Below are 144,179 nucleotides of genomic sequence, written 5' to 3' on the forward strand. Positions count from 1 at the left end.
GTCAAGGAAATTCAGAAGCTAGGACGGTTCCAGCATTTTCAGTAAGAGGAGCTAGAAGAGAAACCAAGAGAAGCATGAAGCTGACAGCATGGTCAGTTTTAGGGCCATCAAACAGAATTGTTGTCCGAGAGGCATAGACAAGTCTGTAGTAGTTTGGAGTGGGGATGCAACATTTACCTGGCTGCTCCATGGATTATTGATAATCAGATCATTTTCTACAACATACCTTTTACAAATGTAACAGAATTTATTGGCAAATCTGGAAAACCATGAAGATAGTAGATTAGTTTATACATAATCTTACCCTGAGTAGCAAAATAATCTCTTTTCCATGTCATTTTAATTAAATATACAGTACATTTACAACCAGCAATAGACTCATTAAAATGTGAGGTATTTCCATTCTTTTAAAAATACAATATTTTACAGTAAAGTGCATAATAAAATGTCTTAAATGTAAACTAGTTAACTGACATTCATTACTTGTGTTACTGTTTACATATTTACACTGTGGTTGATTTTATAGTGTGTAGTGTTTTGAATACAAGTATACATTACATAAAGAACACGAGGCTGTATTAAAATAAAATCCAGTGAAGCAGCCTTTGTTAGTCCATGTCAGTATCTTCTCTGTAGTCGTGATAGAGTGTCAGCTGACATACTCCGATACCTTCGCATGGCTAATGGAGGGTCCACAGAAGGGGAGGATGCAGATTGCTGAATGTTCTATGACAAATTGAAGAATAATGCTTTTATATGTGTAACATACTGCTGGGGATACCCAGAGCTGTGAGCTACTGTGTTATCCCTCTGCCTCAGCAAGAGCGAGTTTTGCTGGCTATTAGACTGTGTGTCAGCTGCAAGCTAAACCAGTCTGTCTTCCTCCTGGCAAACTCCTCAAGGCTCTCCCAGCCCAAACCTCGCCTAGTAAGTAGCAATCAGTGAACTCCAGCCCCTGAGCTCCTCCGAGATGTTTCTCTGCAATGCGCAGTCCCTACACTGTGCATTCACAGAAGATATTAAGTTTGCTGGTCTGTTAAAGAGTCAATCACACTTTATTAATTTCACTGGGGTAAATACAACCCTTCAAACACAGCACTGAATTGGTTTATAGTAAAAGTAAAACAAGTGAACTAACAAAAGAGCATGGATTATGTGATACCAAATAAAAGAGATAAAGGTAGAGGTAGTTTCAAGCATCTAAAAGAGAAAACACACATCTAAAAGTCTAAAACTTAATCTAGCAAGATACAGTCTTTGTTCAAGATGGTTTCTCTGACCCCCAGTCTCCTTTCCAGCCTTTTACTGGCTGACCTAGTCAGGATCTATCACAAAGATTAAATCACTTAGTTTCTTTGTCTCCTTAAGGTGAAGGATCAAGATGGAGTCTCTTTCTGTTCCTTATATCCCCAAAAAGGTTGTTTTTGTTTTAAAAGATAGGGAGGCCTCCTGGGGATTCAGTCTTCTATCTCTCTGGAGTGCAGGAGCTCTGTTAATTCTCTGTCTCCCAAGTTCAAGATCAGGATAACACACTGGTTTAGCTTGATAGCTTTGTTTACTGCTAATATGCAAATTGAAGTAAACCCACATGCCTTTGTCTAGGACAGATCTGTTTATCACCTTCACCTAGGCTAAGCTCTCTTGTCTTAAACAGGTTCTAGTAACATCATACAGAGGGAATTCATAATTTCACATATAAGATTAACATATGCATCTTAGAAATAATATTAATGACCAGTGTATTGCTAGCATTCATATGATACCTCACAAGGCATATTTTGTACAAATATTAATGCAGTAGTGTGTAAGGTGTGAATACAGGGGTGCCTAGGGTCACAAAATGACAATTTATATTTTATGATGTTTAACATAAAACCAAATTTGACAATATCATGTGATCTTCTATTTTCAGCTACATAAAAAATTGTGTCCCTATATCTTGAATTGGGACTTGAGTCTGCAAGGTGCTGAGCCTTTCCTCTGAGGTACTGAATGCCCCCCTCTCTCACTGACATCCATGGGAATTGAAGCAGATAGAACTCTCCCACGGACTTCTATAGAGCCGGAGTCAAACTGTAAACTCTTTGAAACAGGAAATATGCCTTATTATATAGTTTGTATACAAAACCACACTAGTATCCTTGGTAATAATCCCTCTGGTACAGGAGAGGGGAATCTGACTTTTCAAATTCCACACATACTATCATGGCTAGAAGGAATGGAGGCAGTTGAAGTGTTCTGCCTTCTTTTACCGTCTTACTTCTGGTATCATTGGATCAGTAGAGGTACGAGGGCTTCCACAGGCACTGCTTTCAGAGATTTTCACTGTTATGCTGTACAACTGTTGCAACTCCCACTAGTGGGAATGTATAGAGGCCTCTTGAAGAATGAGTAACTTCTTTCAGTCCAAATTTTTCTTTACACTCATTATACATTTTTTGGGTAATAGAACTGGGTGTGAAATATACAGTCATCTGTCTATATTTTTTCTCAATATACATGTAGAGTAAAATAACAGAGAATACTGAATCACACATGACATTTTTTGAATAACAGAGTGATAAGTTGAAGTGTAAAATCTATGCTTAAGATACTCACTAGCCTATACAATCCTATATATACCTGAAACTGGTATTGTATTGGTTATATTATATTAAATAAACCAAACTATATAAAACAGGAAATATAAATACTGAAAAAAGAAATATAATGCAGATTAGTTGTAGAACATGAAATGATCTCTGCAGGTCATGAAAATATTTCATTACACAATTGATTATCCTTCAGGTCACAATACAGCACATCTTTTTTTCCCTTACATTATTAGGAAAAAACAACTAATTAAGGGCCTTATTTAGCTCATATGAGCCAGCAAAGCAACTGTTCTTTGGAAACTTTGTAGGCTTTGTGGAAACTGCTCCAGATTCCAGAAGAGGAATGCTACATTATATTCTCACCTAAAGCCAAGCTTTTCTAAAGCTGACGGGCCAGATACTCAGCTGGTGTAAATGTATACTCAACCTAGCTCCATTGACTTCAAAGCCTGATATAAAATCCTAACAATACACTTAACATTTAGGGCATACAGCTCATTAATTTATTCTGTTAGGCGCTGAGGGTCTCAAATCCAGGTCTGCAAGGTTGCTGAGCAAGAACCACCTCTGCGACACTGCACAGAAGGATCAGATGAACGAACTGTACCTAATGCCCAGCTAATGCCCTGCCTGCTAATTCGCAGAGTCAGGTGACTAACAGCAGAATACTGATTGGACACCACTGGGTACATTGGCGCTGATTTTTCATTTTTCCAGTGGGTGTCCCACACTGGCTCCACCCCCGGGCTCCACCCCCACTCCACCTCTTCCCGCCCCTGATCCTCCCCCCAAGACACCCTCCTTTGAGCACCTCCCACCCACTGCTTGCTCCTTTTTGCCTCCTCCTACCTTAAGGGAAGTGAGGGAGGGAGGGGGCAGAGAGGAGCCAATGGCAGGGCAGCCCTGCTCAACAGCTGATGGGCAGGACAGCCTTGCTCAATAGTTGAGGGGAGGGGCAGCCCTGCTCAACAGCTGAAGGGTGGGGCAGCCCCTCTGAAGAGCTGCTGGGAGCATAGGGCCAGCCACTGAACAGCTGATTGGTGGCCAAGCCCAGAGCCACCGGAGCAGCAGCTCCGGCCAGCCCCATGGGTGCTGAGCACCCCCTATTTTTTCTCTGTGGGTGCTTGAGCCCCTGAGCACCCACAGAGTCGGCGCCTATGACTGGGTATAAAGTTTCCTGTTCCCGTCCTACCCCTTGTCTGAGCAACTAGTTGCTAGACCTGTTGCTGCCTAGACCCCTGAGATCAAGTCCCTGCTTCTTTGTTCGGCTCCTAATCCTTTTTCCTATCACCATGCCTAGTCCATGCTCCCACTACCAGGCCCTGCTCCTTCTTCCTGGTTCCTACTTCCTTGCACTGATGCCAACTGCTGATTCCATTTTTGACCCTGGGTGTGACTTCTGACTCTGATTCCAGCTTAATCCTTGGCATGGCTTCTGATTCTGGCTTTGATCTTTGGTGCGACTCCCGAGTGCAATCCCAACTCCACCTCTGGCTCTGACCACTAGGTCAGACAGCCCGGTTACGAACACTATCCCACGCAAATGACACTCTGAAATTCTAGCAACTCAGTTAATCCTAAAACAAACCAATGTCAATACCTACTAAGTCAGAAAACAGTAAATTTAAATGCTTACCAAAGGAGAGATTATCTGTAAAACACTTGACGTGGATAGGTTTTTGGCAATGGTTTCTTGGACATCTAAAAAGAGTACAAAACTATGATGCAACAATTATATAAAACACATGCTAGAACAAAAACATGAACAACAGTCAACAAGTCAGTACCAACCTTCCTAAAGACTGTGGAAAATACAATTTAACTGCAATTTAACAAGTAAACTATTTTTCTTTGGCCTGAGGGAGGTTGAAACATCAACTTTATTTGTATTTTTAAAATTTGGAATTGTAAATTAAACATGTAGCATCTAAAAAGAAATCCAAATCTGAAAAAGAGAAGGCCAGTTCCTCAGAGATGGGATATAAAAAACAAAAACAAAAACAAAAAAACCCCCACTCAGAACGAGTTATCCATTTACATGGCCATGTTGAAGGCACACTGTCTTGTAGGTTTAGTCCCAGATTTAGGTTTTCTGTAAAACAAAACAATAAAGGGAGCGGAGATGGCGAAGGTTTAACAAAACCGTGGCATCTCTGTCAAGAATGCTTTTTTTGCCAGCTAAACCTGGCCAGAAAGTTGTCACCTTTTCTTTCAGATATATTTGACATAGTGATCCATGTCTTTGTCACCTCCGGAATAGATTACTGCAACACATTCTATATAGAATTACATAACTTGGAGCTAAGACCACTTGGAAACGTCAGGTGGTGATGGATGTTCGTACCCATACTGCAAAGTGGCTGGATTCTGGCTGTAAATTGTCTTGGGATAATTCCTCTTGTGGAGATGAACGCCTTGCTGAGGTAAAGCTGGCAGAGTCGACTTCTGCACCAGCCACCCTCCCCTGCCTCTATTGTAGGGGTCCATCAGGGGAGGGAAAGGGCATAATGCGGACGGTGCTGGGACCTGTCAGCTACTTTACCTACCACCAGTGTGGGTAGACTCAGAATTAGGGAGCCAGATCTGATGGCTACCCCCTTGTTACACCTAGTGGAGCTTAGATAAAAAGGGGAATTGAGCCCACGGTGTCTGATAAATTTGGAATACAATGTGCAGTAGTTAATTGCACACTAGCAATGTTTTACTTTAGTTTTTGTAATTGTATGGTTTGCAGTCATTACTTTTACATTTCTTTCATTGTTCCCTTAATATTTCTTGTTGGACTTTTCTTTTTTACTTTCTAGTTTTCTTTACTTTTTCTCCATTTTAATTATTTTCTGTCTGTTGCTTTGCTATCTTCTTTAGTTTCACTGTCTCCTGTCTCTTTTCTATCTGCCTCTATGTGTGTGTGTCTCTCTCTTTTCCCTTTACAGTTCATAGAATATTTTCTTTTCCACTTTTCTGTGTTTCTCATTTAATATCTCCTTCTGCCTAATCCAGAGGACATCATACCAAAACTGCTTCTTAAAACAGAGAAGTCTGAACTGCTGTTTTTCTGGGATCAGTGACTCTGTGCTACAGCTAAGCAGATTCCCAGTGGTTGCAAGGTTCCTCTCCTCTGCTTTTGCCACTGCTATGGGAAAGGGGAAACCTGAATTCCTTTTCAGAAGTTGTATTGATATGTCATTCAGGCTACCATATCATGTGGGACCAGTCAGCATACACAAGTTTAACAGGGGGACAAATCCAAATCCAAAAATCTTACTTAGGCTAGGTCTACACTACCCGCCTGAATGGGCGGGTAGAAATCGACCTCTCGGGGATCGATTTATCGCGTCCTGTCGGGACGCGACGATCGATCCCCGAATCGACGCTCTTACTCCACCAGCGAAGGTGGGAGTAAGCGCCGTCGACGGGAAGCCGCAGAGGTCGATTTTGCCGCCGTCCCTACAGCAGGGTAAGTCGGCTGCGATACGTCGAATTCAGCAACAGGACGGAGCAGATGCACCTATAGGTCTTTATAGCTACATCGTTTATGTTTTTATATGTCACACAAACCATTATTTAAAATGTAAGTTATTACTATGTTAATACTATATATCAGGGATCGGCAACCTTTGGCACGCAGCTCGCCAGGGTAAGCTGGTTTGTTTACCTGCCGCGTCCGCAAGTTCAGCCGATCGCGGCTCCCACTGGCCGCTCTAGGCCAATGGGGGCGGCGGGAAGCAGCGGCTAGCACATCCCTCTGCCCACGCCGCTTCCCGCAGCCCCCATTGGCCTGGGATGGTGAACCACGGCCAGTGGGAGCCGCAATCGGCTGAACCTGCAGACGTGGCAGGTAAACAAACCGGCCCGGCCCGCCAGGGTAAGTACCCTGGCGAGCAGCGTGCCAAAGGTTGCCAATCCCTGCTATATATTGTACTTACTCTGCAACCTTTGATTGAGACGATCAAGTGACTGAAGAATCTTCTGTTCTTCTAGTGACAGTGCACTCATGCCTCGAAGCTGGGCCTTGTTAAGCACCATGGTTTGTCCAGGTGGTTGCACTGTTTCCATAGCAGCCAGGATTTCACCTTCTGTAACTGATGTACCTGCTAGATTTTCTGCCAGCAAAAACTGGGCAGTGCTTTCTGAAACTAAAGATTTTACAGAGCTGGTCACAGTCTGAACTTTTTCAAATTAGAATATTTTATAACATCTAGACCTATTGCTCATTTTCATGGATATACTGCACACAAAAATCCACATTAAAACAATATTAATGTTGCAAAGTCATGCATTCAAAGTTAAGAAATGCCAGAATTAAGGTTGCCTGTGCTCCTAATATGGGGCAGAGGAAGATAGCTGGTGGAGGAGCCAGTCCTACCAGCTTTACGACCAGCTAATAGTGACATACTGTGCCTGTACACATAGCTGTCATATACTTAAAAAAATACAACACTAGAGGAATAGAGACTTTATTTTTTTCATGATGCTCTTCTAAATCCACCAATCAGATATAAGTGATATTGTGCTGTGCTGTATTAACTTTTAGTGGAAAAATCTTTATTTCCAGCCAACAGACCATACTTTCTGATTCAGAATCATTGATGCTACAAGGCAACAGCTGATGTATAGTGCAACTATTTTATCTATAACAAAGAATGGAACTGAAATGAACTACTGTACCTTCATCAGAATTAGGGATGCCACTCACAGTTTGCACTGGCTCAAATGCACATTGAAATGGACTTAGCTGGACAGTATGTACTGTATTCTGTAAAAATTGATCACTTTATCAGAATAATATTTAAATATTATTTAAAATAATCTTAACATTTCTGGAGCTTTTTAATGTTTTAGTTAAGATATTTATGTTACTGAAGTTTACAGGCTGTGTGTTTTCAAGTTCAAAAGCTATTTTGAAAAATATGAGCAATTAATAAAGCTTTTTTAAAGCACACAAAAATGTCTATATACCTTTGTGTATATTGTGGTTTCTAAGCAACAGCCTGCACTGGAAACATGTGGAGAGGATCCACAGTAGCAAGAGACCCTAGAGGCATTCTGGTTGACTTTTGTTTTACACTTTTACTAGATTGTACTCACATAGTTTCGTATTTTTATAGTCTCTTTATTGTCAGCATTGGCAATTTTTAAATCAAGATTAGATGTTTTTTCTAATTGACAGTGTATACAGGAATTACTTCAGTGAAGCTCTACAACCTGTGTTTTGCAGGAGGTCAAACTAGATAATCACAACAATCCCTTCTGGTCTTAGAATCTATTAATCTCTCCCAAATGTGCATTTTGTAAAATCCTCTAATGACTGATTTTGTTTTTATTAACACTTTTATTTATTCATTTATTTTACAAATATTAAAAAACAAGGAGCCCAGCGACTATTAGAAATTTTATTTAAAAGTTCTAATCAAAACTCTGAGCATTTTTATATGCCTATCTGTCTAATGCATTTAGCTCTGACATTAATGGCAAGTAGCCTGGTGCCAATAACAGCATCCATGATGTCAACCATATGAGATGACCCTAAACTAAATCACATTCCAGTAAGATGTCACTACCACTACAAGTTTTTACAGCCACAGTAATATTTAATTCTGCTATGTATACTTTATATATACAAAATGATGAAAACAAAATGTTTTTATGCAAAGGAAACATTTATATTTGGAATAAACAATGATGATTAATGAATCTCATAACAGCTGTATGCCTTCTATAAAGATATTTGATAACATTTGGTCTATGTATTTCTGGTGATTGGTTTATAGCAGTAAACCCCCCAAAGAAAATAATACATCTGTTGTAAGGAAAGATAAAGTAGTTCACTGTGACAATAGTTAAAAACTCTTGAGAATGTGCAGAGAAACTGTTTTTATGTTTGCAGCAATGTTGGACTTTCTCATTCATTTTCAATGGAAGATTCTTGGGACTTGGGACTTTCCTTTTTAGTTTCCTGAAAGTGCTTGTTATTTTTCACTGGTGATGTAATCTGATAGACACGTAAGCCATAGGAAACTTCTGAGTTGATCCAGCCAAGTGATTTTTTTTTTGTGAACAAAAGGTTCTCTTAAATTAACAATACATAAAATCAGCAAGTAACTAATTTTAGTACCTTGTATGTTTGCTGGTGTTTTATAATACTCATGATAATATAGATCTTGGAAAGAATTAAGTAAGTTTGGCCTCAATTGATTTTAGGCCTCAATCCTGCAAGCACTTCCCACACTTTAACTTTATTCACATGAGTAAGGTTAAACATGTGCAGGATTGGGGCTTTTGTTTGGCCTTCTCAAAGTTTTCATAAATCTTATGACATGAAGTTCTATTATGTGTAACTAGTGCATGCAATTTCCATTCTCAACTAAAATTCAAGGTTAAGGTAAAATTCTCCTCTCTGACCATCAATGTAGATTTCTGTTGTACATTCTGCATTTGTTTTGCAGGGAGAGCTCCCCTATGCCCATGGAAAATTCATGTGCAAAATAAGTGCAGATTATTCAATAGTGCTCTACAACAAAGATCAGATAGAAATTTTTTCCCTAAGATATTAGCTGCACGCCAGTTCAGTGCTCCAAATACACATGAATGCCATACAGGCTCTTCTTGGCAGCATCACATATCAGCACTCCATTTCTCTGTCCAAGCCACTCTCTTGTTAGGTTCAAACTAGCATTAGAGGAAGGCAGCAAAGGAGAAAGGCCACATGCCCCTAAGAAAAGTTCCAGGCTTGGGAACTGGACTACCATAAGCATGGATAACAGAAGGAGATATGGGTTGAGAGAGAGGGAAAAGTTGTGAGGAGGCAAAGAGATTTGAGGAAAGTAGGGAGAGAAACAGAGATTGAGGGAGAAATAGAGAAAGCAGTAGAAAAAAGGGAAAAAAGAAAGTTGTGTGAAAATAAAAGGGAAAAATGAAAGTGGGAGATGAAAGGGAAAAAAAGAAGGGAATAAGAAGTAAAAACAGAAAAGGAAAAAAAACCCCAAAAGGCACACAAACTTTTGAATTGGTACATTTGTATTTAATGTATTCATATTACATCTTTCCCAGGCAAGAAAAAGAGACAAAGGAGGGAGAGGCTTCAGCTGTGGTCCTAGAGGAAAAGGGCAGAAGAATCATGAGGATGAGCACAGTGCTGGGAGGAATGAGGGAAATGTAACTGCATTTTTACTTTGTTAATCGGGTACTGCATAAGTTGTTACACATATTTGTCTGTACCTCTTATTTAAGCGAGCTGAGAGTGTGCACCAGCCAGTTAGATTGCTATATATATTTATGTTCAGCTAGGGAGTTGTATGGCTAGTCGTCGACTGGCTGAAGAACACTAAATATTTTCTCTAAGACAATCAGAATGCAGCAGGTCAATAGCAGGACATTGAGTAATTCTCACATTATTGTATCATTATCCATCAAACAAAATCAATGTATCTGCATCAATCATTTGCTAAAGTAACTAGTCATAGAATCGGAATCTCCTATTTTAAAATTAACATCTTGACTTTACTTCAATATTTATTTTCCATCATTCCTCCAACAAGTAATCAGCAGCAGGAAACTATTATTCTGTGACAACCTTTGACTGACATTTTCAGTTCAACATCCCAGAAATTGATATTTACCAGTGCATCATGAGTGGGTCTCCTTCCTGCAGAGGCTACAATTTGTCTTCTCTGTTCTAAAAGAGATCTACGTTTATTTTCGCTGTTGTCGGAAATTTGCTTTCGTCTTGTAACAGGAACAGCACCTAAAATGAGAAACACAAAAAAGCAGCCAGTATGTAAAGGCATGCTAAATACAGAGGTGCAAAGATTATTGGCACTTTGATATTACAGTAGAACTTCAGAGTTATGAAGACTTCGGGAATGGAGGTTGTTCGTAACTCTGAAATGTTCGTAACTCTGAACAAAACATTATGGTTGTTCTTTCAAAAGTTTACAACTGAACATTGACTTAATACAGCTTTGAAACTACTATGCAGAAGAAAAATGCTGTTCCCTGCCCCTTTTTATTTTAAGTCTAACACACTACTGTACTGTATTTGTTTTTGTCTCTGCTTCTGCCTGATTGTGTACTTCTGGTTCCAAATGAGGTGTGTGGTTGACTGGTCAGTTTGTAACTCTGGTGTTCGTAACTCTGAGGTTCTACTGTATAGTGACTGATCCTCTATAAATACCTAAGGTTGATGAAAATATAATAGTTAGCTAACTTCTGAGTTACCTTTGTGATACAGCAATGTCTAATGACATGCCAAACAATAATTCCATTTTATAAGATAGGCAATATTTAGGAAACAACCTTAGGGCCTGACTATCCAGGGTAATCAGTGCTTCCTACTAAGGGCTGCATGGTCTCAGCTCCCATTGGATTTAATAGTAATTAAGAGAACTCAGCACATTGTAGGGGATGCTCACTAGTTCACAGAATTGAATTTACTTGACTAAGTTTCATCCCATGAGATTTTACTACCACTGCTGTACATATTAGAGCTCCTCAGCTATATTTGTTTTTGCCTTGCTAATTTATGAGTATTTGTACTCATTTTAATGTATTTAAAACAAACAAACAAAAACACTGCAGCAATTTTCTTCAGATGCATAAGCCTAAACTAGATACTATACTGCAAACTTAATTCAGTTTTCTTCAGTGTTTTAATACATTTTCAAAACTCAGCCTCTAACCTACACCTGTAGGGAAACATACGTCCGCACATGGAATTTGCAGGTGCAAATCAGGAACTTGCATACCCAAACAGATATTATATGCCATTTTGTACTTACAGTTATTTAATGTGAAAATGTGGGTTCTGCATGTGCAATTATATGTGTGCTTGACCATTTTTTGTGTACACAATTTGGTAAGGTTTTGAAAATTTGCCCCACAATGTAATGGTGCTTTTAACAGCATTTTCTCTGTCGTTTTTACTACAGTGATATCTAACAAATGAGGTCTCTTACCATTTGATGAAGAAGAGAAAAATCCATTCATTCTAGATGATTTAAAACTGGTCAGAAGGTTGCCACCATCAATAGTAACATGGGATATGTTAGCTTTAGTGGATTGCAAATTAGTGCTACAGGAATTATTGTAACGAGCATCGTAATGCCGGAAATCACCTGAAACGAAACTGAATGTAATGAAGTTGTATTCATTATATAATGAGGAACATTAAAAATTTTAAAATGCTGAATTATTAATCAAGTAATACATTTCTGAAAAACAGTGAGAGTTGGAAGTGAGCTTCTTGATCTGCACCAAGATTAGTTTCATTGGTAAGTAAGCCAAGATGTACACCTCTACCCCGATATAACGCGACCTGATATAACATGAATTCTGATATAATGCGGTAAAGCAGTGCTCCGGGGGGTGGGGGGTGGGCTGCGCACTCCGGTGGATCAAAGCAAGTTCGATATAATGCGGTTTCACCTATAACGCGGTAAGATTTTTTGGCTCCCGGGGACAGCGTTATATCGAGGTAGAGGTGTATTTAGATCTATGAAGAAACTATGGACTAAAGTTTTAGTGAGACTTACCCAACACAGTAATAGAAAATGTTAGGACTCGATCCTTCAAGATATTGAGGACTCTATCCCTATACAGCAAAGCACATATGCAAGCGTTTAACTCTGAGCATGTGAATTAGTCCCACTGACATCAGTGGTACCATTCCAGTGCTTACTGTTAAGCATATGTTTAGTGCTTTGTTGGATAAGGGCCAGAGTTCTTAGCACCATGTAGGATCAAACCCTTAGGGAATACTATGCCTTGGTCAGTAAATACACCACTTGATGCTTCCAGCTCCATTTAAAACATTTAAAGAAAGACCCTCATAGCTGATCATTTTGTTTATGGAAATGAACATTTTGCTCCTTGACTGCCCTCCCTATTTTGTTTTTCTTTAATATACAGTAGGTTGTATGTTGCAGCAAATAATATTTTTTGTTTTCTAAGCTGCTCACACACACTGCTGAACTTTAGGATATTGTTGCAACACTATATGTCACTGAAGAAGAACAGTGCAGGATTTGCTCTCTCTTGGAAAGAACTTTAGGACAAGGATTGTGTCTTCTCATATGCTTGTACAGTGCTGAGAACATTTTGGGCACTACTGTAATATAAATAATGAGTCACTAAAACCAAATTTGGGTATTTAATATAAATAATCTGACTTAAAGAATGCAATAGACATAATGAATAGATACCGAAAGAATACCACCGCTGATTTTCAAAGAAAAGGGAATGTCTCCATCTATCCCTCCAGTACATAGGTGTGTAGGGGGGGGGGGGAGACGCGGGGGAAGAGGTTTAAAATATTTGCATGTGACACGTAAAATCTGTCTCTAAAAGTTACTCTGCTCAGTTGTACGAAGACACAGAAGGGTAGGGAAACAGAAACTCTCCCCTCTCTCTTCCTGCCTCTTTCATACAAAATATATTCAAAGCACTCTGCTCTTCCCCAAAGAAGTAGTTTTTGAGAGACACAGTGTACGTACTGTAAATAAAGTGACAGGCCCAATAAGGGACATGGAAGCTCTTTATTTTAATAGAATGGGGCTCTGCACCAGCATGAGTGATCCTCAGGATGGTCACAACAGTATGGTAGGAGGCACAGAGTGGCTGCTGGTACATGAAGTGGAGTTGGTGGAGTCCTGGACTCTGCCTCTGGAAGAGGTTGCAAGGCTGGAAAACCACACAGCAGCTCAGCTGGGTGCAGTGTGGGGACTCAGGATTCCATTACTGCTCTAAGGCACAGAACTTGGCTAGAGTGCAAAGGGGTTACTGGGAAAGCATTTGTAAATATAAATTAATCAGTCTGAAACATGCTTTAAAAGTTAATTAGCAGGAAGATATGATTTATTCTCTTAAATTTTCTTGTGTATCTTTTGCTCTGTCTTGCCCCTAGTTATTTCTACAGTAATGTTCCCAGAAAACGTTTTTGTAAAACGTAATGCTTCTATAAATTCTCTCTGACACAAATATTTGCCAGCACAGTGACATATGGCTGTTAAAAATTTCTTCCACTTTCATTTCTCTATTAACATGGGCAACTTTCTTTGAAACATTCCCTGTGTTAACGAGACTGAGAGTCTTCGCAATACCAAATATTTACAGAGCAATCACTTTAAAAACATGGCAGATTTATGGCTCTTTCATGAGATCCTTTCAAAAAACATTTTCCCAGATGACAGAGTCCTGCCAGCTGATAGTGGCTGGCAGGTGGTAAGCTATAGTTTACCATGTAAAACTCACTCATTTTACTGTTAACTTGTTCTCTGCCTTCCTCCTCCCACATCTATTTGTTTCATCCACCTGTCTTTGAGGCAGGGATTTTCTTTTTATTTAATGCTTGTAATGTATCCAAGAAAATGGGGCCCTCATCTCTGACTGGGGCCTCTAGGAGATGATAGATAATGACAAAAGTAGAAACTCTTCAAACTGTTGTGTGAAAGGGTGAAAACAGTGTATGTAACTGAATGCAAGAGCCTGTTATCATTTAAAACTCCCTATTTTGAAAAAAACAAGAATGATTCTTACCCGCAGCATAATCCTTTTGAGCTAGGGCACTATGCACACCCTGCCACAAAAGATTTATTTCTTCATCAGTTGGTGTACGATCAAGATGTAGTCCATTTTCAGTACATACAGGTTTCCTTTTGGTACCGGTTATCAAGCTGTCTTGCTGGGCAATTGTCTGAATATTATTTACAGTATAATTTGTCTTTTCCAAAGGCTCACTTGGAGATACGTTGTAGGAAGGCGGGGGTGCCAATGTCACAGTGACCAAGTCAGAACTGCAAGTAATACTCTTATTATTTTCTATAGTGGTTCTATTTAAAACCTGATCTGCTGGCAAAAGGTGTCTTGCATTTACATAGTTGCCATTTGTAGTGTTGGATTGACATTTGGAAGAATTTACTGGTTGACACATAGTGTCTGCTACATTCTGATCTGTCCTGTTGCCTGGTACAGGTTTAGATGGTGGATGAGGTACAATGATTTTACCCTGAGCTTTTATAACCTTATGAACTTCACTAGCCGACTGTGGTCGGATTATAGTGCCCTTTCTATTCTTAGGTGTAAAACCTGACTGGGTTTTGGCAGATCTTGGTCTTCTGATTATCTTTGTCTTACCTTTACGCAGATTACCTTTCTGAATTTTAGAGTCACCACTAGATGCAGGGGGTTTACTTTCATCACCCTTTGATGCCATCCAAGCTTGTTTAGCAAAGTGGTAACCTGTAGATACAAAAGAACGCAGAGGCATACAGTCTCTTTCTGAGCCCCCAGCAGCAACAATTTTTGTGAATATCGGGGGATAATCCTGGTGATTTTCTGTGCAGATAGAATTTGTGGTGCAAGCAGGAATACTTCTTAAATTATTGTTAGAAGCATTGAGTTTACTTTGAACATAAGATGGCTGCAACTGTGCCTGAGATACTCCTGTGGTGGTCTTTTCTGAACACCTTTCATCGTCTTCTACTACTATTTTGTCAATTTCATCAAACCATCTGAGTTTCTTATTGGTCTTTTGATTTTCTGCATCTTTCCCTTTTATTTTTGCCAATTCTAGACTGTCTCTGATAGATGATGCAGTTTGATTCCCAAAGCTGATCCTTCGGTTCAAAACCACTGCTTTGAAACAATAATTTTCATATTTAGATTCTTTCTTTAAAATGCTTTTGGGCAATTTCACTCCCTTTCGCTCATGCATGTTATTTCTCAGGTATCTGTGATGTTCAGACAAGTCACAATTAAACTTTGTATTAGACAAAGGTGACATGGCTTCAGCCACATTTCCCTTTTCTTCTTTTTTGTCCTCTTCTTGATCAGTGTTGCACAAAATGGAAGCATTAGATGTGTCTTGAAATAAAGCTGATCCCCGATTAATACCATTAAATTTTTTTATGTTTTCATCTTTTGTTTCTGACAAATTGTCTAGATTATCAGTACATGGCACTGTATTTGTATTTTTGCCCTTTTGTAAAGGATTAGATGAGAAAGTACTGTTGTGAACACCAGTTGAACTCCACTGTTTTGGAGGTAAGATTACAGGTGTTGCCATAGGCTGATTTGAGGTTTGTACTGATGAGGTGGTTCTTCTCTGTTGAGTCAGTTCAGAACTCTGCTCCTGTATAGAATCTAGAACTCTTTCTCTTGGAGTAGGATCAGAGGTGGCCCAGGCTTTGCTGGATTTGAACACAGGGCTATCAATGGCTAATGAACTCTCTCTACTAACCATTCCAGAAGATGGAACTTTCAACATAGTGTTTTTTTCCTCTTTCCTATTTTGCAGAAAAGTACACGGACTGTTTACAAAGGTTATTTGATTATCAGAAGTACATATGTCTGTTGTTCTTTTTTCTGTTCCACTAAGAACAAATGATTTCTGTTTTGGATTGTGTACATTTTCAGCAGGAATTAGAACATTTTGTTTAGCTAAAGTGTCATGAAAAGGAGTGTTTGGCTGGCTATTTGGGGTATCTAAATTTATCAGCCAATTATTTACATGCTGATTTTTAGAAAAAGTTAGTTCAGGTGTATCAAGGAAGCTCTTATTCGTAGACTGTGATTTTTGTGAATTGTAGGGTACAGAGTCGTCCCACTGTGTAGTCAAAGATGTTTCACTGGGTGTTGTATAATTTTCATTTTGTTCTCCTGCCTCAAGGCTGTCCAGGCTTGACGGGCTGTCATAATTCGTTATTTGGTTGACTTCTTGGTGAAAATTCTGAAACAGAAGTAAAACAGGACTTGTTACAGTCATAATATGCTACTGTATTGATTAGTACAGTTTTGTTCTTTATATTAATTAAAGCTTAGGTTAAAATCAGATAAACACTACTATACTTTCAGTAGAGTAATGGAAGTTATTTTCACTCTTATGTTCACAGCATCAATTGCCTTGAAGTATTCTCATTCAAGTCAATTGATATCTGGGCATTTATTACAAAAGAAAAGAATGAACTTTTGAGATCACATTCTAAGGAAACAGATGTATAATTCAAGGATTTTATTTCTGTGTTTTTATATCAGTTCTTCAAGAGCAAAATTAAAAAATATATTGGTGTATTCATGGATCTATTGCTACTGTCTAATCCTCAACACTTCCCTGGTGCTAAGACACAAGGAGCATCCTGGAGATCTGGGCTTTATGGCATTCAAGGGACAATACACATCGGTTTCCTAAATCCTGCTGCCATCCATGCAGTGAAATCACAATAGTTCTGCTGTGGTCAGGGACATCTACATCTGTGGGGTTGTGGGACTTCAAAATATTTAGTCTCTTGCACTGAACTGATCTCATTTTGTGTGACCCACAAATTACATTACTTTCCGACAAGACGGTTACTGTCAGCACTAAGCACCAACAATTAGGCGTTTTTATTTTTTAAGATATTTTACAGTCAATACATGGTGAGAAATGCAGCTCCCATGTGAACTTTCAAACTGGTCCACTTAATAAAACAGATGATGTTATATTAAATATTCAAGCCCTGACTCGCCACCATGTCCAAGAACTATGCTGCCCCTGACAACTTTCACCTGGTACAGTGTTCCCCTATATGAAGGGAATGCTCTACTTGCAATCTTCATTTAGTGGACAGGAGAATCCAATAATCTTTTTTTTTTTTTTTTTACAGTTTGCAATGAAATTCACCTTAAAAGTTTATTGCTAATACCAAATATCTGATGGTAAAAACCCTCATCACTTCTAATCCTCTGTAATTTTATGATATCTGCAGAGGTAGATAATTGGATTGTGACTTAGGAACCATATCAGAAAAAAGCATAGCTTCTAACTTTTAGTATACTGTACTGTATTTATGAGGAAATTGTTACTTAAGCTACCTTTCCATCCCCTTTACACTTCTGGAACCGCACAAAGAAGATGGAGTGAGGCCATGGCTATAACTCAAACTGGAATTTGTCCATAATATTGGAATGAATATCCTTATCCTTATGCAAAGTGTCATGAGAACTTTTCTCAATACTAGCGGTTAGAACGCAACCACCTATGATCTTATACAACATTCATCACAAGAGTATCTTAACACATAACACATTTTAAAAGAAATACCTTGGATCTTGATTTCTTTCTTTTTGTCTCTCAGGAGAAAGGAAATTAGATCACATCCAAAAGCATACAGTAGTGCAGTGCCATCCACTTCCCCAAAACACCTTAGTGAGACACTAATACAGTAATATTTCAGAGGAAGGAGTGGCACCTACTCAATCATCAAAGTCATCTCTTTCAATACCTAGGTGTTCGGTGGATGTCTTTCATTTCAGTACTGCCCAAGCCTGAACATACATAATTTATGATATCTAATGGGATCATTACACAAGGTAGTATGTCTGAAACTGTACACAAACAATGAAAGAAAAATTGCATTCTTTTTGTTATAGTCGTAATGCCCTGCTTCAACACTGTAGACTAGACAATTGATTTCAGAATCTAACGTGAATTAAATTTAGGGTTGCCAACTTTCTAATTGCAGAAAACCAAACACTCTTGCCCCGCCCTTTTGCCCCTTCCCCGAGGCCCCGCCCCTTCTTTGAGATCCCACTCCCCCGCTCACTCCATCCCCCCTTTCTCCGTCACTCGCTCTCACCCACTCACCCTCAATCACTCGCTCATTTTTACTGAGCTGGGGCAGGGGACTGGGGTGTAGGAGGGGGTGAGGGTTCCAGGATGGGGAAGGGCTCCAGGTTGGGGGGTGGGGCTGAGGGGTTCAGGGTGTGGGAGGGGGCTCTGGGCTGGGACGGGGTTGGGGTGTGGGAGGGGGTGCAGCTCCGGGAGGGAGTTTGGGTGCAGGAGGGAGCTCAGGACTTGGTCGGGGGGTTGGGATGTGGAAGGGGGTGAGGGGTGCAGGTTCTGGGTGGCGCTTACCTCAGGCGGCTACCGAGAAGCAGCAACATGTCCCTCCAGCTCCTAGGGGGAGGGGCAACCAGGGGACTCTGCGCACCGTCCCCACCTGCAGGCGCCGTCCCCGCAGCTCCCCTTGACCGCGGTTCCCGGCCAATGGGAGCTGCGGAGCCGGCACTCGGAGTGGGAGCAGCGTGCGGAGCCCCATGGTCATCCCTCTGCCTAGAAGCCGGAAGGATATGCTGGCCACTTCCGGGAGCGGGGCAGGGAGCCTGCCAGCTCCGCTGCGCCGGCAGTGCAGCCAACCAGTCTTTTAATGGCTCGGTCAGCGGTGCTGACCGGAGCCACCAGGGTCCCTTTTCGACTGGGTTTTCCGGTAGAAAACAGGATACCTGGCAACCCTAATTACATTCTGGTGAAAAAATAGTAGGAGATGCATTAAGAATAATAGTGCGAGCACTAGTTTTTTTTTTTGTCTTGTAACTTTAAAGGGAAACATTTGCAAATTGCAAGAAACAGGACTAACTGAGGTAAGAATTTATATCTCCTTTAACAATTATGTTGAAAGAGTTGAATTTCTGAAGGCTTATTAAGGAAACCACAAAAAAAATCTGTTAATAAATAAGCACATCTTTTCCCATCAGAATGCTATTTAATTTAATATTAATGTTATTGTTAAACTACAATATTGCATATTTTAAAGTTGTTCAATGATTTTCAATTGCAAAATAAAAAATTTAGAGAGCTCTTTTGATACAAAAGTATCTTGAAAGACTTTTTATGGTTGAATTAAATCTTATCTTGCACTAAATGTTCAGATGCTGGTGCAGGCTTATATTATAGTTATGATCTAAGATAAAGAAACCAAATACAAGAACAAAGAACCAAGTGTAGGCAAAGATCCCTTTAGGGAACATTTTCAAAGTAAGACTATGCAAGCTGGTGTCTTTCTAGTAAAACAGAATATATAGAGCTTTGTTAGTTACTTATTAACCTTTCCTTTTAGCCAAATTATATTTTAACCTCTATTTGAGCTTCACAGCTGAAGAAAGAAGGGAAAAAAAGGGGAAAAAGGGGAAAAAATTCCTCTCTAAATTTTCTACATAAGACCACATCTTGGGACTAGCTGTAGTGTTTCCAGCTGGGAAAAATGTGCAACAAGAAATCAAGGACCTTATTCTCATTTATACCTGGTCTCCACCTAAAGTTGCACCATATTAAGTAAAGGTGTATTTCTAAACTGATTTAGTTAAACTGAGGCAGAACTTTGTGTGGACACTATTATATCAGAGTAAACTTGGCTTACATCAATTTAGTTGCATTTGTAAATTTATAAGTTGCAAGCTAAGCTGCTAGACGCGGTTTTAAACTGATACAAGTGTGCCCATACAGAGGTTTGCCTGAAAACTTCAAACAGGAGTTGCTATTGTGTTTATATGTATGAATTCTTTTCTCCTACCCCGCAGAATAATTCCTTATAAAGATCATCCATGTAATCCCAGTCAAATCAATCCCCAAGAGACAATTTAGTAGCTAAATAAGTTGAGGCTTTCTGATTTACAGACAGAAAATTTTACTTAGTTCAGCCTTGCAAAAGCATCATGAAAATTTACCAGCCCAGGCACAACTTCTATTTGTCTACCTTACCCATCAAAATATATTATTCACTCAAGCAAGAAAAATTCTGCAAGTGTGACTTACATTTAGACAAATGAAAGTATTATGTATCTTATAATAGAAGAGATTCTCACAACTTTTCTATTAAAAATGTACACAATACTTTATTTACATAGCATCATAGAAATAGTTAACATTATTGTCCACTGTTTTTGTTCCCGCTCAGATGGTCATATTACAGTACACATTAATTAGGAATGGAAAACACCTACTAGTTCATTTTCTGCAATGCAGGTTCTCCTAATAGAGGATGTACTATGTGTAAATCTCATGTGCATCTAATTGTATGGGTGACAATTTTCACACTGGCACTGTTTTGATAGTATTTAGATGAGCACAGGGTATGAAATGTTTAGAAAATGTTGCCTTTGATTAGCTAACATTTTAAAATCAAATTTAAAAAGGCACTAGGTCTGGTAGGCATTAAGGTAGACAGGCCTAGATTCTCCAGTCAGCCAAGTTCATTTTGTGCCATATAAGTGGACCAAAGTGAACCTGAAATAGCTGGAGATTTTCATTGGAAAATTCCACTGCACAGGAGGAATAGCCACATAAAGATGCTCGTATGCCAGAAACTCTCTCTCTCCCTCAACATAAGAGAAGGGAGGAGTCTGTCAGGAGTAGACTGGGGGCATGGCAGGGTGTGTGTGGCAGAGTGAGGGTCTGCTATGTCTGACTGCCTATTGGGGTAAGGTCCTTAAGGGAACATTTCATCAATGGTGTAATTTAAAGCTGCCCACCTGCAGCTGTAACTTGTGCTGAAGCTGGCCTCTGCCTTCCCTCTTTCACTGCACCCAAGCACAGATTGGGTGCAGTGGAGAATTAAGCTCTCCATATTAAACTATTTGTTCTGTTGCTCGTTCTGTTACATTAAGGCTTGGTCCTGCATAGACCATGTGCAGAGATTGCTTATGTAAGTGCAAAGTAAAAAGCAATAAGCAAGTCAGGGAATCCAAAGGAATCTGAACCTCTATTAACTGAGAGTTTTGTTGCACAACTACCAAGTTACACCTCCAAAGAAGAGGCAAATACATTTAAGCATCTCATTACACGAGGACAGCACTTTAGCCCTTGATTCCTATGACATGATCATTCTCTGCCCATGGTCTTCCCTGTCCATACAATGTGCATTGCAAATAAGGGAAGAAGTAAAGGCGATCTGGGGCTTACTGCTAACAGCAGTGAAGACTGTGTGTAGCATTTAATACTAGTTGCTTCCTTGTGAAGCCTCTACTTGCATTTGTTTTGTGGGCTTCTGTCAAGGCTGTATCCCCACTTTGAACTTTAGGGTACAAGTGTGGGGGCCTGCATGAGGACTTCTAAGCTTAACTACCAGCTTAGATCTGGTCCGCTGCCACCATTCCCACAAGCTAATTCCCTTCCCTGGGAAGCTTTGAGAAACCTTTCACCAATTCCCTGGTGAATACAGATCCAAACCCCTTGGATCTTAAAACAAGGAGAAATTGACCCTTCCCCCCTCCTTCCTTTCACCAACTCCTGGTGAATACAGATCCAACTCCCTTGGATCTAAAAACAAGGAAAAATCTTAAAAAGAAGACTTTTAATTAAAGAAAAAGGTAAAAATCATCTCTGTAAAATCAGTATGGAAAATAACTTTACAGGGTAATCAAACTTAAAGAGCTCAGAGGACCCCCCCTCTAGTCTCAGGTTCAAAGTACTGCAAACAAAGATAAACACTCTAGTAAAAGGTACATTTACAAGTTGAGAAAACAAAGTAAAACTAAGACGCCTTGCCTGGCTCTTTACTTACAAGTTTGAAATATGAGAGACTTGTTTAGAAAGATGGGGAGAACCTGGATTGATGTCTGGTCCCTCTCAGTCCCAAGAGCGAACGAACCCTTAAACAAAGAGCACAAACAAAAGCCTTTCCCCCCACAAGATTTGAAAGTATCTTGTCCCCTTATTGGGCCTTTGGGTCAGGTGTCAGCCAGGTTACCCGAGCTTCTTAACCCTTTACAGGTAAAAGGATTTTGGAGTCTCTGGCCAGGAGGGATTTTATAGTACTGTACACAGGAGAGCTGTTACCCTTCCCTTTATAGTTATGACACGCCCCCCAAATCACAGATAGTGTTGGACGTCCGGTTCCACACTGGCTGTGATTTCTTCCTGGAGCTCTAGGAGCAAACAGAGTTAATAAGACACATGTACCTTTAGACATACTACTGATTATATAAAAACTAACAATATGTTCCAGTCCAAGAACAATTTTTAACCAGTTGACTCTGGGAAACTTTCCCGGGAGAGTGCATCAGCCACTTTATTAGAAGCTCCTGAAATGTGTTGTATTTCAAAATCAAAATCTTGGAGAGCTAAACTCCACCGAAGAAGTTTTTTGTTATTCCCCTTGGCGGTATGAAGCCACTGTAGCGCAGCATGGTCTGTTTGTAGTTGGAAACGCCGTCCCCAAACATATGGGCGTAGCTTTTCCAGCGCGTACACAATGGCGTAGCATTCCTTTTCGCTGATTGACCAGTGGCTTTCCCTCTCAGACAGTTTCTTGCTGAGAAACACGACAGGATGGAATTCTTGATCCAGTCCTTCCTGCATTAAAACTGCTCCCACGCCTCGCTCGGACGCATCTGTGGTTACTAGGAACGGTTTGTCAAAGTCTGGGGCCCTTAGCACGGGGTCAGACATGAGTGTTGCCTTAAGCTGGTTAAAGGCCTTTTGACACTCATCAGTCCACTGAACTGCATTTGGCTGTTTCTTTCTGGTTAGGTCTGTCAGCGGGGCGGCGATTTGGCTGTAGTGTGGTACAAATCGCCTATAATATCCGGCCAAGCCTAAGAAGGATTGGACCTGTTTCTTTGACCTTGGAACCGGCCACTTTTGGATAGCATCCACTTTGGCCTGTAGGGGATTTATAGTTCCTTGACCCACCTGGTGCCCCAGGTACGTCACTCTGTTTTGGCCTATTTGACACTTTTTAGCCTTAACAGTTAGTCCTGCCTGCCGGATGCGCTCGAAGACTTTTTCCAGGTGCTCCAGGTGTTCTGTCCATGAATCAGAAAAAATGGCCACATCATCGAGGTAGGCAACTGCAGATTCTCCCAATCCCGCTAGGAGACCATCTACAAGTCTTTGGAAGGTGGCGGGTGCATTTCGCAACCCGAAAGGGAGTACATTGAATTCATACACCCCTGCCTGTGTGACGAAGGCTGACCTTTCCTTAGCGGGTTCATCTAGTGGTACTTGCCAGTACCCTTTTGTTAAGTCTAAAGTAGAGATGAATTGGGCATGTCCCAATTTTTCCAATAGCTCATCTGTGCGTGGCATTGGATAGTTGTCAGGACGTTACAGCATTTAGCTTACGGTAGTCCACGCAAAAGCGTATTTCCCCATCTGGTTTGGGAACTAGAACCACTGGAGATGCCCATGCACTATTAGAGGGGCGGATTATACCCATCTGTAGCATGTCCTGGATCTCCCTTTGTATAGCAGTTTGGGCATGAGGTGACTCCCGGTAGGGTGGGGTTCTAATTGGGTGAGCATTACCTGTGTCAATGGAGTGGTATGCCCGTTCGGTCCGTCCTGGAGTGGCTGAGAAAATTGGTGCAAAGCTTGTGCACAGCTCCTTGATCTGCTGTCGCTGCAGACGTCCAAGGGTCGTGGAGAGGTTCACCTCTTCCACGCCACCATCCTTTTTTCCTTCGTAGTAGACACCTTCAGGCCACTCCGCGTCATCTGTTTCCTGGGCTGTAAACTGGCAAACGTTTAATTCTCTGGAATAAAAGGGCTTAAGAGAATTAACATGGTATACCTTAGGCTTTATGTTGGAGGTGGGGGAGGCTATGAGATAGTTAACAGCTCCTAGGCGCTCCTGGACCGTGAATGGTCCTTCCCACGACGCTTCCATTTTATGGGCCTGGAGCGCCTAAGACCATGACTTGGTCTCCTACTTTGAAGGACCGTTCTCTGGAATGTTTATCATACCAGGCCTTTTGCTCTTCCTGAGCATCCTTTAGGTTTTCTTTAGCAAGGGCTAAAGAGTGTCGGAAGGTGCTTTGTAGGTTGCTTACAAAGTCCAGAATGTTAGTTCCTGGAGAAGGCATAAACCCCTCCCATTGCTGCTTCACCAACTGTAATGGCCCCTTAACCTCGCGGCCATACACAAGTTCAAATGGTGAAAACCCTAAACTGGGATGTCGTACAGCCCTGTAGGCAAAAAGCAACTGCTGCAACACTAGGTCCCAATCATTGGAGTGTTCATTTACGAATTTACGTATCATGGCCCCCAAAGTTCCATTAAACCTCTCCACCAGACCATTGGTTTGATGGTGATGAGGGGTGGCAACCAAGTGATTCACCCCATGAGCTTCCCACAGGTTTTTCATGGTCCCTGCCAGGAAATTAGTTCCCGAATCTGTAAGGATGTCGGAGGGCCACCCTACCCTGGCAAAAATGTCGGCTAATGCCTGGCACACACTTTTAGCCCTGGTGTTGCTTAAGGGTACAGCTTCCGGCCATCGGGTAGCAAAATCCATGAAAGTCAGTACGTACTGCTTTCCTCTGGGTGTCTTCTTTGGGAAAGGACCCAGAATATCCACAGCTACTCGCTGAAATGGGACCTCAATTATGGGTAGTGGCTGGAGAGGGGCTTTAACCTGGTCTTGGGGCTTTCCCACTCATTGGCACACCTCACAAGACTGGACATAATTAGCAATGTCCTTGCCCATTCCCTCCCAGTGGAAGGACTTCCCCAACCGGTCTTTGGTTCTGTTCACCCCAGAATGGCCACTGGGATGATCATGGGCTAAGCTCAAGAGCTTTACCCGATACTTAGTGGGAACTACCAACTGTCTTTGAGGATGCCAGTCTTCCTGGTGCCCACCAGAAAGAGTCTCCTTGTATAAAAGTCCTTGTTCTACAACAAACCGGGATCGGTTAGAAGAGCTGAGAGGCGGTGGGGTGCTCCGTGCCGCCGCCCAAGCTTTCTGAAGGCTGTCATCTGCTTCCTGCTTGGCCTGGAACTGTTCCCTTGATGCTGGAGACATCAGTTCCTCCTTGGACTGTGGACTGGGGCTTGGCCCCTCTGGAAGCGATGCAGGTGCTGGGGCTGTTTCCATTGACTGTGAACCGCTGTCCGCTGGTGCAATATGTGGTATTTCAGGCTCTGGCTGAGCCTCTTGGGTAGGGTTATCTGCTGCTTCCGCCAGGTCAGGCTCACTGGTGCCCTCTGGCATTGGAGTTGTAGACGGGTTTGCGAGCGGTGGACTCAGTGCTGGCAATGGTTCTGGTGCTGGTTGCGTTGCCAGTTCTGGTTCTGGGACTGGCTTTGGCTGGGTCTCTGGGATTGGATCCACTACGGCTGTTGCAGTCGTTGGCAGGGGATCCGGTTCCACCACCTTTGTTTGGGTCTCTGGTAACACAGACGGGGCCCTGGTGGACGGCTCAGGAACAGGGATGGGGGTGAAAGCTTGCTTAGCCTGGCTGCGGGTGACTATTCCCACCCTCTTGGCTAGCTTCACATGGTTGGCCAAGTCTTCCCCCAGCAGCATGGGGATGGGATAATTGTCATAGACTGCAAAAGTCCACATTCCTGACCAGCCCTTGTACTGGACATGCAACTTGGCTGTAGGCAAGGTTACAGACTGTGACACGAAGGGTTGAATTGTCACTGGAGCCTCCGGGTTGATGAGTTTGGGGTCCACTAGGGATTGGTGGATAGTTGACACTTGTGCCTCAGTGTCCCTCCAAGCGATAACCTTCTTTCCGCCCACTCTCAAGGTTTCCCTTCGCTCCGAGGGTATGAGAGAGGCATCTGGGTCTGGGGATCTTTGGTGTGATTGTGGTGTAATGAACTGTAATCGGTTGGGGTTCTTGGGGCAGTGAGCCTTTATATGTCCCAGTTCATTACATTTAAAACATCGCCCTGCTAAGGTATCACCGGGGCGATGTTGGTTGATGGAGACTGGTGTGGTGGGGTGAGAAGGCGTCTGGGGTTTCCCTTGGGATGTGGGTGGGGCCTTGGGTTGTGCCCGGTGGTAAGGTTTTGTTTCGGCTTGCCCTTTCTGATATTCGCTCCAACTGCTACTAGTTTTTTTCTTTTCTGCCACCTCCACCCATTTAGCTGCAATCTCCCCCGCCTCAGTTACAGTTTTGGGCTTCCTATCTAGGATGTACCTTTCTATTTCCTCAGGAACACCCTCTAAAAACTGCTCCATTTTTACTAGGGAAAGCAGATCTTCCAGAGATTTAACATTTGCTCCTGATACCCAGGCATCACAATTTTTGTCAATGTGGTAGGCATGCCGGGTAAATGACACGTCTGGTTTCCACCTTAGGGCTCTGAACCGCCGACGGGCATGCTCGGGTGTTAGCCCCATTCTGAGTCTGGCCTTGTTTTTAAAAAGTTCATAACTGTTCATGTGTTCCTTAGGCATTTCAGCCGCCACCTCTGCTAAGGGTCCACTGAGCTGCGGCCTCAGCTCTACCATGTACTGGTCTGCAGCGATGCTGTATCCAAGGCAGGCCCTTTCAAAATTTTCTAAGAAGGCCTCAGTATCATCGCCTGCCTTGTAGGTGGGGAATTTTCTGGGATGGGAAGTGATACCTGGAGAGGAGTTGCTAGGATTGGCTGGTGCATCCGGCCTAGCCCTTGCTACTTCCAGTTCATGCTTCCTTTCTTTTTCTCTCACCTCCTCTTTGGCTTTTTCCAGCTCCATAGTTCTCTTGTGGGCCTCCTCTTTGGTTTTCTCTTCTCTTTCTTTTAGCTCCATCTCTCTCTTGTGGGCCCCCTCTTTGGCTTTCTCTTCTCTTTCTCTCAGCTCTCTCTCTTTTTCTTTCAGCTCCATAGCTCTCTTGTGGGCCTCCTCTTTGGCTTTTTCTTCTTTTGTAGTCATTTTCCTGTTTTCTTGTGCTGGGTCACACCCCTCTGCAGTTGACTGAAACTGGGATGCACTCAGCTCTGGCTGCTGCTGAGTTAACAGAGACTGTCTAACTAGCTACTCCCGAGGATGTAAAAAGAAAAAAAAAACAATTCAGCTTGTAAATTCCTTTTACCAGTCGTTTGCTCATTAATTGAACCCTTCTCTTAACAAAGGCTCTTGTTAAAAAAAACTTAACACCTCTGCCTTCAGGCAAGGAGAGATAAGATATGCATCTACCTTCAGCTCTGCTTTCCAAGCAGCTAGAAGGAAAAAAAAAATCTTACTGGCTTTTGGGTTTAAAATGATCTCCACCGCTCTGCCACCATGTCAAGGCTGTATCCCCACTTTGAACTTTAGGGTACAAACCCCTTGGATCTTAAAACAAGGAGAAATTGACCCTTCCCCCCTCCTTCCTTTCACCAACTCCTGGTGAATACAGATCCAACTCCCTTGGATCTAAAAACAAGGACAAATCAATCAGGTTCTTAAAAAGAAGGCTTTTAATTAAAGAAAAAGGTAAAAATCATCTCTGTAAAATCAGTATGGAAAATTACTTTACAGGGTAATCAAACTTAAAGAGCTCAGAGGACCCCCCTCTAGTTTCAGGTTCAAAGTACAGCAAACAAAGATAAACACTCTAGTAAAAGGTACATTTACAAGTTGAGAAAACAAAGTAAAACTAAGACGCCTTGCCTGGCTCTTTACTTACAAGTTTGAAATATGAGAGACTTGTTTAGAAAGATGGGGAGAACCTGGATTGATGTCTGGTCCCTCTCAGTCCCAAGAGCGAACGAACCCTTAAACAAAGAGCACAAACAAACGCCTTTCCCCCCCCCCAAGATTTGAAAGTATCTTGTCCCCTTATTGGTCCTTTGGGTCAGGTGTCAGCCAGGTTACCCGAGCTTCTTAACCCTTCATAGGTAAAAGGATTTTGGAGTCTCTGGCCAGGAGGGATTTTATAGTACTGTACACAGGAGAGCTGTTACCCTTCCCTTTATAGTTATGACAGCTTCTTTGATGACCACCATGCAATGAAATGCAAGATTGACTGTGCTTGCAGTCATTTTGTAGGTTACATTTTTGATGTTTTTCAACACCAAGAGTACAATAACCATCACCTAACGCTAGCCTACTTTTAAAAGAAAGTGTGTAAGAATTGAGAACCTACTGCTTATCATCTATTGAAAATACTATTCTTCTTTTCCTCTTTTTTCTAGCACTCTTCTTGCTTTCACTACATAGGTTCCAATTCAGCAAAGCACTTAAGCACATGCTTAACTTTAATCTCATGGGTAGTCTCTCTGTGCTTAAAGTTATGCATAAACAAATTAGGGAAATGCAACCTAGATGGAGCTACTATAACGTGGGTGCAAAACTGTTGGAAAACCGTTCCAAGAGAGTAGTTATCAGTGGTTCACAATCATGCTGGAAGGACATAATGATTGGGGTTCCGCAGGGATCAGTTCTGGGTCCGGTTCTGTTCAATATCTTCACCAATGATTTAGATAATGGCATAGAGCAGTGGTTCTCAAACTTTTTTTTCCCCGGACCACATGAAAATTGCTGAGGGTCTCCACGGACCACTTAATGCTCTTTCCAAATGTTGTTTGCACCGTTATCTAACTATTGTAAAGCACTTTGGATAAAAGTACTATATAAAAAAACCTTAATAATAATTAACATTTTTTTGTTCTCAAATAAAAGCACACAACTCATATTTTAATATCAGTAGTCTTACCTTTCTAATGCGATGGATGTGCCCTCTCTCCCACACTGCGGCAGCCCCTGAGCTGGGGCTGGGAAGGAGGGCTGTCTCTCTCTGGCAGCCACAGTCCTGGAGCTGGGGAAAGGCACCTCTTTCTCTGGCTCTCGCAGCCCTGCACGTCCCAAATTCCCCCCACCCCCTCTTCTCATCCCACTTCCCTCTCCCATCTACTCCCTATTTCCCCCAAGGCCACCACCTCACCTTACATGTGTGTCTTCTCCAGGGTCTAGGCACCTAATTAATGGAGCCATGCCTGCGCAGCTCCACTAATTAGGTGGATGGCCCTTCATTCTCTCGTGTGTGGCTGCCCAGGCACGCACCTTACAGGGAACTATTCGCGGACCACCTGAATGCAGCTTGTGGACCACTGGTGGTCCGCGGACCACAGTTTGAGAAACTCTGGCATAGAAAGTACACTTATAAAGTTTGCAGACAATACCAAGCTGGGAAGGGTTGCAAGTGCTTTGGAGGATAGGATTAAAATTCAAAATGATATGGACAAACTGGAGAAATGGTTTGAAGTAAATAGGATGAAATTCAATAAGGACAAATGCAAAAGTACTCCATTTAGGAAGGAACAATCAGTTGCACATATACAAAATGGGAAATGACTGCCTAGGAAGGAGTACTGCGGAAAGGGATCTGGGGGTCAAAGTGGACCACAAGCTAAATATCAGTCAACAGTGTAATGCTGTTGCAAAAAAAAGTGAACATTGTTTTGGGATGTATTAACAGGAGCGTTGTAAGCAAGACACAAGAAGTAATACTTCCGCTCTACTCTGCAATGATTAGGTCTCAGCTGGAGTATTGTGTCCAGTTCTGGGTGCCACATTTCAGGAAAGATGTGGACAAATTGGAGAGAGTCCAGAGAAGAGCAACAAAAATGATTAAAGGTCTAGAAAACATGACCTATGAGGGAAGATTGAAAAAATTGGGTTTGTTTAGTCTGGAAAAGAGAAGACTGAGAGGGGACATGATAACAGTTTTCAAGTACGTAAAAGGTTGTTACAAGGAGGAGGGAGAAAAATTGTTTTTCTTAACCTCTGAGGATGGAACAAGAAGCAATGGGCTTAACTTGCAGCAAGGGAGGTTTAGGTTGGATATTAGGAAAAATTCCTATCAGGGTGATTAAGCACTGGGAGGTTGTGGAATCTCCATCACTGGAGGTTTTAAGAGCAGGTTAGACAAACACCTCTCAGGAATGGTCTAGGTAATACTTAGTCCTGCCATGAGTGCAGGGGACTGGACTATATGACCTCTCAAGTAGGGTAACCAGACAGCAAATGTGAAAAATCGGGACAGGGGGTGGGGGATAATAGGAGCCTATATAAGAAAGAGACCCAAAAATCGGGACTGTGCCTATAAAATAGGGACATCTGGTCACCCTACTCTCAAGGTCCATTCCAGTTCTATGATTCTAAGATTCTATGTGCTTAAATGCTTTGCTGACTCAGGGCCTGATGGTAAAATTTTCACCAGCATCTAAGTCCCATTTTCAAACGTATCTAAGTTTGTGTTTCAAGCTTTTGAAAATGTTATTCTTAATATCCAATAAAAGGGCTAAATTATACCTTCAGTTTTTAAGCAGGACTCCCTCACTTTCTTTCAAGGGTAACTTCTCCTTAAATATCAATGAGCGCAATGTGGTCCAAAGTTAGGAAGCATTCTTTGAGAGATTTTGAATCTATAACTTAATTTTTCTTGTGAGAGCTCTGAAATTGTTACATTGTATGACTTCAAACTTCAGATACTGGACATATGGAATCTGAATTATCCAGAGTCTTCATAGTTCTGCCTAATCCTATTAATCCTATTGTCCCAGACACATACTATGCACATTAAGTCAGGATTTTATCATTGCTTTGGATCTCTCTCTCTGATTTTAAAGTTAACTGATTTCTCCTTCACCCGCTGCTACTTTTGATACTGCTCTGTTGCCTCAGTGGACCACCAAATGCACAGTAATTTAGCACTTATGCAGGATGTCATAAGCCTTTCTTGTACCATCATGTTTTTTTCTGCCCAAAAGTAAATTAATGTATTTTCTCTTTCTTATATAGAAGTAGGCTTGGGAGAATTGGATTTTTTAAAAATAATTTTGAGGGATAGTATTAATTGTTTGAAGCATTTCCATTGAGTTAAATTTTCACAGCTGCAGAAAAATATGGGGGGATCAGACAATAATTATTTAATGACAGTAGACACTGAGACTCAAAAAGTTAAAGCTTTATAACCATTAAAACATTAGTTGTCAATATCATGTCAAAATATACAAAATAAATATTGGTAAATTAAACTCAAGTTCTCAAGCAGCATTTTTCTTACTTTGCCTATCTGTAAATTTCAATTATCATTGGTGGAAATATTTTTTGTAAGTTTGTGTATGTCTGATGAAATCAACGTTTACCAATATTAACCAATAAAAATCGAATCCTTCCAAACCTACATATAAGCAACTTAGAAGTACGAAAATAGAATGTACAAATATTGAAAAAAAACCTACTATAGACTGTCTTAATATTTATTTTGATATTTGGAAAAGACATCTCATACTGGGGAAAAGTTTGATTTTAACTACAGCATTTTCCTGTGAATAATTTCTACTAAGGTGAAACCAAATATTCAATCCCCATCATGTATGTTCTGGGACTGAGAATTTCATTAACAGTACTCAAATCCTAAATTCTTTTCTGTCTGGTTTGGAATTGAAAGAATCCAGTGTCTTTCCAGCCACTCTGTCTCATTTTTGTACTACTGATTATATAAGTAGGATGGCAACAAATACCAAAGGTTGGGTCTTAAAGCACCTATGTGAGGTAGGTGCATAACTCTCATTGAGTGTTAATGGGACTTAAGTGCTTTTGAAAATTTTACCCCAAACCTAGATGTTTCCCCAGCAGTCACAAACACTGATATCCTGATGCTTCTAAATTGATCAGAGATTTGAAAGGCTTTGCTCAGACCCAGTAATTCATCTTCTACATCTCAGTTATCAGTATGCTTTCTATATTCTATATTTGCTAATACCCTTTGTGGAATATATTTAATTATGACAGTGTGTGATGTATATGGAATTCAGTGCAAGTCTTAGAGGCAATGCCCCACAATAATTTAAATCTCACTTCAAAGGCTACTGCCAGTAGTTTTAGACTCTATTACTATTGAACTCCATGTGATGTCCCCAGGGGTCATTCTGTGGCTCATGTTATTTGCTATTTACATATAACCATTTTCACAGTTATGAGAATTATTGATGTCTGAGGAGGTAAGGTAGTCTGTTTGTTGTCCCTGTGGGATAAGACCTGCTATTGCAAATGGCTGTGAATTTCCAGAAGCACAATATATTATCCAACATTTTAATATTTATCCATTTATGTTTAAATTTAGCTTCGTAACTTAAATATGCATTTCAGATGGAACTCTACTTGAGGAACCCTTAGGGAAAAGTCCTACAGAACAAGATGAAATGAATATAAGTCTTACAGAAATGTGTCTAAAATCCTATAAACCCTGTAAAATCTGGTAGAGAACAATATCTTTCATAAAGATTCTTGGAATTACACGTAACACACATAGTAACACCTATAGTTAAGGCTGCACAAAACTTTACATTACAAGACCAGAGGGGAGGCAGAGGGGCAGGAGTTGTGGAGTGGATAGGATAAAAGCAGGACCGCGGACCACAGAACCTCTGATATGGATGATAATGGCATTGTATTCTACTAGTTTCTCCATTAGCTCAAGTGGTGGAAGGCTATACTGTAGATCTAAAGAACCCAACCTTGCTAATGACCCATAGTCACAATATGGGGTCCACATGAAGACATTTATTTATTTATTTTAATTTTGGAAACATTTTAGGAAATCACATTAAATAAACTATATTAAAAGAACATTAATGTTGCAAAGTCAAGCACTCAAAAGATAGGAAAAGCCAGAATTAAGGTTCCTTTGGAACTTTGATTTGGTTCTCTTGTGTGTATGCATTACTATACAGCAGAGGTTCTCAAACTGTGGTCCGCGAGCTGCATTCAGGTGGTCCACGAATAGTTCCCTCTAAGGTGCGTGCCTGGGCGGCCGCACACAAGAGAATGAAGGGCCACCCACCTAATTAGTGGAGCCGCACAAATGCATAAAGCCACAAACTGAATGATGAGGATGAAAACACATATTGAATAGGTGATTATTCAGTCCATCCTGTGCACTGAATTAGGGAGGGCTCCTGTGGAAAAAAGTTTGCAATCATGTAATTGAAGATTGTATCATAATGCATATGCACAAAGAAACCAAACAGATTGCGTAGGCAACCTTAATTCTGATGTTTCCTAACTTTCAACTCTCCTTCTGATTACATTCCTTTATAAAACTAACCTCTCCCAGCACAACCACTTCACCAAACAAACACAACTACTAGTGCTGGGGAAAAAATAATCTGGTAAATGGGAGTGTGCAGAAGAGCAAAAGGGACGGGGTGGTAGTGCACAGTTAAAGTCGTGTTCATGATAGTTGTAAAGGTAAGGTGTGTACTTGTGGGTAGAAGATTTGATAGTTATGTACTGTTAGGTGTCTTAACTTCTCATTTCCATGCTTTTGTAGTTTGTGCCAGGCATGTTGTGTGTGTAGCAACCCTAACTTCTTCACAACAAAGTGCTTTGAGGTATTAATTAATCTGTGAAGTAGATTCCTTTCATTTGTGGTTTGCTATGTTGTGGCCCCTACCCTCATAAGTATCTGCTAAAGTGGACCCCTGTATCTATGCAAGGTACCCTTGAAACCACCAGCCCAGATTGCCAGATCTTGAGTGAAGGTGTAATTCCATTCTATAAATCAAGAAAAGCACATGTGCTTGGAACCAATTGTAATTTCACTAACATAAGAATACTCTGAGAAATACACTGGCAGCTATATTTTAATTTAATTGGGCAGCTATATTTTACTTTGATTAATAAGGGTTATAGCTCATATAAAGTTTACTTTAGTGTCATTTGGAATAGAAAAATAATCTGGCTTACATTGCTATATTGCAGGACTGAATGAGAGCCAACACAAACTTGATGTCATTCGCCTTCCTAAGAGGAAAATTAATATAGAGGTCACCTGATTCTGTCATATCACCAGCACATTCAATTTTGGCTATTAGTCTTAATCTATAAAAATGGCCATTTCTTTGAATATAACTCTTCATCAAAATTAAACTTGATTTCTATGCAAGTTCCATATACTCCTTAACACTTCTTTTAAGAAACTGTTTTCCCTAATTAGCCCAAGAAACTATACAACTTCTTAGAAAGACAAGGTAGGTGAGAAAATATCTTGTAATAGTAATATTAATAGATTAAATTAAAATTAATGTAATATTTAATATTTTAATATTTAGTCCAATAAAAGTTATTACCTCACCCACCTTGTCTCTCTAATATCTTGGGACTAACACGGCTACAATAACACTGCAAACTTTTTGACACTCTGACAAACAGTATAAAAAAAGAGCATTCCATTCTATCTCAGTCACGTCTAGATCTCTGAACAAGGCAGCATGATAGAACATGCACTGAAGATGCAACTGATGATGCAGGTCAACTCCTTCCACAATAATGCAAAGGTACTGCAAAAATGAATTCCATTTTCCCATTAATTACCTTTAACATTTTAGTTTTAAAGAAGTATAGTTCAATTCTGCAAATACACAGGAGAAACTTTACTAATGCAGTCAATGGACACATGAGTCAACTCAAAGAGATGCAAGCAAGGTTACCCACATGCATAAGTGTTTGCAGGATTGGTCTTCTCAAGGTTGAATTTATCAACTCATCACGAAATAAAAACAAAACAAGTTTTTCATTATTTCCCATATGTTTAATACAATGAAATTTATATATGTGTAGTACAGATCAGGTACTATTTTTTCATACAGGTTTCTGCCTTGTTCAGTAAATGGGGATTTAATTACTCAATATTTCTTTTTATTCCCCTCATTCAATGTGTGGACCACGCCTTTATGCACACCCTCCAAACCTGAGTTGAATGCAAAATTACTGATTTCCTAAAGGGTGTTTTTTATAATGCTCTCACAATTATATCTACTTCACAAACATTAATGAATTTATCTTCATAACACCTCTATGAGTCGCATGGTATTATCTTAATTTTATAGCTGGCAACCCTGAGGCACAGAGTGTTAAAGACCAAAAGTGTCCACTAATTTTGGGTCCCCAAATTGAGATACCTTGAACCTGGTTTTTCAGAATACTTAGCATTTTTATAGCCAGCACAGAGCCAATGGAGTTCAGTTGCAGCTGCGAGTGCTCTGAGCACCAGAAAATCTCGTGGAGTACCAGAAAAAATGAGGAAAACACAATTAGCAGCCAATTGTAAACATTTTGGTTTAAGAAACTTACCCATTGAAGTCTGTGGCAGAGACAAAGACAGGATCCAATCCACCAGAGTGACATTCAATTTCCTGAACAATGGGATCACTCCTATTTTTCCTGCAATCCCCTACCTAATCCACTACACACCATCCAACTTCTGCAACAAATGAGGCAGGGTCCTGCAGACCATTCACTATATACACATTTGATAGATTTCCAAAGCCCAGCCATCCTGTGCACTGAATGAGGCAGGGATCATGTGGAAAAAATAGTTTGTGATCATGTAATTAAAGTCTTTATCATACATAATGCATATGCACAATCCTTAATTCTGGTATTTTCTAATTTTTGAGTGCTTGAATTGCCACCTACCATTCTTTTAACATAAGAAATTACATTAAAATAAAATTTCTATTTTTTGGTTAGTTTTTATTTTATCTGCGTCATTAGGGAATGCACTTTTACATACACTGCACAGACCTCTTCCATTTGATGTAGTAGGCCAGGGGTCGGCAACCTTTCAGAAGTGGTGTGCCGAGTCTTCATTTATTCACTCTAATTTAAGGTTTTGCGTGCCAGTAATACATGTTTTTAGAAGGTCTCTTTCTATAAGTCTATAATATATAACTAAACTATAGTATGTAAAGTAAATAAGGTTTTTAAAATGTTTAAGAAGCTTCATTTAAAATTAAATTAAAATGCAGAGTCCTCCGGGGTGGTGTGAGTGCCACTGAAAATCAGCTCACGTGCCGCCTTCGGCACGTGTGCCATAGGTTGCCTACCCCTGTAGTAGGCTATCATCCTCTCTGTGGACCAGCCACTAGAGGCAGATGAGATACACACTTTGCCACTGGGTTTCACAGCTATTTGCCACCAGCAGAGTAATGTAGACACTGAGGACTCTTGGGTTCAATTCAGGGTCTCTAAGTGAGTGTGCTCTATTTCTTTTTACACCCCTTTGCCCGGCTGTCTTTCCTCCTCTGCTCCTTTACACCCCCCAACTTCTTTCCAACCCTCCTATAATTCCAGTTCTGCCCCCTTTCCCTTCTGCTGTCCCTTATGCTTTATTTTCCCTGCTCCCATTCTCCCTGTTCCCCTCACCTCCTGCATTACTCACTCCTCCGCAGTCCAGTCAGACTGTTTCCTCCTTCTCCTGCACACTGCCTGGATTGGGCCCCAGCAGCAGGAGCACTGAAAGCACGGGAGAGAAGTTACTCTCAGTTACTGTGCTCAGCATTAAAGTGTCCTCTGGCTGCCAAAAAGAGCAGTTGCAGGGAAAAGCCTGCTCAGCCTCTGCACTGGAGCTGGACTGGAGCATGCTCATTACAGATGGAATATTTGGCAAATTCAACTGCAAAACTTTAACAGGTCTCCTCAAAGCAGGTGCAAACTGAGAATTTTTAGAGGCTTATAACACAGACAAATTTTATAAGGACTACAAAAAACATCCCTGATACCTGAGCAACATCCTTTCCAAATTTCAAGTCCCTGCTACAAACCATGGCAGTGCTAGTTTCTCTCAACTAAATGGCTGTAAGAATTTTTTAATGTGGAATGGACATGTGCAACACATCTGGAAGAACAACAGTTATGGAGCAGGTTAGTACCTGTTTTTTGTCCTAAATTACACAGGTCAATTCCACTTCAGCTGACTAAACAAGCAATTCAATCTGGAGGTGGGATTGGAGTCTACCTGAATATTGAGTGAAGGACCACATGTCCAAATCTGGCAGCATCTCTAGACTGTTGAGATAGCATAATGAGAAGCAAAAGTATGTACTGAAGACCAAGGTGGAGCTCTACAAATGTCCAGAATAGGTACTTGAGTTAGAAAGGCTGTGTGTGGTCTCTTTCAGTGTGTTAGCACCCTGTTTGGCAGAGTTACGCTGGCCATTTCATAGCACAAATACATACGTGAGGAAATCCACAACGAGATTCTTTGGGATAAGACCAGAAGACCCTTCATCCTGTCCGAAACTGCCACAAACAGTTGTGAGGATGACCTAAACAGTTTAGTCCTATCCAAGTAAAACACTAACACCCTCCTAGCAGCCAGTGTGTGCATGAGGTTTAGGGAAGAAAATTGGTAAGTATATTGCCTGATCGATGTAAAAGTGAGAAACTACTTTGGATGAGGGTGTAGGTGCATCTTGTTCTTGCAGAAGACTGTATACAGCCGGTCAGATACCAGACTTCTCAATTTTCCTATTCTACTTGCACAGGAAATTGCCACCTTCATTAAAAGATGAAGCAATGAATAGGTAGTCATGGTTCAAAGGGCAGACCCATTAGCTTTGCTAACACCAAGTTTAAGTTCCAAGAGAAAATAGGATCCTCTACTTGAGGATATAACTGGCCCAGGCTCTTCAAAAACCTGAGGGACATGCAATTGGAGAAAAGTGAGTGATCATTGTAGACTCACAGATTTTAAGGTCAGAAGGAACCATCGTGATCATCTAGTCTGACCTCCAGCACATTGCAGGCCACAGAACCTCACTGACTCCTGAAACAGATCCCTAGCCTCTGGCTGAATTAATGAAGCCCTCAAATCATGGTTTAAAAGACTTCAAGTTACAGAGAATTCATCATTTACATTAGTTTAAACTTGCAAGTGACCCGCGACCCATGTTGCAGAGGAAGGTGAAAAACCACCGGGGTCTCTGCCAATCTGACGCGGGGGGAAATTCCTTCCCGACCCCAACTATGGCGATCAGTTAGACCCTGAGCATGTGGGCAAGACCCGCTAGGCAGATACCTGGGAAAAAATTCTCTGAGGTAACTCAGAGCCCTCCCCATCTAGTGTCCTGTCTCCAGGGGATTTTTGCTCCTGGCAGTTGCCAATGAAGCATGCCATCACGGGCAGTCCGATCATACCATTCCCTCCATAAACTTATCAAGCTCAGTCTTGAAGTCAGTTAGGTATTTTGCCTTCACTGCTCCCCTTGGAAGGCTGTTCCAGAACTTCACTCCTCTGATGGTTAGAAACCTTTACCTAATTTTGAACCTAAACTTGTTGATGGCCAGTTTATAGCATTTCTTCTGGTGTCCACATAGATGCTTAACTTATGTAACTCCTCCCTCTCTGGTATTTATCCCTCTGATGTATTATAGAGAGCAATTGTATCGCTCCTCTCCTCCTTTTGGTTAGGCTAAACAAGCCAAGCTCTTTGAGTCTCCTTTCATAAGGTAGATTTTCCATTCCTCAGATCATCCTAGTAGTCTCCCCCGGCTGCAGGAAGCTCCGCACCTTCGCTCCTCTTCCTGCCGCATCACACCCAAGCCATGGTGGGAGGCGTCATGCAGAGGGAGCAGCCGCAGAGCTTCTTGCAGCTGGGGGAGGTTCCCAGAGGTGGGGTCTGACCTGGCCCTGTTTGCAGCCCCTGCAGGAAAAGAAGAAGTCCCGTCCCTCCCCAGCCCAGCTGGGACTAGCAGCTGCAGCCCGGCGCATGGTAGGAGCACCAAGTCAACAGCACCAGAACCGGGGGGGATTTTAACATGGGCGTAGTTTGGGAGGCAGGAGGTGGCATTGCCCCCCCCCCCCACTGCAAGCCTCGGGCAGGCACGGAGTGGTGCTGGCAGGGGCTGCACTACATGATGGGGGATCTGATCACTGTTATTAGCACCACAAAGCGCAGCCCCTGCCAGCGATGCTCCATGCCTGCCCGAGGCTTGCAGTTCGGGGGTAGGGGGGGCAACTCCACCACAAAGCGCAGCCCCTGCCGGTGGTGCTCCACACGTGCCCGAGACTTGCAGTTTGGGGAGGCAATGCTGGTCCCTGCCCTACAAACTACATCCATGTTAAAAAGTGGGGGGCATAGCCCCCTGACCTCTCCAGTTCCGGTGCCGGTGGTGGCCTCCTTCTAAAAAGGTTCCAGTGCCCTTGTCCCCAGCCCTGCCTCTTCCTGGCTCTGGGCCCAGCTCTCGGGAGTCATAGGGGCCTTGGGCTGGCTGTGTGTGAGAGGGGAATCACAGCGCCCCCCTGACCATGGGGCCCTGGGCGGTCGCCCACCAGTAAGGCCGGCCCTACTCCCCCCACCATATCATGCAACCCTCATGTCTGTGTTGCCTGCTGCTCTCTGGCTGCCCAGCTTTGAAGGCACTGCCTCCTTCAGCAGCAGTGCAGAAGTAAAAGTGGCAATACCGCAACCCCCCTACAAGAGCCTCGCAATCCCCCCGCAAACCTCTTTTGGGTCAGGACCCCATGGTTATAATACCATGACATTTCAGCTGTAAATATCTGAAACAATGACATGGACGATTTTTAAAATCCTCTGACCGTGAAACTGACCAAAATGGACCGTGAATTTGGTAGAGCCCTAATTATGAGTGCATGGTCCTGTTTGATTTTTAACAGCACTGGGTAGGAGTGGAACTGGAGGGTATGCATACATGAGATTGTCTTTCCAGGGCAACAGGAAAGCATCTGTCAGAGACCCTGGACTTTGACCTGCCTGTGAACAAAACAGATGACACTTCCTGTTGGGTTGGGTTGAAAACAGGTCTATGTGTTGTGTTGGGTTGAAAACAGGTCTATGTGGTAAATGGCCCAGACTTGGAAAAGGTATCTCACTGTATCTGGCTGGAGAGCCAACTCATGGTGACTGGTGAAAAATCTGCTCAATCCATCTGCCAGATAGTTCTGGACACCTGGAAGGAGGCAGGCTTCAAGTGGACTGAGCTGGTGATGCCAAACTACCAAAGCAGTATTGCCTCTTGGCATAGAGTTTTGATCTGGCCCCTCCTTATCTATTCATATATAACATCTCCACTCTGTGGTTGGTAAGACCTAGTAAATTCCTTCCCTTGATATGGAGGAGGAAAGCATGACAAGTTAGACAAATGGATCTCAACTCTCATGTTTATATGGAGAGCTAAATCCTGGCCAGAATAGACTAAACACTGTCTGCAGCATTCCTAGGTGGGCTCCCCAACCTAGGGCAGAAGAGTCTATAACCAGAGTCAAAGTAGGCTGTGGGGAAACAAACCAAATTCCCACACATACGCTGGTCCATCCACCGGTCCAAGAAGGCTAAGACTTCTGTGAGTACTTGAAACAACATGTCCAGCGGATCACGAATCAAAGAGCACATTGAGCACAGCCTGCTCTGCAGACTCCTGAGAAGCAGCCTGGTATGTCAAACCATGTTAAGCACATGAGGCCATGTGCCCCAGAAGCCTGAGGCAATTCCATGTTGTCAGTTCTAATGAAATGGCCAACATTGTCTAGAATCTGGTTTGTGGGATGAATGCTTTGGCGTCCAAAAAATTCAAGACTGCTCCTGTAAACTGTATTCTCTGAACAGGTGAGAGAATTGACTTTCCCTCATTATTAGCAATCCCAGTGCTGAACTCCTGATTTCCTTAGGAACACAGCCACCATTCTCACGCACTTTGTAAAAACATGGGGGCTGTGGATAGGCCTTTAAATCGGCTTCTGTACCCAATGACTGGAAGATAGCTAATGTAACGCCAATATTTAAAAAGGGCTCTAGAGGTGATCCCGGCAATTACAGACCGGCAAGTCTAAGGTCGGTACTGGGCAAATTAGTTGAAACAATAGTAAAGAATAAAATTGTCAGACACATAGAAGAACATAAATTGTTGGGCAAAAGTCAGCATGGTTTCTGTAAAGGGAAATTGTGTCTTACTAATCTATTAGAGTCCTTTGAAGGGGTCAACAAACATGTGGACAAGGGGGAATCCAGTGGACATAGTGTACTTAGATTTCCAGAAAGCCTTTGACAAGGTCCCTCACCAAAGGCTCTTATGTAAATTAAGTTGTCATGGGATAAAAGGGAAGGTCCTTTCATGGATTGAGAACTGGTTAAAAGACAGGGAACAAAGGGTAGGAATAAATGGTCAATTCTCAGAATAGAGAGGGGTAACTAGTGGTGTTCCCCAAGGGTCTGTCCTAGGACCAATCCTATTCAACTTATTCATAAATGATCTGGAGAAAGGAGTAAAAAGTGAGGTGGCAAAGTTTGCAGATGATACTAAACTGCTCAAGATAGTTAGGACCAATGCAGACTGTGAAGAACTTCAAAAAGATCTCACAAAACTAAGTGATTGGGCAACAAAATGGCAAATGAAATTTAATGTGGATAAATGTAAAGTAATGCACATTGGAAAAAATAACCCCAACTATACATACAATATGATGGGGGCTAATTTAGCTACAACAAATCAGGAAAAAGATCTTGGAGTCATCGTGGATAGTTTTCTGAAGATATCCACGCAGTGTGCAGAGGCGGTCAAAAAAGCAAACAGGATGTTAGGAATCATTAAAAAGGGGATAGAGAATAAGTCGGAGAATACCTTATTGCCCTTATATAAATCGATGGTACGCCCACATCTTGAATACTGCGTACAGATGTGGTCTCCTCATCTCCAAAAAGATATACTGGCACTAGAAAAGGTTCAGAGAAGGGCAACTAAAATGATTAGGGGTTTGGAACGGGTCCCATATGAGGAGAGATTAAAGAGGCTAGGACTTTTCAGCTTGGAAAAGAGGAGACTAAGGGGGGATATGATAGAGGTATATAAAATCATGAGTGATGTGGAGAAAGTAGATAAGGAAAAGTTATTTACTTATTCCCATAATACAAGAACTAGGGGCCACCAAATGAAATTAATGGGCAGCAGGTTTAAAACAAATAAAAGGAAGTTCTTCTTCACACAGCGCACAGTCAACTTGTGGAACTCCTTGCCTGAGGAGGTTGTGAAGGCTAGGACTATAACAGCGTTTAAAAGAGAACTGGATAAATTCATGGAGGTTAAGTCCATTAATGCCTATTAGCCAGGACGGGTAAGGAATGGTGTCCCTACCCTCTGTTTGTCAGAGGGTGGAGATGGATGGCAGGAGAGAGATCACTTGATCATTACTTGTTAGGTTCACTCCCTCTGGGGCACCTGGCATTGCCCACTGTCGGTAGACAGGATACTGGGCTAGATGGACCTTTGGTCTGACCCAGTACGGCCGTTCTTATGTTCTTATGTTCAAATGGCAGGACTGCAAACTGATAATGGGATTCGTTGACCATAAATCTGAGGAATCTCCTGTGGCTTTGAGGTATTGCCACATGGAAATATGCATCCTTTAAGCTCAGGGCAGCATACCAGTCTCCAGGATTCAGGGAGGAGATAATGGAAACCAGACTGATCATGTGAAACTTTATTTTCTTTATGTATTTGTTCAGCTCTTGCAGGTCTAGCATGGGTCTGAGACCTTCTTTAGCTTTTGGAATTAGGAAGTAACCCCTTTCCTCTGCATAAAGGAAGAACTTCCTCTATGGCTCCCAATAGGAGGAGAGATTGTACAGAGGAGAAGCAAACAGAGGGAGTTTGTCTGGGAGTTTAGGATCTGGTTTTGATCAGTAGGGATGAATTAGTTGCAAATGTGAAGGTGGTCGGGAACTTGGGAGGAAGTAATCATGATCTGATATAATTCAAGATCCTAAGGAAAGGAGAACATAAGAACAGCAAAACATAAGAACATAAGTCCAGTACACTGGACTTCAGAAAGGCAGATTTCAGCCAACTCAGAGAAATAGTAGGCAAGGTCCCATGGAAAGACCAATTAGGAAGAAAAAGAGTCGAAGGAGGCTGGCAGTTCCTAAAAGATGTAATATTAGAGGGTCAACATCCATCTATTCCAATGCAGAAGAAAGATAATAAGAGCCACAGGAGCATAATGTGGCTACACAAGGAGCTTTTTAGCTATCTCAAACCAAAAGGGAAAACCAACAGGAAATGGAAGAAAGGGCATGTCACCAAGCAAGTATACAAGGGAATAGCGTGTAGGGACAAAATCAGGAAAGCCAAGGCAAAGAATGAGTTACAGCTGGCAAGGAAAGTTAGAGAAGGGGTTCTTCAAATACAACGAGGAGTCCTTGTGGCACCTTAGAGACTAACACATTTATTTGGGCATAAGCTTTCATGGGCTAGAACCCACTTCATCCGATGCATGGAGTGGAAAATACAGGAGCAGATATAAATACATGGAAAGATGTGAGTTGCTCTACCAAGTGTGAGGTCAGTCTAACAAGACAATTCAATTAAGAGCACTTCAAAAATACCTTTTGAAGTGGTAATGAGAGTGGCCCATTTCAGACAGTTGACAAGAAGGTGGGAGTAACAGTAGGGGAAAATTAGTATTGGGGAAATTCTAATTCTAATTAATTGTTAATTGAATTGTCTCCATGTTGAATTGTTTCCATGTATTTATACCTGCTCTGTATTTTCCACTCCATGAATCTGATGAAGTGGGTTCTAGCCCACGAAAGCTTATGCCCAAATTAATTTGTTAGTCTCTAAGGTGCCACAAGGACTCCTCATTGTTTTTGCTGATACAGACTAACACGGCTACCACTCTGAAACCTGATCTTCAAATACGTAAGAGAAAAAAGAAAGATCAGGGATGGTGTGGGTCCACTGGTCAATGCAGGTGAGCTGATAACCGAAGATGATGGCTTGGCGGTAGCAGCACAGCTGAGAAGCATCTGGGAGTTGTGATGGATCACAACCTCAACATGAGTTAGCAATGTGATACTGTTGCAAAAAAAGCAAAAGCAATTTTAGGTTGCATTAACAGAGGCATAGTACGCAAGTCACAGGAGGCGATAGTACTGCTCTACTCAGTGCTGGTTGGGCGTCAGCTGGAGTACTGTTTCAGCAATGTATAGAAAGGATGTAGAGAAACTGGAAAGGATCCAGAGGCAAGCAACAAAGATGATCAAAGGGGTGTAATGCAAACCATATGAGCAAAGGCTGAAGGAACTGGGTATGTTTAGTTTGGAAAAGAGGAGATTAAGGGGAGACCTGATTGTAGTCTTCAAATACTTGAAAGGCTGCCATAAAAAAGAGGGAGAAAAGTTGTTCTCTCTTGCCACAGAAGGCAGAACAACAGGCAATGGATTCAAAGTAGGGCTGTTGATTAATCGCAGTTAACTCACTCAATTAACTCAAAATTAATTGCGATTAAAAAAATTAATTGCGATTAATCACATTTTTAATTGCACTGTTTAACAATAGAATACCAATTGAAATTTATTAAATATTTTGGATGTTTTCCTACATTTTGGGGGAGGGATAGCTCCGTGGTTTGAGCATCGGCCTGCTAAACCCAGGGTTGTGAGTTCAATCCTTGAGGGGGCCACTTAGGGATCTGGGGCAAAATCAGTACTTGGTCCTGCTAGTGACGGCAGGGGGCTGGACTCAATGACCTTTCAAGGTCCCTTCCAGTTCTAGGAGATAGGATATCTCCATTAATTTTTTTATTTTATTTTATTTTCATATACATTGTATTCTGTGTTGTAACTGAAATCAAAGTGTATATTATTTTTTATTACAAATATTTGCACAGTATAAATGATAAACAAAAGAAACGGTATTTTTCAATTCACCTCATACAAGTACTGTAGTGCAATCTCTTTGTAGTGAAAGTGCAGTTTACAAATGTAGATTTTTTTTTTATTACATAGCTGCACTCAAAGACAAAACAATGTAAAACTTTAGAGCCTACAGGTCCACTCAGTCCTACTTCTTGTTCAGCCAATCACTAAGTCAAACAAGTTTGTTTACATTTACAGGAGATAATGCTGCCTTATTTACAATGTCACCAGAAAGTGAGAACAGGCATTTGCATGGCATTTCTGTAGCTGGCATTGCAAGGTATTTATGTGCCAGATATGCTAAACATTCATATGCCCTTTCATGCTTTGGCCACCATTCCAGAGGACATGCTTCCATGCTGATCATGCTTGTTAAAAAAATAATGTGTTAATTAAATTTGTGACTGAACTCCTTGGGGGAGAATTGTATGTCCCCTGCTCTGTTTTACCCGCATTCTCCCATATATTTCATGTTATAGCAGTCTCGGATGATGACCCAGCACACGTTGATTTTAAGAACACTTACTGCAGATTTCACAAAACGCAAAGAAGGTACCAATGTGAGATTTCTAAAGATAGCTACAGCACTCGACCCAAGGTTTAAGAATCTGAAGTGCCTTCCAAAATCTGAGAGGGACTAGGTGTGGAGCATGCTTTCAGAAGTCTTAAAAGAGCAACATTCCGATGCGGAAATTACAGAACCCGAACGACCAAAAAAAGAAAATCAACCTTCTGCTGGTGGCCTCTGACTCAGATAATGAAAATGAACATGCAACTGCTTTGGACTGTTATCGAGAAGAACCCATCATCAGCATGGACACATGGAATGGTGGTTGAAGCATGAAGGGACATATGAATCTTTAGCACATCCGGCATGTAAATATCTTGTGACATCGTCTACAACAGTGGCATGCGAACACCTGTTCTCACTTCCAGGTGACATTGTAAACAAGAAGCGGACAGCATTATCTCCTGCAAATGTAAACAAACTTGTTTGTCTAATGAGTGATTGGCTGAACAAGAAGTAGGACAGAGTGGACTTGCAGGCTCTAAATTTTATTTTTGAATGCAATTTTTTTTTTACATAATTCTACATTTCACGATAAGTTCAACTTTCATGATAAACAGATTGCACTACAGTACTTGTATTAGGTGAATTGAAAAATACTATTTCTTTTGTTTTTTTACAGTGCAAATACTTGTAATCAATAATAAATATAAAGTGAGCACAGTACACTTTGTATTCTGTGTTGTAAATGTAAACAAACTTGTTTGTCTAATGAGTGATTGGCTGAACAAGAAGTAGGACAGAGTGGACTTGCAGGCTCTAAATTTTATTTTTGAATGCAATTTTTTTTTTACATAATTCTACATTTCACGATAAGTTCAACTTTCATGATAAACAGATTGCACTACAGTACTTGTATTAGGTGAATTGAAAAATACTATTTCTTTTGTTTTTTTACAGTGCAAATACTTGTAATCAATAATAAATATAAAGTGAGCACAGTACACTTTGTATTCTGTGTTGTAATTGAAATCAATATACTTGAAAATGTAGAAAACATCCAAAATATTTGAATAAATGGTATTCTATTATCGTTTAACAGTGCGATGAAACGCACGATTAATATTTTTAATCGCTTGACAGCCCTATTTCAAAGTACAGCATAGAAGATTTAATTTCAGGAAAAACTTCCTAACTGTGAGACAAACATGACAATGGAACAGACTGCCTAGGGAGGTTTTGGAAGCTCCTTCACTGTGGGTTTTCAAACGGAGGCTGGATAACCATCTGTCTTGGATGGTTTAGACACAACAAATCCTGCATCTTGGCAGGAGGTTAGACTAGATGACCTTTGAGGTCCCTTCTAACCGTATGGTTCTATAATTTCTGAAGGAAAACTTCCTCATGAGAGTTGTCTTTGAATAGGAATGGAGGGGGGGGGAAATGGAGTTAGAAGTAAAATTGAAGGATATATCCCAATTCCTCCATGCTTAAGACCCACTGGTCTGTAGTGATATGGGTCCAAGCCCTTAGGAAACGGGATAGCCTGCTGGGATAAAAAACAGATAGGAGAAGCTGGCAAAGCACAAACTGGTAAACTGTCCTCAAAAAGAATGTCAAACTGAGTGCTGGTGTTCCTAGGCTGGCTGGATGAGCTCACAGAAGACAAAAAAGGTGAAGGTCGTCTCCTCCTGTAACTGTTCCCTTTTTTCCTAGACTGGTCCTGCTGACAATGTGTAAAAAAGTATAATGGTTGGACTGCTGAAGGCTGAACTGCATCTTCTTTTGGGAGTGGAATCCTAAAATCTAGAAGGCTCTGAAGCTTGTAGTCGATCTGCTGAGAAAAAAAACACTGGTCCCTCAAAAGGGTAGTCTGTTGGACCTCCTGAAGAAGACCTGCTGACTGGAACAACGAACAGCTATGCATTGTAATGGCTGATTTAATGGCTCTGGCAGCAAAATCTGCAGCGTTCAATGCAGCCTGAAGCAAGGTCCTGACTACAATCTTGCCTCATTCACTACACTGTGAGAAACTCTTGTCTGGCCTCCTCTGGCAACTAATCTGTAATTTTAAAAATATTATCCCAGAGGGAGAAGTCATAATGCCCAGCAATGCTTACGGATTACAAATCCATAGTTGTAGTTCAGCTGTAGAATAAACTTTTTTCCCAAAAGGATCACGTTTCTTTGCATCTTTTGATTTTGGGGTAGATGCTTGTGGACTCTGGTGCTCTCTTTAGTTAACAGCTGAAACCACCAAAGACACCAGGGTAGGGGGTGTATATAAAAATGTTCAAACCTCTGTGAGAGGACATACTACTTCCCATTCAGTCCTTTTAGCTGTGGGAGTCAGGGAAGATGGCATTTGCCACAATATTTTTGTGAATTCCAGAATAATTTCCTTTATTGGGAGTGCCACTCTAGAGGGCCCCACAGATCCCAACATATCAACAATCTGTGTGAGCTCTCCTGAACTAGTACTACCTGCATATGTAGGGAGGAAGTCACCCTCTTCAGGAGGTCTTGGTGGGCCCCGTAATGGTCCAGGAGAAGTGAGGAAACACCAGACACTACTGCCTCATCAGCAGGGCCCTACCAAATTCACGACCATGAAAAACACATCACGGACCCTGAAATCTGGTCTCCTCCCATGAAATGTGGTCTTTTGTGTGCTTTCCCCCTATACTACACAGATTGCTGGTCTCCCCCGTGAATTTCTCAAATTGGGGGCCCTGACCCAAAAGGAAGTTGCAGGGGGGTCACAAGGTTATTTCAGAGGGGTCATGAAATTGCCACCCTTACTTCTGTGCTGCCTTCAGAGCTGGGCGGCCAGAGAGCGGCAGCTGCTTACTGAGGGCCCAGCTCTGCAGGCAACAGTGCAGAAGTAAGGGTGGCAATACCATACCATGCCATCCTTACTTTTGCGCTGCTGCTGGCGGCACTCTGCCTTCAGAGCTGGGCTCCTGGCCAGCAGCCGCCGCTCTCCAGCTGCCCAGCTCTGAAGGCTATGCCTCCGCCAGCAGCAGCGTAGAAGTAAGGCTAGCAGTACAGCAACACCCCCTACAATAACCTTGCAATCCCCCCAACTCCTTTTTCGGTCAGGACCCCTACAATTGCAACACCATGAAATTTCAGATTTAAATAGCTGAAATCATGAAATTTATTATTTTTAAATTCCCATGACCGTGAAATTGACCAAAATGGACCGTGAATTTGGTAGGGCCCTACTCATCAGGCGATGAGGAGGAACCCAAGGCTGCTGAGGTAATGTGTCCCCCAATTCCTTCAAAGAGTATATCAGTACTGAGTGAGAGATCTCTTGAACCAGCAGAGAAGTTGGCACCCAGAGACTCAGCAGATCGCATGCCATGGCATATGCCTCAGCTATTGATGGCACTGGTACATTCTCTTGCACTGATGAATAGGATGGTGCTCCCTTACAGGTTGGTCTCAACAGCACCGCCTGGGGTGTTGTCTGCACCAGGGAGTGTCTGCTTCCAACCTTATTTGTTGGACATTGGTGCTGGAGACCTCAATCTCCTGGATGACAGTTCTCTTGATGCCGTATACTGTTTTTTTCATTGGTACTGAAGAAGGAGATTGCCACCGAGACTCCGCCATGTCAGGAGGACTGCTCCTAACCAAAGCAGAAGTGTTCTATGTCCTCCCCAAGCAGGAAGGTTCCTAGGGTGGGGGCAGGACTGCCTCCATAAAAAAATCGCTTTATAGTCTGACTTCCCTGTCTTTTTAGTTCTGGACTTAACATCCCTGCAGATTTGGCACCTGCCCCGATGTCAGCTTCTCCAAGACACTTCAGGCACCTGGAGTGCAGGTCACTGATCTGCATCAGCTTCTTGCATTCATCACAAGGTTTGAAGAATGGGGACTGAGGTATGCCCTGGCATCAGGCAACAGTACCCAGAACCAGCGAGAACTGAAGAGTACACTCAATACAATAGTAAAAAAGGAAACCTACTAGGTAAAATACTACACTAAGACTATTAACAAGTACCAACTATATACAACAGGAAAGACTAGGAAAGAGGGAAACTCTTGCAGTAGCAAAGTAGTACACTCCCACAGCCATCATGAGCAGTAAGAAGGAACTGGGGGGTGAGGGGCATGGGCGGATCTCTCCTTTATATCATTGTGCAGCAGCACGAAGCAGCAGACAGTGCACATCCTGTCCTGACTGGTACCACTAAGGGAAAATCTGATACTCCTAGTATACTGGGCACACTCCCCCCTAAAGTTGAATAGACATGTGCAATCACTTGAAACAGAATCAGACTGTCAGGAGGATAGCTGCCTATCTGACTTTTAATTTTTAGTAAGACACTTAAGAAACATTATTTAGTGAATAACTTCAAAGAATCCTACCGCCAAGCTGCTGATATGCTGTTCTTCAAGGAGTCGCTGCATTTCCTCCAGATTTTGCTGGAAGAGAAGTTGATCACTATCCAAGTTTGTTCCACTGTTTTCTTGGATCATTTTATCATAGCCACCATTTGTGGAGATCTGCTTCCGATGTAAGAAGCCATTTTTAGATGCTGATGAATCAGAGGGAGAATCTGTAGTTCTTGGTGTGAGAAAATAAAAATTAAGCCAAAAGTAACTAAACTATGTATTTCTTGATCTAACTATACAGTTTACAATACATAGCTTTTAAAATAAGAAATATGCTGAAGTACATGACAAGAATATAATATCTCCCAAATAAAGGCAACATAATATATACATAATTACTGGTGGGGCTGATAGCACCACCGATTATTAAGGTTGCGCAGTTGCTTATAGCTTTGCCAAACTTTAACCATTTGGGTTGAAATTTTTCATGCTTAATGACTGCCTCAGGCTGAATTCTTTTGGAAAGCTTCTGACAAAATGGTTCAGCCATTTCCAAGAATGAGTCCAGGGTTATTTTTTGCCCATGTTAAAAAATACTGGCGATATTTTCTTTGAGAAGCTCTAGTGCCCCCATGCCTTGGAAGAGGGATTTGAATTTGGCAAAGGGTGGAGGAGAGCTTTGTGTCAAGGATGTGGCTTTGCCATCCCATGAAAATTAACCCAAATTTGGCCAAGTTATCATAAGCATTTGAAGAACTGGAGTTCACAAATGCTCAGTAGAGACTTGCCAGAGTTTTGCAACTAAACTCCCCAAAGATAATGTGTACACTGTACATGCTCCAGCCCATGGTTGAGCAGGATTTTCCCGGCAATTGCAGCTCTGGGCTGCAGCAGGCTCGGTCCTGGCACTGAAAAAGACAACAGGGAGCCTGTTTCTCCTGTGCTCCCAATGACCCCCTGCTGGGCCCCAGACAGCCGGGAGGAGGAAGCTGCCCCATTTGAATGCAGAGGAGACAAAAACCAGACTGGGGGTAGGGGTGGGGGAGTACATTGAGATAAAGAGCCAGGGAGGGACGGCTGGGATTGAAGGCTAGTGGGGGAAGAGGAAAAATGGGACTGGGAGTTGGGATGGAGGAAGACTGATACTGGTTTGGCAAGGAGACTGGGAGCTGGGAGAAGACACTTCGACTGGAAGCCATGGAAGGAAACAGGTGGGAGACACCTGGGAGCCAGTGAATGGGGTGGAGTGGAAGACTGACATCAGATGAGGAATTGACTAGCAGGGGTGGGATGGGACTGAGAATTGGTGGTGCGGGGGAAGGAGAAAGTAGTAGATACAACTTGGAGGAGGAGTCATGGTGCATGAGAACTGGGATTGGCTGGGCAAAGACTGAGACACGAACACAGTGGTGGGCAAGGCACACATTGAGATTGGATGAGGAGCCAGGGAGGAAAACTGGAAGTCACTGAGGACAAGAAATGTGAGCAGGGGTGACTGAAAGGGAACAGAGACAGATTGGATGAGGAGCTGGGAGGGTACTTGGTCTGGTTGGGCAGGACATTGAGAACAAGAAGCTAGGGGGGAGGGACTGGGAATGACTGGGCAATGAGACTGGGATGAGAAGCCTATGGAGTGGAGAAAGGACAGAACTGGGACAGGGGCAGGTAAAAGGGGAAGGAGCAGAAGGGTTCATGCTTGGGGGGATTGGGAAGAAGAGTCTGTGCTGCCCACTAAAACACACACTCCTCTACAGCCTGGACTAGAACCAAAGGTTCCTGAGCCTCACCTTTCCTCTGCTGTCAGCAAATCACAGAAAAATCATAGAAGGTTATGGTTGGAAGAGACCTCGGGACATCATCTAGTCCAACCCCTGCTCAAAGCAGGACCAACCCCAACTAAATAATCTCAGCCAGGGCTTTGTCAAGCCGGGCCTTAAAAACCTCTAAAAATGGAGATTCCACCACCTCCCTAGGTAACCCATTCCAGTGCTTCACCACCCTCCTAGTGAAACCCACAAAATGTCCCATTCCCCTCTAGTGCTGATCCACAAGAGAGAATGACAACCTAGTACTGTTAGCAGTTAGCCACTTAATTCAAGTGGGAAAAGTCTATGCAGTGGATATAAAGATTCCAACCTTTCTGATGATCCATGTGGGTGTCAATATGGTGTCACATTATAGAATTAAACTTAGGAAACCACACACAATAACTATATTCAAAGAACATTAAGATTGCAAAATCAAGCACTCATAAATTAGGAAATGCCAGATTAAAGTTGACTGTGCAACCTTAATTCAGCCCTCTTGTGTTGTACATATTAGGATACAGTCTTTAATTACATGATCACATGCTATTTTTATAGAAGTTGGAAAGTATACAGTGGATGAGGCAGAAGATTTCAGAAAGAGAAAGGATGGTATCACAATTAAAGCAGTTGAATGCTTTCCTGGAGAACTGACTCTGCCACAGAGTTCCTGTGTGATGCTGGGCAAGTCACTTAAACAAAACATTTCATGGGAGGTCAATAATTGTGTTCCTCATTTTCTGGGTGCCCATCTTGATACACTGGGGGTCTGATTTGCAGAAATGCTGTGCATTCACAGCTGCAACTGAAGTCAATGGGAGCTCTGCTTTGACCACAGTAAGTACTGTACAATGCTAAGTACTCTGAAAAATCAGGTCCTAAGTGCCTCAAATACAAAATTAATAGATAGTCTCGACCTTAATCTTTGTACCTAAGTTCTCCATACATGAAATGGGAATAATATCTACTCATATCATATCTTCTTGTGCTCCAGCAATCCTGGGTAGAGCTTGGTGAAAATTTTTTCAGCTAATAATTTATTCACTGAAAAATGCAGTTTTGGATGACCCAGAATTATTCACTAATATGTGTTGAGTTCGCTGAATAGCTTTGACCAAACTGAAACTGCAATGTTTCAGAATGGTCAAAATGAAATATTTTGTTTCAACCCAACTTGAAATTGTTATTATGAAGGACTACAAAATGCTACTGGGAATGACAATGAATAGGCATTGGGACCGGAAAAAACAGAGAGAAAGACTTATACCCTGGTGGTTAGGGCACTCATTTAGGATGTGGGAAACCCAAGGTCAATTCCCTGCTCCAATGACTATTATTTATACCAAGTGGAAGCGTTTCAACAGGAGAGATTACGAAAGGCCAATGCTACATATATCCCATAGCCCAGCAGCCACTCTTGCAACATGGGAGATCAAAGTTCAAATTCCTTCTTCACATCAGACAGAGGGAAAGCAGGGGAATTAAACCTGGGTCTCCCACATCCCAAGTGAGTTTTCTAACCACTGGGCTAACGCTCATAAGGAGGGTTCTACCTCCTTCTCCTCCTCATTCCTGCTGTTTGTAAAGCTATTCCTCCTTTGCTTTTGTTAAAATGCCCAAAATTGAAACAAAAAATTTCAAGTTAGGTTGAAATAAAATGTTTCATTTTGATGAGACTTGAAATTTTTTCAATGTTTCAATTCAACCCAAAATGAAACTTTAAAAAATATTTTTTTTGGAACTGCCCAAGGACAAAGAAAATTCATTATTCATCCCATTCTAACCCTGGGATGGGAGAATGGCCTTTGGCAGCCACTGCAACTGGTTCAGGCTAGAACAGTCCTGAGGCTGCTCTAACCGATGCTGGGGATTGAACTAGCCCCCAGGATTAGGGGAGTGCAAAGGTTTGCCTCCTTTCCTCTGCTTTTGTGCCATGTAGACGTCAAACAATTTAAGAATATGGCACAACATTTTAATTTTAATAGTACTCATAGCAGCGTTTTTTGCCACTAGATAGTTTGCCAAAATTCCAGAAGAGTAGTGTCAATTATTTGCTGTATATTGCAATGCATTAGCTAAATAATTTAGTTTTTAAACACAATAGAATAAATAGAAATGTTTACCTGCAGCTACTTTTGTGCCTATTAGATGATGATAAATATAACCCTGATTTTAAAACTGATCCTTGAATTTGTTCAAGGGCCTCTTCTAATCGAGGAGCTGGTTTTCTCTGGACTATATGGGTTAAAGGGAAAGACACATCATCAGGAAACATTCTATAAAACTTTATCATAAAACGTTTTGGCCAAAATTTTCAAACTTGGATACCTAAAGTCAGACTAACAATAAACAGAAATGGTTTGATCATCACTGGGAACTGGGGTTGCTCAGTACCGCTGAAAACAAAAACCAGGCCAGTTCTATTTAGATGCCGAAATATGGATTAATCAGGAGCCTGATCTGAATTTGAAAATTTTGGCATTTGTCTTTAGTCTACATTGCTGAAAGAAATATGTAATATACCACTCTCTTTTTGTTGTTGTTTTAGCCAAACCATATTATACAAGCTGATAAATGACTGAATAATTCTGTCTAGTATTTTCTCAGGGTGAATTATGGCTTACTTCCCACATCATAGGTAGTAGTGCAGGAGGAGAAAGGCGCTGCACAGAACCACTACATCTCTCGTTGTGCAAATGGGCAGAACAGGGTGGGGACTTGCTCCACCTCCCTAATACACTAGGTGGTATAGCTATTGACCACTGGCACCATTTATTCCTGCCTTGAAGCAGCAGGGAAACCACGAGAATGTTTGTGATTTGCAGCCTGACCCTCACTCTGGGCTCATGGCAAAGCCATGATTAAGCCCTAAAGTAGTACTATCCTTTTCGGGTTTTTTTACTTTGATATTTGATCTTAAAGTCAGAGACATTAACTCACAGTTGATGCTGCTGCATTTGTGACAACAAATCTGACAAAGATTATTTAAGTGATAGCCTCAAAAGTGGTATATGACTATACTACACAATTTTTTTGTTCAATACAGACCCAGTCTTTGGCTGGGTTAGAGTGCCCCCCATCCACTACTGCTTTGAGTTGGCTGTCTTGATAATACCATAGAATATTTGGAAAAGCTAGTCCACACTGTTTAATGGGTCTATACAAAGTATCTACTCTCACTCTTGTTTTTTTCTTATTCCATATAAATTCTAACAGCATCCTCAGTATTCCTGCTACAGTTTTATCTAGGATAATCACTGAAAGATTTTAAAATAAGAAAGATATCCTTGTCTGAATATTCATTTTGACTGTAGCTATTCTTCCCAATCAAAAAATTGCCTATTTTTTTCATTTGTTGAAGTAGTGGTTTGACATTTAACTCATAGAGTTCTTCTAGGTTGTTTGAGATTTGAATTGCCAAGTATCTTATAGAATTTGTACCCAAATGTTTTCTGGAGGAGTGACTTTTCAGAGTCTGGCAAACTGAAAGCTAACATTTGAGATCTGGCATAAGTTACTTTAAATCCAGATGCTTTCCCAAAGTCCTGGATTTCTTTAGAAACTCATTTTAGGGAAATACTTGGTTTAGATAAAAATAATATAATATCATGTGCATGTAATGCTATTTTCTGATGTGTTCCTGAATGTTTTAATCCCATGATAGATCCATTGTTCCTTATTCTCTGTGCAAAAGGCTCGATAACTAGTGCAAAAAAAGAAAAGGAGACAATGGACATCCCTGCCTAGTCCCTCTGTGCAATTCAGAAAGGGGAGATTTAACTCCATTAACTTGCACAGCTGCTTTGGGGAGGTGTAAAGACAACTTATCTCTTAAAGGAACGGGGGGCCAAAGTCCTTATGGGACAGCAGGCTATCAAGGGCTGTGCAGGTGCGCAGCGGGGAGAGGCGCCTTTCCCCCAGCCCCAGCAGCTGCGGCAAGAGGGCTGGGGGCAGTCCTTTCTCCTCGCCGCAGCCCCGGGGCAGCCTGCACCTCAAACCCCTCAGCCCTGGCCCCACCCCAGAGCCCGGACCCTCAGCCAGAGCCCTCAACCCCCTGTACCACAACTCTCTGCCCCAGCCCTGAGCCCCCTCCCACACTCCGAACCCCTCACCCCCATCTCCACCACACTATCACCTCCATATCAGTGCACATAACAAAATTCATTCTGCACATGGATGTAAAAAATTAGAGGGAACATTGCTTATGGGACAGGACTTGAAAAAGAAAGTTCCACTCTATTCTATCAAAGACTTTCTCTGTGTCTAGTAATAATAAGAGAAATGGATCTTTTTTGATCTGGCACTATGGATGATTCCAAGTACTCTCCAAATATTGTCTGACATTTGTCTATCCTTAATCCAGTTTGAGCTGGATTTATATAAACTAATCTGATTACAGTTTATGCTCTGTTATACTTTGTTTTATATGCAACTATATCTGTTTCTATCATTATCCTTTCCCACTATCTCTTAAATCTTAGCCTTTTGACAATAAACATGTTTGTTTTCACTATAAATATATCTCAGTGCTGCGAGGTTACATTGGGGCTGATCCTCAGCTAAATCAAACAGGCTGGTGTTTGCACTGTTCCTTTAGAGGATAATTTCTGTATCTAGTGGTTAAGGGCTGAACACTGCAGGGGAACACTTTAAGGGGGCTCAGGGATTGGGGTGCACCTATGTTAACTTGCAATGCAAAGTGAGGGCTAGCATTGCCCTGAGAAGATTGTTTGGGTAGCTGACAGACTGGTGGTGTCAGGGAGCTGACTCTACGTAAAGTACAAGCAAATCTTCCTATCACTGGAGGCAGAAGGGTAACAAGTTGACTCTCAGGCCTGGGCACTTTGAGGAAGCATTATACTGACAAATACATACAATATGAGGATTCACTACATTCTGCGATGAATTTCCAAACCTATTCTCCTGCGTTGGGAAAAAGGGAGATGAGCACGCTGGAACTTTTCAGTTGCTTCTTGAAGTTTCAGTTTCCTTTGTTTCAGGATATGTTCTCTAGATCTTAGTTCTTTTTCTTCTTCTGCCTTCTGTTTTTCCTCAAGTGCTCTATTTAAAAGGTAAAAATAACATTTATTGTTCTGATGAACATAACCCATCACACAGGAATTATAATTACACTCAGAGAAATGCCTTCATAAAACTATTTGCATAATATTATAATATCCTGTTTAGTTTAAAAGCTTACTTCTTGACAGATTACAGTGCCACACAAACTTCAGAGTTACTGGAAAATGAGGATTCAGTTGAGAACATTTTTGAAATTGGACAATGTCCTACAAGTGCCAAAGAAGAGGGGTCATATTACAATCTTCTTATTTGCTAACTTTGATCAGATGATCTGACCCTCCCTTATGAGAGGAATATAGTAATTGCCAAGCAGATTAGACCAGTATCTGGTCTCTGACAGTGGCCAGTACCAGATGCTTCACAAGGAAGAGTTATGTAACAAGGCATATCCTCCCTATAATACACTCTGCTGGCCAAACATGGCACTGCAGGTGCTCCCTGCCTCAGTTTCCCATGTCATCAATAAGTTTAAGGAGGCTTTACATAAGGAACAATGCCCCTTCTGAGGGGTCAAGTTTATTAACCAAAGACACACGGAAAATACAAGCCTAAGGGCCCTAGACGCCATTTGACCCTTCCTCTCTCCACTGTATAATAACAGAGCTGATTAAGACTCATCTGAGAGTCTTGTTACACGCTGCAGAGCTGAAGTCACTGATAATCTAGGTCTAAGCATTAGACCTGCTTTGGGACAGCGTCTCTGATGGAAGAGACTGCCCAGTGTGCACCAGCAGTGAGGCTCTCCCACTAACAGCTGAAATCACTAAGAGCTGTGTTAAGAGGTGGGACCTAAAGATATCCCAGTGAATCAGTGATCAGCCGGTGGAGCAAAGCCCAGTGGAGAAGCACAGTGATCAGCTAGTGGGGCGGTTGGCAGAGAGGTGCAACGATTGGCCGACGGGGCAGCCGGCGGAGAGGCAGCCGGCGGCGGAGAAGCCGCGGAAAGGAACGGAGCGGCGATCGGGCAGCAGGGCAGCCGTGGAGAGGAGCGGCGAGCGAGTGCCCAGACAGCAGAGTGAATAAAGTGCCTTCTTACCCCCCCCACTACCACCCAGGGTCAGAGGTGAACTCAGCAAATGCACTTCTGAACTCAGGGTCTGCACTGACCAAGGACAACAACTGTGAGTGGGGTGTAGAGAAGGGACGAGCACGTTAAAGGGACTTTTTTGGTGGCTGGACTTAAGAACCTGAGGAAAAGTGGGGTGGGTCTTTTGCTCATGGTTTATGTTTATGAACCCTGTTTATGGCATTTTTCCAAATTAATGCCAGGTTACTACCCTCCTTTTGTTAAAAGTTTCTTTTCTACACTCAGACTCTGTGCTTGTGAGAAGGGAAGTATTGCCTCTTAGAGGCACCCAGGGGGTGGTATGTAATTGTCCCAGGCTACTGGGTGGGGCTTGAGTCTGTTTTGTGTTGTATTGTTGAAAAGGAACCCCTAGATATTGAACCTGGCCCTTCTTGCTGCCAACTCCAACAGGCAGAAGGGTTACACAAATATTCGTGCAGCAGTGACCACTCTGATTAAATTTTTGAACTCTGCTGCTCAGGGATCACAGTGACTAGAAGCTCATCTCCCAGTTAAATTTCCCAGCATGTTTAGTCTAAATTCCCATTGAAATTGATGAGGACTTCTGCTTAAAAACAATGTCATGAAATGGCCCCCAATAACTATCAGCAGGTTTGTCTATGCAGAAAAATAATTTGTAATCCAAATGTGTCAAATTAATACTGGATCCAGTACTAGACTGATATGATAAATGCCTTCTACTTGCTTGAGACTGTAAATTATTGTGAAGTGTGCCCAGATCTGAATATAACCTACTAGAAAAGGAAGACATGTACAAGAAAACTATAGTAAATTTAGATTTGAATTTAGGCCATATAAAAACCAGTTACAATATAAAGTTCCTATCATAAAGGGCCTGTCCTACACTCCTTCCTCAAGCTACATTCCGTTGACCTCACTGGCAATTATGACTTCATAAGGAGTATGCAATCAGTCCATTTGTCTCATTGAAGGGTAGCAACATTCTCTAGTGGTTACAGGAAGGTATTGGGAATCAGGACTTCTGGTTTCTATTCCCAACTCTGTCAATGGCTTGCTATGTGACTGTGAGCAAGCAACTTAGCCAAAATTTTGATGTTACTTTTGTTTTGAATGTTGAAATTGAAACACTTAAGATCTGATTTTCACAGATCCTGAACATCCCAAAATACAATGGAAGTCAATGAGAGCTGCTGGAGCACAGCATCTCTGAAAATTAGGCCCTTGGTGTATCAAACTGAGCTCTCAAAAGTTACTAAAAATAGTGGATACTTGGCGGTATGGGGGGCCCAGAGGGAGAACATTTCTGTGGCTCAATTAACTTTTCTGTAAAACTGGACTATTTACATACCTCACAGAGATGGTATGAGGCTTAATTAATGCTGTCAGATTCTCAAATGAAAGTGAAAAGTATTATTATAATATTTGTTGCTTGTTTTATTATTTATAAAACAAGGGCATTATGAGGTATGTTTAATTATATTATACCACTGACCTTTTACTAAGTAATAAAGATTATTTTCATACAAACACTTGAAGGCATTTGTAATTTATAACCCCAAAATAAACAACAAATATTGTATGAAGATAGTGTCAATAGAAGCTAAAATGTTGTTACAAGGAGGAGGGAGAAAAATTGTTCTCCTTAATCTCTGAGGGTAGGACAAGAAGCAATGGGCTTAAATTGTAGCAAGGGCGGGTTAGGTAGGACATTCGGAAGAACTTCCTAACTGTCAGAGTGGTTAAGCACTGGAATGAATTGCCTAGGGAAGTTGTGGAATTTCTATCATCCGAGATTTTTAAGAGCAGGTTAGACAAACACCTGTCACGGAGGGTCTACATAATACTTAGTTGTGCCATGAATGCAGGGGATTGGACAAGATGACCTCTCAAGGTCCCTTCCAGTTCTAGGTTTTTATGAAAAAGTGGGAGTTAACAGAAGAATTCCCTTACTTTTATTGTTTTAACATAGTTTTTCTGTCTTCTATAAACAATCCAGTGAAGCAGCAATTTCTGCAATAGTTGCCAAAGTGTTTATAGCAAATTTGAAATCTAATGCTTTAAGAGGTTTAATCTACAATGCACTGCCCAGACATTACGTGGAAATATATCATTGATATTAAAAACAGTAGACTGAGCAGATGGTGGAAATATTTCCTGGTTAATTTTATGAAATTATACAAGCAGGTGATGGATGGTATACTCCTATGTAGACTAAACACTTGTTACTACTTGGACTGAAAATGAAGAAGTGTAAAAAAGACTTATACCAATTACTTCTGCTGTTTAAGGGGGGGATATTTGCAAACTATCTTAGGCATGGTCTACACTACAAAGTTAGGTTGACCTAAGTACATTGCTCAGGGCTGTTAAAAATGTCATGCCCTGTGCAACACAGTAAAGCCGATGTAAGCTCTGGTGTAGGCATCACTAGGTTGATGGAAGAATTCTACCTACCGCCTCTCCAAGAGGTGGATTTACCATAACAATGAAAGAACCCTTTCCATCACTGTAGCAAGTGTCTACACAACAGTGCTACAGTGGCACAGCTGCAGCAGTGCTGTTGTGGCATTTCTAGTGTAGACATACCCTTGGAGATAGAGACATCTGGGGCCCAATTTTCCAGTGCCCTGCACTTTGTGTGGCTATTTAAACTAATGCAAAGTGATTACAAAGTGAATGTAAACTACTGACAGATGAGAAAGTTAGTATTTTACACCCATTTTGCACTACTGGAGTTGACTACTATAAGGTACAGAGCAATGAAAAATCAGCCCAAAATTTTTTGTAGTTTAAAAAATGTCTAAAAAATGTGAAAGCATTACACTCTGTACACCCTACATCTCTGGAACCGAACTGCCTTTCATGTTGTATCAATAACAATGACACTGATAGCTTGGGGGACAGCATTTATTAGACAATCAATGATACTGAGCCAGCAGAGGGGGCAAAGACCTTGTTTGTATTCTGCAATACATTACCTTTGAAAAAATTTCAGTGGAATTATAGGTTTAAAAAGTTAATACAGAATTGGAGAGGATATACACTACCCAGATTACAACAGGCAGATTTACTACCCAAATTTCAAAGTAGTTCAGATATTGGCCGTAAGACCCTTGATTGTAAATTTTACTAAATGTGGCCCCTTCTATGAATAATAAAGACTGCCTCTAGTCTCCTTATGTAGCTATTGCCCAACTCCAACCACTAATTTGAACACCATACATCAGGCATGCGTTCCAATACTTTTGTGTTTCATCATTTGACTGAACACATATGGGACATAAACAGCATATTATATGATAGCTTATTTTTATATATATGACTTTAAAGAGAAAATTCTAACTCACTGTGAAATTTCAGAAGTTAAGAAATACTATGCAGAATCAATAAACATGGAAAAGTTTGAAAATAAAAAGCTCAAACCTGCAAGCTCTCTATAAAAGGAATTTTCACTGACTTCAAAAATAGTTCTCTGCACACTGGGCTATCTCAGACTGGGGCTCAAAGTTTGTCATATAATTTGCATTTCAAGTGTATGCTGGTAATAGTTATTGTGTTGCTAAAAAGTGATAGTAAAAATGTTAGGCCACATGCTCCCCTCCACTTTGCGATGCAGAACAGAACATAACAACACAAATAGGCAGAGAAGGTAGAACAGCATCTCTGCTACATTGTGTAGGCCCAAACAGCACAGGGATCTTAGTGCTATTAGGAGCAGGAAGGGGGTAGAGCTAGGTGCTCAGCAGTATGCTCCTGTCAGGTCCACAAGGATCTCTCTCTATTTTTTTTAAATCAGAAATAAATGTGAAGTTACAGCTAGTGGTACCAAGAGTAATTTCTGCTACATGTATGCAAACCCCTCAGGGAGGAATTTTGGTGCAGCCACTTGGCAGTGTGGGCCCTGGGGGAGCCGAGATAGCAACATAGAGGCTGCCACATTCATATGCTTACTCATGCCCTTTGTAGGTGTTCTGAAATCCCAATGGATTTCAGAATATCCCCAAATTTTACAGGCCTAACCCAATGACCCACTCATGAGGAGGTAAACCACATTCCTCTCAATGGAACAATCGGGAAGAAAGAATAAGTTAAAACTCAAGGGACTTCCTAGTCCCTACATTATTTTTCCCACAAAGGGGAACAGTGGCTCTTGATTTTCAAGTTTTCTATATTTTGTATATTTCACAGTTTTTTCACACTAAGAACTTTACAACTTTCAGACTGCTGAGCAGAACAAAACAGGTACAGTTTCCCTTTCATCTTCCACTTGTTAACCTGTCACAACACACTTACAGTTCAACCACTGATAAATTATATCTCAGCTGCCATACAAATAAGCAATTATTTATTCGATATACATCATACCTACAGTATTTAACTAATAATTTTACCTGGATCATAATCTAGTAACACAGCATATTTCTTAAGGCTACTATTATAATGGAATTCTTATGCAAGTGCATATAACATCTACATGAATACCAATTTAATGACAGTAGTCCACTATTAATAAACAGACTTCTAGAGTTTTTTCAGAGGTCATCTGTCAAAATGTTGTGTTTGATCATTTTAGCCAACTGTCATGTTTTTGCATACAACAAGTATTAGGAAAGGTAGAAAATTCAGAGTTGCCATTTAAAATAGCCACAAGATGACTGTTACAAATAAAATAAAAAGGGTCCAATCTTGTATTTGTTACAAACTCAGAGCTCCCACTAAAGCCAATGAGAGTTTTGAGAACACAAGGAATATAGATGAGGCCCAGGCGATGAAGAAATATTGCTAAGGGAAGGTAATACTGATCAACAAAGCTAATTAAAGAAAAAAGTTTCCATAATAATGAGAAACTCTGAAGAAGACACACTATTCTTTCAATATTTTGGGTGTCCTATAACAACAAACTAATCCTCGATTTCTCTGGAATGGAGCTGTGCTACTACTTAGATCCATAGATTTTTTAAAATGTGAGAATAAGAACAACAATATATCAAATATCTAACAACTTGTCTAAGTCCTTACAAAACAAAATACAAACACAACCCAAACCAAATCCCATAATTACTTACTTTCTTCTTCTGTTTGTCTCTATACAAAGTTTTCGTGCTCGACTCCGACATATTTTTTGATCCTCTAATAATGCTTCACGCTCTTCTTCTAAATCTCGTTCAAGAAGAAATTTCAAAGTTCTGACCATGGCATTATGTTAAAGACAACAGAAAATGTAGGTAAAATCCTTGAAATTCCTATGCAGTATTCTTATTAAGTTTTAGAACGATTACAAAAAAGTTTGCAGTCTTTTGCAGGGGAAAAACAACTGAGGAGAGTTGGCAGTTTTTCAAAGGGACACTATTAAGGGCCCAAAAGCAAGCTATTCCGCTGGTTAGGAAAGATAGAAAATGTGGCAAAAGACCACCTTGGCTTAACCACGAGATCTTGCATGATCTAAAAAATAAAAAGGAGTCATATAAAAAATGGAAACTAGGACAGATTACAAAGAATGAATATAGGCAAACAACACAGGAATGCAGGGGCAAGATTAGAAAGGCAAAGGCACAAAATGAGCTCAAACTAGCTACAGGAATAAAGGGAAACAAGAAGACTTTTTATCAATACATTAGAAGCAAGAGGAAGACCAAAGACAGGGTAGGCCCACTGCTTAGTGAAGAGGGAGAAACAGTAACAGGAAACTTGGAAATGGCAGAGATGCTTAATGACTTCTTTGTTTCGGTCTTCACCGAGAAGTCTGAAGGAATGCCTAACATAGTGAATGCTAATGGGAAGGGGGTAGGTTTAGCAGATAAAATAAAAAAAGAACAAGTTAAAAATCACTTAGAAAAGTTAGATGCCTGCAAGTCACCAGGGCCTGATGAAATGCATCCTAGAATACTCAAGGAGCTACTAGAGGAGGTATCTGAGCCTCTAGCTATTATCTTTGGAAAATCATGGGAGACGGGAGAGATTCCAGAAGACTGGAAAAGGGCAAATATAGTGCCCATCTATAAAAAGGGAAATAAAAACAACCCAGGAAACTACAGACCAGTTAGTTTAACTTCTGTGCCAGGGAAGATAATGGAGCAAGTAATTAAGGAAATCATCTGCAAACACTTGGAAGGTGGTAAGGTGATAGGGAATAGCCAGCATGGATTTGTAAAGAACAAATCATGTCAAACCAATCTGATAGCTTTCTTCGATAGGATAACGAGTCTTGTGGATAAGGGAGAAGCTGTGGATGTGGTATACCTAGACTTTAGTAAGGCATTTGATACGGTCTCGCATGATATTCTTATCGATAAACTAGGCAAATACAATTTAGATGGGGCTACTATAAGGTGGGTGCATAACTGGCTGGATAACCGTACTCAGAGAGTTGTTATTAATGGTTCCCAATCCTGCTGGAAAGGCATAACGAGTGGGATTCCGCAGGGGTCTGTTTTGGGACCGGCTCTGTTCAATATCTTCATTAACGACTTAGATATTGGCATAGAAAGTACGCTTATTAAGTTTGCGGATGATACCAAACTGGGAGGGATTGCAACTGCTTTGGAGGACAGGGTCATAATTCAAAATGATCTGGACAAATTGGAGAAATGGTCTGAGTTAAACAGGATGAAGTTTAACAAAGACAAATGCAAAGTGCTCCACTTAGGAAGAAAAAATCAGTTTCACACATACAGAATGGGAAGAGACTGTCTAGGAAGGAGTACGGCAGAAAGGGATCTAGGGGTTATAGTGGACCACAAGCTAAATATGAGTCAACAGTGTGATGCTGTTGCAAAAAAAGCAAACATGATTCTGGGATGTATTAACAGGTGTGTTGTGAGCAAGACACGAGAAGTCATTCTTCCGCTCTACTCTGCTCTGGTTAGGCCTCAGCTGGAGTATTGTGTCCAGTTCTGGGCACCGCATTTCAAGAAAGATGTGGAGAAATTGGAAAGGGTCCAGAGAAGAGCAACAAGAATGATTAAAGGTCTTGAGAACATGACCTATGAAGGAAGGCTGAAAGAATTGGGTTTGTTTAGTTTGGAAAAGAGAAGACTGAGAGGGGACATGATAGCAGTTTTCAGGTATCTAAAAGGGTGTCATAAGGAGGAGGGAGAAAACTTGTTCACCTTAGCCTCTAAGGATAGAACAAGAAGCAATGGGCTTAAACTGCAGCAAGGGAGGTCTAGGTTGGACATTAGGAAAAAGTTCCTAACTGTCAGGGTGGTTAAACACTGGAATAAATTGCCTAGGGAGGTTGTGGAATCTCCATCTCTGGAGATATTTAAGAGCAGGTTAGATAAATGTCTATCAGGGATGGTCTAGACAGTATTTGGTCCTGCCATGCGGGCAGGGGACTGGACTCGATGACCTCTCGAGGTCCCTTCCAGTCCTAGAATCTATGAATCTTAGGTACAGATTTAAAATTGGACTTTTCATAGGTATAATAGCATGTTTGCACAGATCCTTTTGCATGACGAGCCTTATGTACTTCTTTAAGAAAGTGTAAACTATCCATGAGCAACTAAAAGATGATGATTCCTCAGATTACCGGTAATTACACAATAGCTCCTTATCACAAATGTATAATTTTAAATAAAGGTACTGCCTTCATTTACATACACCACGACTGTAACTCCATCACTTAGTTTCTATGACCATATCAACCCACTCAGGCTTTGCACTCTAGGTTTATGATGTTACCACATGGAATTACAGCTTTATTATGTAGAGTTGAGGATACATCATTCCTTATTATCTGAACTAGCTACCAGACAGCAAGGTTATCAAAGGGAAAATATTTCTTAAAATAACATTAAAAAATCCCTACATGGTCATTGTTTAATCTGTAACGTAATGAGTAATTCCAACTCCCATTAAAATTCAATGGGAGTTGAGTGCCTGACCACCTTAGGCCTCTTTGAAAGTCCTAGCTGTCAGTCTAAAGTATAATCTTTGTATTTTGGATCATGAAATGTTTGGATCAGAGACTGAGTGTTTTTCTTTGTTTTATTCAAAACCAAGCACGTCACTACTTAACAAATAAATAATAATAGTATCTAATCAGATACTGCCCATATGCTTAGTCATTACAGCAATGGGTGCCATAGAAATACAATGATTAGGAACACAGGTTATATAAACAACAGGGAAACAAACACATAGGCTAGACATTTCTGGTAGTTGCCAATCACTGTACTACCACTGGTATAGTAGCATCAAGGGTAGCAGTAGTTGGAGCAAAAGTGCACACAGAGCACAGGCTCTGTTATTGCTATGTTGTCTAATCAGAGCAAGTCTCACTGACACAGTAGTAAAAATACTGCTGAGCATGAGTGTCCTGTCTACACCAGGACTCCCATCAATTCCATCACAGGTAAAGCTGAATCAAATTGTGCAACAGTGAGATATATCCCCAAACTATCTACTGTGTGCAAGACTAGAGAAAAAGAGAAGGTTCAAACCAAACTAAAACCAAATGGTTTTAGGTACTGTTTAGAATACAAGAATAACCCCATATTGCCACCACACTGGGGGGGCACCACAGGGACTGGGTACCTTGGGTACCCTGACAATAGTGTAAGCAGGACCCTCTTGTAAAACCACTGGGGAGGATATTGCCCATCCATTGGACAAACCCCACCCACATCTCAACCTGAGGGCTGTTGAGCAATCCTGAGTCCTGCCCATCCCTGGGGTGGCTGTCCTACCTATTTCTGAGGCAGCCACCTCTTGGGACTGCTGAATCAAGCCTCTCCCGCACATCCCCAGTGAGCCACCCCATGGGGCCTGTCCTCCCATCACCAGCTTCCCTCCTCAAGGGACTCATTCCATGCACCTCCTCCCTTTCTTCCCCAGAGAGCCTGCCGCTGGGGCCTGTCTCCCCCAACATCCCCGTGGGGCCCGTCGCCCCCTACTCCAACATTCCCGGGGGGTGGGGAGCGTCCCGTGGGGCCCGTCAGCCCTCCCCCCGCAGAGCCCGCCGTGGCCATGCCCCGGACCCGCGAAGGATACGCGCACGCGCTGACCGCGAAGGGGCCGGCTGGGCTCTGGAGGGCGCTGTCCGGCTCGGGGCGGAAGAGGCTCCTCCAGCCAGGGCCGCCCGCGGCAGCAGAGCCCGGCTCCCGCTGTGCGGGGCTGACACCCCCCGCGGCCCTCACGCCGGGCTCCATTCAGCCCCGCCGGGCCGCCCCCATGACAGGTCCTGCCGCCGGCCCGCTCGGTCCCTCACACGCCAGGTCAGTGCTGGGCGGGGGCGCCCACGGCCCCGGGGCTCTGCCGCCCCGCCGCCATCTTGGCAACCAGAGACGCCGCTTCCTTCGCAACGGAAACCAGGGACGACGCGAGGGGCGGGGGAGGAGCCTGGGCACCGTCGGCAAGGGAGACGGGGGCGGGGCCTGAATGGGGGCAAGGCTAGGGGGAGGAGCTGGGAGACCGGGAGGGGCCCGGGAAAGGGGCGGAGCTAGAAGCAGGGAGGGGGAGGAGCTGGGAGACAGGGAGGAGTCCGGGAAGGGGGCGGGGCTGGGAGCAGGGAGGGGGAGGAGCTGGGAGACAGAGTGGGGCCTGAGTAGAGGGCGGGATAGGAGAGGAAGGAGCTTGGGTGAGAATTGCAGGGAGAAGCATGTGGGGAGAATGTTGCTAACCCTGATAACCTGTTCAAAAACCTTGAACATCCAAAAGATGAGTTTTTAAAAAACATACATTTGGGGTTCTTTTTATTTCCTGTCTAATTTTTGAGGCTTTAAGGGGTCATGTTTTCTAAGAAAATTACCAATACTTCTTTTAAAAAAAACGAAAGGTGAATTTCTTATGTAATCACGTGACTCTTGGAGCTGGGGCTTTACAAAAACACCAGACATGATGAGTCTTGTGATAAAATTGTGGGAACTGGTAGTACTGGGACACTTTTATGGGTAAATCATGTTAACAGTTTTGCCAAGTCTCACAATTTTATCAGAAGTCTTGTGATGTTTTGAGTTCTTCTCAAAGCCCTAGCTCCATGACTTGTATCTGGTAAGACTGTCTGCTTGTGTAACCCACACACCTCTTGGGTGTGGTGCTCTGTCCCATCTAGTAGCACCGAGACCATTTAAAGAGAGATTAATGAGTTAGCTCTACAGCCTTAGCTAAGAAGGGTCATGTGGCTTTTCACTCATGCAGTAGATGCTCATGCACTAAGCTCCAGAGATTCCCAACTTCGATCCCACCCGCCAACAACCGGGGTCTGTCGGTGTTAAAAGTGGGGGCTCATCCGGGATTTCAACAGGGAAGTCTTGATGCTCGGGATATGCTTCCTCAGCTAGGGGAAGTATGTAACCCACACACCTCCTGGGTGTTCTACTCTGTCCATCTAGTGGCACCGAGACCACTTAGATTAATTGGGGAGGAATAGCTCAGTGGTTTGAGCATTGGCCTGCTAAACCCAGGGTTGTGAGTTCAATCCTCAAGGGGGCCACTTAGGAATCTGGGGCAAAATCAGTACTTGGTCCTGCTAGTGAAGGCAGGGGGCTGGACTTGATGACCTTTCAAGGTCCCTTCCAGTTCTAGGAGATAGGATATCTCCATTAATTTTATTTATTTATTAATGAATCTGCTCTACAGCCTTAGCTAAGGGCCATGTGGCTTTTAGCTCATGCAGTAGAGGCTCATGCATTTATGTCCACAGGTCGTAGGTTCGATCCTGCCCACCAATGACCAGGGTCTGTCAGTGTTACACTTGCTTGCTTTCTGCAAGTTTTTAGCTTTCATGTTTGCTGAGAAAAGCTGGAAAACCTGAGTACACCTTGAAAAATAGAAAAATATCCTAAAGATACTCCTATCCTAAAGATCCTATCCTAAATATTAGAAAACAATTTCATGATTTTAATCCAATCTCATGATTCTTTGAAGCCTGAACTCATTTTTGAATGCTTGGACTTGGCAGTACTGATGTTGTTTCAAATGGGCCTTTTATTGGCTCAGAATGATGATATGGAGAACAATACTTATTGCTGCACTTTGCTCCCTTTTGGAAGCATTTGGGAGGATTTTGTACTCCTTTCATTCCCTCCACACAGTACAGCACTTGGCATATAGACACTGCTCATCAGCAGGCAGGACAGCCTAGCTAGTGATGTGGCAGCACAGGGTGTTAACATGCTTAACTGAGACTGTTTACATGCTTTTAGAATAATATTAATTTTTAGCATTATATGGGGTTCTATGTTTGTTGTCTCAACTATTTCCATATTGTTCTTGATTTATGGTAAAAGGATGTCATTTTCTACCTGTCCCCCAGCCCTACAAACTCAGGCTGGATTCTTTGCTGTCTCATTACTGAAAATAAAGATTTTGCAGATCAAAACATGCTTTAGTGAGCCTATTGCCTTCAGTGGGTTTGCACAGATGTAATTGATTACCTTAGTAAATAATTTTGTTTGTTGATGATGCAGAACATGAAATAGAATTCAGCTCACTTTCTGCTAGCTGTGCTGACTTTGCAATGCTAAAATGAATAGACAGCAATGAACAATTATATTTGTAATTACAGTATGCAGTTATAACACATAATACAAAAAGGGAGCAGCTGTGTGGAATAAAAATGTACTGTTTGTTCCGTTATTTTCAGAGAAGAACTGCACTTTAAGCAATAAGACAGAACAGGGTGTGTAATACTGGGATATTGCCACACCTTGGATGAGATGTCAGCACAAGGCCAAATGCCCCGGTGATTTCCTGGCAAGGCACTTCTTGGCAGCTATGTTTGTTTTTAAACCACCACTTCTTCTCTTTCATAATGTGCAGCTGTTCTGTGGCTGTACTGATGAGAATAAAAATAATACTTTGCATTTGAGTTCTTTTTTCAAAACTGTTGTACAGGGCTCACCATACTTTCTGAGATAGGCATTATTATCACCATTTTACAAGTGGGAAAACTGAAGCTCAAAAGGCTAAGAGACTTGCTTAAAAGTACCCAGCGTATAAATGTCAGAGCTGAGACGAGACTCCAAGAATCCTGGCTCTCATGCTAGCTAAACACTAGCGCAATAGTCACCATGTATGCTTTACACCAGTACAAATTAGGTGTAAAGCATTAACAAAAGAGAATAGTAAGGTTTCACACCCACTTATAAGTTGGGAATTTTGTCACAATTCAGGGCAACTGTACCTGTATTTCACCTCAATGTTCCAGCAAGAGTATCCACTCTCAGGCTTCCAGCTCCCCAGCCATTGCTTTTCTGGGAGGAGTCCCATATCTCTCTCCCTTCTGAATGGAGTATTGTCAAGCTGCACAGTTCCCTGCCTTCACTGGGTCATGTCCAACACAGGCAGGTTTACCAAGGACATCTGCTTGCTTTCTCATCAGAGACAGATAACAGGTGTAATTGCTACAGTTATAAGGCACCACACAGTTCTTTCTATGAAAGCCTATTTTATTCTTCAGGTAAAAGCATTACAGAGAAAACATAGTAAAAACAATTAAAGATCCTACATGCATGCTAATAAGCTCACCAGAGTTCAACTTAACATGGATTCTGGCAGGTGCAGTCCTTCAACCCTCCACCCAAGGGGATTCTTTGCAGTTACCAGTTCATCAGAGCTTCAGCTCAGAACAAGCACACAGTCTTATGAGGCCTCAGTAGCCCAGTGCTTCCATCCCTATCATAAGGATTGGGGCCCTCTGTGGACAGGAATCCTGTCCATTTGATTTATGAGGAAGAAGGCCATGAGCCAGTTTAAAACCAGACTATTTATCCAAAAAACATTTATTTGCTTGTTGGTCCCTGGAGAATCCAGTTTGAACTAGTATATTTGAACCTTTCCAGGGGCGTGGCTTCAAAGGGCTGAAGAAGTACATTAGCACCTCCCTCCCTACTAGAGAACATATACAATTGCATTTTTAATACAATATACCCCAAAAGGTATTAATCTTAATTCAATAAAGTTTAATGTAATTCAGTAAAATGTATCTTAATTCCTTAAGGTTTGTCCAGGACACTACAGGATATTGTCAATCTGTCACATATTTTGTGAAGTCCTGTCCCTTTAAATGTTTGAGCAATGCCCCCCTATCCAGTACAATGCCTCATTTTTGTGGTACTTTCAGTTTTGCAGACAGAACAATAAAGTGAGCAAAGCAGACATCTGTGTTTCTATCAGCTCCCCCTGTGTCTATCTCTTTCTCTGCTGGGTCCAAACAGGGCCGGCTCCAGGATTTTTGCTGCCCCAAGCGGCGGGGGGGGGGGGGGGAAGCTGCGATCGCGATAGGTGGCATTTTCACGGGAGCTCCTCCATGCCGCTTAGTTCTTCGGCGGCACTTCGGCGGCAGGTCCTTCCCTCCGAGGAAGGAATTCATAAGTTGAAAAAAGACAAGAGCTTTAGTGACACTGACCAAGACCTAGAACTACACATTATCAGAAGTTGGAGTCAGAAATGGTTTTGGTTCACACCTTTGTTCAAAGAAGCTCCTACAAGAATAGAGCTTGATACTGGAGCTGCTGTTTCATTGATTTCTGCCTGTACCTATCATTCTTTGTCACAATCATCTCTGGAAGAAACCTCCAGTTTTGAAGACTTATACCAGAGAAAATTTAGGATACCCTAAAAGGGATACTCCAGGTGAAAGTTAAATTAAATGGACAATCTGTTGTTTTACCCTTGTATGTGACTGAAGAAAAATATCCATTATTTGGCAGATCTTGGCTTGAGGAGCACAAAGTGAATTGGACTGAGATCACGGTGATCACAAAAGCACCTCGAAATCTTCAAGAAATACTGGACAGACTGAAGTTTTTGAAAAAGAGCTTGGACAGATGAGCAATGTGTCAGTGAAGCTCAGTGTTAAGTCTGACAGCCAGCCAAAATATTGCAAGTCCATAGTTATGCCTTATACTCTGAGGCCTCTGGTAGAAGCTGATTCGCTCCATTTAGTAAACACTGGCATCCTGTCCCTGATTTCACACAGTGAGTGGGCTACGCCCATTGTACAAGTGATCAAGAATGATGGTTCCATTCACATTTGTGGAGATTTCAAAGTGACACTGAATCCAGTTTTATCTGCAGACCAGTATCTACAACCTCGTATGGAAGATTTGTTTGCTACTCTTAGTAGAGGACAGTGTTTCAATAAATTAGATTTGCTCAATGCATACCTACAAATGGAGCTTGATTCGGCATCTTGCAGATATCTCACACTCAATACAGAAAAAGGCTAATTTTGTTACAACAGGTTGACTTTAGGTATCACATCAATACCTGCCCTGTTCCAGAAAGCCATGGATGAGATCCTGAAGGGACCGAATGGAGCTCAGTGCTATTTGAATGACATTCTTGTTACAGGAAAGGATCAAGGGGATCATGTTTGAAATTTGGACGGTGTCTTGCAACATTTGGAATATCATGGACTGAGAGCATGTTGAAACAAATGTGAGTTTTTCAAAACTTCAACTGAATACCTTGGACATGTCATTGATGCCATGGACTTAAGGAAATCACCAGAGAAAGAGAAGGCAGCTCTTGAAGTGCCAACTTCAGAAAATGTGTCACAATTACATTCATTCTTAGGATTGCTTCATTACTACAGCAAATTTCTGCCTAATCTGGTGACAGTATTGGTGTCGTTACATAAACTATTACAAGCAAAGAAAAAATGGAAATGGACTAAAGAATGTGAGTGTGCATTTAGAGAAGCAAAGAAACTGCTGACATCAGCCAAAGTTTTTATGCACTTTGATGCTTCACTACCATTACAATTGGCTTGTGATGCTTCACCATACAGAGTGGGTGAAGTTCTTTCCCATATTTTTCCTAATGGCATGGAGAAACCAATGGGAGAAATTTTGGTACCAGATCCAGTTAATTCTGTACCAGTCCAGTTGATTCCTGTTGTTCAGGACACTTCAGTACCACGGTCACCATGTTATCCCAAGAGAGTGGAAAAACCAGTTGTTCACCTGAATTTATAAATTGTTTAGTTAGTGAGTTGCTATTTCAAGTAGAATAGTCCCCTGCAGTTTAAGAATCTGTGATAGTCCACCTGCAACTTTTAGTTAGGCTATATAGTGTTCCATGTTAGCCATGTAAATGATAATGTATATGTGTTTAGAAAGCTTTTAAAAGTAGGATGAAGAAATGTGATGTCCTGTCTCTTTAAATCTGTGAGCACTCCCCCTCCCAAGTGCAAAGCCTCACTTTTATGTTCATTTCAGTTTTGCAGCCAGAACAATAAAGTGAGCATGGTAGACAGCTGTATTTCTATCAGTTCCCTCTGTGCCTGTGTCTACGTCCCTCTCTGCTAGGTCCAAATATAACATTTGTGACTAAATATAGTGTAATACTGAATAGCCCCTGCTTACTTGTTGCTTCTGTGAGGTATCTCCACTTATGATTTGACCCACAATCCACTTCTTTAATCCATATATTTATTTTTGTTTGATAAAGTTCATTCTGTCAGAAAAGGTTTATTAGCCCTTAATCAACATGTTTCATCTGAACAGAGTTGTTAATAGGGCTGTAGAACAGTCTGCCTAGAATCCTAAACCTATCTGAAATCTGGGAAAATTCAAGTTCTAATCCTATCCATAAAAAAATCTGCCTAGATCTGTGAATATTCACAGACCTGAACTGACAAAATTTGCACATCCCAAGCCTCCTGCAAACAGCCGTCCCAGCTCGCAGGACCCCCAGCTTTACCTTATATACCTTCTGGGGATTGCAGGAGAGAGCAATGGTGGGGATTTACATGTCTTCTGGGCCTCCTCTTCCTATTTCCTAATGGCTTGGGTGCCCCCTTGTAGAGGGTCTTCAAGGTCTTCCAGAGGTGGCTGCTCCCAAATCGTTTAGCTTTGGTGGGGGTGGAGGGGAATGAGGACTGTGGGAAGTGGTGCAGGCCGAGGGATGTGCTGGCCGCCGCTTCCCACAGCCCCCATTGGCCTGGAGTGGTGAACCGCAGCCAGTGTGATCGGCCAAACCTGCAGACGCGGCAGGTAAACAAACCGGCCTGGCCCGCCAGGATGCTTACCCTGGCGTGCAGCGTGCCAAAGGTTGCTGATCCCTGATCTAGTCTGATCTCCTGTATAACACAGGCCACAGAACTTCCCCAAAATAATTCCTAGAGCATATCTCTTAGAAAATCATCTAATCTTGATTTAAAATTGCCACCGATAGAGAATCCATCACGACCCTGGTAAACTGTTCCAATTGTTAATTACTCTCAGTATTAAAAATATATGTCTTATATCCATTCTAACCTTATCTAACTTCAACTTCCAGCCACTTCCACCACTTTAATGATGTATTAATTAACTTCAAATGTTGTATGGAACATGTTATAAATATCAAACATCTTTTATATATATATATAAATTACATATATGCTTGTAATACATATTTTCCAATAATCATGTCTCCAATAATCCATTGGAACTTAGTCAACCCTCTTATTAAATATTGAATTTAAGTTATGGGTCGGTACTTCAATACTTTTCTGTCCCAATGCAGTCAATGGGAGTTTTGCCTGTTTGAGAGCAAAGATGAAGATTGTGGTTTTACAGCAAGCCTTGAGTAAGGCTAGGTCTACACTGCAGCGGGGGTCCGACCTAAGATACGCAACTTCAGCTACGTGAATACCGTAGCTGAAGTTGCGTATTTTAGGTCGGCTTACCTAGCGGTGAGGACGCGGGAAAGTCGACCGCTGCCGCGCTGCCGCCGACTCCGCTGCCGCCTCCTGCCGAGGTGGATTTCCGGAGTCGATGGCAGAGCGATCAGGGATCGATTTTACCGCGTCTTCAGTAGACGCGGTAAGTCGATCCCCGATAAACCGATTGCTACCCGCCGGATCGGCGGGTAGTGAAGACAAAGCCTAAGAGGTAACTGTGCTGCTGCAAGAGCAGACCAGTCTGGTTCCCCCTTTCTCCATGGGGAAGTAATCTGTTGCAGCCCTTTACCTTGTGTATCTTACTTGTCTCTATGCTCCACCTCAGCGGTGGTGACTGGTGCTTGGAGTGGGGGGGTAGAGTAAAGGCTCTGCCTACTTCCCCTCTACTTCTCACCCGTGTGTACAGAAGAATGAGTAAACATTGCTATCTCCCTCCACACATTCCACTCCTGGGGGAATTCTGCACCAAAAAATTACAAATTCTTTGCACAATATTTTAAAAATCTGCATTTTTATTTTAAAAAATAATACTATATAATCATGCCAATTTCAATTATTTTGGTAATTTATTTCAAATATCTATCAGCAATTATGTCTGTAACGTTACAGACAAAAAAATTCCTCCAGGAGTAGAGAATTAAGGAAACCCCTACGACAGCCCAGTTCCTATTTCTCTGCCCCCTCCCTCCAGAGCCCAGCAGCGGGGCCAGATACCCACACCCGCTCCCTCCAGAGCTCAGCTGCGGGGTGCCCCCCAGCCCAGACACTCGCACGCATTCTCTACCCCCAAGCCTAGCTGTGGGGCACCCCCCAGCCCAGATACTCACGCCCCCTTCCCCTATCTCTCAGAGCCCAGCTGTGGGGCACCCCCTAGCCCAGACACCCGCACCTCCTCCCCCCAGATCCCAGCTGCAGGCCCCCTGCCCAGACACTTGCACCCCGTCCCCCACAGAGTTCCAGAGGGAGAAACAGCCTGATTCTGGGTCCTGGGCTTGTGTGGAGATTCCTGCATGCCACCTCCTTCCTTGGGGGCTCCCTTCCCATCCCCTGGCAGTGTGCTCTGCCAGGTCCGCGGACCCTAGTGGCAGTCAGCAGCTCTGTGGAGGAAAAGGAAATTCTGCGCAAAACCCATTAATTTCAGTGCAAATTCTGCATGTGCAGTGGCACAGAATTCCCCCAGGAGTAACATTCTCTGTAGGTAGCTGGTGCAGGGGAGTAAGATGGAGTCTTTCACCCCCTTACTTTCCTCTGTGGCATGTCCTGTGGGGCACAATTTAGCTCTGTAAACCATGAGCAAGTAAGTTATTGGTGCTCTGATTAGATATTATTGTCTCCTACTGACACTGTTACACGGATGCAATGAAGCCTGTTTGAACGAATTAGGGTCTGATTTTGAGAGATGTTGAGCATCAGCAGCTACTATTGACTTGAGTGAGAGTTATAGGTTCTCCTGTCAGAATCAGGCCACATACAGTATATTTTCATGCTGAAAAAAAAATCATTGGTACAAAGTGGGATTTTTTAATAGCTATTTTCAAATCTTACTGCAGTCAGGGTTACTACAGCATATACCAATTGCTCACTAGCCATGATGCTCTCTTAATACAATACCGCAGGCTGGGGATTTTCATGTATTGAATCATATCATACCAAATATCAATCCTCACATGTACTTGGATCACTGAAAATAGTCAAGTGGATCTTTACTAAACTTTCAAAAACAGTTCAGCTTTGAGGTGAAATCAAGCATGAGGAATTTCAGGCCCAAATTGTACTGTTCGATGTGAAAGATGTAAGTACCTGAATATAGGGCTTATAGTTAGGGATTAATGGTTTAGGTGCTTAGTTTTCCTGTTTTTCAGATTTTTAGGCACATCCACTGTGGGAAATTTTTTAGGAATAACAATTGTTTTCCTTGAATTATTTTAAAAACTAGTCCATTCGAAGTCCCTTTAGTCCTAGAGATGTTCTATCACTGAGTTTGAGGGATCTTTAAAGTCCATTAGTCCCCTCTATGAACAGTTTTCAATATAGCACAAATGGTAAGTTTTTATAAAAAGCCAATCTCAGATTTTTAGCTGCAGTGCATTTTTATCAGTTTTAATTTAAAACCAGAAAACCTACATACTGTATTCTGAAACTGCCTCCTTACCCAGAGATATAGCAATGTTAGTGCAAAAATATGGACAGTTTTTTTCTAGGTTAAAGTGTTTATAAAAGGATTTAGACACTAATTAATCATTTTTTCTTTCAACCAGTCCAGCCCACTAAATACAAATAAACATGTTTGAAGGGCAACATTTCCCAAGACCTATCACAATCCTATTACAGTGTAAATGTTAATACATTAGTTGTGTCATATGCAGGTACTAAGCAGTAATTGCTTTCAGGGTCAAAACACTATATTAAGTGCAGTATATAAATCTTCTATTCTATGAATAAAATGTGTTTTGTTAAATCCAGGCATAAAAGGACTAATGTGCTGGCTGCTATTTGTGCTGTACACATTCCCAAATACTTGACTCAGGACCTCATAGTGAACAAGCCTTTCCACAGAAATTTGAAACCTGTTGAAGCGTTTGCATTTCTTCAAGTAAAAGATGATCCAGTTTAGTCCAACTTCATTGATCTGTCTAAATATCATTTTTTTCATTGGGGGTGAGACTGTGCTAGGTAATGTCAGACCCTGTTCTACTAAGGTAAGGTTTTCAATTACATTGATTTGATAAGATAATTAATGCAACTGAATAGAGGTTCTGAACAGTGAGTGATGCTTTTAAAATGTAGATTGTTTTACCCTAGATGGACTATGATGTATAGAAAAGTTAAGTTTTCTCTGAGAAAGAAAAAAACTCTGTTAAAATTGCAGCAAGAAAATTAGTTCATTAACAATGGAACACAGAAACATTCCTCTTAACGAGTGTTATTTGAGTTTTGACTCTTTGGGCCAGTTTCTGATTTCATTTATATGATCCAGAGTAACTCCATTTGCTTCGGTAGAATTACACAGATATTTATAGCTGTATAATTGAGATCAGAATCTGACCCTTTGTCTTTTAATAATTGTTTGCTTTTGTTTTTATATAAATACTGGTTAAAAATAATAGATTGACCCTGTGTACTTGAACATGGATGTTGGTTAATACCAACAGCCAGGTTGGTAGCCAGGATGAAATCCTGGACCGAAACTCTATTTCAAGTGGTCTGGTTTTAACTGTTACATAACATTTCTTGCTTCGCTTTGTGATTATTTTCAACTGAGAGTGGAGTCTGCAGTCCAAGAAAGATACAAATTTATCTGCACAGGAGACACAAGATACTACTAGTAATTCAAGAGATTTTCTAAAACCTGTCAGTTCACAATCTTTTGTAATTTTTGCTTTCACTTTAAAAATGAAAAACAGGTGCCAATGAAAATCGTATTCAGTATTGTGCCACTGTTGTCTTAGTGCCAGAGGGAGGAATCTGGAGCAGGAAGGGAGGACCAAAAATGCTTTAGAAATAATTCTTTCCTTTTAAATTAGGTTTTCCTTTTAAAATCCTAATACTATAAGAATTATGCTTCAGTTTGCACAGCACAATAGACAATCACTATGCAGTGTTGTAACAACACAATGACATTTTTAAAACATCAGTCTTTAGAGGGCTGGAGAAAGGAAATCTGGAGAAAATGTTTGGAAAGTCAATTGCATTTTTTCCTTTCTGCAAGGCAGAAACTAGTTTTGAGTTTTTACCTATATTGTTACAAGTAACACCCATGGTTATCAAAGGGATCAGAGAAAACATGTTTTTAATTTGTTTACTTTGACAGAACTTTGTGAATAATCAGTTTCCCCTGTTGATGGTGCGGGTTTCACACAGCAACAGGGGAGTGAAAAACATTTTAAAAGTGTGAAAATGTTAATGTATAACCACAAAACCCTATGGGGGCAGTGCCTTGAAACTGTTTTTGACCCCCTTCTTTGTTTAGAATTGGCTAGATTTCTAGTTGATAGTGTCCATTTAAACTTTCTGCTTGAGGGAAATTAAAGATATTTTGCTGATGTGGTATTTGATTGTAAATATGAGCTGTCTATGTGGTTAGAGTTTATTGACTTCTTAGCTGGGTAGAGTTATGCATATATGTCAGTATTTGCCTGGTTGGGGTCTACCTGATGAATTTGTACTATGTACTAGGCAGAGTGGGACTACAATTGTGAGTAAAAAGGGATAAGCCTGAAGACCTGCTTCTTCACCACAACATAAATAATTTTGTTTAGACGTGGGGCTTGACTCTGCTAACAAGGACTATTGGATGTGATACTTGCTATATTGTGAGCAGTCTCATTGACTCTAATGGGATTGCTCATGGCAGCAAGCTCTAAGCCTAGCAGTAAGTATTTGCAAAAAGAACAGGAGTACTTGTGGCACCTTAGGTGCCACAAGTACTCTTGTTCTTTTTGCGGATACAGACTAACACGGCTGCTACTCTGAAACCTGTCAGTAAGTATTTGTGAGTTCAGGCCTTAGGATTACAATGCCAGGAGGTGGAAGTAGCTCACCAGCCAGTTCTTAGGAGCCCTTTAAGATTGTTTTTAAAAGTCTAACTTACTTCTGGCTCAATCCTCTGGGGGGGCTTCTGAGCAGGAAACACTCAACAGTACCTGGGCTCAAACCTCTATGGTCTTTGCTTTGAGTTACTAGCTGTCAATTATTGTCTTTAATTTTTTAAGATGAGGATAAAAAGGCAAATTCAAAATATAATCTGTCTTCCATTATTTGGTATAACAGGGTACACTCAATGGCAGTGCTATGGAAACACCACCCAAGACTGCAGAGAAAAATACATCAACAGCTATTTCAAAACAAAAGGAACAATGCCTTGTGCCATGTGATATTCAAGCTAAAATGTTACGAGGAGAAAAACATTACATGTGCAGTATGTATTCATTAAGAAAAGCCTTTGGGTCAGCAACAAACTCACCTATGCTCTATGTACCTATAGCAAACTGTATTTACTTTGATTCTTCCCAGGCACATGGGCCAGCACTACACCTAGCTACTCAGTTTGGGCACTGTGCAGAGGATTTACTGATGGGCATGAAAGGGCTGAGACAGTGGTTATCCTTTGTGCAGATACCCAGGTGGAAGAGGACTCCTTGTGCTCTCTCCCCTGCCTTGTCAAACCCCGCAAAGCTTGCTGCAATCTGCCATAGAATATTCTAACAGGTCGCTTATCTTTTCTGTGTCTCTTTTAACATGCATTATTCATCTTCTGTCTGTCTTACAGTTAGGTCTATTGGCACGTGAGCAAAGCCGAGAAGCATGAGTGTTGGTAGATGAGCAAAAGATTTGAAGCTATGGTGACAAAAAACATTAGATATCTATCTGTCTTTTATTTGCATTTGTATTTCTAAGGTATCATTCACATTGGTACCTAAGAATGCTGTAAGAGGCTGAGGTTCATCCTTGTGCAGAGAGTCTTTCTGAGGGGACAGATCTGCAGAATCAGCCCAGCTCCACTGAAGTCAATAGGGCTATGCCAATTCATGTCTCCTGAGGGCCTAGTCCAGCGCCTATGCACCACGAAGGTCTCACTTAAGCACTCTAAAATAAGTCATCTTTGGTGTTCACTTAAACTTCATAAAATAAGCATGAAGTTTATGCAGCTTAAAATGGTTCTACAGTTTTAATATTATAGTGGGTGACAATATCTTTTTTTTTTAGGAAATTTGCAGAACTCTCTTGTTGAATATGCAAGAAGTACAAAAAAACTGGTAAGAAATATGATGGATGACCAACAATCTTCTTTGGATTATCTTTCTAATCAGGTACTAATTTTTATTTATAATATGAAAATTTCTTTTCACTTAGGACACACATTAATAGTTATTGTGTTACTGTGGTAAATCTAAGTATTTATGGCATGTAAAACACTGCCATTCTTCTTTGATAGTGTCTAACAACCACTGTGCACTCACTTTGCACAGATACAAGGCTCCAGCTCAAGTCCCATTGAAGTCCTTTGAAAAATTTCTCTTGACTTAAGTGGCAGTTGGATCAAGTCCTAAATGATTGCTCAAATACAAGGCAGTAGAAAATCAGGCACTCAGCATGGTCTACGGATATGTAAAGTGTGTCTCACCATGCATCATAGAAATTAATTACAGAACATCTGTATAAGGGAAGAAGCAAGTCATAAGACTTCAAATCTCAGTGCTCCAGTCTGAGTGTATTTAAACGCTTGTTTACTTCTGAACTTACAGGTGAGTGAACTTATGAACAGGGTCCTACTTTTGAATGCAGAAGTTTTGAGAAAACATTTGGATCCACTTCCTTACAAAGCAGTTCAGTCTCATGGTAAGGACTTTTCTTGTCTAACCTTTACATCTTTTCTCTTTATCTTTATAAGTGTCCTGATAAGGAAATGAGAAAAACAAAGTCAAGAAGATAAGGGATTTATAATAGCTACTCAGAAGTGATTTGTACTGCATAAGCTTTGGAGAATTTATGAACTGTTTTAAAATCTTAATTTTGCAAAAGTACTTTGGATTCTTTTTAAAGAAAACTTACGCCAGATGGATAATATTTGTGGAAAATATCAGGTTTGCTGTCACACAGGTGCTGAGTCCCTTCTGAATTGGGGATGCAGGGTTGTTCAGCACCTTGCAAAATCCTGCTTCCTTATTCACACTGGGTGAAATTCATGCCTGTGCATCTGGTAAAACACAAGACTTGTGTTACACTTAAGCCCTTGTTCTGATGCTTCCAAGGAGAGGAATTTCACCTCTAAGCAGTCCCATTGGGTTCTATGAGGCTGCTCACTTGAGTAAGACAAGCAGGATTTGTCCCAATACTTTTAAGCAAAATCTTTTTGATCTATGGTATGATTTAAAGGAATTTTAAACTATAAATCTAAATCTTTACAAGAGGGGGTCAGCAATTGCTTTACATAAAGGGATTTATCTTGCAGCCATTACTCAGGCAAAGTTTCCATTGACTCAATATGATCTTTGCCTGAGTAAGGTCTGCAGGATCAGATCCATGGTATGTAATCTTCTATGCAGTGCTAGTTATGGTTAGAAAGATCAACTGCACCTAATGACTTTTTGTGGAAAGATCCTTTTTCTCTATTCTCTGTCTATTTCTGACCTTACCACATTCCAGAGAATTCAAATTTTCAAAATAAATCTCTGATTAAAGATAATTTTATATTTTACTTGACAATGAAATTTAATTTGAGATCATTCATACATTTACATCTAAGTGCCTTCCTTTTGTCGCAATCTGTATTTGTTATTGCAGTGTTTAACCTAAATTATATTGAATAATTTTGTTCTCTAGGACTGGATTGCACCGATATTAAAGATACCATAGGTTCAGTTGCAAAAACTCCCAGCGGTCTGTACATAATCCATCCAGAAGGATCAAATTACCCTTATGAGGTAATAAAATTATCTCACATATTGGGCAGACTTTACTTGAAAACATGTATTTAGAATATGTTTAATTTTAAAGTATTTTCCTTGGATATTTCTCATTGTGTGAATAAGAATTATATTAAGAGCCATCTAAGTGTCTCTGCCATAATTACAATTTTGAAATCTTTCCCAGTTCTTGCAAAGAAATATAATCGCAGATACAGAGCTGTATTCTCTTTTCATATACAGTGAAAACCACCTGGAAGAAAACTTACTATCTTAGGTACTTTATATGGCCCCATCAGCATAATAGCAGAGTGCTTTATAACACCCCTTGTATGCAATGTTGTTGTAGCTGTGCCAGTCCCAGGATATTAGAGAGACAAGATGGAGGAGGTAATATCTTTTAATGAATCAACTTCTGTTGGTGAGAGAGAGACAAGCTTTTGAGTTTACACAGCACTCTCTTACCAACAGACGTTGGTCCAATAAAAGTTATTTCCTCACCCACTTTGTCGCCCTCATAACGCACCTGTGAGGTGGGGGAAGTGCAATTCTCCCTATTTTACAGGTGGGGAACTGAGGCACAGAGATGCTAAGTGACTTGCCTAAGGTCTCTCAAATCTATGGTAAAGCAGAACCTGATCTTGAACATTCTAGGCTAGTGCCACTAACCAATGAATCATCCTTCTCTATAAAAACTACACATCATTCAGTGAGTGTGTAAGGGTGCAGACTCACCCCTGCGGCGCCTCCTGCTGGTCTCTTCCGGGAATTAGCTCGTCCCAGCTCCGGAGCACCCTCTGCAGGCTGGTGATCCGCCTTACCGCTGGCCCCCGTGTCCCTCCCAGGACCCCGGTGCCCCTTTCTCCGGGTTGCTGCCCCCCTGGCAGTACCCCCACACTCTGGGTCTCCCCACCCAGGGGAACCCCCACCCACTAACCCCATCTCGCCTCAGTGTAAGGCTACTGCCAGTCACCATCTAGCCCCACTCCCTGGGGCAGACTGCAGTGTCAGCCACTCATCACGGGCAAGGTTGGGTTTGGACCTGCTGCCTTTGCCTACCCCTGGGCTGCCCTCTGCAACCCCCAGTACCTGTTGGCCTTATGCTAGGCCGCAGCCTGGGGCTTTCCAGGCTGGAGCTCCCCGGCTCCTCTGCCTTTCCCCAGCCCTGCTCCGCTCAGGTACCCTGTCTCTAGCTCCCTGCAGCCAGGCCCTTCTCTCTCTGAATGCAAAGAGAGTGTGTGAGCTCCTGGCTCCCAGCCTTTTTATACAGGCCAGCTGTGGCCTGATTGGGGCGTGGCCCAGCTGCGGCCGCTTCCCCAATCAGCCGAGCTTTTAGAGCTGCAGCCCTCTCCAGGGCTGCTTTCCAGCCCTCCCAGGCAGGAGCGGGTGCCCACCCTGCTACAGAGTGGAAAAGTCATTGCTTTTTTGCTCTCCTCTCATGAGTGTGAATAAAAGGGCCATGGAAGGGCCATGGAGCATGACTAGACAATGGCACAGACCTGCACAAATACTAAGGAACTGAAAGAAATTCTGTCCCCACACCCACAGATGTCAGGGCATTTTCTTGTAATCTTTATTCCCTCGATTAGTTTCTCAAAACAGAGATGCTGTCTTGCAACATGGACACTGGGTTTCTCACTGTGGCGGCATAATCTTGTAATCTTTATTCCCTCGATTAGTTTCTCAAAACAGAGATGCTGTCTTGCAACATGGACACTGGGTTTCTCACTGTGGCGGCATAATCCTTCCTTATCTAAGGGCAGGGTACAGGAGCAGAGAAAGAGTTAATGCTGCATTAAGCTATGTGGCCTTTTGCTAGAAAATTTGGGGCCTCTTTCCTTGGGAACATATAGGGCTGTGGTTTCCTAGCTGCACTGTCCTTCCCCCCCCCAGCAATGTGAATTTTAAAACCCTCATCAGTACCTTGACGCCTATGTATGGTTGGGTATGCAATGCAAACAGCTGTCCATGTTTCCACACTTTTGCTCTCCACTGTGTCAGCGGGTAAGGTAGTGGGAGAGGAGGATAATGATCTTAGTTCTGATTCTGACCTCAAAGTGTGGGTAAAATTGGAACTCGCAGAACCCAAACAGACTAAATTCTTATTTTTAAAAAAAATATTCAATGTCCAATGTTTTTCTTTTGTTTCTGCTTCTGGGTGCTCTGTTTGCAGAAGTCTATATGTGTTAGCTGAGATTTGGCATTGCATCTACACGGCTTTCCACTTTAATTTTGCATATACATGTCTGGGATATTCAGTTATTGGAAGAAGAATGGAGGGCAAAACAAATACTACAATATAATACCTAATTATAAATACTTCTCTGCTGTAACAAAACAGGGATGGGGGAAGCAGGTAGAAATGTCCCATCCAGCCCTAGCCAATTATATACCCCTGTGATGGGGTATATAAACCACACACTGGGATGGAAGGGGTTGAAGGACAATACCTGGCCCAGTGACCCCCACCCCTCCAACCTTGCAGAGCATGCTCCAACTGGAGACAGGGTTGAAAAGAGAACAACCCAGCTCAGAAGGCTGGAGAGGAGTACAGACCTACGCTGCAGGCTCGTGCCAAAAGGAGCTAGAGATGCCCTGAAGTACCAGGACTGTATGAGCCTGGTTGGTGCTGACAGTTTGGTTTCCTTTTTCTTTTTCCTTATCTGGGACCAGGGAGCAGTGATAGGAAGCAGCCCAGGGAGGATAACTCAAAAGGTCCCCACCCACCTCCAGGGGTCAATGCTACTGACCCTTCCTAAGGCCCTGGGTTGGAGTTTGGTGGAGTGGGTGGGCCGGCATCCCCTACCACTACCCCATGACTGAGTGGATGCTAACCACTAGGCCACCCACCCCACTGAGGACCCTACTATTGTATCCCACAAAATAGTCACAAAACTCTGAGCCCAAACCTGTAGTCCTGTGTAGACAAAACTGTCATATATGGCGAAATCTAATGAAAGGGCTAAAGAAGGGCCTTGGGAGCCCTCAAAAGTAGCAGAAATGTGGTTCTTCTCCCAGCTGCAGAGGCTACACAGTGTGTACTAAAGAACTTTGTCCTTCAGTAGTTCTCTCACCGCAGTGTAGGAGATGGGGCTTAGGACAAAAAAAAAATCTACCCAGAATCACCGGCCAACTCTACCCATGGAAGTGGACTGCAGAGGCCACAGATGCTACTAAAGCAGAGGTAGTGTCCACAGAAGCAGTTGCGTTAATGCTCCATAGATTGTTGTGAAGAGGATTCTCTCTGTCCCAATTCCAGGCAGACCCACTGCACAAAACTCATGTATTCCAGGCTTTCTTCAGGAGTCAGGATTTGGCTCTGAAGTGGAGGATTCCAGCTGAGAAAACTATTCATGCCTTTTCCAAAATCAGGTGTTTACTGGAGGAGATATAACTATTACCTCTCAGTGAGAAAAGAGATTGCTCAGTCCATTTGCTGAAACTTTTGGCTTCAAGTGGTTAAATTATGACCTGTTTCAGAGCACAGTGCAAACACTTCTGGAATGAAAAAGTTCTTTTCACTTCAAAAGCATTTTTGACACTTTTCTACATTTTGCGCTTACTGCCAATATGTGAAGACGTGGGAGACATCAAGTAAGTGGGGAGATGCCTTAAAATACTGACAGAGTCAGGAGACAAAGGAAAAAATAGTCATAAATTAATTATAACCATGAAGGAACAATAAATAATGAGAACAAAACCTCCACTTACAGAAAGGTATCTCATTTCATGTCTAATAGATGTCACACAGATCTGAATGCAGATCATGCTGACAGGATCTCCCTGAAAATGTCCAAAAGTATGGGTGTGTATTTTATTAAAGAATGATATTAAATGGAAAACATTTTAATGTAAAACCACCTATGTGATAAGGCATAAAAAGAGCAAAAGACAAACACATGTGTTTGTAATTAAAGCTTAAAACATAGAAGAACAAAAGTCTCAAGAAATTAAGACATAAACCTGTAGACAAAATAACTCATAATTCATTTCTAAGGCACTCATAGTCAAGAGCTGTGGAAGGCTTGTAAAACATAACTAAATGAAAAAATTACAAAAAAGACAGTATGTCCCAGTAAAAAAAATACCAAAGCCAGCATAAAAGTATTAATTTCAGTAACCAATTGTCCAACAACAATAAACAAAAAGCCCCTCAAATGAACAGAAACTAAAATAAAAACAAAATATCTTTAGCCTTGTCACAGTTTTTGGGGTGACTGTACTTTGTCTCCCTCCTGTGGTCTGCTCTAGAAATGCCATTAAGCTCTCAGGCCATCACCTCTCTATGGGTAGAGAATTATATCCTTCTCTCTTCAGACTGGGGTTTTTAGGCTGCTCCTGTAGTTCATTGTGATTCTCCCAGCAAGCAGGTCTGACTTGCTCTAGCCCCTGCATTGTTCTTTCTTTCCACAGGTTAGGGCCAGCTCAAAGCATCCAGGAAGTTGACTTACTCAGCTACCTGAGGATTCAGGAATCCCCAGGTTGTATAGATTCAGCATAGTGAGCTCTATGCTATCCCCCTCCTGGCTCCAGCATAAGGGACATTTCCAGAGGAAAGAGGGCCTGGAAAGAGTGCTGCAGTGTTCTTGCAGTCCCTGGTTGCAGGAAAAGCCACTTGGGGCCATAAGCAGCTGGGTGCAGCAGAGTGCAGCCCTGAGGCTGCTGTAACTTGTGCTGAGATCCAGACTGGCTCCTATCCAGACTCAGGCTCTGGGAGTGGCAAAGGTGACCAACATTACAACTCCTCTCCTTTGCTTTGCTGTATGCTGCTGTGGCACAGCTAAGGATCTGGCTCATAAACTTTCTGCTGCTTTCACTCAGCAGAACATGGAGACAATTTACTAAACTCGCTCCAGGATTCCTTCCTTTACTTAAATTATTATCAGTTACTGAGCAACAACAGTGTACTCAGTACTTACCCTTGTTGTCATGAGTACTCCCACTGACTTACAGCTCTAAGGAGTTCAGCTCCATTAGTGTTAGTAACATTTGGAGCCTAGAGATAAATAGGTCACTGTCTGCAACCGCCATTGTAAGCCCTGTGATGATTAGACCTCCTTTGAACAAATTTAGGTGACGTGATGTCTAAAATGGTGCACATTGTTCTGCACTAGGGCTCCTAATGTTGATAACACCTGTGCAGCTGAACTAGTTATGGTGGGAAATATTTGAAAAATGTCTTTAGTGTACACAAGCCCTGACAATGGGTGAGTATGCCAATATTTGAGTCAAGTTATATTGGGGCTCAAAAGGTTTTGAATGGCAGGAGAAAGTGAAGCACATGATGTGATATTCCCTACTGAGGAATGTGATCTCGCATGCATTGGCTCTATCTCTAACACACCCTACAGCATAAATTTGACTAAGGTACCAATCCAGTGAAGAACTTTAAGCATGTGAGTAGTCCCACTGCATTCAATGGGACTACACGCTTGCCTATGTTAAGCATGTACTTAAGTGCTTGATTGGATCAGGATCTATTTTATGCAGAGTTTTCCATCCCACTAGGGTAAATTAGTGTGATTCTGATATATCTGAAAAGAAGCTCTTTCTTTACTTCCTATACCTGGTGAGTCCTTCAGTTAGGAGTCTGTGTTTCCCGTGCATAACAAACAATACTGGAAAGGAAAAAAAATTCTCCGATAAGAAGTTTTTTGGAAAACTAAATTAAGAGGATCAGTAGGAAGCAAAGGAGGAAAATGCACAAAATGGTGATGAAATATTTTTCGCCTTTAATGTCTTTTTTCAGTTTTGTTCTGCTGAAGTAGAAATGTAATACTGAATATTCTTGCACATATATGTAATTTTGAACATTATTAATACATACCCACTGCAAATGTTTCCAATTCAAACTGAGATAAATACAAACATAGTAGAATGTTTATGGGTGTGTGTGTCTGTGTCTACACACATACTTCCCCCAACACATCTGATAATACATTTATTCATATATATATGTAAGGTGGTTCCACTAGTTCAGTAATTCTCTGATCAAGCCTTCCAATCAATTAACAGGCAATATAGAAATATCTTATAACATTATTGGTTCCAGTCATTTATCTTAGAGTACTTTTGCTGATACATTTTAAAGGGATGTTATTTTGGAAAATGTCCTGGTTTTTAAAAGTTATTTTCCATGTTGCAGCTGCATCAGTAAGTGGTTCATCAGAGGATATTCACTAGCCATTGACATTTCTGTTTTAGGTTTTGTGCGATATGGATTTTAAAGGAGGGGGATGGACTGTGATTCAGAAAAGAACCGACGGGGTAATTGACTTCCAAAGAAATTGGTCAGAATACCTGGATGGATTTGGAGATCTTTCAGGTACTAATTTAATATGTTCGAGAGATTAACATTCTAAATTTTCCAGATTCTAAGTATATTTTCTTATTGTAAAAAAGGGCTTTGGACCCAATCGTGAAAATGAAAAGTTCTGTCTAAGGACAGCTCCTCCTTCAGAGGAGCTTGTTAAAGGAAGGAAAGCTCACAATTTTTCAGCTTCAGAAAGAACCACAACCCATGCTGGGCAAGCTTTCATGGTCTGAGGCTCATAAATGCATCACACCTCAAACATGTTCTTATCAAGAGGGTTTGAGATTTGATGTGGCTCTAACATTTAGCAATGTTACTATTAAGATTGACACTGGATTATGTGTGGCCAAGCAGACAATCCACCCAATTTTTTGTACACCTGTACTGTATACTGCAATTTAGTTCTCGCTTCTGTATATATGTCACTGAGGCCATGTCTACACTACTGGCTAAATTGGCACTGCTGCGATCGATGCAGCAGTGTCAATTTAGTGGGTCTGGTGAAGACACACTAAGTCGATGCGAGAGCGCTCTCCCATCGATGTCTGTACTCCACCTCCCCGAGAGGCGGACGCTATGTCGATAGGAGAGTGTCTGAACTAGCGTAAATTAGATCGACTCACAGCGTTAGTGTAGACCAGCCCTGAGTAAGGACATGTGTACAGGAGAATCCAGTTCATAGATTTTCATGATGAACTAGAGAACCTTCTCCTCCTTCCTAAGCCTTTTAAGTAAGCATATTCCTTTCAACCAGCACAATATTCATTACTTTTGGTCCAGGAAGGGAAATAGAGTGGGGAAAATGGAAGAGATAATTTTGTTTCTATAGATATTTTTTACAAAGTTTATGTGATTTATATTATATTTTTTTCACAGGGGACTTTTGGCTTGGACTGAGGAAAGTTTTTCATATAGTAAATCAGAAAACAACAAGCTTTATGCTTTATGTGGGTTTGGAATCTGAAGATGACACATATGCCTATGCATCTTATGACAACTTTTGGCTAGAGGATGAAGCGTGTTCCTTTAAAATCCATTTAGGGCGTTATTCAGGAACTGCTGGTAAGACCACGCTCTTAAATATTAAAATAAGTCTGTCTAAAAAAGGTGGAGATGATGAAATATTTAGTTAGGATAATATGAAAAATGTCCATTTCTAATTTGTGTTTTTCTATAAAATAAATTATTTCTGTGAATGATGAATTTTCAAGCTGTGAAAGTGAGTGACTATTAATGCTATGGTGATTGGTTGGAGCAAGGTTTATTTTTTGTATAGGCATAATCCCCCCCCCCCATCCCACCCCAAGAAGGAATTTGAGTAAATTCAAGTTAAGTGTGAGATATATAATGCAATAAGGGTCTGATTCTTTAGCTGCTCTGGGCCTGATCTAAAGCCTACTGAAGTCAATAAGAGTTTTTCAGATGTTAGTCACGTTGTTTAATGGACTACTGGAAGATGCTTCGATGCCATGCTGATGAGGGTGAAAAAAGAAACTGAATAGAATAAATCAAGCCCAGAGTGTGCAGAACTTCCATTGATATCACTGGCAGTTCTGTAAATGTAGTGGATGAAATCACAATTTAAGTACTTGTATCGAAGAAGAGTTAAGGCCATTCCAAACGGGTAAAGGTATTTCAATTTTCTATTAACGATCTTACAGTACACTTCATCTCATTTCAGCCCTTTTGCTTTCCAGTCACATTTATTAAAATGTATCAGTATTCCTCCAAAACTATACTGATGGTTGCTAACTTCTCTTCACACTTTGTCTCTCTTGGTAGCCAGCAGTAGACAGTCCTTTGTCTTATTTAACCTGATGTGGGAAGTAGTAATATTCCTGCTTAAAGTACAGGACTGGTTGCCTAGAACTCCTGTGTTATAATGAACATAGTTTACAGACTTCCTTTCTCTCGGGGGCCCAAAGCCACTCACAGTGGACTAGATTTCAAAAGTGACCTCATATTTTAGATTCCAACTTGAAACAGCCCTCACCTGGAGCTGTGGTTGCGCAGCACCTGTGAAAACCAGGCCTTAGGTGTCTAAAAACGGGCATTCAAAATTAGAGGCCACCATTGAAAATCTGAATCACAACCTCTCTTTTTTCTGTTTCCCCATCTTTTGTTTCTATTTTTGAGGACAGAAAGCTCTAGATTACATGCATGCTAAGTACTTATTGTTAGAAAGCCACATTAAAGCCATGATCTGTTCTGACTCTTCAAATTCTCCTGCAATTCTCAGTATTCCTCCTGGTTTCAGTAATAACTATTCCTTTCTTTCCCTCTCTCTCCAGCACATAACTCTCCCTCTCTCTCACACACACAGTTGTGGTGTCATGCCACAACACATCACCCTGGATGTTTGAAGAAATGCAGCTTTCCAACAAATGAGGATAAAAAATGCAATTTATGCATTAATTAGAGGGCTTTGGTTTTGTACAAAAAATAATTATCTTAACATTTATGGCAGTTTCTTTCTGGTCTGTTTCACTCAGGTGATGCATTTCGAGGATACAGAAAGGAAGATAACCAGAATGCAATGCCCTTCAGCACTTTTGATGTAGATAATGATGGATGCAACCCAGTATGCTCTATCCAAGAGCAACCTGTGAAGAGCTGCAGTAATTTCAGCGATAACACTGGCTGGTGGTTCAATCAGTGTGGCCTTGCAAATCTCAATGGTGTTCATCGTTTCACAGGAAAGTTTCTTGCAACAGGGATTCATTGGGATACGTGGGCAGAGAATAATAAACTAATCAGAATTAAATCAGTTTCGATGAAAATTAGAAGAACCTATAATCCGTATTTCAAATAGCAGCCTATTAACATAGAATTATAGCTTTTCTTGCAATTATGCTGGTTGATATATCAGCATAATCTTAAAGCCTCTCACTTGTAGTTAAATAATCCAGTCTTACGAATTATGTTAACTATTTACATACAGTACTACTTTGTTAACTGCACTTTTCAGCACTACTTAATCAATTTTATTTCCTTTATGAAATTATGCCTGATGATATAATACTACCGTATGTCAGTATAGCTCAGTGGGTTAGCACCCTCACCTCTGAATGAGAAGGTCCTACGTGTAATATTTATCATATGAGCACAAGGCTTTTCGCGTTCATTAATTTCTATTCAGCTGCCTCTTATGAAATTCTCAGAACTGGTGGCAGCATTTTAACACACACATCTTTGCATTTCACATTTTTTTTAAATAATAAAGTGACAGTAATGCTGACTTTTGAAATTAGTTTCTCTGCATATCTGAGTTGCCAAGAAACAATCAGAAAAAAAAATCTATCATCAGTAAAATGCAGCAAAACACATGTATGTCATTAAGATAATTTAGAAAAATACATTATTTCCTTTATCTGGCATGAATTTCCAGACTCCTGCAATCCTTACTTAAGCAAGACTCTCACGGATTTCAATAGAAATCCCATTAGAGTAGGGTCAACATGGTCAAGGATACTTTCAGATCTGATTTGTAAACTAGTTAGGCATGCACTTCCACGCCCCAAAACTATGGCTCTATTTTGCACTCACAAATGCATGGCTGATTTCTTTAACAAGTGAGTCCTTAATATGTAAAACAGATTTAGGGCTTTCTAATGGCCTAAATTATGAATTCACTAAAAATGAATGCGTGCACGACATGCATGATCACCAACAGACCTTGTAGGAATTTCAAAATGTCTTTGAAATTGTAACTTTTGGAACTATGGACCTGATCTTGCATCTCTCACTCTATAGAAGTGCCTATTATATTAAATAATCTGGATTGTTTGTATTTTTTTCTGTCAGTAAAAATGCACGGCTATCAATAAAAATATGAATATTGTCAGAGCAATTGTTGTTTCAGAGTCTGGCATCCTTGTTGCACAAAGTATATGTCCCTGTTTCGCCCGTCTTTTGCTTCAGTTTTAATCAGGAGTAACTGTTGTAAGCAATGTTGTAAACCTAAAAAGGGTGTCTATGGACCACATTCTCCACTACCTTGCACCCTGGGTTATCATTTACATCTCTAAAAAGTGAGTGTGAAACATGATCAGTTCAGAAAGGTCATGTTTTACACCTTCTTTCCACAAATGTAGTTAACTTCACAGGGGACAAGGCGGTGGGGAATCAGGCCCTGTAGGTGTAGAAAGTCACACCTAAATGCCAGTCATCTTCAATACATTTTTAATGCAAACCTTACAGTGGATTCTGACTCAATTACACTAGTCACCTGTCCCACTGTATAAACACAGAACTGAAAGACAAGTATAAGACAAGTGACAACAGGTGTAGACAGACAGATGGGGGAACATAAGAATCAACGAGACAATACTGGTCAGCACACCAGCTGTCTAACTGGTGTCAAGTTTTTTGTAGACAACATGGCAAAAGAGAGATTTGAGGAATGATTTGAAGGAGGGCAATGCGTTGGCTTTGCAAATGTTTACAGGGAGCTCCTCCCAAGTGCAAGGGGCTTGCATGGGTGAAAGCATAAAGGTGCTTGTTTGAAACTGTAACAAGTGGGTGATGAAGGCTGGCATCTTTGAGCAGGGTGGAGGTGGGTGTTAACATTCATAGATGAATAGAATTTAAGGCCAGAAGTGACCATTAGATCATCTCGTCTGACCTGTGTGACCCAGGCCATTACATTTCATCCAGTTACTCCGATATTGAGCCCAATCGCTTATGTTTGACTAAAGCATAATTTGTGTTTTGGCTAAAGCATCTTCCAGAAAGGCATCCAGTCTTGATTTGAAGACATCAAGAGATGGAGAATCCACCACTTCCCTTGGTAATTTGTTTTGGTGGTTAACCAGCCTAATTTTAAAAATATTCTGCCTTATTTCTAATTTGAATTTTTCTGGCTTCAGCTTCTAGTCACTGGTTCTTGTTATGCCTTTCTCCACTAGATTAAAGAGTCCCTTAGTACCCAATATTTTCTCCCCAATGACGGTACGTATACCCTGTAATCAAGTCACTGCTCAATCTTTTCTTTTCTTTTTTCTTTTTGATAAACTAAACAGATTGAGCTCTTTAAGGCTGTCATGGTAAAGCATTTTCTCCAGCCCTTAAATCACTTTTGTAGCTCTTTTCTGTACCTTCTCCAATTTTTCAACATCACTTTTAAAATGTGGACACCAGAACTATATGTGCTATTCCAGTATCGGTCTCAGCAATCACCTCCTTATTTCTACTTGCTACTCCCCTTCTTATACATCCAAGGATCGCATTAGCCATTTTTTGCCACAGCAACAAGCTCAAGTTTTGTCACTTTGCCAACTCAGGGCCCTAACAGCGTCGGAGCGGTCCGCCATATGGTCAGCGGGGAATCCCACTGAAACATGCTGACCTCATGAGGGTGCGAGGTACCACCCCCTCACCCTCCCTGGGTCACTTCCTACCGGCTTTCCTGCAGCAGCAGTCCATAGGGTATCGGGGCCTCCAGGCTCCTCAGCGCAGGACGGTCCCTGGGGTTCCGATAGCGGCAGACCTCTGGTCCAGGTCTCGGGCTCTTCAGCTCCCGTAGGTAAGGGTTGTAATGGCTTCTGGGCTGGAGCCCCTACCAAGCGTCCTTCCTCCTCATCAGACCCCCCCCAGACTGAGCTATGCTGCTCACTTTTACACTGCAGCAGCAGTTGGGGCCATGCCATTAGCAGAAACATCTCTCTGACATAGATTGCTGGATCTCCTCCATAGGATTGGAAAGGAATCATAGAATCATAGAATATCAGGGTTGGAAGGGACCTCAGGAGGTCATCTAGTCCAACCCCCTGCTCAAAGCAGGACCAATTCCCAACTAAATCATCCCAGCCAGGGCTTTGTCAAGCCGGGCCTTAAAAACCTCCAAGGAAGGAGACTCCACCACCTCCCTAGGTAATGCATTCTAGTGCTTCACCACTCCTAGTGAAATAGTGTTTCCTACTATCCAACCTAGTTGAATAGTTCCTAATATCCACCCTCCCCCACTGCAACTTGAACCTCTCTTTTCCATTCTGGTACCTTGAAAACCACTATGTTCTTCAAATGTTGGCCAGTCTTTAAAGAAGAAATTGCAGTCTGGTGACATAGCCCCAGAAAGGAACTACTCCGTCCCCACCCTCTTTGAGACAATATGGCTGTCTTCTTCTTCCTTTATGCTGCTTTTCCTGGTGAGGGTCGTGGCAGCAGCATGGAGAGTAGGGAGGACCAGACCTCCCTGTCCTCTGCTACAGGTTCCACCTTCTCCTAGAGTATTCCCCAGCGTTCCCAGCCCAGCCGGGAGATATAATCCCTCCAGCATGTCCTGGGTTGGCCTCGGGGCCTCTACCCAGTGAGACATGCCCAGTAGAGTTCCAAAGGAAGCCTCCCAGGGGGCATCCTTATCAGGTGCCTGAACCACTTCAGCTGGTGCCTCTCGATCCAGAGGAGTAGTGGCTTTACTCCAAGGCCCTCCCGTATAGCCGAGCTCCTCACCCTGTCTCGGAGAATATGCCCAGCCACCCTGCAGAGAAACCTCATTTCCGCCGCTTGTACCCACAATCTTGTCCTTTCAGTCATTACTCAAAGTTCATGACCATAGGTGAGGATGCGGCCATAGATCGACCTGTAAACTGAGAGCTTTGTCTAAGAACTCATCTCCCACTTCACTACCACTTGGTACAGCTCCCGCATCACTGCCGCCACCGCCACACCAATCCGCCAGTCGATCTCACTCTCACACTTACATTCGCTCGTGAACAAAACCCCAATAAACTTGAACTCTTCCACTAAGGGCAACTGCTCCCCCTCACCTGGAGAGAACAGCCCAATTTTTTCCAGCCACTTCATACTCAGCAAAGAAACTTTCAAGTGCGTGTCAGAGACCATAGTCCGAAGAAGCAACAAGAACAACATCATCTGCGAACAGCAGAGATGCCACCTCTGAGTCCCTGTATCAGATGCACTCCACAGTTTGGCTGCACCTTGATAGCCTGTCCATTGTAATAACAATGCCAAGAATACAAACACAACTTTCACTCTGAAAATAGAGGGACCAGATAGCATGCGAAAGCAGCACCAGTACCTCATACTCCCGCAGCACTTCCCACAAGACATCTCAGGAAACACGGTCATTTGCCTTCTCCAGGTCTACAAATCAAAGGTAGACCAGAGTATCAAACTTCCATGACCCCTCAAATATCTGTGAGAGAGCAAAGAGCTGGTTCGTTGTTCCACGTCCGGGACAGAATCCACATGTTCCTTCTGAATCCAAGGTTCAACTAATGGGTGTAACCTCCTCTCCAGCACTATGGCATTTGCCGGGGAGACTGCAGAATATGATCCCCCTATAATTGGAACACACACTCTGGTTTCCTTTCTTAAAGATCGGTACCACCACCCGGACCTTCCACATAACATATAAGAGACGCGTTAACCACAACACCCCAGCGTTGTCCAATGATTTCAACATCTCTGGATGAATCTCATCCACCCTTGCTTCCTTTACTGCCATAGCAACCTCATCAAAAGAAATAGATCCAATCTCACCAGAAGTTTCCTACGTTGCCGCCTGAAAGGACGGCATGTCCATCCGTTTGAGGAGTTCCTCAAAGTGCTTCTTCCATCTCTCAACAAGCTCTTCAGTCGAGGTCAGTATTTCACTTGCTGAGAATAGCCTGGGCAATGCGCTGCTGACCCCTCCTAAGGCGATGAATGGTTTGCCAGAACACCTTTGAGGCCATCCAGTAGTCATTCTCCATGGTCTTTCCAAACTCCTCCTAAGCCCAGGCTTTTGCTTCAACAACCGCCCAGAGCCACAGCCCTCTTGGCCAGCCAGGACCTCTCAGCCATATCAGGAGTCCTGTTCATGAGAATTTCTCGGAAGGCCTCCTTCTTCGACTTGACAGTTTCCCTTACCACTAGTGTCTACCAGTGGGTCCTAGGGTTGCCACCATGACAGGCAGCCAACTGTCTTCAGGCCACAGCTTTTTGTGGCTGCCTCAATGATTGAGGCCCTGACCATGGGCCACTCAGACTCAATATCCAAGACCTCACCCAGAATGCAGAAGAAGTTCTTCCAGCGGTGGGAATTCAATTCTTTCCACACAAGGTCCTCCACCAGCCATTCCCAGGCGACCTGCACTGATCATTTGGGCCTCCCATGTCTATCCGTGCATTGGATCCAACTCACCACCAAGTGGTGATCAGTTGACAGCTCTGCCCCGCTCTTCAACCAAGTGTCCAGAACATATGGCCTTGGTTTGAAGAGACAACTATGAAGTCTATCATCGATCTTCAGCCCAAGGTACTCTGGTACCAAGTACATTTCAGAGCAACCTTGTGTTCGAACATAGTGTTCATTATGGACAATCCACAACTAGCACAGAAGTCCAATAATAACTCACCTTTCGGGTCCAGATCAAGGAGGCCATTCCTCCCAATCACTCCTCTCCAGGTATCTCCACTGTATGACCATTTTACATGTTTCAAAACATTAGTATATGTATCTTACCATTATTAGCCCGTGCACTTTCCACAGAGGCTACAAAAGTTATCTGGGAAGCAAGGATAGTCTAAGAGTTGCATTTCTGGAATGCTGAAAAGTATCAAAATTGTGGCCTACTACAACAAAGTTATGTTATAAGAACATAAGAGTGGCCATTCTGGGTCAGACCAATGGTCCATCTAGACCACTATGCTGTCTTCTGACAGTGGCCAATGTCAAATACTTCAGAGGGAATGAACAGAATAGGCAGTCATCAAGTGATACATCCCCTGTTATCCAGTCCCAGTTTCTGGCAAACAGAGGCTAGTGATGCTCAGGGTATGTTTACACTACCCGCCGGATCGGCGGACAGTGATGGATCCAGCGGGGGTCAATTTATCGCGTCTAGTCTAGACGTGATAAATTGACCCCCGAGCACTCTCCCGTCGACTCCTGTACTCCACCTCCGCGAGAGGCGCAGGCGGAGTTGACGGGGGAGCGGCAGCAGTCGGCTCACCGCGGTGAAGACACCACGGTAAGTCAATCTAAGTACATCGACTTTAGCTACGTTATTCATGTAGTTGAAGTTGCGTAACTTAGATCGATCTCCCCCCAAGTGTAGACCAGGCCTCAGATCATGCAGTTGCATCCCTGACCATCTTGGCTAATAGCCATTGATGGACCTATCCTCCATAAACATATCTAGTTCTTTTTTGAACCCTGTTATAGTTTTGGCCTTCACAACATCCTCTGGCAAAGAGTTCCACAGGTTGGCTATGCATTGTGTGAAGAAGTACTTCCTTTTTTTGTTTTAAACTTGTTGCCTATTAATTTCATTGGGTGACCCTTGGTTCTTTTGTTATGTGAAGGAGTGAATAACACTTCCTTATTCACTTTCTCCACACCAGTCAAGATTTTATAGACATCTATCATATCCCCCCTTAGTCATCTTTTTTCCAAGCTGAAAAGTCCCAATCTTTTAAATCTTTCCTCATACAGAAGCTGTTCCATACCTCTAATAATTTTTGTTGCCTTTCTCTGTACCGTTTTCAATTCTAATATATCTTTTTTTAGATGGGGCGCCCAGAACTGCATGCAGTATTCAAGGTGTGGGCATACAATAGATTTATACAGAGGCATTAATAATTTCTTATTATCTATCCCTTTTCTAATGGTTCTAATGTTAGCTTTTTTGACAGCTGCTGCACATTAAGTGGATGTTTTCAGAGAACTATCCACAATGACTCCAAGATCTCTTTCTTGAGGGGTTACTGCTAATTTAGACCCCATCATTTTGTATGTGGGATAATTTCTCAGCTTCTTCCAAAGGAAAAAAAATAATGCTACAGTTGTCTTTGAATTGCCAGGACCTTTTGCTCCTGAGAGGGAAATCATTCCACCAGAAGGGCAGGACATCACCGCCGAGGCAGATGGAGAAGGACCCTGGAGGACCTGCTCATTGGTGTGGACAATAGAAATCATGAGCAGTTTGAGTTCCTTAGGGTATGTAAGGATTGGGCTCTTCAGCAGGAAGAGATGCTGATGAACTGGTTCATGGAGCAGGAGGCATGCCTTAGAGCAGGGGAGCATGCCCTAATGGAAAGGCCCATAGAATTAGTGGCCGAATTAGTTCAGGGCTCGCCTGCTGCCATGTTCACTCTCCATGAATCACCAGCCCTGCCTCGTCCTGCTCCAGCTGCTGTTTAGGGTGGTTAGCAGAAACATTAACATTTGGCCATATTTCACCGATTCAGTCCCATTATGTTTTGTTGGTTTACATTTCTTTTTAAAAATATTCCAATTACACCTTCCACATACTACTTTGAATAAATATTATAGTTTCTTTGACTTGTGTGTGGAACCCCCTTCCTAAGTATGATGAATGTAAGATGTTTTCAGGTTTGGGATTCACAGCAAATGAAGAGCAATGGTGTAACTCTCTGGTGCCATCATACTGCGAACACCTTTCTGTCTGTCCCACACCACAGCCCTGCCCCCCAGGTTAAGAAATATCTGAAGTCTCAAGGATATTGGGAGGGACAGGGAAAGTACAGTTAGTGTTACGTGCTTACAGAAAGCACTACTTGTTCTAAAAGCAGCTGAATTCACAACCCAGGAAATGGGTAGATAAACATCTTTGTGGCTTGTTTCACATGCAGAAAAATGAAACACAAATCAAATATCAATACAGGCATCTGATACTAACCTTCATTTTCGTGTCCCCCGCCTTTGCAAAAACCCTTGACCTGTTTCAGCCCTGGGATTAGTGCTCCGTAACAGTTGCTAAGTGCAGCTAGCATTACTGAAAAACAACAGTTATAAAAATAGAACGAATTCACACCCCAAAAGCAAATGTTGATACGGTCGTTAGGAGAGATTGAGAGCTCTCAATAACAGAGATCTGCAAACAAGCATGAACAGTTATGACACAAGCCTCGCACAATGACTGCAGTATGACTTGGCCACCACTCTCAACAGCACAAATCCCTCCCTAAGGTAATAACTCAGTGGAGATGTCATGTGAATTGTCACAGGAATGAACAGCTAATGACCAGCAGCTACAGGGAACTGTAGCCAATAGGGCTAGCCTGCTTGCTTGCTTATATATCTTTTCTTATGGGTTTGATTATTTGTTTTATTACAATAGGTTTATAGATTTGTATTAGAGTATTTTTGGCTGTAACACAAGTAACCTACAGGCTAGATCCTGTATGTTGAGCTAAGGCAAGTTAGCATACATATGTTCGAGACCTTTATCCTAGATAGGTGATGATGAGCTAAAACATAAAGTACATCTCGAGGGTCTTTGCAAACTCTGTGTAGCCCGATTTTGGGACAAGACCCTTATTATCTTCTGATCAGATTAATTGGCGAACCTATAACCCATATTATCCAAACAATAATATTAATCTCCTAAAATCAGGCAACAGAACAAAACCCTCATACAGCTATGTAGCCCCACATGGATATGCCATTGTTCCCCTATGTGCTTTTCCAGTAGCGGCACAGGGAGATGTTCCTCGGCACAGGGAGATGCCACCCTCTACCTCCCTGCTGTTCCATGATGTGTGCACATATGGAATCCCTGATTTCCCATGCCTGCTGGGAACCAGGACCAGAGTGCATTTAGGTGGGATCCAGCTACCTGTACAGAGTTTGTAAGCCATACTTGTCCTATGCCGAATCAGGATGCAAGCACTCCTCGTTATCCTCACAAACATTATGGAGTGCACAGCATGTGATAATTATGTCAATGGCGTTGGCCATACTGGCATCCAGATGGGTGCCCAGGCAAGTGCCAATGAGATTTCAGCCCACCCTACATTTCAGCCCACTCAACTTCACACTGAACAACAAGGGGTTAAGAAGCTGCTCTGGGCTCAGGCAGCTCCACCCTGCCATACCTGCTGGACATGCATATGCTGGAGGAGGAGCTTAAAAGGGGAGTAGAGCAGCTCACTTGTTGGCAGATCAGGGAAGAGAACAGACCTCCAACCCTCAGCTTCTGAGGAAAAGGCTATCTGAAGGCAGGAGCATTCAGATGACTGCTTCCCAAAGGCCCCTCCATGAGGGGAGGGAGGACCAGATTCTGTTGCACCTTGGGAAGGAATCATTCCCCTCTATTTCCTATGAACTCGGGTTTTTTGTATTAATTCCCCTTGCATTTTGTTTGTGGACAACCCTGGAAGGGAAGAGACTTTAAAGTGACCTGGCTGGAGGGCCAAGTCACAGGAAGAGGTAGAGGAGAAGTGGCCATTGGCAGGAGACATCCATTGGGGAGAGAGTTGCTATGCTCTGACTGGCCAAAAGGAGGCACCAGCATTGAGTCAACCCCTTCACAACAGGTGGAGAATTCAGGTACCCTTCCTACCCTGGGGAGGGGGCAGGATTGAATGACCCTGGTGGTCGAATACCTAGACCTAAGGGTGTATGTTGGTAGGACAGGCAACATGGGTCTAGAGCGACTTCTCAAGTGTCTGACTGAATGGGGGTTTGCTTTTCATGCGGGTGCCCAGGTCATTGGTATTATGAATGCCCCTATATGGAGTGTGGTTATGGACAGGTGTGGACCACTGAAAGCCAGCTAAAGTATCCTGTTTGGATAAATGGAACAGAGGTGATGGGCCTGATGTATTCTGGACCTGAGCGGACCCTGGACTAGCACGACCTGGTCCCAAACACTGAGAGCCCCAGAGAGACTATTTTTCTGAAGTGTATTCACTGAGATGTCAAACCTTTTCCCAGTGCATATGTACAATTGACTGTAGAGGAAAATACAAAGTTCCCTGTAGTGGGGCCTCAACCCTAGCCTAGCCCTTATCTTGCATTGGGATTGGGAGCATTTATCTGAGGTACTGAGGGGATTTAAAACAGCCCTAGAGTTCCCAAAGGGATTAACTCAAGGGACCCTGGGAGTCGGGGTCTCAAACCTGCAACACTGGCAGGTGTAGGTGAGCAGTTGGATCCTGGAGAAGGAGGATTTGTCCAATGGGAAGTTCCCTCAGAAGGTTTACCTAAAAATGAAATGGTGTCCCCGCCCAAAGAGGGGAACATTCTAATTAGAGTGACTAACTTCATCAAGGATCAGAGGGAGGATAAAACCTTGATCTGGGCTTATGACCAGATGCCAGATGGCTAATGGGTAGGTGATAGACCCATAGTGAGCAGAGCAGTACCTCTCTTTGAGTTCCAGGCAAAGTGACTGTACTGGCTGGAGAAAGACTGACAGATAGGGGTATTTCGGTCACAACTCCTCATTCCCTGGCCTCATAGGTGCAAGGTCACGTCACTGGCTCATGCTATCCCCTCTGTGGGCCACCTTGTTCATGAGAAGACCCTGGCCAGGATTCTGGGCCACTCCTAATGGGGTACAATGCCATGACCACCTCAATTGCAAGGACCGGCACAATGGCCTTTTTGGACTCCCTGGGCATATCACCAGTCCCAGGGTATCTTGTCCAAGGGCTGCTGGTCGGTGGCATCCAAGCCCAGGCTGCCAATGGCCTCAGCCAGCCGCCCTGCGCCCAAAGGTGCTGAAGGAATTCCGGTTACAGCACCTTCACTGGCACAGATCCCTGCCCCTATGGTGGAACAGGGGATCATCTACCCAGAACAGCAGGTCGATCAGGGGGTCCCCATGGACCAACAGGCCCAGGATTACCCGGTTCCCCCGCCTCGTCCTCTTCCCGGACAAGTGGGAACTTCGGTCTCAGGACCACCACCCATAGATAGTCACACCCACCAGAACTTACTCCTCAGGGTGTCGTGCAACATGGGCTTGCAAGCCGAGGAGGTGGTGGAACAGGACGACCCAACGGTGGACATTTTGGCCCCAGAAGGTCCATTCTGAGTGGTGCTGCCACTCATTTGGACCATTCAAAGCAACACCAAAACTGTGTGGCAAACCCCGGCCTCCATCCCCCTGATGGCCAAGTGAATAGAACGCAAATACTTCGTTCTCTCCAAGGGTTACGAGTATCTATACTCCTACCCTGCTGCTTGGTGGTGTCTGCGGTTAATGAACGTGAAAGGCAGGGGCAGCAGCAGGGACCCACGCCTAAGTCCAAGGACTCTAAAAAGCTTGACCTTTTTGGTAGAAAGGTCTACTCTACGAGGGGCCTACAGCTCAGGATTGCTAATCAGCTGCAGTCCTGAGCAGATATAATTTTAACTCGTGGAACTCCATGCTCAAATTTAAGGAGCTAATACCATTGGAGTCCAGGGATGAGTTTGGGGCCATTGCGGAGGAGGGCAAGATTGCATGTGGGTCTGTGACTAGGGATTCCTGGTGATCACTTCACCTATCCTCGTCGCCACTCGCCCATCGCCACAGGACTTTTATGGGTAGGGGTGGGGAAACAGTTCTTCCTGTGAAAGAAGCTGGCGCATGAGTAGTTTAATGTGGGGGAGCTAATGTGCACCAGCAGCCACACAAATCTTGGTGGAAGAGGCACCCGTGTCCAGTGGCAAGGAGGTCCAAGACGACCTGGGGTGTCTCCTCCATTGCAGCCTTCGTCCGCCTTTGTAGCCATTGAGAGGTGATCCTGCTTCATCTGCCTGTTCTGCCACTGAGGTCTTATACTGGGCTGTGTTGTGCTGGGCTGCACTTTGTCTGGTACCTTGCCTTAGAGCTTACTGCCATGGGTGACCCTACCAGGAGTACAGGACTCCAGATGGCATTGTTCTTAGGGTCTTAAGTACACCTCTACCCCGATATAACGCGGCCCGATATAACACGAATTCAGATATAACGCGGTAAAGCAGCGCTCCAGGGGGGCAGGGCTGCACACTCCAGTGGATCAAAGCAAGTTCGATATAACGCGGTTTCACCTCCCGAGGACAGCGTTATATCGGGGTAGAGGTGTATATGCAAGCTTCTCCACCATGTCCAGGTGGCAACCCAAGTAGAAGTTATCCCTAGCAGACATTGTTTAACATCCTATTTGGTTATTAATGCACTAGAAAGTACTACCTCATTTTCCTGTGATAAAATACATCATCCTGCTTCTTTCCAAATACAGAATAGAAATATTTATTGAACACTTCTCCCTTCTCTGCAATGTTATTAACAATTTTACCATCTCAATCTATGGGCCTATACCAGGGGTGTGCAAACTACTGTCCGGGGGCCGCATCTGGCCCTTCAGACATTTTAATCTGGCCCTCGAGCTCCCACCGGGGAGCAGGGTCTGGGGCTTGTCCCACTCTAGTGCTACAGCCAGGGAATGGGGTAGGGGGTTTGCCCCGCTCTGCTCATGCCGTGGCTCCACGTGGCTCCTGGAAGCAGTGGCATGTCCCCCCTCCGGCTCCTACGCATAAGGGCAGCCAGGGGGCTCAACATGTTGCCTCTGCTCTTAGTGCTGCACCCGCAGCTCCCATTGCCCAGGAACCACGGCCAATGGGCGCTGCAGAGGTGGCACCTGCGGACAGGTCAGCGCGCAGAGCCACCTGGCTGCGCCTCCACGTAGAAGCCGGAGGGGGGACATGCCAACGCTTCCGGAAGCTGCTTGAAGTAAGCGCAGCCCGGAGCCTGCACCCCTGAGCTCTTCCCACCCATGCCCCAACCCCCTGCCCCAGCCCTGATCCCCCTCCCACCCTCCAAACCCCTCCATCCCAGCGCAGAGCACCCTCCTGCACTCCAAACCCCTCATCCCCAGCCCCACCCCAGAGCCCACACACCCAGATGGAGCCCTCACCTCCCCCCCACCCAGGCCCCAACATCCTGCCCCAGCCTGGAGCCCCCTCCCACACCCTGAACTCCTTATTTCTGGCCTCACTCCAGAGCCCGCTCCCCCAGCCAAAGCCCTCACCCCCTCCCAACCCCCAATTTCGTGAGCATTCATGGCCCGCCATTCAATTTCCATACCCAGATGTAGTCCTCAGGCCAAAAAGTTTGTCCACCCCTGACCTATACTATTGCTAGGATTTCTTTTGTTCCTAATGTACTAAAAACTCCATTTAATTGTTTTAGTCATGTCAGCCATGGGTTTTTCTCTGTCTTTAGCTTATCTTATTCATTACCTACGCCTCATAACTTGTATTCCTTGCTATGTATTTCCCCTTTTTTCCATTTGCTGTATATATTTCTAATTGCTGCCTCAACTTTGCCACTGTATCAGAATGGGCTTTTAGCCAAAGTTGTCCTCATTCTTGATTGTGATATTGTGGCTTTTTGGCCATCTAATAGACTCTTCTTAAAGGACTCCCAATTTTCATTGTCATTTTTCTGACTAAATATTTCCTCCCAGTCAGTTTTGCTCATAGTCTTCCTCAAGTTTGGGAAATTAGCTCATATGAAGCAACAAGGACATATATTACTGCTTGGGACTGTGAGACATCATGATAGCATAAGAGAGATGAGCGATTCTAAATGAGATGCATTCTAAATATCCTTGGCCTGTTTCTCTTGCACTTATCTAAAATGGAGACTTAAGGGGCACAAAACTAATTCCAGTGTTTTGTGTTCAGTATTTAAAATGATGGCTAATAACCATACCCAAGTTTTTGGTGGCCAGATATTTAAAGCCAGTGACCAAATGGCCATCAGCCCACATACTGATTTGTTCTCCCGAACAGAAAGTAAAATACATTTCTAGGCTATGACACATTCAGAGAAACCAGCTTTAATGTTCCAAGTCAAATGAAACTTGGTAATTATATTTAATATCTGTTCCAGGAATGACAGTCCAGACTATAAAAATCACCTTTAAAGGACATGTAGTTTGTGCTGCTATGAACAAATGGAATTAAACTGGTAAATCTCACTTTGGTGAATGCAAAGGTTTTGACCCAATTTGTGCATGCTTCAGTTACATAAAAAAATGACAACAGGGTTTCCATAGCAACTAGGTAGCTTGAATATATCTGACGTGGCAGTGTAGCATTCAGTGTGTGTTAAACATCTGGAAATAACAGTATAATCAAAGGCGTTTCATTTTCCACTTAGGAAAGCTTCTCACTGGACAGTAAAATGTTTGCAAAATTACTTAGATTACTAGCGTTTTTTCTTTGCTGTAAATTCAGACATTATAAAATAATTTTGAATTATCTAGTGTATTCCATTAGAGTGAATTTATATTTAAGACTTTATTAATGGCCTATATGTTTATATTATGCTGGATTAAGGAACAGATTCATAAAGTAGTGCAATGAAGTTGTGCAAATTATACTGAGACTTTATTATTTTTGCACACTATTCTATAGTACACTTACCTGTACATTATGAAGTGTTATAAAAGAACTACAGTTGTAAAGATAAATTAACAAATACATTTTGTGATGCAGAATTCTTGATTAAAAAAAATTTATTTGGTTACATTCAATAATTTGCACTCAGTTTCCCAATTATGCAATGTCATTTAGTGACAGTCTAATGTAATGTATTATTCATTATTAATTAAATTTGTTATTATTAAAGTGGCATGCAGAGGTCCTAATCAATATTGGGGGTCCTATTGTGCTGGGTACTATATAAACACATAGTAAGAGAAAATCCCTGCTCTGAAGAGCTTGTAATCTAAAAAGTATAATGTCAGGGCACAGGGGGTCTGAGGATGCCCCTCAGATTGTTTCAGGTGCAGATGAGAAGTTACACTGAGAGAAACTTGATCTGACATTTCTTTTCTGTTGCTCCTCCAGATCTTTTCCGGTTTGTCTGACAATACATTGATTCAAAAGCCACACATACAGCTAACACTGAGGTGAAAGGGATTTCCCAACTTTGTGATCCTGTCTGCCCTCCATGTTACTGAGGAGACACAAGATGCCACATGGCTTAATAACACTTAGGGATAATGGTAAAATGGGTTTACTGGGGGCTTGGTAGTTAGCACATCCGGAAGTAATCACTACTCCTAATCTCCCAGCAGAGGAGAAGAGGTGACCAACGGACCTAAATCCAAGGAGTCTGTTCCTCCTTCCCCATTTGATCCTTTGCAGTAGACACAAGAACAGATGAAGCCCTGCACCTCAGGAAAGTGGAGAGAACCACAGAAAGGGGCATCACTACCCATGGGCAAGAAATGGGGGCGGGACCCCTCCAACAGAGAGAGAAAGTGAGAGAGGAGAAGCTCCTTTACCGTACCCATGGGGTGGGGACATAAGTGGAGAGACAAAGGGTGAAAGAAAAGCCCCTGGAACTCCAGACAATCTAATAGGACAGACAGAGGAAAGAAGCTCCTAATCTCCCCTGGGGAAGAGCTAGAAGGGGATGTCCTCACCCACATCAGGGAGTGAATGTGAGGAGATGTCCCTTGAAGATGCAGAGGGGCATCTGGCCTGCTGTTTGCTTGGTGATGCTACTGGCAACAAGCTGCTAGGTTTCTATGTAAAAAGCAGTAGCAGGAAGAGGTGAGAGGGTAGGACCTCAAGGAGGTTGTAGGGGAGTGAACTGCAAAAATGGGAGATTGAACCCTACATACTTTTGGGTCAACATTTTTGAATGTGGGTGACTGAAATCCATATTTTGGAACATAAACAAAAGTGGCCAGATTTTCAGAGGTGCTGACCAAGCCTGGCTCCCAGTGGAGTTGACAGGAACTGCCAGTGCTCCACACCTCTGAAAATCAGGCCACTTCCATTTAAGTCTAGGGGATTGTCTACATGGGGACACTTAGGAAAATTAATCCAAATTAAGTAAAGATGTGAATTTAAAGTAATTAGTTAAACTGCATTAAACCCGGGTGAACACTCTCATTCAGAATTAAAGTGGCCCACATTTGAGGGACTCTCTTTCCATAAAAGCAAAACATTTTGGCAAAGTTGTTAGTTCAGATAAATGACATCAAATTTCCACCATTCAGTCCCCTGACAGGAGCCAGGGCAGTTCTGCTGCACATGGGTGGTGGGATCTATGTAAGGATGTCTCCACCCATGCTGGGGCAGAGGTCCATAGATGCTAGAATGCAGTGGGTGAGCAGGGGTAGAAATGGAGATATACAAATAAGAATAGCAAGACAATCCAAATGCAGAAGGACCCAGCCCCAACCCAATCAGCGGTTCTCAGACAGTGGGTTGGGATGCCAAAGTGGGTCACGACCCCATTTTAATGAGATCACCAGAGCTGGCTTAGACTTGCTGGGGCCCGGGGCCAAAGCTGAAGCCTGAGCCCAACTGCCCGGGGTTGAAGCCCAAGGGGCTTGGCTTTGGCCTCCCAACCTTCGGCCATGGGGCTCGGGTGGGCTCAGGCTTTGGTCCCCACTCCTCGGGTCATGTAGTAATTTTTGTTGTCAGAAGGGGGTCGCGGTGCAATGAAGTTTGAGAATCCCTGTGTTAGTTGATGCAGCCCTATTTCCATTTCAACATATTTAGAACTTTAAGAACAGAAAAGCTCAGTAAAATAAAATTAGTTTGAATGCTACAAAAGAGATTTTGAAAATTAAAATATATTAAAAGGTGGATATAGTGTTTTAAAGAGTGAGAAATGTCAATTCCTTTAAAAAAAACAACTTATGGAATATATTTAATAAAGTAGGCGTTTTTGCAATGTTTTGTATTTAAAGTTTTGGTTTGTTCCGCTCTCTTCGCGCGCGCGCGCGTGTGTGTGTGTGTGTAATATTTTAAAATATGACTTCTGACATAATCACTTTAAGGTTAGCTTCAAAATGGTGACATACCTGCAAGCATTTCTATGACACAGATATTAGCAAAAAGGCTGTTAGGTTGTTGATATAAATGGGCAGCTTGGATGGAATTAAGTGACAGCAGAATGGCAAGTTGGAAATAGCTGAGTCTGTTGTGATTTTGGTTTGGCAGGACAGGCTGATTGTGTTTCCTTTCTTCCATAGCACTTCTCATTCATTCTCTCAAATTCAAAAGGATAACACAGGGGAGAGAAAAATTGAACTTGGGTCTCATGTTACAATTGTAGTACAACTACAACTAGTTATGTGAGGTGTCTCAAGGCATAGCAAGTTTGAGGATGCTCCCTAACTTATTTCAGAGTCAGGTGAATGTAACCCCAAGGAACTCACCTGGGACTCTGTGTGCTGGTAGCTCAGGGAGAGGTGCACTATCCCTGGTAGGAAGGGGGAGCCCAGAGCAGATTCAGAGTTTTTGAGGCAACCAAGAGGGAGAGAAGAGAGACACTATTTAGAAGGACAAGGGCCCCTGTCGACTCAGGGGAGGATAGCAGGCATATCTGTATAACCTTTGGGTGGACTAGAGTTTACTTCACTACCCTTCTCCAGTGCCTAAAACCCCCCCAACTCCCATAGAAAAGCACCAGGAGATCCAGAATTCAGTCACTGAGGATTTTCAGCAAGGATTGCACAGAGTCAACCTCCCCATATTCAGGTTCAAAGAGAACAAAAGGAATGAAATTAATTCTTAAGTACCAACTTTATAAAGATAAAGAAACATAATAGTAATAATAACAATAATAGTAATAATAACAACTTAATTTCTACAACATAACATGGCTACTTTATAATCCACATACATTGTTGTCACATTTGTACATAAACAGAAATAAAGAAAACAATTTAAATCTAAAGAGGTCAGTCCCCACAGAAACACTTAGGTTGAGTTCACCCGAGTCTCAGTTACAGCGTTTGATCACCAAAATCTATACAGTCTGCTGAGCCAAACGCACCGCAACAACATCTTCCCACAGCTTGCTTGTAGAAATCTTCAACTGGAATCCATGCAGACTCTCCCTCCTCCTCTGCTGAAATCACCCAGTTAGCTAGTCAGCTATCTAATTAACCAACCACGCAGTGAAGTATATAGATTTAAAAGCCCCTGCTGCAAAATGCTTCAGAGTTAGGAGAAAACAGCCTGCTTTCTGATCTTTTGGCTCAGCTTCTCCCAACCCACAAAGGGCACATGGCCTTTTGTAAAGCAGCTGCCCTTACTACTTGCCCTCAAGGTGTCTGAGTCAGCCAGGGGACCGGTGACTCTAAGAATAGTGTTTTACTCTGTTATATTATATTTACCTCCTGCTTCATATTAATTACTGTGTTGAATATATTGTATATGTTTGTATTATTTCTTGGGAGTCTCCAACTATCTGGCAAGTAAGTGCGGGTTACCCTGTGTTTAGAATTTTCCTTCCAAGTTGCCCTGGTGACCCTGCCAGGAAGGAATGACGGGGGTGGAGGCACCGCTAAATAAATTCACGTGGGAAGACAATAAAGAAATTACACTCTGCTGAGCAGGAGGCTGGATCCAAATGAACCCAGGCTTGTCCATCAAAACCTGTAAGGATATTGTCACGACTAAAGGAGGAAACCGGGTGGATACGGGGTGCTACATGAGCATTTACATTGAAGGAGAAACTTGTCCTGAAGTCTATTTGATGTCATCCTTGCAGATTTTTTCCTGAATGTCTGAGTATCCCATTTGGTCCAGAAGCATCATTACAACCCCAGGCTAAAGTGAGAGGGATTTCTGTTTTGTAACTAGATTTGGTGTTACTCACAACTTTCCTGTGAGCCTCCATGTTACTGATGGGGAAGAAGATCTGAAATGGACCAAATAATGCTCAGAGATAATGGCAAAATGCATTCCTTGTGCATGGGAATGATACATGGTGATGGTGGAAATCTCTGGTGTGAAGGAGCAGATAATATTGCTCATAGACTTCCAAAATGTCAGGCTGCAAAGAGGCACTAGACTGAGTTGAGGTGATGCATCCCCTTTGGCCATGGGATCTGTGCTGCAATCTAGAATACAGTTAAGGAAGTAAGAAAGGGGAGGAATAAAAGCTGGGATAAAGGGGCAGGATCCCCCTTCACATATCATTCTCCTTGTGAGGATGGTGAGTAAAGAAGGCCTTAGGGTTAAAAGCCTGGGAGCTTCTATAGAAAAAGAGATTATCATACCTCTATGCCTAAAAAGGAAGGGCCCATTCCCTGACTTCTAATGAAAGTCCTTGGGGATCATGGGATCGCTGCTGCCTGTCTGCTGCCTGCACTTAGCTGAGGTGTTGCAGCTCTGAAGAAAAAAGGCAGCTGGATTGTCACAATCTGGTTTCTAATAAAATGTCACGATCTCCAACATAAGCTGGTTTGAATCTACACCCTGGATTCATCAGTGTTGGATTATTTTTAGGGCTGTCAAGTAATTAAAACAAATAATCGTGATTAATCGCACTGTTAAACAATTATAGAATACCATTTATTTAAATATGTTTGGATGTTTACTACATTTTCAAATATATTGATTTCAAACAGAACATAGAATACAAAGTGTACAATCCTCACTTTATATTTATTTTTTATTACAACCTAATACAAGTACTGTAGTGCAATCTCTTTATAATGAAAGTTGAACTTACAAATCTAGAATTATGTACAAAATATAACTGCATTCAAAAATAAAACAATGTAAAACTTTTGAACCTACAAGTCCACTCAGTCCTACTTCAGCCAATCGCTCAGACAAATAAGTTTGGTTATAATTTGCAGGAGATAATGCTGCCCACGTCTTGTTTACAATGTCACCTGAAAGTGAGAACAGGCTTCTGCATGGCACTGTTGTAGTCGGCATCACAAGATATTTACGTACCAGATGTGCTAAAGATTCATGTGTCCCTTCATGCTTCAGCCACCATTCCAGAAGACATGTATCCATGCTGATGACGGGTTCTGCTTGATAACGATCCAAAGCAGAGTGGACCAATGCATGTTCATTTTCATCATCTGAGTCAGATCCCACCAGCAGAAGACTGATTTTCGTTTTTGGTGGTTCGGGTTCTGTAGTTTCCACACTGGAATGTTGCTCTTTTAAGACATCTGAAAGCATTCTCCACATCTCGTCCCTCTCAGATTTTGGAAAGCACTTCCGATTCTTAAACCTTGGGTCAAGATATCCTTAGAAATCTCACACTGGTACCTTCTTTGAGTTTTGTCAAATCTTTCAGGTGACGTAAATAAGAAGCAGTCAGCAGTATCCCCCGTAAATGTAAACAAACTTGTTTGTCTTAGCAATTGGCTGAACAAGAAGTAGGACTGAGTGGACTTGTAGGCTCTAAAGTTTTACAGTTTTGTTTTTGAGTGCAGTTATGTAACAAAAAAAATTCGACATTTGTAAGTTACACTTTCATGACAGAGAGATTGCAGTACAGTACTTGTATGAGGTGAATTAAAAATAGTATTTATTTTGTTTATCATTTGTACAGTGCAAATATTTGTAATCAAAATAATAATATAAAGTGAGCACTGTACACTTCGTATTCTGTGTTGTAATAGAAATCAATATATTTGAAAATGTAGAAAAACATCCAAAATATGTTTAAATTGGTATTCTATTAATTTTTTTAATCGCAGTTAATTTTTTGAGTTAATTGCGTGAGTTAACTGCGATAAATCGACAGCCCTAATTATTTTCCTTCTGTGTGACTGAAATCTCTCTAACCTTTATCATCTACTTAGGCCTGACTGAGTAGGGGACGGGGAATACTGGGTGGATTTTCACTGACTCCTCAGTTTTATATACCGTGATATCAGGGCTCATTGGACGGGGGTATCCTGTGATTTCTACTGGCCATTTGCCAAATGGCTCTCAGCTTTCAAGTTTCTCAGTTTTTGTGCTGTTTCTGTTGCTCTCCAGTAGATGGTGTCAGTGTATAACAAACTTCTTCAATGCTTGTTTTAGTCCGAGGGTTTAATTCGTTTCATGGATTGTAGTTCACTTTCCCTAACTATTAATTGGGATCCCACTTTTTAAACAATGGCTCTTAATATTCCAAAGTTATACCCTGATTAGGTGATTATCTTTCAACATTCCTTTTTCCTTCTTGTGCTATCCCATTCCTATCTCTTCTGTTTATGACTTGCATTAGAGAACACACAGTCCTTTATATAGTTCCTCTAAATGCAGTAGATACGATTCATATATTCTTTCATTATATCTAACACTCATCATATCTGTTGTCATAACTATAAAGGGAAGGGTAACAGCTCTCCTGTGTACAGTACTATAAAACCCCTCCTGGCCAGAGACTACAAAATCCTTTTACCTGTAAAGGGTTAAGAAGCTCGGGTAACCTGGCTGACACCTGACCCAAAGGACCAATAAGGGGACAAGATACTTTCAAATCTTGGGGGGGGGGGGGAGGCTTTTGTTTGTGCTCTTTGTTTTGGGGGTTGTTCGCTCTTGGGACTGAGAGGGACCAGACATCAATCCAGGTTCTCCACATCTTTCTAAACAAGTCTCTCATATTTCAAACTTGTAAGTAAACAGCCAGGCAAGGCGTATTAGTTTTCCTTTGTTTTCTCAACTTGTAAATGTACCTTTGACTAGAGTGTTTATCTCTGTTTGCTGTACTTTGAACCTGAGGCTAGAGGGGAATCCTCTGAGCTCTTTAAGTTTGATTACCCTGTAAAGTTATTTTCCATACTGATTTTACAGAGATGATTTTTACCTTTTTCTTTAATTATCTACTTAGGCCTGACTGAGTAGGGGACGGGGAATACTGGGTGGATTTTCACTGACTCCTCAGTTTTATATACCGTGATATCAGGGCTCATTGGACGGGGGGCTCATTCTTTAATTAAAAGCCTTCTTTTTAAGAACCTGATTGATTTTTCCTTGTTTTTAGATCCAAGGGGGTTGGATCTGTATTCACCAGGAGTTGGTGAAAGGAAGGAGGGGGGATGGTTAATTTCTCCTTGTTTTAAGATCCAAGGGGTTTGGATCTGTATTCACCAGGAGTTGGTGGGGAAAAGGAGGGGGATGGTTAATTTCTCCTTGTTTTAAGATCCAAGGGGTTTGGATCTGTATTCACCAGGAGTTGGTGGGGAAAAGGAGTGGGATGGTTAATTTCTCCTTGTTTTAAGATCCAAGGGGTTTGGATCTGTATTCACCAGGGAATTGGTGAAAGGTTTCTCAAGGCTTCCCAGAGAAGGGAACTAGCTTTGGGAATGGTGGCAGCGGACCAGATCTAAGCTGGTAGTTAAGCTTAGAAGTCTTCATGCAGGCCCCCACATTTGTACCCTAAAGTTCAAAGTGGGGATACAGCCTTGACATCTGTCAAGGCTTATGATAGACTGAGACACTACATTAGAGGAGCAAGATAGATAATTGAACGAAGAGAGATGTCTATCTGATTCATCAGGCAAACAAAATGTGTATCTTCTTAACTGGGATGAAAGATAAAGAGTCCTGCACTCAGGATGGAAGAATCCCATGCACTGCTACAGGCTGGGGACCGACTGGCTAAGCGGCAGTTCTGCAGAAAAGGACCTGGGGATTACAGAGGATGAGAAGCTGGATATGAGTCAACAGTGTGCCCTTGTTGCGAAGAAGGCTAACAGCATATTGGGCTGCATTAGTAGGAGCATTGCCAGCAGATCGAGGGAAGTGATTATTCCCCTCTATTTGGCACTGGTGAGTCCACATCTGGAGTATTGCGTCCAGTTTTGGGCCCCCCACTACAGAAAGGATGTGGACAAATTGGAGAGAGTCCAGGGGAGGGCAACAAAAATGATTAGGGGGCTGGGGCACATGACTTATGAAGAAACACTGAGGGAACTGGGCTTATTTAGTCTGCAGAAGAGAAGAGTGGGGGGCGGGGGTGGGGGGATTTGATAGCAGCCTTTAACTACTGAAGGGGGCGGGAGGTTCCAAAGAGGATGGAGCTAGTCTGTTCTCAGTGGTGGCAGATGGCAGAACAAGGAGCAATGGTCTCAAGTTGCAGTGGGGGAGGTCTAGGTTGGATATTAGGAAAAACTATTTCAGTAGGAGGGTGGTGAAGCACTGGAATGGGTTACCTAGGGAGGTGGTGGAATCTCCATCCTTAGAGGTTTTTAAGGCCTGTCTTGACAAAGAGACCTCAGGAGATCATCTAGTCCAACCCTGGCTAGGATGATTTAGTTGGGGTTGATCCTGCTTTGAGCAAGGGGTTGGACTAGATGATCTCCTGAGGTCTCTTCCAACCCTAATCTTCTATGATTCTATGATACATAGAGACTTCTTGAGGTATCAGGAAGTTTGACCTCTGTAACTTTCAGGTTTTTGGGTCACCAACTCCTAACTGGTTTAAACCTACATTTTGTTTTTCCACTTCTCTGGTTCTTAATTAACATATAGGAGACAATAGGGCTCTACACAGGAAATTGAGCAGGTATTCTTGCCTGTCGCCTTGCAGTGGTTCTCCTTAGCTAGACTAAGGGAAATGGAAATTTTGCCCATAAGTAAATGGGAGTCTTTAGTTTGAGAAAATAACAATAGTGGGAAACTTACTTGTCAAGCATCAGTGATTTCCTTTCCTGGGAATTGTATATTTTAGCTTTAGCTTCATTAATGCTCCCGAGTCCTGAGACAAGATGTCCCATTTCTTGGGAGTGATTGCCACCAGATAGCTAAAAGAGGAGAGAGAGAGAGAGAGAGAGAGAACTGTAGTTTTCAACAGCAGATTTTCAAGGCACATTTTAATGTCTATAAACCTTAAAAATCTCTTCCTCCTAGTCCTACAGTTCATATTCCCCTGTTTCCTAACAGTTTCGGGCCATTTTCCTCACCTTCAAGCCCAAAGGATGCCATCTTCCCAGCGGGAAGCCTGGCTTCAGTCTTATTGAAAACAATAGGAAATAGTGGCCATATTAACTAGAGGCAGCCTTGCTTCCACATGGAAAAACTACAGGTAATGGGAAGTGGCTGCCATTTTTCATGAGGGAAAGAGTTTGCAGGTTTGATGGAAGAAATTGGGAGAGCCTTAAAAACAAAACCCTAACACTCCTATGTTCTGCTGATAAAATCATGAGAGTTTGGGGGCGGGGGTGGGGGTGTTACAACCTTACTTGGGTCCAAAACTGATGTTATGGACAAATTCTTAATATGAAGTCCATATACAATTGTCTGCATGCACATACACTTAAGTACAGGTGAGGAGGAGGAGGTGGGAAAACATTCAGGAAGTATCCTTATCTCAGAACACATGCTTACACAGCTCACCTGTATGTTTGCCACAAAAAAATGAATACACTATTTTCCAGTCTCTATAATGCTTCTCTTTGTGAAGAACACTAAGCAAGAGCCCAGACAGACCTACTGGAAAAAAGAGATCACAAAGGTTTGAGAGGTGATAAGATTACTCCTTTTCTCACTTCCTCAAAATCCTGAGGAAACTAATAACATTCCTCTTATAATAGACTTAAATTCACGTACTACTATCTATATATTGTTGTGTGACCTCATGGTCTGTTTTGGTGGGTTAGCACCAGCAGGCAGAGTCCCCAGAATAATGACATTGGCACAAGCTCACTAATGGCAGAACATGTATTTATCACTGTTAGAGGGGACAGAAGCAGCTCCCTCCCTGGTGCTGCTGATTCCAAAACCATTTTCACTTCTCCTACGGCAGGCAGCACCACCTCTCCAACCTTACTCTCAGGGTTACGTCCTGAATCAGGAGCTCTTCCCCTTTGGGAAGAGCCACAGATTTTAGGAGCTGTCTGTGGATATGCCACACACAGAAACCCAGCCGGCACACTGACTGTTGTAATATATTAGGCAATGCAGAGGATTAACAGGTTTTGTTTGTGCAGAGACCACAAAGGGTCTAGTGTCCGGCTAGCAGCTCTTACACCTGACAGCCAGATGCTCTGGCAGTTTGTTAGCCTCTGATCAACTCTCCAGTTTGCCAATGGAGGAACTGGGACTTCCTTGTTACTTTACTCCCTAAGGATGTAAATGATCAGACTGACTGGCACCCAAACCAGACAGCGTATGACTTCAGCCAGTTGTTAAAACAGCCGAGAATCACTGTGGCCCTGCAAGAAACACAGCAGCAGCATTGCTCAAGGGGATTTCCTGCTTGCTTCCCAAAATCTACTCTGGTTCTTGTCTTACATGTTCTTAATAGGCCCTTCCAGGTGATGGTAGCAGAAGCAGGATGCTCTGGAGACTTCTTGGATGGAGAAAGTGATGTGACCTCACCTTTCCTCCTGATACATGTCTGTATCATCTGTTTCTTTTATTAGACGTATAAGCAGGGTGTGAATGAGCTCTCTCTTGACATCTGGTGTTGAGCTGGGAGAAAAGACTTCAGGAACAGACAGTGTTTGCATAGACACTCCTACTGTGCCTGGTGTGCAGCGTGATGGAGCTGCTTTGTCAAAATGATCACTTTTGGCTGGAGTTGGGTTACAAATCACTTTAGACTTGAGTGCAGGGGTAATGAAATGTTGTTATCCTTATTGAATGAGTAAAGGGCAGCTGAACTGTACTTACTCTGCCCTGATCAAGAGGGGTCACCCTAAACTGAACCTTACTTGCTAACAGGACCGGCTCCAGGGTTTTTGCCGCCCCAAGCGGCGAAGAAAAAAAACAACAACCGCGATTGCAATCGCGATCGGCGGCACTCCAGCGGCAGCTCCACTGCGCCGCTTTCTTCTTCGGCAGGAATTCGGGGGCAGGTGCTTCCCTCCAAGAGGGACCCGCCTCCGAATTGCCGCCAAACAGCCCGACGTGCCGCCCCTTCCCCTTGGCCGCCCCAAGCACCTGCTTGCTGGGCTGGTGCCTGGAGCTGGCCCTGCTTGCTAAGCAGAGGTATGGATGCCAAAGCCCAGTAGAGATGGAGTGTGAGTTTGTACTTCTTGGTATGGCTGTTTCTGAAAGAGTTCTAGATACTGTTTGACCTTACTCTCTCCAGAGTTTAAACTAGGCTTAATTGAGAGTCACTGTTCTGTGATTACCAAAGCTGAATTGCTGATAAACTATATTTTAGACCTGCTGTTGGGACAGTAGTAGAAGGAAAGAAAATGCAGATGCTGTACTGGCAGTGAGTTTCCTTTCTTCCTAGTGAAATCACTAAGAGCTGAAATCACTAAAGATCTGGGTTAAGGGGTGGAACCCCAGAACATGGCCAGGGCCGGCTCCAGCATTTCTGCCACCCCAAGCGGAAAAAAAAAAAAAAAAAAAAAAGCCGCGATCAGCGGCGGCAGTTCAGCGGCAGGTCCTTCGCTCCTAGAGGGAGTGAGGGATCTGCCGCCCCCGAATTGCCGCAGGTGCCGCCCCTCTCCCTTGGCCGCCCCAAGCACCTGCTTGTTAAGCTGGTGCCTGGAGCCGGCCCTGAACATGGCATTGGAGAAGTGGCAGGGAGCATCCAGCAGCAGCAGTGAAAAGCAGCCGCAGCGGCCAACAGCCAGTTGCAGAAGCGCACAGGAACTGGCAACTTTGCTCAACACTTCCCCGCCCCCCTTCTGGGGTGGGAGGCAACCCCCTGCGAACACACCTCTGAACTCTGAGTCTTGGCTAACCAAGGACAGCCAACTGTGAGTGGGGTGCAGCAGAGGGAGAGGGGAGTGATGTGTTAAAGGGACATTTGTGTGTCAGACTTTCCCACCAGTGGGAAACTGAGGCAAGTGACACTGCTCAACTCACAGTGGGGTTGGGTTTTTGCTTATGGTTGCATGCTTTTGAATGTGGTTGTGGTTCCCAAATTAATGCTTGGTTCCCTTTCCCTTTTATTAAAAGTTCTTAGAAAACATGCATGTAGAGCTGAGTATTGACATTTCATTATATCTAAGGTCACTGTATAAAAATAAATCTCACTATATTTTACAACCTGCAGGAAGAGTTACAAATGAGAAAAGAAAAACTGCTTTTGAAATACAGTCAGTGCATTAGAATTAGGTTTAGTCATAATGATTTATTATTATCCATCATGAGAAGTTCTTATTATAGGGAACACAGTCATAAAACCTTTATATCATGAGAAACCACAAAACAGCAGTATTCAGGGTTGTATTTCATGCATCAGGCTTTTCATGAAAATATAACGCCTGCTCCTTTGATGAAGAGAGTATGTTCCATGGATTCAAACTTCGGCAAAGAAACTTCTTTGAAATGTTTGAAAACTGTTATTCTTCAAACCTGAGCAATCTGAATATTTATATTTTGCTTAGATCTAGTTATTTCTTTCAAATGTGCGATTCACAAAGAGAGAGAGAGAGAGAAACTTTATAAGATCAAAATAAAATTGACTTGTGTGCTTATGTTTTTCATGTAGTTTTCTCCTTTGCCTAAGTTTTTCCGTTGGTTCACAAGGTTTGTACATTTTGGTTTTTATTTTATAAAAGTCAGCAGGTAGTTTGCATCACAAGAATAGGAGAATTCAGAACCAGTTATCAGGCTCAACTTGCTGGCCAACCTGGTTTTGCCATAAAGACCATTCAAACTGGTATCCGTTTGCAGAGGAGAAGGCAGAAAGGTTTGAATGTACCTGAAAAACTCAAAGAGAAACAGCCAGAATGACTGAATTTCACCTAGTTTGAGGCTGAAATTAATATGATGCTGGGGAGCTCTGCATGGCTTCTACACAAATCTATAAGCCAGGATTATAGTATGATGAGTGGATCTGGATTAAGGGGGTCAGGTTTGAAGATGGACCTAGTTTTCTGTGATACCAGGACCCTCAGGAATGCAAGCAGGTATCGAGCTGCTCTGTCTCAAACCGTAGGATCCCAGCCTGTAGCACTGGCCATTCAACACACTCCTACACCTCTGCCTGCTGGTCACACCATTCATGTCTATTAAAACAAGTCTTTTCTCCATAAGGCCCCCATATCTCCTCAATAGGCCCAAGCTTTCCCCACTACCTCTTGATGACTTTGTTGTGGGGTGGGGGTGGGGAGATCACCCATTCCCTTCATAACTTAACATAGGACCTAATTCATGCATGATAGGTCTTGCTACTGCTGCCTACTTGAAGTGAGAAAACAGCCTGTTTCCCTGAAGATCCAGCAGGCAGGCTGCACTAGCTCTAGGGAGGTTGGTGATGGTGAAGAGGTTGGGAGTGGGTCAGCTAATTGCCTCTTAAGCTAACAGCAGAGAAGAGCTGCAGGACACCAGGCACCCAAGAACTCAATAGAAGATAAAGGGTGTGGCAGGAATTGCATGGGGAAGGTGTAAGTAGGCCAAAATTGGAATGTATGTCCAGGTTTTCCCAAAGCTTGATAGACCCCAGAAAACCTCGATCAATTTTTGATTGGTAATGTGTTTCACTTCGGTTGCGTCTTTTAATCTAAATAGTTTGCCCAGTTCTCGTTACCATATACAATTCCATTGCTAATAAGTTAACCAGATGGTGGCAGCACAACCACACAAATTAATAATTAGATAGTAAGCTACAACCAAGCAACTGGTTTAAGAGAGAATTGGATGAACACAGAGACAGAATGCTGACCAACAGTAATAAGTGGAGTAAAAGAGAGAAAAGGCTACATTAAAATTAATAAATTACCTTGCTAACATTTACAAGTAGTGATGATGGACACTAATTTTTTTTTAGGCATGGGATTTGGAGTCTAGAGACATGGATTCTGCCAGAGACTTTGTGTGTGATCTTGGACTTAAACCAGGGGCGGCTCTAGGGCGGGCTATAGCTAACCCAGAATTTGCCTTAGTCCCCCAGTAGCCACCCCTCCCAGTGCAAAGGTCAAATGTTAGGCAGAAGTAAGGGTGGCATGGTATGGCATTGCCACTCTGACTTCTGTGCTGCTGCTAGCGGCAGTGCTGCCTTCAGACTGGGCAGCCAGAGAGCGGTGGCTGCTGACTGGGCACCCAGCTCTGAAGACAGTGCCACCAGCAGCAGCAGCACAGAAGTAAGGGTGGCATAGTATGGCATTGTCACCCTTACTTTGCAGTTCTGGGCTGCTGTTGGTGGCGGTGTTGCCTTTGGAGCTGGCTGCCCGGCCAGCACCCGCCACTTTCTGGCTACCCAGCTCTGAAGGCAGCACCACCGCCAGCAGCAGTGGAGAAGAGACAGCGAGAGGAAGCAAGCCAAAACTATTTCAGCTGAGAAGGCCTCCCAGCTGGCTCACATATAGAGGCACCCAGCTCAGGGATTTGCCAAGCACCACAGGGGAGCTATTTACCTCATGGTAAAACGCACAGTTGAGCCACGACTTCAGGGTTTGTGCTTCCCCCCTGCTCTGTGTCACCAAAGTGCAGAGCCGGAGAACAATGCTGGGTGAGTGCTCAGTGAGCTGAACTCTCCCTGAGACTGTAGCACCCTTCCTCTGCAGCTCCCCCGGCCGTTGCTCCAAACTCTCCCCTCTTGCTCCAGCACCCAGCTCCTCCCTGGCTGGCCTCCCTCTCACTGTCCCTTCAAAAGGAACTTACAGCCGCGCTGGGCTGTACCTGTAACCAGCCCCCCCACCCCATCTATCAACAGCAGCCTAGCTAATTGCGTCAATATAGCGCAGCCCCCATCAATTTTCTGTCTATCCCACCTCAGCCCCCCCCACCGGAAGAGGCTGGTGCCACCCCTGACTCAAATCAAAATTTTCAAAAGTGACTATTAATATAGTGTGCTTAGATATCTGAAATCCCAACTTGAGACACCTTAAATCTGAGTTTTAGTAGCCTTAGAATCAAAAACACTGATCCCTCAGTTATAACTGTTTTATATAAATACAACCACATGGTTAATTATATTTAGTCTCAGTATTCTTTATTGATGCATAAGACTGCTTTACACAGCTGCTTTTATTTCCAGGACATTTGAGGAGTTGACATGGGGTCATTATATGGCATTTTGTTTTGCAATATCCAAGCCTCAGTGCAAATGTTTCTTTTAAATAATAATAAATTCTGCAGTGTAAGCCTGGATGGAGACCCATCTAGAAAATCTAACAGACGGTAAGTTGGCAGTACTAAACCTGATTGAAAACTGCAATGGTGCAAATAAATCTTCCTCACCTGTAGCTTCAGGGCCACATGAGTTTTTTTGGATATGCAACTACATTGCAACTCAGCATAGACGAAACTGATAGTGGCTTTAGTTTTGCAAAACTTTTCAGTTGGTTATTGGTTTTGCACAGCCAGTACCAATGGGGGTTTGGAACTGGGTGCCAATTTATCCCAACCTCTGAAGATTGCCATTAGGCATTTCAGAGTTCATTCCTTGTTTTGGCTCATCTTTAATTAGTATACCATGTGGAGGATAGCATTCTGCTTGATGTATTGCTTAAAGAACACAAATGTAAAATGTTGTTTCTTGGTTCTTCCAGTTTTCAGAAGATTCCATTTTCCAATAAGTGTTCTTAATTTTTTTTTAACATCAGATGGAGTTTGGCACAAATTGTCCTCCCAGTTGCCTTGACATAGATTGTGCTTATGTACCAGATGTTGCATTGGCCTATTGTACTTGGAAGTTAATGTTTCCATAGAAACTAATGGCAACAAGAAGGGACAACCTGTTCCGGTCAACACAGTATTGTGTTCCTGTTATCTTCCGCTACTGAACACACCAGGACTTGTGTTTCATCAGCAGGGTATTTACAAAATAGAGTTACCACTAATGATTAGTTAATCAAAAGCTTTAATATATTGTAGTTTGACTGTGTAATAGAATTGTTATGGTTTATATGGTATATTTTTATATTTACTCTGTATAGTGCCATGAGAAGCTCACACAAAGTGTGCTTTGGAAAGGTGGGTTTGCCTGTATAAGCTGCTTAAGGAATAGGGGCCCATTACTGTAACCATTTCATGAGTAATCTCATTGAATTTTGTGTGAATATAATATAAAACATACACACAAGGTTAAAGGATGAAATAGAGAAGATATAAAAATAAATGTTGATAAAACATTTCTACCATAAGTAGAGGCGCTCAAGTACTATGGTGACGAAGGCCAAATAAGCACCTACATAGATTAGAGACACCCACAAAATTAAACACAAACTAAAAAAACCCACAACCTCCATTCCCAAACTCCCTACCCCAAGAAAGGTCTCAATAACCAGGGACAGGAGAAGAATACAACAAGTCTAATAGAAAACCTCTATGCCCATCTAGTTTATCTGCTAAATTCTTATGTTCTGTGATGATGGGCACTTTAGAAAAATCCTAAAATAGACATTCCCCAATGAGTTATTCACAAAACAAAATGATACAAGAAAGAATCAGAGCAGGTACATTTTTCTTATCACATAGTCTTCGCTTAAGATAAGAATGACTAGACTGAGTTGAACTATGATCAGATTAGCTCAAGCATCCCAATGAATCTGAGACTCACCTTAGTTCCTGATTTAATTAACCAAGTAATTTCCCATAAGCTAACACACAGACACATTCTTCTGAGTCAAGAGCCCCAAATCTGCATTAATATTAAGTTACAGTTTTGGTAGGTGGTATAAGGTTCATTGAAAATCCTTTAAGTTTTCAGTGGCCATTAACTTTCCATTGAGGAGGCTAAAATAGTCTCACTGTCTTTGCAATTACAGGCCAGCAAATAATGTAACTGTTAGTGCCTGTACATCCTTGTAAGGAAGGTTTTTTCTGATTGTTCTGATCTGTCCATATACAAGAAGTCTATTTATAAATGTTCATATGAAAATATCTTACTTCACAAAGGATTCTCCCAATCCTCTCTCACTTGATTTTCCCTTCTCCTCTTCCCTTTTTCTTTTCCCCCACTTTATAATTTATTTCCAAATTCTCTTTAGATAATCAACTGAAACAAATGCTCCTTCTGCCAATTACTGTTAAATTGAACCAGGGACAGGTCAACTACAGCTAAAACAGCAAATGCAATACGTGTATTTTATAACCATGATATGCTCCAACCGTCTTCTGATAGGCGACTGCAGCCAAGAAAATTCAATATTTACACTGGCTAATTTTGTTCAACTGGCAGATAAAGAATATAAAAATCCAATAATTGTATGTTCTTTATAATCAGTAAGCAAAGATAAACAGAAGGGTCAATTATTAAAAGCAATAGACTTTAGCACTTAGGGCAGACCACAAAATTACCAACTTATGTGTATAAAAGGCCTGGTTGATTTTATACATTTTCTATTCTGCCTGTTAATAAATTAATTTGTTTGTACAACTATTTCAATTCTTCTTTCAAATATAAAGTATTGGAACCAATACCTAATATAGTCTCTGCATTATAGCAGTGTGTGGTATATCTTTGAGCTTTATAGTACTCTTTAAATTAATTGGTTATTCATTCCACTGGTCCTTAGGTTTATAGTCAAGGTAACATGTGGAGTAAAAACATAATGTGGTCCAGAATCCAGCCAATGAAAACTCTCAAGTTTGAAAAAGTCAAGGAAGTATTATGATTCACAGAGTGTAAATAGACTTTAAAATTTTGATATTTTTTTCTTGTGACAGAAATTGTAATAGAAAAGAAAAAAGGAAACATTTTGATTTGCTTCCTAGACAAATATTTAAAGAGACAGTCAATTTTTTAAATGCTTTTTTATTTGTTTTACACTTTGTTGGTTAAACCTTCTTAGAAGCTTGAAGAGACTTTTTGTTCCTCCAACTCTATGCTTTTTATTTCACGAGCAGTTTTTCCTTTCTTCTGATCTTTCATTTGAATAAAACATGGTTGCTTGTATGATTACATTCCTATACCCAGATAAGTCTCAAAGAGCTTTTCAGTTGCTGATGGAACAAATGACTGCTTTTGCCATAATGTATATTGAAGAATCACTTTGGCCACTATTAAAATACAGCCACCCTTGAAATGCGACAGTTGTGTAAGGGCTTGATCTTGACTCCAGTGAGCAGTCAAGGCACTCAGCACCTTGCAGGATCAGAACCTGGATATGCAGAAAACACAACACAATAATTTAGCATTTAGCACTGACAGTGAAGAATAGCAGAGACTTTGAGTTCTCAGATATGCTCACTGAGGAGCCTATTTTAGTAGAGAGAATGTGTCATGATCATCTTCCCCTCACTTCCTACTTGTAGGCACACTGACCACCCTTCTCCGATCTGAAAGTGCATAACCTCCATCTATAGCTATTGTTATATATTTAATGTATTTTAACAAGTGGAAATAAAGAGGAGCTATCACTTTCTGATCAGCTAGCTATCCACAAACCATGGTTTAAAATAACTGGGAATAAGAGAAGATAAATCTTTGGCACATATGACTGAAAATATATGGGGAATTTTTAGTAGGTAGGCATGATGTAACTGCCCAAGTAGAAATTTGAGCAGGACATCTGCATTAATATTCATACTCTTAAGAAAAATTCCATCATATTTTAATGACTGCAGATGGTCAGGACCTTGGTTTTATATGTAAGGCTGGTGGAAAATTTGGTTTTTGATCAAATGAATTCTTTGCAAAAAGTGTATTTGTGGAAAATCTTGACCGTTTGTCAAAAAAGGGAACACCCAGAAACAAAAATACTGATATTGCAAGGTCACCGTGGTGTCCCATGGGAGTTTTAGTTTGGTTACCTCATGCCTCCATTCTCCTCTGTGGGCTAGGTTCCACAGCTAGATTATATCTCCCATGATGCACTTTGGCCAGAGACTCCCATGATGAAATGTGGTGGCTCAACAAGTCGGGAGACTGCAGTGCATCATGGCATCCATAGACTGGCCAGGGAGCCCAGTCCATAGAGATGAGGAGTGTGAGGTACCTGAACTACAATTCCCATGAGGCACTGCAGTGGCATTTCCAAATTGAAATTTTTGGTTTTAATTATGATGAATTTAGCTGATGATGTGCGAGGCAGAGTATAACCCAACTCACTCTCCTCTGGGGCTAAAAGGTGTCCAGGCTTGTTGTAATTAGTAAAGTAAGCAGATTTAGAAACTCTGGTAAGTGGGTGCTGTTCCAGGGACATCAACTGAGTTTTGCCCATTTACACCATTAGAGAATTTGGCTCACCAATCTTGTCTTAGCACAGCTGATGCCAGGATGGGGCGCAGAGGTGCACCCTGCTGTTCCTCTGCCACAGGATCTTGCTGGCTAGGGTAGGATTCCAAGAGGAAGGACGGGGCTTTGTGTTGTGGGGTTCTATTGCTGCTCCTGTGAACAGCAGCGGCATACACACTCACCATCTACTGGTTAGCACATGCTGCTTCTCTAGGGTATGTGGTAATAATTTGAGGGGCTGGACATAATCCCTGATTTGCTGACACACTTCTTTGGGGAAGCAATGTGCAGACCAGCATGTTAGCTGGGCATATTTCTGCAATGACTGGCATGTGGGCGGTCAAGCCTCGTGGTCAGAGCCAAGAATCAAAAACGAAGACAGCATGAGGTGCCACACCAAGTGTCAGAGCCAGAGATGGAGTCAAAGATAAATCCGAGGGGCGGGGACCTGGAGCAGGGCAGGACAGCAGGAACTGGAATGTGGAATAGGAAGACAGGAACTTGGAGCAGGCATGAATACAGTAGCAGCCAGCCAGCAATTCTAGTTGCTCAGACAATTTCCTCTTCTTACTTCCTGGTTTATATAGCTCTCCTCAGCCAATCAGGGGGCTGGATGTTTACCCTAATTGGCAGCTTTGGGGGCAGTGCTCTCTGCAAGCTAACCCTTCCCTGGTTACTCAGGTGAGCTGCTGGGTGGCAGTTCTGGCCTAGTGACCTGTGGGCCTGGGTTTGAGGCCAGTGATCCCTCACAATTTCTTGTTGCACTCCTTTGTGCTGTTATTGATATTAGTGTCCAGGGCAGGCATAAATAATATACACCGAGGGTGGATGGAATGGAGATGGATGCAAAAGGGGGCATGGATGGCGCTGACCCGTGCCCCAGTGATTTATGCCCCTGCATTGGCCCATAGTGGCTATTGTAAACACAAGTTAGGGTTGTACCGAGAGCTGCACCAACCCCACTCAGCCTTAAATAGGCAAAATCCAAGTGCTTCTCCTTTGTCCCCATTCTGGCATGTGCACCAGTGCAGAGATGAATCTGATCCATAGATTTTAATTTAAACCTTTCGGTCACTATATATTATATATATAAATTCATCACTGCGGCATCTCCTGCTGGCCGCCACAGGGATTAGCTCTGCCAGTGCACCCTCTCCTGGTGGCGCCCCATCCGTCCTGCAGTCCTGCCTCAGTCCAACTACTGCAGTATCCTCTTCATGGCTCAGTCCTACAGCTGTGTCACTTTTTGTGTTTTCCCTCTTCTGGGGGAGGGTTATCTCAGTTCTAGAATCTAGCCACTTCCCCAGTGGTGAGGGGGAGGACCTGGGCCCACACATTACTCTGGTCCTGGCCTAGGGACCCTGTAGCTAGCAGCCTCCTGCTACCTCTTCTTAACTTCTCACCAGTGCTGCTTCAATTCCCTGAGCCACTTCCCTGTGGCCCCAGGAACTTTTTCACCCTCTTCTCCGGGCATCGAGTCCCAGCAGCCATCCAGGAGCTCTCTCTCTAGCTCCCCCTCTCCCTGATAGTAGATGTCCTGTCTGAGGTACTACGTTCCAGTTCTCTCCCTTGAGCTCCCTGCAGCAACTGACCACCTCTGACCCTGCTGGGCCTGATTGGCGGCTCTTGGATTGACTGCTCCCTGCACAGCCTCCTTAGACTGCTTTTAATCCCTTCTCTGCCAGAGTGGGGCAGATGCCCCATCACAGTGCCTATACTAAAATGTATCTCCCACCAATGTAACTCGCCCACTCCACCAACTTAATAACTCCACCTCTGCGAGAGGTGTAGCACTTTGGTCGATGTAGTTAGGTTGATGCAGTGTCTGTGTAGACGCTATGTTGCTTATATTGACTCTTGTTGCCTTTCAGAAGCCATCTCACAATGTCCCTCACTGACAGTTAAATCGGGCAAGTGCTCCTGGTGAGGATGTGCACCGCTGACACAAAAGCAATTTAATTACTTCGGAGGCTGTAACTTAGGTCGACTTAATTTTGTAGTGTAGACTTGCCCTCAGGTGACTAAATCTGGGGATTATGGACCTAAGTACCTTTGGGTATGTCTACACCCAGCCGCTAGTTCGGCGGCTGGGAATCGAAGTTCTGGGTTCGACTTATCGTGTCTTGTCTGGACGCGATAAGTCGAACCAGGAAGTGATCGCCGTCGACTGCGGTACTCCAGCTAGACGAGAGGAGTACCGCGGCGTCGACGGGGGAGCCTGCCTGCCACGTGTGGACCGAGGTAAGTTCGAACTAAGGTACTTCGAACTTCAGCTACGTTATTCACGTAGCTGAAGTTGCGTACCTTAGTTCGAATTGGGGGGTAAGTGTAGACCAAGCCTTTATAAATTCAGGCCTTTATATGATTTGCCTTTGTTCTGTGATTTGAAGGATTTTATATATATGTTAATTATGCTGATTGATGCTTTGTATAGAATACTTGATAGGAGTTTTAATTGCATGTTGTAAAAAACTGTAGATAGTAAACACCCCTTTGGTCAAAAAACCAAACTTCCTCTTGTATAAGATTACTTATCTGGAGGAAACAAATGCTGCAATAAACCTAATTATCTAAAAGGATGAAAGGCTATTTCAAAGATAAGCAGCACTGAGGATCCTTGTCTTAAGTTGTAAATTGGGCACTTTCTCCTCCTCCTTTGCATAGGAAAGTCACTGCTTAAAAATTTAGGAAAAACTTGTGCAGTTGGGAATGTTTTGTGGAAAACCTTTTCTTTACTTCTTAATTGTTGAAATGACAAATAATTAAAATACATGCTTTTCAAAAGTAAGTGCAAAATATCTAGTGTAATTTCCTAATATTGTTTCTATGTAAAATGCTTTGTACACCAACCGGAAATCTAGTGACCTTGCTAGGCTGATTACTAATGTAAGAAACTATTTAAGTATAGAATATTTTTGTTCACTGAGAATTTATTAGTTATTTGGCAAATTTAAGCCTCTCTTCCCCCACTTGTCAGAAGAAGAATCACCTCATCAAAGATTGTTAAGGAAGTCATTCTTTTTCCTTAGTGGCTAGTTGGATTTGAAGGCCCTCTTGGAGAATTACTGAATTTGAGGGACTATTTTGTGAACTAAAAACTTTGATATAAAAAACAGAAGAAATGTCTGGACTTTTTTAAAAACAGAATTTAATTTCCTTGTGAACCCTAGTGAAACTGAAGAAATCACAGACAATGGACTGAATAAAAATAAAGAGTTAAAACTCGAACTTTAAAGGTTATCTGAGACTTTCCTACCAGAAAAGAACAAAGCCAACTTGAAGCATGTTGCATATTCATTAGGCAGACTGCATATTCAGGAGCTGAAGGCATCACCAAAACCAACCCATGAAGGACTGAGCCAATGCAAAAAGAGCAACAGAAAATATTTAAATTCAAACCAGTCCTAAAAAGGTGTGTATTCTGCCTCCAGTAAAATTATGAGCGGAAAAAGGTATAAAACTCTCTCTGCTTTCACATAAAACACACACTCAAAACAGCTCATCTCTGCAAGAAAAACTGAAGCTGAAAAGTGAAAGCTAAGAACAGGGAAGCCTCAAGAAGCCATCCTGATGACAAACAAGACTTCAACATGGTGAGATGGAAGTAGCAAAGGTACTGCCAAGGGGTTAGATATAAAAATCAGATGATGATTTTATTGGGATATGGAAATGCAGTTATAATTTAAAATGTTAACAGTTTCTCCTGTTAATCATCAAATGGTTAGACTGGGGTGAACAAACTTACTGAGCTGCATACGATAATCTTCAGAAGTTCGAGAGCTGGGCACACCTGCCAAGGCTCAGGGCTTCTGCCCTGTGGCAGGGTGGTGGGGCTAGGGGCTTCAGCCCCACGGGAGGCGCCTGCTGGGGCTCAGGTCTTCAGCAAGAGTGGGGCTTAAGCCCCGAGACCTGGCAGGTGCCTCCCATGGGGCTGAGTCTCAAGATCCCCCCTCCCCGGTGGGCAGAAGCCTCTGGCCCCACCACTCTGCTGCAGGGCAAAAGCCCTGAGCTCCCCCTCCAGTCTGGTAGGCAGAGAGTGGGGGTGGGGGCTCTGCAAGCCACACTTTAACTGTAAAAGAGCTGCATGTAGCTCGTGAGTCGTGGTTTGGCCACCCCTGGGTTAGACCATGTATTCCTAGAGAGGAGACAGGGGCCAAACACTGGTAAACAGAAAAATAGCAGGATTTAGTTGGATGTAAGATGTTTAGTATTCATTAATTGGCTTGTCTTAAGACAGCTCCTTAGATGGCTTCTTCTAAGTAAGTAGTTTAAATATTTTCTTCTATTTCCAATTTAGTTAAAATTGCTTATTTTAGCCATTTATAAATTATTTTTTATTTCTGATGACTGAACAGGATCAACCTGCCCTTAAATAAAATTGTTTTGCCCATCCATAAACAGTTTTAGTTATGTAATGATATACTAAGAATGGACTGACAATAACTTTGGGAAATAAGACCTTGGTCTCAATTTAAGAAAGTGTCGCCCCAAAGGCAGGCCTGCTTTGAAAGGTGTAATCTCAGTTGAAAACTCTCCACAGAGAGGCATACAGAAGAAATAGTAATGGATGTAACCTTTTGTGTTGTTTAATGTTTTATTTTCCTTTCTTTAATAATAAAATAGCCCTCATTAACAATTGGGGTGTTTTATCTTAGTTTTAGTCATGGTGTCCCTAAGATATGTAAAAGAGCACCTGTGACAAATGTTCCCCCTAATTTTTTACATCCATGTGTGGAATGAATTTTGTTATGTGCACCAATATAGAGTTGATGTGTGGCAGGGGTGGGGCCAAGGGGTTCAGAGTATGGGAGGGGTCTCAGGGCTGGGGCGGAGGGTTGGGGTGTGGGCTCTGGCTGGGGGTGTGGGCTCTGGGGTGGGGCCAGGGATGAGGGGTTTGGGGTGTGGGAGGGGGCTAAGGGCTGGGGCAGAGGGTTGGGGTGTGTGGGGGGAGTGAGGGCTCTGGCTGGGGATGCGGGCTCTGGGGTGGGGCTGGGGATGAGGGTTTGAGGTACGGGAGGGGGCTCAGGGCTGGGGCAGAGGGTTGGGGTGTGTGTGGGGGGGTGAGGGCTCCAGCTGGGGGCTCTGGGATGGGGCTGGGGTTGAGGGGTTTGGGGTATGGGAAGGATCTCAGGGCTGGAGCAGAGGGTTGGGGAGAGGGCTCTGGCTGGGGGTGTGGAGTATGGGGGGATGAGGGGTTTGGGGTGCGGGCTGCCTCAGGGCTGCGGTGGGGAGAGAGGACTTCCTCCAGCCCTCTCTTGCTGCAGCAGCCTGGGGCTGGGGGAGAGGCGCCTCTCCCTGGCCATGGCAGCTCTGGGGCCAGGGCCAGGGCTGGGGCTGGGGGAGAGGTGCCTCTCCCCGGCCGCAGCAGCTCCGGGGCTGGGGCACCTCTCCCCGGCTGTGGCAGCTCTGAGGTCTGGGCCGGGGGAGAGGAGCCTCTCCCTGCTGCATGCCTGCACGGCCCTTGATAGCCTGCTGCATAGTTGCGCGGCCATGCAGCTTAGGGGGAACTTAGCCTGTGACTAAAATAGTGGGAGTTACACCCCTGAATTGGCAGTAAGGGAAACAATTAGTAAGAGCTGGTCTATCATTTCTTGTTTCTCTGGACTAAATATTTTTAGTAATTTGGGGGATAAAATTACTTAGCACTCCACATTTTAAAATGACCTTTTCCCACACCACAATAGGAACACAGAATTTATGATACTGTGTCAGATCTGAGCTCCATCTAACTGGGCATCTTCTCTCTGACAGTGGCTGGCCACAGGCGCTTCAGCAGAAGGTGCAAGAAACCCCAAAGCAGGCAGATGTGAGGTAATCTGCCTTCCAGGAAGATTTTATTCTAATCCCTAATAGTTTGGGTAGGATTAGATAGAAATTGGTTTAAAACATGAAACATGAGTGTAGCGAGGAGGCATGGCCTCCCTCAGAGAGTGACAGGGAGGGAGCACAACATGCTGCCGGTGGACCAAACCAGGAGAGCCAGGTCTGCCCTTCTGGAAGTGGAAGAGCGGGACAAGGAAGGGGAAGTACAAAAGGCGGGCCCTGAGCTCATTTGGGGCAGGGAGCCACCACAGGAGATGGATGCATCCCGCCTGCTGCTGGAGCCTGCAGAGGAGCTGCCTCCTGAGGACTGGCCAGAGCTCCCAGGACCGCTAATCAACCAAGATGCTGAGGAGTTGCTGGGACTGCCGCCTGATGACTGACCAGATCTTCCTGGGCTGCCAGCCGACTGAGATGCCAAGGAGCTGCTGGGGCTGCTGCCTGCCGACTGGCCAGAGCTCCCTGAGATGACAGACGCAGGTACACCTGAGGGGGAGAGAAGGAAGCGGCTCAGGGAAACCAGGTAACAGTATGGTTGGGAGTTGGCCTGACACAAGGTCAATGTGTTGTGGGAGGATCCCTGCTGACCCAGTGGCAGACCACTCCACCACTGTTAGGGCCCTGGGCTGGGACATGATGGAATTGGGCGGGCCCGTGTCCCCCCTGCCACCTCACCCCTGGGGTGAAAGTACATTCCCCTTTTTAGGACAGGAGGCCTGTGCTCCTCGGGCACCCCACCTGAGCTAGGGTTGCCAGGCATACTGTTTTTGACCGGAACGCCCGGTCGAAAAGGGACCCCGGCGGCTTTGGTCAGCACTACTGACCGGGCTATTAAAAGTTCAGTTGGCAGCACAGCAGGGCTAAGACAGGCTCCCTGCCTGCCCTGGCTCTGCACAGCTCCTGGAAGCAACCGACATGTCCCTGCGGCCCCTAGGTGCAGGGTCGATCAGGGAAGCCCTGTGTGCTGTCCCCTTCCCAAGCACCCTCTCCGCAGCTCCCATTGGCCAGGACCAACAGCCAATGGGAGCTGTGGGGGTGGTGCCTTCAGGTGCAGGCAGTGTGCACTGCACAGAGTTGCCTGGCTGCACCTCCGCCTAGGGGCCAGACATGGTGGCTACTTCTGGGAGCAGCGTGGAGCCAGGGCAGGTAGGGAGCCTGCCTTAGCTGCGCTGCATCACCAACTGGGAGCCGCCTGAGGTAAGCGCTGCCTGGCTGGAGCCCACACCCCAGCCCCCTGCCCCAGCCCTGGGCTCCACCCCAGAGCCTGCACCCGCAGCTGGAGCCATCACCTGCTCCCACATCCCAACCCTGGTGGGGGAGAGCAAGCAACGGAGGGAGGGGAGTTGGAGTGAGTGGGCGGTGTGGCCTCTGAGAAGGGGCAGTGCTGGGTGGGGCCTCGGGGAAGGGGTTGAACAGGGGGTGGGGAAAGTGTGTTCGGTTTTGTGCAATTAGAAAGTTGGCAACCCTAACCTGAGCTCAAAGGGGGGAGGGATAGCTCAGTGGTTTGAGCATTGGCCTGTTAAACCCAGGGTTGTGAGCTCAATCCTTGAGGGGGCCACTTATGGATCTGGGGCAAAAATCAGTACTTGGTCCTGCTAGTGAAGGCAGGGGGCTGGATTCAATGACCTTTCAGGGTCCCTTCCAGTTCCATGAGATAGGTATATCTCCATATATTAGACTGCTTAGCCACTCTGCCCTGATTACAGGGCAGAGCCTACCCACTGCTTTCCTGGCTGAGGGCCTGGGGCTCAAGGAGTACTTAATTGCTGTCTCTTGATTGCAGGTCAGAGCCTACTAACTGTTGCTGCCCCACCCTGACCGCTGTACTGTTCTGCCTGATCAGAGCACTAAGTGTAGCTAATGCTCACCTTTATAGGCACGTGACAGCAAAGAGGCATGGCCTCCTTCAGAGACTGACAGGGAGGCATGGCCGCACAGTCTACAACAAGCTTTTATCTTCCGATATTCTTGTTATCCATATAAACACCCAATTGCTCTTTGAATCTTGCTAAATTCTGTGCCTCACAAGTTCAACAGTCTAATTCTATGTTATGTAAAAACATTTTTTTTAAATCAACTTTGAATTTGTCATCTGTTAGCCCCTTGCAGGGTTAATTTATTGGCAAAAAAAAGCCCCATACACAAACCATAATTCAAATCCCATAACCATAGTGCAGACAGTACATCACACAGAGCCCCAGCATCCCTCTCCACCACCCAACTCCCAGTTTTCAACTTTTTCTGGTCCTCCAGCTTCAGCTCTCCAGCTCAGAGAGCCAGCAGACATCTTCCTCTGATACACTCAGCCTTCAGCCATCTCCAGTATTCTTTGGCCATTGCTTTCTGGCTCAGGAAGTTCAGCCGGCTAGCTCCTTGTCTGGCTTCCTAGCACTCAGCCTCCCAGTGCTGGCTTTGGCTCAGGAAGATCAGCAGGCTAGCCCCTCCACTAATTCCTCCTTCTTTCTAGAGAGGTCCTGCAGAAAGTAGAATGCTCTCTGCAGCTTTCCCCAGAGACCTTCTGCTGACTCCTAGGTAGCTCTCACCTGCCCCTTTCTGACTGAAGAAAGGTAACTCTGACTCACCAGGTCTCCCTGTATGTCATCAGGCACTCCCTGCTTTATATCGCTGAGGTGCCCTTTCTTAAAACCCAGTTGGAGTAAGCTGATGAGTCACAGGTGCACTGGCCCTACTCCCCCTTATAGGGCCAGTGTCACTCTGTGACAGACCCAATTACATATTCATTCAAAAAAGAAACCCAGCGAATGGCTAGGTAAGGACCCACATGCCCTGCCATTCCCCTGAGCCACTTGTATGAATCCCATCCAAATCCTCCCTGTAAAGAAAGCAAGCCACACTGTTTGTGTGATTGTGGTAAGGGTGGGGTGCAAGTGTTATACTCGGACTTATTCAAAGGGTTAAAAATCAGAACTCTTGAAATCTAACCACTAAGATTATTGTGTCATATTACTTCTTGGTGAAACCCTATTGCCTTCCACTGAAGGATGAATTTGGCCTAAGAAGTTTGAGAATAAAAATGTTTTTAAATGTTAGAAATAGAAATATGTTTTCAGATTGCCCTGTGGATTATATTGAGAAGGTTCAGGGAGTGGAAATATTCAGGTCTTAACCCCTGTCAAGATCTTTTCTACAGAGTACAAAGGACCAAGAAAGGCATTAATTTCATTTAGATTTTATCTCTGCTAATCTCTAGCAAATTCAGTCTTTAACAGTGATCTCCTGCCAATATTTTAACAAGAGGCTCCCACAAAAGTGTACCCAATTAGCTTGCAATAAACCCTGTGTTAATTTTTTCCCCATTAGTGTGTGATAAAGCTCACAGTGCATGTCATTTGTGTTCAGGAGGAGTGAGAGACCAGGGGATCCATTAATTTGCTTTGGCAGTTAAATAATAACTCTCTTATGCCTGTAATCAAATGAGGAGGCAGCACAACTAGGCAAATAAGCTTATATAAAGATGCACTCCGCTAAAAAGGCTTTTATACTTTGTTCCTCAAAAATATACTAAGGGTACAGCACAGTGTTTAACTTTTGTAATTGGAAATGAGGGTGGAAACTTTGTAGGGAACTATGGGGTATCTGCCCATCCACCTTTAAAAAAAAATTGTTTGGTTCAATTTGCTCATCAGTAGCTTTTTATGAGTCCCAGGAATAAATAATCACTGTGGCGTAAGTTTAGTGGTATGCAGATGAGGGGAAAAGTACTTAAAACCAAAGAGATCACCCCAATCCTCCCTTCAGTATGGTGGTAAAACTTCGGTGAGGGATTTACAAAAGTTCTTCCCCATGGTATCATTGGTTGTATGTGTGTATGTATTTAAAGAAAGAGAATTGTCCTTAACTGAACTTGCATTGTTTCTGAAATGATCAAACAACAGAAGCGCGGAGCTCAGTACTTGTAGCATATATTAATGCCGAAATTGGATGCACAAATACTAACTGTGCCTTGGAGCACTAGTGACAGATAAACAATAATACCCCCAAAATTGTTGGTCTGAGACCTGTCTCCCTCTTCACTTTCTGCCTAATTGCTGGTGGAGATGAAATCATGTTCCTGCAGCCTGATTTTCTATGAAAAATATGATTAAGACATATAGACAGGCCAAAGCCAAAGGCTGAATTGTTGAGAATGCAGCTCCATAATATACCCCAAAGACCTTGGAGAGGTCTATAAATATTAACTCTACATGCTATAGTTGTCCTAAGGTACAATAGAGTGTCTATACAGGTTGACAAGGCAATTTGGATAGTTCAGGACTACTAAGAAGTAGATGTTATCATATCCTGTTAGCTACTAATTTCTTTGAGTGAGGCCATCTTACTGTCTTTCTGTCTTTGTCTTTCAACAAAGATGTGGACTGATTGTTTCTAAGAGTCTTTTTGCTTTTTGCTTTATTACAGTTCCAGTTCCATCAATTAGAATTATGACTTGAATAGACAGATTAAACAAAACCAGTCAAGGGCCAGATTTGTAAAGGTATTTAGGTGCTTCAGAATGCAGATAGGCACCTAGTGGTATTTTCAGAAGTGCTTTAAGGGAGTTAGGCACTTCTGAAAATCCCACTAAGTACCTGTCTTCATCCTGAGGTGCCTAAATTGGCCAATAGCAAGTAAGAAACAAAGGTTGAACAAATTTCAGGAAGAATGACTCAACCCACTCTAAAACACCTGGAGGCAGGGGGGCAGGAGGAGGAGTAGCTAAGATGTCAGTGCAGAGCTGATTGGCTGAATGAGTTGCCACCCACACAGGGAGATCCCAGCTTGAAAGGTCAACCAATCAGAGAAGGCCAGAAACTGACTATAAGGAGTCAGCTGTCAAGCTTGTGTGTGTGGGCAACCAGACAGCAGCGTGGAATTGAGAGTGGAGATTGACAGAGCAGAAGGACCCCTGACAATCAGAGGGATTGGTGAAGGACTGTCAGTCTGATTTTTTTTGTCTATTTTAAGAGTGCTTGTGTGTGTCCCTCAATAAGTCTGGATGCCTGCTTCTGAGTGTGATTTGCCCCACCCCGTCCTGTGAGCGGCTGGCCACTGCTCACAGAATGATAATTGTTCAATGTTTCTTTAATGCTATGTCCTAGCGCTGTTTTATGGATCTGCATTGGGTACTTGTATATTACATTGTAATAAGTCTTATGTTATTATATTAGAGGCCTTATGCATATATATGAAAAGTTCAGTGTGTACCAACTTGCAACGTTGTATTTATCTCATAGTCTGTTTAATCTTCTGAGTCAATTGAATGTATGATCTTTAAAAGTAATCCAATTGTGCCTTCTTACTAAGGCTAAGATTTTTGTCATGGTTATTTTTAATAAAAGTTACGGACGGGTTATGGCTTCCGTGAATTTTTGTTTATTGCCCATGACCTGTCTGTGACTTTTGCTGCTGCGGCTCCATGGTTTCCCCAGCCACCGTGGCAGCTGGAAGCTGTGGGGATCTCCCTCTGCCCATGACAGCTGGAAGCTTGGGGGGAGGCCCTCTGCCCAGGGTGGCTGGGAGCTGCAGGGTGGCCATATTTGCCAAAGGAAAAATGGGACACTCCTAGCTGTGGGGAGGGATAGCTCAGTGATTTGAGCATTGGCCTGCTAAACCCAGTGTTGTGAGTTTAATCCTCAGGGGGGCCACTTAGGGATCTGGGGCAAAATCAGTATTTGATCCTGCTAGTGAAGGCAGAGGGCTGGACTGAATGACCTTTTGGGGTCCCTTCCAGTTCTATGAGATAGGTATATCTCCATATATTTATTTAGCTGCTTGCCTGAGGCGTCCCCCTTTCCCCTCACATGGCCCATCGCTGGAACCTTGCAGGGGACCCCCAGTTGCTTGTCGCTGCTGTAGCCTGTCACTGGAACCCTGTCAGGGCCCCGCTGGTTGCCAGCTCCAGAGTCCCACAGCCCTTGGGGCTGAAGCAGAGAATGTCATGGAGGTCTCTGGAAGTCACCGATTCTGTGACTTCTATAACCTCCGTGACATAAACGTAGCCTTACTTATTACTTATGATCCATTGTAATTTTTTCCTTTCTTATTTTACTGAATAGTATATGTTGTGACCTTTTCTTTTCCTTTCTTTCTTTACTAAATATATTGTAATCACCTACTTTTCTCTCAAATAAATAAGACTTTTTGTTTTCAAAGTATTACTGCTTGTGCACCCATTCTTGATCGGAAGGCTGTATCCGTGTCCTTTCAAGGGTTAGCAGGATTAGCCAGCTCTGGGGAGTCCTCTGTGGGTCAGAGACAAACCCCCTGGCAATTCCTTTAGGGCAGATCACCACTTTTCTCCCCATTGGGATAGGTAGGCCAGTACTGGCATACCTTAAGCCCAAATAGTGTGGTAACATTGTAGGGGTGATTTTAGGAGGTCTTGTAGGACCAGTTCTTGGCTTAGTTCTGTTCAATCTCTTTAAGTGATCTAGAAGAAAATATAATATTGCCAGTAATGTTTGCAGGAGGTCAGTTATAGAAAGGAATCTGGATCCCTTGGTAAGCTGGGCTCATTTGAACAACATGCATATTAATACAAGGTCACGTTTCTAGTAACAGAGAACATAGGTCATACTTACAGGATAGGGGAACTGTATCCTGGAAAACAATGACTATGAAAGGATCACGATGGATAATCCCACTTCCCGGTGTGATGCAATAGTGCCAATTTCAAGTGTTCAGATATCACTAGGCAAGCCCTCAAAAGCTTGCATTAGCCCTTTTTGCCACAGCATCACACTGGGAGCTTGTTTGAGTTCTTCATCCACTATGACCCCAAATCCTTCTCAGAGTCACTGCTTTCCAGCATACAGAGCCCCATTCTGTAGGCATGGCCTGCATTCTTTCTTCCTAGATGTATAACTTTGCATTTGGCTGTATTAAAATGCGTTTAGTTTGCATGGACTCAGGTTTCCAAGCAATCCACGTCGCTCAGTATGTCTGCTCTTTCCTCATCATTATTTACACACCACCAATCTTTGTGGAATCCACAAATTTTATCAGCATTGATGTTATATTTACTTCCAGACCATTGATGATGATGTTGAATAACGTTGGGTCTAGTATCAATCCTTATGGAACCCCCGGTCCAAAACACCCCTATTTAATTATGGTTCCCCATTGATGACTATTTTTTGAGATCTGTCAGGTAGCCCATTCTTAATCCATGTAATGGGTGCTTTGTTGATATTGTAATGTGCCTTGCTTTTAATCAGAGTGTGGTGCGGTACCATGTCAAAGGCTTTACAAAATCAATGTATCCTATTCTATCTGCCCAGTTACCTTTATCAACCGACCTTGTGAGTGCATCCAAAAATGAAATCAGGTCTGTCTGACAAGACCTATTTTCCATAATACTATGTTGACTGGAATTAATTTATATTCACATGCTTTAATTCATTATAAACTGAGTGCTATTTCAGCTTTTACATTATTTTGGCTGGTATTGATGTCTAGTTAACCAGCCTATAATTATCTGGATCATCCCACTTGCTCATTGGAATCTTGTATTAATATTCACAATCTTCTAGAATTTCTCTGCTTTTCCAAGATTTATTGAAAATTAACATCAGCGGGACAGATAATTCCTCACCCAACTCTTTTAGGACTCTTAGATGCAAGTTATTCAGGACTTATGATTTTAAAATGTTTCCCCCTAGTAGATGTTGTTTTAACATCCTCCTTAATTACTAATGGCCTAGAATGGTCTTTTGCAACATGTGTTAACTCATTATGCTTAACAATCTATTCCCCCTTGTATTTTGCGGTGACACTGTAAGTACTTTTCTCAGACTCGAAGAAGAGCTCTATGTAAGCTCGAAGGCTTGGTCTAATAAAATATATTACCTTATGCACCCTATGTCTGGAAGATACTTCATCATCTGCATGTGGCATGAGTACACCATCCTGATCTTGAGCTTGGATTGATTTTTACCTGGAGCCAGCTGCTTTTCTTCCATGTGCTTATTTCTCTCAGTCACTGGGACATCAAGCTGATGACACTATCTGCCTCGGGATACAGCTGGATGTATTCAGCAAGTTGGTGATTCTGGGGCCCATTGTATCTCACAAAAATCTGTTTGTGGACTTGCATATATATTGAAAAATAATGGACAGAGGATTAGGCTTTGTAGAACTCCTCTTGGAAGACGAGCAATTGTTCTTCCTGAACAGGAGGACTGATAGCCCTTGTAATTTTACTCAAGCTATTGTATCTGCAGATTGAGAAATATTTATCCTGAAAGAACATATTAAATCTGTAATCTGGTAGAGAAGATCTTTTCCAGTTCATAAATCCCATGAGACAGGATCATTCTAATGCTTGTCAGGCCTTCCAAGGAAAAACATGTCTGATTCCTCTTGCTGCTAGACTTGATCTCAGTTTGTCATATCTTTAAATAATTTTTTAAAGAAATCTTATAAATGGAGAGGAAGCCAGGGAAGGGATCAGAGGAGGCAGGAGCCATGGTCAAGGTAGTGGGGGTGAGGGGGAAGCCAGGTTTCCTTTCCTTTTCCATTCTGAAGCCTTCATAAAGCCAGAGGGAAGGAGTGAACTGTCTGAGAGTTCTGTCATATTTGTCATTACCCGTAGCTAATAAGAATGTATTGTGATATAAAGGGCTAAATTGTACTATAGTATTTCAATTATGTATAGTGTATATTTAAGGATATCAGTCCTATTTTATCTTTTCTTTCAGGGAACAATAAGCAAATTGCCATTTCTAAAATTATCCAGGCTGGGAAAATATTCCTCATGAGTTCTCATTTAGCTTTGCCCAGATGAGAGGATGTTTCCTGTTACTGTCTTCTTTTTCCCAGGGGTTATTCTGGCCCCGTCCACCAGATTTCTGCCTGCTATGAATAAAAGCTTTTATACACTCATTTTCTAGTGCGTGTGCACACACACACACTAAATAAATAAACCCCAGCCCGCCATCCCCCCAAGAAATAGGACAAAACGAACAGTGTATAGCTTGATAGAGTCCCTAAGAAACACTGACTTGTTGAGATGCCAAGGATAATTTTAATTATAGAGATACCTATACAAATTGAACTAGGGTGTGTTGGTTCCTAACATAAACAAGTATAGAAAGAATGTTGATATTTAAGATTAGCTGACTCCTGATTTTAGCAACTAAAATTGTGGATTGATTTTAATATTGTATTATAACTGCAATATACAAATACTTGTAGCAAATTATATATAGGTACACACACGGTACTGTCCATTGTGTTCAATACAAAACAGCTTTATTCTGTACCATGTTTTTCATAAAATACTACCTCAATAGGTTTTATAGCTTTAACAGTGAATTTATAAAGTTAATTTCTCTCCGTCCAATTACACTGCTCTACAGCCAAAATGCTTCTGAAATAAATGTAGTCAAACTTTACTAATTCTGGGTCACTGAGAACGAAAATGATGCTTAAAATTGTTGATTGGCTCTAGTTTTCAAGATATGGTATTGGGTCAGTATATACGACCCTTGACTTGGGAATGGCAGAGGATAAGTGAGTTATAAAGGGAAGGGATCTCAATTTAAACCAGAAATGACTAAAATACATCTTTGACTGGATCTATGAATAAATCTATGACTGGGTTTGGACAGTACTTGCTTTTTAGGCAAAACAATGAATGATGCAATCTGCAGCTGGTATTGCGTCATACATGATATGAATTGCATCATGTTATTCCTCGAAGTCATGGAGGATGCAATCATAACGAAGCTTACATCACTCTGCTGAACAAATTGCCCTATATCAGCTCAAGAAATCATACAGTGTCGTGCTCTCTTATTTGTCAGTGTTTGATTTTGCAAAGGGACACATTTCTGTTTAGCCAAAGTGAGCAGAGATGCCTCGTACTTGTGTGAACAGTGCAGATAACTTCTGCTATTTTTGTGGTGAAGTGACTTTTGCATCACAAAAGCGCAGTATAACCACTATAGTTAAGAAAGCCTATCACCTTTATTTTGGCTGCAAAATTGGAGATCAGGACAAGAGGTGGGCCCCACACATATGCTGCAACACTTGTGCAACAAATGTTCGCCAGTGGTTGAACAGGAAAAGGAAATCTATGCCTTTTGCAGTGCCAATGATTTGGAGAGAGCCAACAGATCATACCAGCAATTGTTACTTCTGCATGGTGCCTCCAGTTGGGAAAGGTGTGTCAAAGAAGAAAAAGTGGACTGTGCATTATCCAAACATTCCATCAGCTATACTCCCAGTACCCCACGGAGAAGGACTGCCGGTTCCTGATGCACCAGAATCATTCTCACTTGAGTCAGACGAGGAAGAGGATGAAACTTCTGGTCCTGAACCATCAATGTCACAGGACCCACATTTTCTCCCATCCTCCTCCTCTGAATCACACCTCATAACACAAGGTGAACTGAATGACCTTGTCAGGGATTTGGAACTACCCAAGAGTAAGGCAGAGCTGTTGGGCTCCAGACTACAGCAGTGGAATCTCCTGGCAGGTGATGTTAGGGTTTCCATGTTCCGTGACTGTCAAAAGGATCTTGTCCCATTCTTCTTCATGGAAGGTGATCTTGTAGGCTGCAACAACATCGATGGTGTGATGGCAGCCCTCAACATCGTTCACGATCCAGATGAGTGGAGACTGTTCATTGATTCATCGAAGACGAGTCTTAAAGCTGTTTTACTGCATAATGGCAATATTTTGCCATCAATTCCAGTTGGTCATGCAGTCCATATGAAGGAAACCTATGACAACATGAAACAACTTTTGAGGTGCATAAACTATGACCAACATCAGTGGCAGCTTTGTGGCGATTTGAAGGTTGTTGCTCTCTTGCTTGGTCTGCAGACTGGATACACAAATGGGATAGTCGTGCAAGAGATTCCCACTACATCAAGAAAGATTGGCCATTCCGACAGTCATTGGAGTCTGGGAGGAAAAAAGTGTTCAGCATCCACCACTTGTTGAATCAAGGAAGATTTTGTTACCACCCTTACACATCAAGCTGGGTCTGATGAAGAACTTTGTCAAGGCCATTGACAAAACACAAGCAGCTTTCAAGTACCTCCGTGGAAAATGTCCAAGGTTAAGTGAAGCTAAGATAAAGGAAGGTGTCTTTGTTGGTCCTCAGATTCGTGAACTTCTTCGAGATGATGCATTTGACAATGCACTGCGTGGCAAGGAAAAGACGGCATGGAAAGCCTTCCAGTTAGTGGCAATAAATTTTCTCAGAAACAACAAGGCAGACAACTACAGGTTGTTGGTGGAAAACCTCCTCAAGGCATACAAAAGCCTTGGTTGCAACATGTCACTAAAGATACATTTTTTGCACTCTCATCTAGATTTTTTTCCACCGAACTGCGGAGCAGTGAGCAACGAGCACGGCGAGCGATTTCACCAGGACATTGCAACAATGGAGAAACGCTATCAGGGCAAATGGAGCCCATCAATGCTTGCAGACTATTGCTGGACAGTGACAAGAGATGCTCCATTTAATGAATACAAGAGACAAGCCAAGAAGCGCTGAGTAGACCCTGAATAGGACTAAACTATGTACAGAATAGTTTTTTGCCTTTTGTTTCATAATAAATTTTATTTATATAACCCTTTTGCTGATTTTTAAAGTGTTACATAAACAGGACAGGTGAAATATTATCATGTAAAGCAACCTTAAACACATGAAAAGACCTAGGTTTACAATTTATGATTAAAACTCTACTATCTACACAATATACATAGACATAAAATGTAAAAACTTAAATATCTTAGAAACAGTAGCCAATCAGTTGTTTTAATTGTCATATTTGAATTCAGCACATCAAAATACATAATAAATAGCACATTTTATCTCTGAAGCAGACGAGTTCTCAAAAATTGTAGACCAGTGTTATTTAAGACTTATAGGCACAAGAGAAAAGATCTGGTTTGAGATGAGATTTGGAAAGAGATGGAGATGATGTGGAGATAAAGAAGGGCTGCTCCATGTAGCAGGAGCTGCAGAAAAGGAAGATTTTGAACGAACAGTAATGATGTGGTGGAGCAGGAAAGAGAGGAGGTTTGTTTAGCATTAAAAATGTCAGTGTAAGGTCTTGTATAGTAATCAAATATATAAATAATTATACCCAAACAGCGACATTTAAAAGAACACTATAGTTACAAAGTCAAGCACTTAAGAGTTAGGAAATGCAAAAATTAAGGTTGCTTGTGACAACATAATTAGACCCCTTGTATGTATGCATTATCATAAAAACCTCTACCTCAATATAACGCTGTCCTCGGGGTTATATCGAACTTGCTTTGATCCGCCAGAGTGCACAGCCCCGCCCCCCCCGGAGCACTGCTTTACTGTGTTATATCAGAATTCGTGTTATATCGGGTCGCGTTCGTTCAGGGTAAAGGTGTACTATTTTGTTCCACATGGCCCCCAGGCCTTATTCCCTGCACACTTTTCAAACTCTGCTCTGAAGGCAGAATGATTAATTTCCTCCTGGATATTTCTGTGGTGCTCAAGACTACAATATCTAAGTGCTTTACAAACTTTAACTTATTTTCACAAAACCCCTAGGAGGTGAAGGGCTAGTCTTATTCCCATTTTACAGATAGGGAACTGAGGCACAGAGAGTTTAAGATAAAAACTGTCCATTAATTGTAAGGGCCAAATTTGAGACCTTTGGTCTGATTTTTCTGAGTACTTAACATTATATAGCACTTTATATGTTCAAAGCACATTTCCCTTGGACTTTAGTTATAACCGTGAGTGCTCAACATTTTTGCAAGTCAGACTGCAGCATCTTAAGTCAGGCATCCAGAAAATGAGAAACACACAACTAGTGGCCATTTGTGAAAAGTTTCCTTTAGGTGGGATGACTAGCATGACACAGGAACTCTCTGGCAGGGGCCAGAATCCAGTTCTCCAGGGCAGCACTGAACTGCCTTAATGATAAGACCATTCTGTTTTATATGCAGTCCTGTTCCTCATTTACTACCCACCTCTGAATTTCTGCAGCAAATGAAGCAGGGGGTCCTGGTTACAAAAACCTCTTACACTACCCACCCCTGATTCATCCCCAGCACATGGTCCAACCTGTGGACTGAATAAGGCTGGGGTCCTGTGGAAAAAATGGTATGTGATCATGTAATTAATGACTGTCATAACACATAGGCGCAAGGTGGTAGGGCAAATTAAGGTTGCACAAGCATTTATACCTGTGCAAACTGAATGTAAAATGCTCCAGCTCTGATTTGAATTCCCTTTGCACTGGTGACAATGAAGACAGAAGGCACAAGGAGAGGAGCATCAGGCCCAATATGTTCTGAATTCCAGAACACTTCTGTACTGATAATCATTTGTGACTTGATTCTGCAGCCCTTGCTCATGATGAATAAATAAGAAAATAGCTTGTTAATGCACAGATATGCTTGTTCACATGTGATTTTACAGCTATTCATATGGGAACAGCCATCCCTGATACTCATGCAAAAGAAACCTGTTGAGGCAAATGCTGATAAACAGCAGTTAATAAGGGGAAATCCCTTTGGGGACCGTCGAGGGATCACCGATCAATAAGGGGAATCAAAATGGTCAGTCAACCATTCAGAATTCAAATGAACATTCATGAACACTGGTTTTTCAGTATTCAGCCAGGTCTACTAGTTTCAATATAGAATGCTGAACAGTAAATAGTTTTAGTTGTAGCAATACCGTAAACATTGAAGGTACACCTCTACCCCGATATAACGCTGTCCTCAGGAGCCAAAAAATCATACTGCGGTTTCACCTATAATGCAGTAAATCAAACTTGCTTTGATCCACCAGAGTGCGCAGCCCCGCCCCCCCGGAGCGCTGCTTTACCGCGTTATATCCGAATTCGTGTTATATTGGGTCGCATTACATCGGGGTAGAGGTGTAGCTGAAAGGGTGTGTCTATCCTGCAATCCAAGGTGCTGTTGCAGCTCTGGTAGATGTACCAAAGCTAGCTTCACCTATATCACATGGACAAATCTAGCAGTGTAGGTGTAGTGGCACAGGCTTCAATGCAGCTGTACAAACCCACCCAGAACCCTGGGTATTCTCTTTGTTGCTGAAGCATATGCTGTCACATGTAAGCTGCTGTTATATGTTCCTCAAATACTTAGCACACACAGCATTGGATGTTCAGCAGAATTGGCTCCAATGA

The 144,179-nt window shown here is 42.6% G+C and overlaps 2 protein-coding genes across 2 annotated transcripts; one reads left to right on the forward strand and one right to left on the reverse strand.

Moving 5' to 3' along the window:
* Nucleotides 1–618: 618 nt before the first annotated feature.
* Nucleotides 619–66,490, reverse strand: CEP126 (centrosomal protein 126). Its single transcript, XM_065423737.1, has 12 exons — nucleotides 66,333–66,490; nucleotides 62,405–62,524; nucleotides 56,124–56,269; nucleotides 53,332–53,443; nucleotides 49,437–49,635; nucleotides 14,127–16,317; nucleotides 11,549–11,707; nucleotides 10,214–10,338; nucleotides 7,263–7,350; nucleotides 6,521–6,730; nucleotides 4,231–4,295; nucleotides 619–726 (listed from the first exon to the last, which is right to left on the reverse strand). The coding sequence occupies exons 1-12, from the start codon at nucleotides 66,488–66,490 to the stop codon at nucleotides 619–621; spliced, it is 3,681 nt and encodes a 1,226-aa protein (XP_065279809.1).
* A 10,063-nt stretch (nucleotides 66,491–76,553) lies between these two features.
* On the forward strand, nucleotides 76,554–90,484 carry ANGPTL5 (angiopoietin like 5). The gene is made up of 8 exons (XM_065423853.1): nucleotides 76,554–76,652; nucleotides 78,724–78,871; nucleotides 79,660–79,763; nucleotides 80,199–80,292; nucleotides 81,277–81,377; nucleotides 87,564–87,684; nucleotides 88,549–88,734; nucleotides 90,165–90,484. Exons 1-8 carry the CDS (start codon nucleotides 76,554–76,556, stop codon nucleotides 90,482–90,484), a joined length of 1,173 nt encoding a protein of 390 aa, XP_065279925.1.
* Nucleotides 90,485–144,179: the final 53,695 nt, after the last annotated feature.

Source organism: Emys orbicularis, chromosome 1 (genome assembly GCF_028017835.1).
Source record: "Emys orbicularis isolate rEmyOrb1 chromosome 1, rEmyOrb1.hap1, whole genome shotgun sequence".
In the NCBI taxonomy this organism is placed as follows: Eukaryota; Metazoa; Chordata; order Testudines; family Emydidae; genus Emys; species Emys orbicularis.

Bases quoted from the DNA above. Each gene is read 5' to 3' on its own strand.
- CEP126 (XM_065423737.1), bottom strand. From the start codon at position 66,490: ATGGAGCCCGGCGTGAGGGCCGCGGGGGGTGTCAGCCCCGCACAGCGG. The intron at 49,636-53,331 runs GTAAACATTTCT...TCTCACACCAAG, and splicing joins AGGCACAAAAGTAGCTGCAG to AACTACAGATTCTCCCTCTG. The intron at 6,731-7,262 runs GTACAGTAGTTC...TAAAATCTTTAG, and splicing joins CATCCCTAATTCTGATGAAG to TTTCAGAAAGCACTGCCCAG.
- ANGPTL5 (XM_065423853.1), top strand. From the start codon at position 76,554: ATGATCCAGTTTAGTCCAACTTCATTGATCTGTCTAAATATCATTTTT. The intron at 78,872-79,659 runs GTATGTATTCAT...TTTTTTTTTTAG, and splicing joins AGAAAAACATTACATGTGCA to GAAATTTGCAGAACTCTCTT. The intron at 88,735-90,164 runs GTAAGACCACGC...TGTTTCACTCAG, and splicing joins GCGTTATTCAGGAACTGCTG to GTGATGCATTTCGAGGATAC.